This window comes from Tetrao urogallus (genome assembly GCF_951394365.1).
Source record: "Tetrao urogallus genome assembly, chromosome: 15".
NCBI classification, from domain to species: domain Eukaryota; kingdom Metazoa; phylum Chordata; class Aves; order Galliformes; family Phasianidae; genus Tetrao; species Tetrao urogallus.
In genome coordinates, this window is record NC_136828.1 from 2,829,364 (window position 1) to 2,969,915 (window position 140,552).

Sequence of the window (140,552 nt, forward strand, 5' to 3'; positions counted from 1 at the left end):
CCCCTGCCAGCCCACGGGGCCTCTGCATCCCTCGCTTGTTGCCATCCCACAGCAACCAATTCCAGGTGCCGCTGCACACTGGGGATGCACGCAGCTGGAGGTGCACGCAGGGCTGCAGGGATCCCTCCTGCACTCCCGTGTCATCCCTTGCTCAACACCATGAAAACCACACCGCTTTCCCCACGGGATCCTTTATTTCTGCATGTGTTGTGATTGCCCCGTGGGGCAGGCTGTGCGCCAGCTCCCTCTGGGGTAGGAAGGATCTGGGGGCAGCGAGTGGGGTCTGCAGGGGATGTATGGCTTCTCTCCTTCAGTGCTACTGCGGGCAGGGTGCCGTGGCAGGGCCTAGCTCTCCTCCTCGGGCACAGCTGCAGGACTCCTGCTCTTGTCTTCACCCTTGGCCTCGGTGTCACCAGCAGGCAGGAGCAGAGCAGGGCTGGGGCTGGAGTGCCGCTGCTTGCGCATGAAAGGGAACACCCTGCAGGCAGAGCTGGGCTGAGCACCGCGGGGACCCTCAGCACCACGGCACCCCAGCACTGCCCTCACCGCTTCTTGGTTTCCGGAGGGATGACGGCTTCTGCCAGCAGGTTCCTGTAGAGCTCCGACTTAAGGAAGCGTGGGTAGGAGTCCTGGAGGAGCAGAGCATCAGGCCAAGGCTGAACCCAGCACTGCCCGCCCGGTACCCACCTTCTTCATCAGCATGTAGATGTGCATCTGTGCGTCGTCCATCACGTAGCGGTGGGGCGTCTTGATGCCCTCCAGCGTCCGCTCCATGGTTTTGCTATCGATGTTCACCCAGCGCGTGGCTCCCGGAGCCAGGAACTGCCTGGGGATCGATAGCAGGTGACCAGCACCCAGTCTGGCCCGGCCCCACGCTGGGATGGAGGGCTGGGATGGCCTCATCCCGAGGACCCGGCCCTGCTGCCGCATGGCACTCACTGGTAGATGGAGTCCACGATCTCATTGATGCGGGATTGCTCCCCATAGCGCAGCTCCTCGCACGCCTCCCAGAAGCTCAGATTCTCAGCTGGGGAAGAGGATGCGGTGTTGAGGAGGAGGATGTGATGTCAGGATGGGGACGTGGCATCGAGGAGGAGGACGTGGTGTCAGAGAGGATAGATGGTGTTGGGGAGAGGATGCGGTGTTCAGATGTGGGGGTGGCAGTGGGGAAGGGATGTGATGTTGGAAGAACATGGTGTAGGGATGAGAGGTGATGCTGGGGAAGGGACGTGGTGTTGGAACGGGGACGTGGCGTTTGGGAGGCCATGGTGCTGGACACCACCCATGGGCAAACCCTCCTCAGGTCCCAGCAGGGCCCAACAGCAAGGCAAAGCTGCGTGGAGGCAGTTGGTGTGAGGTGCAGCGGCAGGCTGGGTGGCAGACAGGGCTCACTCACCACTGAACTCCTTCTTGAGGAACTCGAGGAGCTGTGCGCGGCCCAGCGGGTCCAGCAGGAGCTCACTGAAGTTGAAGCCCCAGCGCTCCACCCGCAGCTTCGTGGGGGTCGTCACCCTGCGGGCAGCGTGCAGGAAGGGCTGGGGGCTGCAGGCATGGCCACCAGACAGCAGGGCCGCTTCTGTCCTCTCTCTGCAGCCGTCCCAGGGCTGGTGGCCCCCTGGGGGTTACTTACGTGGGGGCATTCATGGCCCAGTAGGTGGTGTCGTCGGTGATCCAGGGGTTGCTGGGTAGGCAGCCCGACATGATGGGGTCGTGGGGCACGTACTGCTCGTTGAACTTGAGGTACCTGCGGGGAGGGGTGGCTGGGAGGCTGGGCCACATCTCACCGCCCACCGTGGCCTTGACTCTCAGGGGATGCATGGGGGCAGCACAGGGAGGGGTGAGTCTTGGGATCTGCAATGGCCTCGGCTCTGCCCATCGCCATTGGGCATGTGCTGAGGGGGGCTGCCAGCCCGCTGCAGGACAGAGCTCACCCTTCAAGGCAGATGGACGATTTCACCCTGGTCCTGGCCATGGCCTTCCTGCAGTACTCGATCTGGGCCAGCCATGGGCACACGTCAGGGCCCTGCACCATGCAGCACCCCTACGGCTACCCCATGCTCCACTCACCTCTCGCTTGTAGTAGTCCATGTTCTTGGCCTGGAAGAGATGTGAAGGGCTGGGTGAGGGCTTGGGAGTTCTCTATGTATCCCTTGTGCCAGGGGGATGCCTCCCCCTGCCTCCACCCCACTGACACATCCCAGCAGGAACCCGACCTCCTGCCCCCTGCAGCATGGCAGCGGCCCTGGGCTGGAGACACTTACGTGGACAGATGACATGGCACACGGAGGAGAGAAGAGAAAACGCAGCAGTTAGAAAGGAGGGCTGGTGGCTGCGGGGCACAGGGTACCACAGTGCACACACCAGGGCAGCTGCAGGGATTGGAGCACCGGCACAGATGGCAGCAGGTGCACGGGAAACACAGCCCTCCCTGCTTAGCCATGGCAGCGGGGGCAACGGGACACAAGGACGTCAGCAGGGCTAAGGAGGTCACCGTGCAGGGTGAGACGTGGGGCAGCCCCGTGGGTCCAGCTCTGCTCACCAGCTGCACGCGGGTGGTGTGGCAGTTCCTGCGCTCAGGGCCCTGCTCCAGTACGTTGGGAGCTCCTGGCTGCAAGGAGAGCCATGTGCTGGGGTCCCCCAAGCACACCCAGCCAGCTGTGCCCAGACTGCACACTGCCACCAACCGTGTCCCTCCCAGCCTGTCCTCACCGGGGGCCTGTTGACGAGCCAGTAGGCCTGCTCCTGGCAGTCGATGACAATGCGGTCACCCTTCCGCCGCTGCTTGGCCGCCCTGTTTGTGCAGAAGTGGGGGGTTGGCAGCTGGGGGCCGCCCCATCCCTGCTGCCCATTGCCATCTCCATCACGTCCTCACGCTCACCGCAGCTGCTCCCGTGCTTGCATGACTACGAAGTCCCACGTGTGGTTGATTCTCTTGTGCAGGAGGTTGTAGTTGTCCTGGGGAGCAGCAGCCAGGTGGGCACGGCGTGGGACCTGCACCCTTGCCCAGCCCTGGGTCCTATTGCTGCTCCAGCACGGGGACTACACCTTATTGCAGCCCCACGCCGGGTGAGCTGAGGCCCCACAGCTCATCACACGCACCGCTCACCTTCTCATGTTCGATCAGGTCGCCCTGCTTGCGGATGTTCTTCTTGGCCAGGTAAATGGCTGCAGAGGAACGGAGCCGCTCAGCGGGGCTGGGACCCATTGTGGTCCATGGGTTCTCAGCTGGTGGGCACCTACCATAATCCAGCTCGGTGGCCGGCCACTTGGTGCTGGTCCAGAAGTAGGGGGTCTGGGGGGAGAGGGGCCGGGCTGAGCAGCACTGGGGTGCTGTGGGTTGGTGCTGCGACCCCGACTGCAGAGGGCACCCACCTGGAAGCGGTACGGCGACTCATCAGCACGCAGCACCAGGCTGCGGGGGTCCCGGAGCGGGTAGATGTAGCCGTGCCTCACGATCAGGTTGCCGAGGTGCAGCGACTCTGCGTGGGGGCAGCGGGGGCTGCCGGGCGGCTCTGCGAGCTGCCGGGACCCCCCGCCCCGCACCGGGCACTCACCCTCCTCCGAGATGCCGTACTTCTGGATGAGCCACTCCACGATGTCGTTCCCTGAGGATCGTGGCAGCGCTATGGTGCGGTGCGGTGCCCCGGTCCCAGGGGGCACGCGGGGTTACGGGGCACAGCCGCCCGCCCCAGGGAGGGCTCAGCCAACGCGGCAACGCTCCCAGCTGCAGTTCTGAGCACGTTTCTGAGTGCCGAGAGCCGCCCGCTGTGCTGTGCCACCCGAGGGCCGTTCCCGTGCACCGCTCCCCTCCTCACCACCGCACCGCCCTGGGCGCGATAGCCCACCTGTCACGGCATGGGGGATGACGGTGATGAGCAGCCTCTGGTTCCTCATCTTGATGCCCATGTCCGGGTCCTGCATGCTGACGATCATCCGCTCCATCTGTGGGGCACCGGCCGCGCTCAGCCCCACGGCGGAGAGAGCGGGGGCACGAGGAACAGGGACGACTCGGACGCAGGGCATCCCGCAGCCGGCAGAGCTGCCTCTGGGCCGGGGCAGCCAAACTTACTCCCCTCGGATCCCGACGCCCGGTGCGGTGCCCCCCGCCCGCTGTCTGCCCCGTGCCCGCCCGGTGCCGGCTCACCTTGCCCAGGCACGGCATTTGCAGGCGGGACTGCCCGCCGCCGCGGGGACCGCCGATGGTCATAGCGGGTGCGCGTCCCGCACCGCACCGCACCGCTCCTCTCCGCCCGGGGCTGCGGCTTCCCCGGTCCCAACCCCGCCCCGCCCCGCCCCGCCCGTCCGCCCCGCGCTCCCCCTCGCGGCTGCAGCGCTCTGCTGCCCGCCCGGTGCCCCCCGGGGCCGTGCGGGGCCGGGAGAGGCCGGCCGTCGGGTCCAGGAGCCCAACGAGGGGCGGCGGGCGGGGTGAGGGCGGGGAGCGAGGAGATGTGCGGGGTGTGTGTGAGTGTGCAGGAGGTGTATGGGTGTGCGGGGTGTGTGTGTGAATGCAGGGGTATTCGGGATATGCGGGGTGTGTGTGAGCGGGAGGTGCTCGGGATGTGCACGGTGCGCACATGCGGGAGGTACGCGGGATGTGCGCGGGGTGCGTGCGGGGTGCACGCGAGGGGCGGACGGCGCATTCAGGGCCCATTCAGGAGACGGGCCGAGCGCTCGCAGCGTGCGGGCAGGGGGTGCGGGGTGCGGACAGAGCTCCGGGTGCGCTGAGGACACGGAGCCGAGCGCCGCCGGCTCAGGAGACGCCCCGATCCCGCGGCTGCCGCTCGGTTCGCGGTGTGCGGGCGGGGGGGGGACGGGGCTGCGGGCAGAGCACGCGGCGCGGGCAGTGCGGACAGGCGCGGTGCGGGCGGGCGGCGGATGAGCTCACTGCAGTCACACCGCCCATGAGCGGGGCTGGAGCCGCCCGGCGCCGAGGGGCGGGGGCGGGCGGGGGCGGGCAGCGGAGCCGCCGCGTCTGCGGGAACCGCCGCCGCCGCCGCCGCCCCGCCGGGCCGCGCCGGGCAGCGCCGAGCGCAGCGGGGAGAGAGCAGCGGGAGCCGGGAGCGGAGCAGCGGGACCCCCCTCCCCCTGCAGAGCCCCCCCCGGGGGCCCGGCGCGGCCCGGCCATGCTCGGCCTGGACGTGTGCGAGGCGGGCGGGCAGCTGCTGGAGCTGCTGTGGCTGACGCTGTGCTACCGAGGTGAGCGGGCGGGGGGCAGCGCCGGGTGCTCGGGAGGGTGGGGGGGGGGCTACAGCGCGGGCCGAGCATCGCCCCCCGCAGCCGACGACAACAGGTGGGGCAGAGCCCGGGGAGCCCCGCGGTGCCCATCCCGGTCGGCCCCCGGCGCTGCATCCCGGTGCGGTGCCGCGAGGTGCGGGGCCGCTGCCTTTTCCCGGGGCTTGGAGACGAGCCCGGGGCTGAGCGCGGGGCCCTGCGGACTCCTAGAGTCGGGCGCGATGCGGCGGATGGGCCCTCGTCCCCCCCGCCCGACATGCGCCCACCGTCGGCCCCGGCCCCTTGGGTTTGTGGCTGTGCCTGCAGCCGGCGGGGCTGTGGGGCATGCAGAGCCCGGAGGGCTGCATGGCGGTGGGGATACCAACCTCGTGCACGGAAGGGCGCCGCGGGCTGCAAACGCACCCCGAGCCGCACACACGCAGCACCACGGCTCATCTCGCTGCACCGCTGTGCGGAAACGCAGCCGGCGGCACCGCCTCTGGGCTCTGCTGTGCCACCGGGCCCTGGGGACACGCAGCCCTGGGGATACGCAGCCTGGTGGCATCGCCGTGGCCCCGAGCAGGGAGACGGCACGGCTGCCGCATGGCAGCTTGGGGGCCATCAACCGCATCCATCTGAGCTCATCTCCCCCAGCCCGGCAGTGCCGGTGTGCCCTGGGGCATGGGGGTCCCCAGGGTGTCCTCGGATTGCCACTGCCTGTGCCCCGCAGACATCATGGCTGACAAGGAGGGGGTGATGCTGTCGCTGGAGGAGGAGGAGGAGGATGCCGACGTGGCCCTGGCGTATAAGACGCCGGAGAGGAAGAGCCTGCGGGAGATCCAGGAGCTGGACCCGGGGGATGAGAGCCTGCAGAAGTACAAGCAGGCGCTGCTGGGCAACATCCCTGTGGCCGTGGGTAAGGCTGGGGCTGGGAACCCCATCACCCCAACGCCCCGAGCATCCCATCACCCTGAGCATCCCATCACCCCGACACGTCACACCGGGTGATGCAGCCTCAGCGGGCGCAGGGAGCTGCGGCGCCCCCATCTCTGGAGGCATCCCCATGGGGAGGGCACGTCCCAAACGCGTCACCCGCGGGCGCTGCCTGTGCCCACCCCACTGCAGGGAGACCCCGGCATCCCCTGCTGTGGGTAACGCTGCCCGGGGACCCCGGTTGCCTTGGTTACAGGATCACCGCTGCAGTTGCCATAGGAACGGTTACGAGGGACCGGGGAATTCATCGGGATGGCGGAGATGGAGCGAGCGGCCGCGGGGGGGCTGTCAGCCAGGGGCTGCCCTTGTGCCTACGTGGGCTGGGCTGTGCCACGGAGCTTTTAACATGGGCTCATCCACAAAGGGATTGGGCTGAGGTGCCCTGCTGCCTGCAGCCCATTGTCCTCTGGCTGCTGCACGCAGCCCCTTGGGGCACATGGGCATCCTCCCCAGGAGTCCCCATCCCTCCTGCTCCGCGGCCCGAAGTGGCAACTCTCTGGGTGGGGGCCACACTGCGTCACTTGTTCCCAGATGCCAGCGTGCCCAACGTGCAGGTGACGAAGCTGACCCTGATGTGTGAGCAGGCGCCGGGGCCCATCACCATGGACCTGACGGGTGAGTGCTGCCGGTCCTCCATGGCAGAAGGGAGGAGGAGGAGGAGGACGGGTGCCATGCTGACAGACCATCTGCCCCCCACAGGAGACCTGGAAGTGCTGCAGAGCCGTCCCTTCGTGCTGAAGGAGGGGGTGGACTACAGGGTGAAGGTGTCCTTCAAGGTAAGGTTCCGTGGGCACCTGACATCACCTGTGGGCTCTGTGCCTCTCTGGGGGTGGCTGCCCACCCTGGGGACCCACACAGCCCCCAGCATCACTCAGTGCCCATCCCAAGGAGCCGCATCGCAGGGCGGTGTTGGTGGCTGTAGGGTGGGTGCCCCACCGAGCCCAGCACGTGGAGCCTCTCAGTGCCCCTTTGTGCCCGCAGGTGAACAGGGAGATCGTCTGTGGGCTGAAGTGCCTGCACCTGACGTACCGCCGCGGCCGGCCGGGTGAGTGGGGTCAGGGATGGGATGGGGCAGCACCGCCTGGCCCTGCTCACCCAAACCCCTCTCGCCCTCTCGCCCAGTGGACCGCGACGTCTTCATGGTGGGCAGCTACGCACCGCGGGCCGAGGAGTACGAGGTGGTGACGCCAGCCGAGGAGGTGCCGCGGGGCCGGCTGGTGCGTGGCTCCTACCGCGTCCGCTCGCTGGTCACCGACGATGACAAGACGGAGCACCTCGCCTGGGAGTGGGGCCTGTGCATAAGGAAGGGCTGGGAGGACTGAGACCCCCCCCGGTCCCACCGTTGCGGGGATCCCCCCGCCGCCCGGGGACCCCCTGCCGCCCGCGCCGCCCCACCGACGGGAAGGTGGAGGGGTCCCTTAGCAAAGCGGGCGCCCGCGGTCGTGGTCTTGGCAACCAAAGTTATTTTTAATCGCTGTTTTTTTTTGATACCGACGCCCGACTCGTCCTCGCGGCACCTCCATCGCCGTGCACTGCTGTGCGCTGAGCTGCGCCCGGCCGCAGGCTGTGCTCCTCCATCGCCATTAAACCCTACAGACGTGTCTCTTACTGCCGTGTCCGTGTTCCCGGGCCTGCCGTAGGGACGCGTGCCTGGAAATCCGCCACCTGCTCGCTGCCTTATCTCCGTGCTGGCAGCCAGTAGCGGAGGGCCACGAGCTCCCACGGCCCAGCACCTCCCGCCCCGCCGCCCTTATCTGCCCCTCTCCCCGTGTGAAGGCTTTGGCAGTGGGACGGCGCCATGCGGGGCGGCGCGGTGCTGTGTGTGCTGCTGCTATCGCTGGCCTGGCTGAGCCTGGCATGGGGGGCTGAGGGTGGGGAGGAGGATGGGGAAGTGGTGGGGGGGGAGGAGGAGGAGGAGGATGAAGAGGATGAGGTGCTCTCGGATGAGCTGAAGGAGGAGGACGGCGTCCTGGTGCTCCATGAGCACAACTTCGCTCGTGCCCTGCGCGAGCACCGGCTGCTGCTGGTGGAGTTCTGTGAGTGCCTGCGGGGCAGGGGGGGAGGAGGCAAGGCTGTGGGGTGTGAGATGTGAGGGCCTGAAGGATAGGGGTTGGCAGAGGGGCACTGGGCATGAGAGGTGGAGCGGGGACAGAGGGCAGGGTCATGGGGTGGAGGGGACAGCAGAGGCATGGACCTTGTGGCAGAGGACGCGAGGTGGGAATACAAGACATGGGCACGGCGGCTCACATGTGCCATTAGGTGCCCTCAGCCTCACCCCTGGGCTGGGGACACCCCTGGGTTGGGGACACCCCTGGGCTGGGGAGACCCCTGGGTTGGGGACACCCCCTGCGGGCCGTGCTGCGGTGACACCGAGCCCTGCGCAGATGCTCCATGGTGCGGGCACTGCCGCCGTTTGGCCCCTGAGTTCGCCCGTGCGGCCGCATTGCTGAGGAACGGATCAGAGGTGGGACGGCTGGGCAAGGTGGACGCCGTGGCGCAGACAGCCCTGAGCACCGAGTTCCACATCGATGCTTTCCCCACGCTCAAACTCTTCCGCGATGGCAATCGCACCCACCCCGTGGCATACAGCGGTAGGGCTGTGCGGGGCGCTGTGAGGGCGGGGGGCGGGTGGGGAGGTGATGGTGAAGGGGTGACGGCATCCCGACAGCGGCTCCGTGGCGACGGTGGGGTGGTGGCGCGGTGGCTGTGATGGCCGGTGCAGCCCCGCTCCGTGTTCAGGCCGCATGGATGCTGAAGGCATGGTGCTCTGGATGCAGCGCCGGGCCGGGCCCAGCGCCACGCTGCTGCACGACGCCGCCACCGCCGCCGCCTTCATCAGCGCGCAGGACGTCGCCGTGGTGGGCTTCTTCAAGGTGGGCTGGGGCCGGGGCGGGCAGGGCTGGGCTGCGGGCACGGCGGCGCTGATGGTGGAGACGTGCAGGACCTGCGTGGCGAGGCAGCGCGGGCGTTCCACGAGGTGGCTGCAGAGATGGAGGATCTGGTGTTCGGTGTGGCCGAGGAGGATGAGCTGTTCGAGGCGTACGGGCTGTCGGCAGACACCGTTTGCCTCTTCAAGAAGGTGAGTGGGCTGGGGGCAGTGGGGCTGCTTTGGGGTCCGGTGCTCACTGTCCCATGCCTGCAGTTTGATGAGGGGCGGACGGATTTCCCCGTGGATCCGGAGCAGGGCCTGGACGTGGCCAAGCTGACGCGGCAGCTCGTTGTGCACAGCCTGAAGTTGGTGATGGACTTCTCCAATGAGGTATGGCTGCTGCCCACCCCAGCCCCGGCGTGGCTGCAAGGTGCCTGGCCTCACCCTCCTCCTGCCCCACAGACTTCCAGCCAGATCTTTGGGGCCAAGATCCCCCACCACATGCTGCTCTTCCTCAACACCTCTGTAGCAGAGCAGCAGGCGCTGCGGGATGAGTTCCGTGTGGCCGCCAGCACCTTCCGGGGCGAGGTGAGGTGGTCCCGTGGCAAGAAAGGATGGGACCTGGGGGACCACAGCTTCAGTGCTGCCCGTCCCCCCCTCCAGGTGCTCTTCGTGGTGGTGGATGTGAACGGGTACGGTGCCGCCGTTCTGTCCTTCTTCGGCCTGACGCCCAGCGATGCACCCACACTGCGCTGCGTCAAGATGGAGAACAACCGCAAATACCGCATGGAGGTGGACGCCTTCTCAGCCACGGCCGTGCGTGACTTTGTGCAGGAGGTACTGGATGGCAAGGTGAAGGTGAGGAGATGGGTGCCTGGATCTGAACCTGGCCACGTGTCCCACCACTGCTCAGTGTGGGCTCCATCAGCAGAGGGGTGGCCAGCAGGGACAGGGAGGTGACCGTCCCTTTCTGCTCTGCTCTTGTGAGGCCCCATCTGCAGCACTGCGTCCAGGGCTGGAGCCCCCAGGACAAGAAAGACAGGGAGCTGTTGGAGAGGGTGCAGGGGAGCCACAGAGATGATCAGGGGCTGCAGCACCTCCACTACAAAGACAGGCTGAGGGAGCTGGGCTTGTTCAGCCTGGAGAAAAGAAGGCTGGGGGTGACCTCATTGCAGCCTGCAGTACCTAAAGGGAGCCTACAAACAGGAGGGGAGTCAACTCTTGGAAAGGGTGGATAACTGCAGGACAAGGGGAAATGGTTTGAAGTTGAAAGAGGCAGGATTGAGGTTGGATGTCAGGGGGAAGTTCTTTACAGAGGGAGTGTTGAGGTGCTGGAACAGCTGCCCAGAGAGGCTGTGGATGCCCCGTCCATGCCTGGAGGTGTTCAGGGCCAGGTTGGATGGGGCCCTGGGCAGCCTGGGCTGGTATTAAATGTGGAGGTTGGTGGCCCTGCATGTGGCAGGGGGTTGGAGATTCATGATCCTCGAGGTCCCTTCCAATCCTGGCCATTCTGTGATTCTGTGATCCTGCTGTTCCCACAGCCCCAGCTGCTGAGTGCAGAGCCCCCCGAGGACTGGAACACGCGGCCCGTTAAAGTGCTCGTGGGGAAGACCTTTGAGCAGGTAGCATTTGATGAGACCAAGAACGTCTTTGTGAAGTTCTGTAAGTGCTGAAGTGCTGTCCCTGAGCTCCATCACGAGCATCCATCCTCTCCATGACCACTCCTGCACCCCCATCCCTTGCCTATCCCCGGTGCCCCCAGCCCAGCCGTGACCTCCATCGCCGTGCCCGTCACACAGATGCACCATGGTGCGCCCACTGCCAGGAGATGGCGGCTGCCTGGGAGGAGCTGGGCGAGCGCTACAAGGACCACGAGGACATTATCATTGCCGAGATGGATGCCACGGCCAACGAGCTGGAGAACATCAGCATCAGCGGATACCCAACACTGCACTACTTCCCTGCTGGGCCGGGCAGGAAGGTGGGTAGGGACGGGTATGGGGCATCCCTGGCTCTGCCAGCACCTGAGGAAGGTTGGGCTCAGACGTCACCCCGTGTCCTCTTCCTGTCCCCTGTGTCCAGATGGTCGAATATAGGAGCACCAGAGACGTGGAGACCTTCTCCAAGTTCCTGGAAAATGGAGGGAAGCTGCCGGAGGAGCCACCCACAGTGAGTGAGGTGCCCCCATCCCTGGGCGGGGGCTGCCAGCTGGGGCACAGACCCTGCAGGACACATGGGATGGAGACAGGCCATGTCCATCCCTGTCTCACCACCACCTTCTGCAGGTGTCCAAGGCCCCGGAGAACAGCACAGAGACACCGAGCCCATCTGGCACAGCCGAAGCCCGGGAGGAGCTGTGAGCCCTGTCCTGCTGCAGCGGGCATTATAAATGACCCTGGAAATGATGTGGGCTCTGTCTGTGTCTGCAGGGTGCAGTTCAGCCCCTGCTGGGGGGGCACGCAGCACAGAATGGTGCCTGCTGGGCCTCTTGGGGACACAGTGCAGCTGGTGGGTGTCACGATGAGGGTTGAGCCCAGTGGGGTGTGCAGGGCAGAGTCTGTCCCATGGGCAGCTCGGCCTCAGGCACCCATGGCACTGAGCATTCCCATGGAGGGGGTGCTGCCTTTGCCTCCCTGTGATGCTGGACCCAACACAGCCTGGGCACGCTGCGATGCTTGTCCTCCTGACCCAGCAGTGTGAGAGCGCTGCAGGCAGCCCTTGTACTGCCCCAGGCATGGGGCTGAGCTGTCAGGGTGCTGGGGACAAAGGAACCACAGAGGGCTTTTGGCTTCATGGCCTCAAGGCCTCCTGCCCCATGCCTGGGCTGCAAGAATGCAGAGCTGCCCCAGGGCTCCAGTCCCCGAAGCGGGCTGTCACACCCTGGGAAGGCAGGAGAAGCCCCAGATGGGCTCCAAGCCTTCCTCTAGAGCCTTTCCAATGCCTGGCTCACAGCCTCAGGACCCCCTGGCACTCCCTCAGTCCCCAGCACCGTCCCCTCCCCCTGAGCTGCTGCTCTCCAGCCATAAGCAATGGCTCTGGGATCCCCGTGCCCCCCATCCTGTGAGCAGCCCCACCGTGTGCCCGTGGCCCCGGGCCAAAGCAGGGCCCTTCTGTCTGCTCCCATTCACCAGTTGTCTCAGCCCGCTCCCACATCTGCTCTGCAGGGAAGGAAAAAAACAGAAGGCACCGGGATGTGGGGTTTTTATTTCATTTTATCCAAGTACCTTTGAAAAGATCATTGTACAAGTCAGAACATGAGGATGCACAGGAGACATCACCAGGGCTGCACGGCCGCTGGAGGATGCTGCGCTCGGCAAATGTACATATTTACAGGGAACCCCCTGAGAAAAAAAGGGGGAGACGGAAATCCCAGGCATGGTAACAACCTCACCAGACACAACACCATCAGAACTTAAAAAAGAGGGAGGAAAGACGTTCGTAACACTGTTCCCTGGCTGAAAACGATTTTGCTGGACTTCACATAGTGATAGGCAAGTCACAGAACCATGTTTAAAGGCACTCGGTGACGTGTACAAGAGGCTGAGTTGTCCCCACACAGTGCCACTCGGCCCCAGCCCTGCAGGCAGCCGAGTTGGGCCCCAAAATGTGCTGCAGCAGCAGTGGGCAATGGGCACGCGGGTGGGCAGGGTGAGTGCTGACGTGGGACCCCCTAGGAGCTGGCAGTGGGGGCACAGAGGCTGGGTTTGCCCAAGGGCGAGAGCAAAGCTGTGGCTGCTGGGGCACAGAGCATGGGCTGGTGGGGAGGGCAGGGCTGAGGGCAGGCGGAGCTGAGCTCAGTCCCATCTGCACACCCAAGCAGCGGCCCCTTACAGTGACTGCAGCACTCAGGAGAGCTGGCCGTTCACATCCCCACAACTCCTTTGCTGCTGGCTTCGGACCACAGTGCCCTCACACTGCCTCCCCAGAGGCACAGAACCTGACAGAAGACACAGGACACATAACGTGATGGTTTTTGTCCTCAGACTGGAAGCATCCAATTGGTTTCCTCCCCACACTACCTCTCTCCTAAGGCAACTCCCCTGACCAAAGTCCAGCCTTGGCACTGGGGGCCTGCGCACGGCTGCCTGCCCTCCGTGGGGCTGCAGCACCCTCCAGGAGGCAACGTCTGCCCCAGGAGCAGGCACACGTGGGGGACAAGCACAGGGCATGGGATGCCAGGGCCCAGCCGTGCTGAGCAGCAGCTGATCCTCACTGGTGGCCCACAGCCCTGCCCTGGTGGAAGGCGCCACGGGAAGCCTGCAGCACCAAGAACTGGCACCCGCCTCCCCTTCCCTTAGGGATTCACTCGGTCACAAGAAAGCTCAGGAGAAAAACCACCCTACCAGGTCCAGTAGCTGCAACTACCAGGGAGGCGAGAGCCCAGCTCGTTCAGAATGGCTCAGTTGTCTTCAGATTGTGCAGAAGTGCAGCGGTGCCCCTCTGGAGTGCAGCAGTGACTTCCACAGCAGCAGGGACAGCAGCTTGTCGGCTGGGTGCATCCCACCCAGCATTGCTCAGAGCCATACACACCGAGGGGACAGGGAAGGGTGCTGTGAAAGCGAGGACCACACGGAGTTTGACGGATGGCTGTACACTTTGGGTGAGTTCTGCAGTACCTGTATGTTTTACATTTACATAAGAGCACTGTGACATTGGAAATATTTTCCTTTTATTACAATATATCAAAAATATGCAGCTTTAGTAAACAAGTTCATTTTACACTTTCTAATGCACTGTACAATGCTACATTACACTTATATTCGGTATGGAGAGGGAGCCCAGGCTCCCACTGGCAGGTTTGTGGGGTGAAACGACTTCCCATGGCACAGCAGAGCTTGCCCAGGTCCTGGCACAGAGGGGGCTGCGCCCCGGGCTCGCCCAGCACCTCCTGGAGAAGCACCGCCAGCGTCTGCCCCAGACCTTCTCCTCCAGTCCCAGAGTCTTTCACAGTCCTTTCCTCAAAGCCTCTGCAGCCTTGGAGCCTAGTCGATCTTCTCCACCTTCCCGATGATCTTCTCTTCGAAGATGGGCAGGATGGTGTCGTCCTCCCGCACCTCCTCGAAGACCACACCGCAGTCGAACTCGTCGCTCACTTTCTTGAAGTAATACCTGAGAGAGCAGAAACATGGGGACACAGAGGGGTCAACCTGTGTGGGACACCGCAGTGCCACCCAAACACAGGGAGCAGCACTTCCACGGCTGTGAACTCATGAGGAATGGGAGCAGCCACGGCAGACATTGAGGCTGGCATCTGCCCCTGCCCTCTCAGTGACAGCAGTCAGAATGCATGCGGGCACGTTGAGGAGCTCAGGCTCTGAATCCCAGCCCGTTCTCAGCTCTCACAAAAGCTGGCTGGAGGTCCTGATGCTGGCAGGGCCCTGGGGCGTTCCTAAGCAGGCTTCCTTCCCCAGGCAGCTCCTACTTGGAGGCGGTGCTTTGCAGAGCTTCCTATCCCACACCTGGTGCTACAGAATGACGGGCATTTTGGGACTCAGCAGGGCCCAGCCTCCCTGCTCACACTGAAGGAAATTCTGGGAGCCTGAAATGGCTCTGGCAGTTGGGATGTTCCCCACAGCATCGGCAAGCACTGGTTGATGCTGCTCCTCACCAGCCCAGGACACTGTGCAGCCCTGTAGGGCAAGCGACTTCTGTTTGGGGCACAAACTGTGATGCAGAATATTTCTGGTACAAAACCCAATCTCCCATGTCCTCATAACCTGCCTCTTCAACAGCCAGACCCTCCCACTCAAACCCAAACATAAGCCTGCTTCCATGAGGCAGGATTACAGATGCAAGTATGGGTTCTACCCTTATTTAAAAAGTACATTCCTGGCTCACTTTGGGACTTACTTTTCTAAGAGTGTCCACTGGCAACCAGACATTTCTGCTGTGCTGCCATAACCCTGCAAGGCTGCTGAGAACCCCAGGAGCTCCCCTGACCTACCTCCTTTGCCTTGACAGGAGCAACAACGCTGCATCCCGCTGGTGGCGGCTGCCAGGGGTTGCTGAGGTTGCTGACAGTATGCTGGCACCACACTGCACGTGGTGAGCAGCCCTTACCTGTAGTTCCCTTTCTTGGTCAGCAGCTCCTTGAACTGTCCCAGTGTCACCACGCGCCCTTTGACGAGGGTGCGGTACGGGATGGGCTCTCCACAGAAGTAGTAAGCAACCACGATGTTCTCACACGGCTGGGATGCACCACTGCCCGGCCTCTTCTGGGGCTTCAACCTGTTGTACGAAATCACAAGCAACATCCTGAGTATCAGCCTTTGGTGCTCGCAACAGGCCCAGCATCATCACCAGCACTGGGTGCTGGTCTGGGTGAGGGGCTGCCCGTGCAGGGGGTGCAGGTCAAGACCTTCCTATACCTGCAGAGAACTGGGGCCTTTCTGTATGGAGGTGCCAAACTAACAGTCAGGAAACACGTTTTACTCTGACCACCTTTCTTGGCACACACCTGCACACTCAGGCTGGTGGAACAGCTCTTGGGAAGGCTGGATGGAGGCCAGGCTGCAGCTGGGAGGAAGCAGGCACGGGTTCCAGCTCAGCCTCTTCATGCTGCAGAAAAACCCATCCCCAAGGACAGGCTTGGAGGGGTGCCTTTCCTGCAGCACTGGACTCTGAGAGCAGTTGGTAGGGCATGGCAAGGCAGAGCATCACAGGCCCATTGCAGCCAATCAATGTCACCCCTGGTGTGCACCACTGTGACTGGGCTTCAGGCTTCTGGCTTGCCACCTCGGTACAAGCAGTGCTTCAGTGATGGCTTGCAGGATTTGGTTGGCAGGAGAAGCCTTCACATCCATGAGACAGAAGGAGAAGAAAGTGCCATCCTGTCAGCTAGCAACTGCTGCTGTGAAGCATCTGAAGATCCCGTGTGCAGCTGCGGGGCAGTGGGACGTGCCACACACTGGGCCCTTTGCTGCTCATCCCATCCTGTCCTGTCCCATCCATGCAGGGTGGCAAGGCCTGGCTGGGCTGCAGGCTGACACGTGCCCTGACTGCGCTGCAGGCTGGATTTTGGAAGGCAGACGCCATCCTCAAACCCCCAGTGAGCAGACTTGGAACCTCTCGCTCCTTCCTGCCTCTCGGGATGTCGGTCTGCTCCTCGCCTCCAAGCCCACACACTGGCATTTGCTATGGGGTGCCATCACCAGACTGGAAGTGTCAGCCCAGTCCTCGCCTCGTTTTCAGAGTCAGACAGAAGTAGCAACAATAAAAATAAGGGTACTTTGCACTTCTGTGGAGCCTTTCATCTCGGGCACTGTAAATGCTGCACAAACATTTGAGCAGCCTACACAAATGCGTTGCTTGGCATGTGTGGTCTCAGCCAGAGGCTGCCTTCTCTTTCAAAATCACATAAAACAAATTTGGCAGCTTTAAAATTATTTAAAAGGCACACAGGGTAAAAAAAAAAAAAAAAAAAGATGATTTTGTATTTATACGACTGGAAAGTTGCTGTAAAAACTGCATATGCCAAGCACATGAGCTAATGGCAGTTTTGGAAACGGTTGTGACTCTAACCTTTAAATACTGGCGTGAAGTCACAGCACCTTTTTAATGGCATGCCCACATAAACATTGGCATTGCAAACCAAGACCACTGAAAATTCTGTCACCTCTTTCTAAAGCCATGAGAGGTCTAAAGTTCAGCTGAACAATGCTCCTGGTGCCTGCTCTGACCTGGAGGCCTTTGGACAAACTGCAGCATCCCGAGAGGCGATGGTGCTCCTGGTGCCAGCATGGCTCTTAGCACCCATCCCTGTATCAAAGCACAGGATGCCCTTCAGCTAGAAAAAACATTAAGAAATTGAATCATCCTCGGAAAAAAAAATAATCATGCATTTAAAGGAAAAACGGGTCATAAATTCAGGCAAATTCTGTGCATCCTGTGAGCCAGAAGTTAATTGAAGGGGTTTGGAAAACCTCAAAGTCCCTCAGCTTCTCTTAATGCTGCTGGAAACGAGTCATGACTACGAGAGAGCTGCTGGTGCCCAGGGGAGCTGGCACGGAGGCTGGCGGGGACACGACGACGTGCTGTGCAGCAGCATGGTGCTCAGGCTGCTGGGGGGCAGCTCCTTGGTCACTGGGGGGCTGGGCAGGACTGTTAGAACCAACACCTTGAGCTCCCCAGCTCTGTTAAAGCCAGAGCAGATCGTGCCAATGGCTGGGAGGCTCCTCCTCCTCCCGCTGTGTAATTTGTGCCTGAAAAGCTGCTTTGGGGTGACCTCAGACCGGCTGCTGTGCTCCTCTGCCCCAGGCTCAGAAAGGGGCTGTGGGGACCCTGTGGCTTCCTGAAAGCATGCAAGGGAGAAAAAGCCTCCTGGCTCTTTCTGACAGGACCCCCAGAGGCCACCAGTGATGGGACAAGAACCAAAGGGTCTGTGTCTCCTTGTGGGAAGGAACATCACCTTTCAGAGCATCACAGAACACACACGCATCCCCAGATCTCTAGCAAACTGAAGCAGGGATGATAAATAAGAAATCATTGACAACACAATTTTCCAGGCATACCTCTCCTGAGAACATGACCACACAACCATCTCTGCTGTCATCGTCGCCCAGAAACCTCCTGAGACCACTTCTTACCCAGATGGGGCCCTGCCGAGCGCCGCTCCACCGCAGCACGCCTGAGCCCTGCCTCATTGGAGCCTCCATCTGCACCCATCCCCCGGGTCTGCAGTGTGCCCTCTGCACGAACACACACAAGTAAGCTCTGTTCCTTCTTCTGGCCTCAGCTCCTTTCGCAACGTTTGTCACAAGCAGGAAATGTTACCCAGCAAAGTAAGTGCAGCGCTGACTGCCTTCCTGCACCTCACCCCTGGAGGTGCCCACAGAGCCCTGAGCTGGGGGCAGGCAGCCCATAGCAGGGGTGGGGGGAGCTGTAAGGTCTCTTCCAACCCAAACACGCTGTGATTCTATGGTTCTATGATCAGCACTAACTCAGCCCGTGTCAGAGCACAGACACAGCCTGGCTGCGATGCTGCCATGCCCGGCACAGGAGAGGTTTGCTCCATCCCAGCCCTGGGGCCAAAGAGCTGTGCAAAGCCTGAAACACAGCCAGCAGATGTTACCTCAGGAGGAGCCCCAGCATCTGGCTCTGGTCCTCTTCCAGGCCTGGCCCAATCAAACTAATTCCAAACCAAGCTCACGCTAACATTTTTGCTGGAGAGTCTAGAAAATTCTTTTGCTGCATGTGAAAATCTTTTCTCTGCAGAGCTGCTACTAATTACTTCTTCCAGCTGCGAACATAAGCACTGCGACAGTGAGCTGCAGAAAATGGCTCAAAAACCGGCTGCACAGGCAAGCAACCACTGGGATACGGCTCTCCCCCAATGCAATAGGCACAAGAGGTCTGCGTGTCATCCAGCACTGGACACTTCAGCTTGCATAGGCTCCCACCAAAAGTCATGCAGCCATCCCAAAGATCAGTGCCCCAGCCCCAAACACTGTGTAACACGGAGAGAACGGCTTGTTCTCCTGCTAACCACGACAGGAGCTCTCTGAAAAGATGTGAGCTCAGCCATGCCCCAGCTGGAGCACACAGTCCTGCCACAATCCAGAGAGATTTCAGCATCAAGAAATCCTTCACTTCCCAGGGGCTGCACCCATTCTTGTGTGCTCCTGAACACGGACACGTCTGCTTTTCATTAGCAGCTCCCCACCAGCAGGCACCACTTCCTGGCTTTCCACACGTCAGGCATGTCAGTGGGACCCCTGTATCCTCAGGAAAACTGGCAGGCCTTGTAAGGAGGCAGCACAAGTGGGAAAGCAGAACAGCCCAGCATGGCTCAGCCTGCTCTCCTGCTGGTCTGGAGGGCACACACTGCAACGCCATGGGCTTTCTACGAAAGCTCCAAGTTGTTATTAGGGTATTCAAGACTCACGTATAAAGCCCAGGCTGGTGTTTCCCAAGTGTGCATCTGCACCTAGACATTTCTTGGGAAGCTGAATGAATTTAATATGACTGTAAATGACTCCACAAATAAATCCCATCCAATCACACCAACTGAAAGTTAGATCAAATAGGCCTGGCCCAACCTGACGTGGGAGAGCCCTCTAATTATTAGCTTCCAATCAGTGCTCTGACATAGATATGCAGAAGTCTGCTACATGACCATTGCAAGCAAAAATAATTGGAGTTCAGCAATTAGAGGAGCTTGTTCTTTAAATTACACTCGTGTTTCTGAGTGTCAGACTCCGAAGTTTAGTTTTCAGAACACAGCTATAGGGCAATGAAGCAAACAATTCCCACTGTGAAAGAATTTTAATGGTCAAAGTGCTTTTAGTTCTTAACAGTAATTATCAAGCACTTTCAAAATGCTTTTCATCTGAGAGCTCTGTGTGTCTTGCAACTGATCTTCCCTGAAAGATAATACGGGAGCAGAAGAATCAGCTCTGCAACAGGCATTGAGCTGAGTCACAGGAAGCTGCAGTGACTTGGCTACAGGCATGCAGAGCACAATACTGCTGCAGCAGTGTGCAGTGCTCCCCCTGAGCTGCCATGAGCCATGAGTGGCCTTTGCTAGAAGACTGAATGAGATGCAGATAAAGAGCAAATATTCTTCTGCACTTAATTTTGCTGTGTTCTGCTGAATTCTGCTACTGCACCAACCAAGAACCCTGCAACCGCTGTGTGTGAATGAACTATGAGTGTGCCAGTGAAGATGAGGTGAGTACAGCAAGCCGGAGGCTGACTAGATCCGCAAAGAGAGCTCTTTCCTCATATGCTATTTCTAAACAGGCTCCGCCTGCCCAGGCTCATTCAGAACACTTCTAGACACAAAACACAAGCCCAGGCCTTAAGGCAGCTTGTGGCATTTGCACCACCGTCAGAAGCCTTGTCAGAGAGACTGGGGAGACTTTCCTAACTTCTCTGCAGGTGCCTCCACTCAGTTAGTACTGGAAACTGGAGCACAGCACCTCCCATGGCTCCCCAGCCACAGAGCAGCCTCCCCCTTCTCTCCCATGCACGCTCAGACCCTACCTACAGGCCATACCTTTGTTTCAGTGGGAGTTTTCCAGCTCTCTTTTCTTCCTCCTCCAACCTCCTGCGAGCTTCCTCCAGCTGGGTGAGTGGGTTGGGTGCTGGGTTGGGTGGCATGGTAGGATCTTGGATGAAAGGGTGTGAAGGCTGGACAACGTTCCGGAGTTGGGCACTGACCCACGGATGCACTGCAACAGGCCGCTCAATGGAGAGGGGTCGGACCATGTCATGGGACAGCTGCTTCTTAGCACCTGAAGAGCTACAACACAGATACAAAGGTTTCACACAGACTGCCCAGTCACTCTGCATACGTGCACATCCAGATGGATGACTGCTTCCTCAGCTGGACACAAGCACTGGGAGGCTCCTTGCAGCACGGCTGTGCTGTGGTTTGTGAGGGAGAGGGGAGCACCACCCAACCCGCTGCACCCCCAGAGAAGGCTTTGGGGCAGTGCAGCACTGCCTTCTCCAGTGTTTTGCTGAGACATCGGGTGAGCAACCCAAGCTTAACACAGAGATCACCAACGTGTTTTAGTGCTGCCATGAAATGCACAACAGAAACAAACCCAGCAAAAGGCAGCTCAATGACAGACCAAATTCAGTCAGCAGGATCCGCCACAGGACGCCCTGATGTGCGCTGCCAGGCTGTGAGCCCCTGATGGGCAGTGGATGTTGCAGCAGTGTGTGCTCATCCTTGCCAGCCCCTGTGGCACTGCCCATGGCTCTGGCACGGCCCCAGCTGCCCGCAGAGCAACCTGTCTCAGCCTCTACTGTGAAACAAGACGAAAAACAACTGTGGTTTCACCAGTAGTCACTAACGCAGTTGCGGCAATGCGGATGAGACCCCAGATCCCTCTTGTCGCTTGCACCATGAAAACATGTCTTTTTCCCTGAGATTGGTTAGGCTGTGATCTGTGCCTGTAGATCTGCTTGATTACAGAGAGATTCTGGACACACCTTTGGCTCTAGAGAGACAAGGCGAGCCCAGAGGATGCTCTCAACAAGCCCAAACGCTGGGCAACCCAGTTCTCCTTGCCTGAACCCTCTCAAGCTGCTAACTCAGGACCAATGGCTCCAGTGCAGCAGGTCCTATGTTTCCATCAACACCTTGCATGACTAACAACTGTTTATGTACAGCAAGTGCCTAAAGCAAAAATACTGCCTACTGTGTGCCACATTATCCATTTTGTACCCACAGCAGCAATTTGTGAGATTCCTCTGAGGCCTCCCCCCACAACCACAGTTCATTATTTAGGAAAGAAAATGAACTTTATGGTTAAAGCCCCCAAGCAATCCTCAATCTCCAAAGGACCTAAACCCTCGTGCCTGGTGGATGTTTGTCTTCCCAAGACCTCCAGGAACAAGGCAGACCACCGTACAGTCTACACCAGCCTTATGCAGGGGATGCAATAGGACAGCATGAAGACTCCTCACTCTACCAGCCCTTACCCATGGTTTGTTTTCTTATGCCTGCTGATCTCCTTCTCTCCTTCTATGATCCACTGAAGGATCTTCTGGTTTCTCTCCACGTCTTCAGGAGATCCTGGCATCTCATAGTTGGCACCATCACTTTTCCCTGAATCGGTCTTCTTAATATTTCTTTTTGAGAGCAGACTTGCTTTTCCACTGCAAGAACAAAGCTTGAGACATTAGCGCTTTGCCTAAGCCAAACCTCCACACACAGTGGCAGAGGATGGACACGTCCATCTCAGACAGATTCAGCCCTGCCAGGGTCTGCTTGGCTCCACTACAGTTCAATTGACCGTGCCATGGCTGAGGCTCAGGGCATATCAGGCTCTCTGTGCAGCCACCTGAGAAACAGGGAGTGCATCTGGCAGATGAGCCGTGGCAATGCAGCAAAAAGCCCAGCAGATCTCCTGCCACATGAAGGATTGTGTTCAACCCTCAGCTCTCTGCTCCAACATGGTCAGTAGGCTCAGAGCACAAAGCTCTGCAATCCACTGGCTGCCTCTCCATGTCAGACCACTGCTCTTACCCTGAGCTCTTCCTGTTCCATCCCCACACCTGCTTACTGGTTCACTAGCACCCCAAACCCTACCCTTCCATTCTGCCATGCCGACAACTTGCTTCTCACCACCACTTGAGCTGAGGTTTCATATCGTGGTAAAACTTTTTTTTAATGCAGGCAGCCTTCTGCAGGCTGTCACCTACCTGGGCAATGCAGCCACGTCAGACTGCAGCTAGACTGAAAGCAGGCAGTTACAGACAGGCCCTGGCTATGTTTATGGCTACAGCACATCATTACAGTTATCCTATCCCTCCTTGGCAATGTGCTGCCCATTTGCCCAGTGGTGCAGCCAGGCAGCTACATGCTCGTGGGGCTGCACAGAGCTGGCCTGTCATTGCCACAGCCAGCAGCTTTACTGGACACCCCCGCATCCTGATCACCCACCTGCTTTACCCTACTTCTGTGTGCTCATTAGCATTGACAGAAAAAAAGAACAAGACTGTTCACATGCAAACTCTTCTCTTACGAAGCTCCTACCCTGGGGACAGTCAGGAACTGGGAGTTTGTGCTAGAGAAAGGACAGCTCTGACATGCTCTCTGACATTTCCTTTAAGCATATGTTGCAGACAATGCTAGAGAGAAGTTCTGTACTTAGATGGGGCTTTGGTAGATCCAGCATGGCCACATGCATGCTTTGTGGAAGCAACCAAGCCATATCTTAGCTCTGTTACTATGGAAGAAAGGGTAGACGTGGGGGCCCCTCTTCCCCATCTGCCTGGAAAGCAGCTTTCTTCAGCTGCCCCTATGCTTTGCCTCCCTCCTCCCACCCCAGTAAGTTGTTCCTACACACTGATCTAGCTGCCTGCTTTCACTAAACATCCTACCCCCGGTACACTGAAAAGACTTGCCCCCAAATAACACCTCAAGGAGCTAGCGAGCTCTCCACTCCAGTTACTCCACACTTACAATCAGCATTCATTATTCAAGGTAGCCCTAAGCCTCACCTTTGCAATAATTCAAACACAGGACTAGCAAAACCTGCTGCTGTAGAGAATGAGTTTCACCTTCTCCTCTCAGCACACAGACAGAAGATGGAGGAACTGGGTGGTGGATGAAAAACTGAACACAAGCAGTGCACTCTGCAGCCCAGAAAGCCAGCTGAATCCTGGGCTGCATCTAAAGAAGCCCTGTCAGGGAGAATGCCCGCTTGGGAGAGCAGGCCACAGCAGCACCAGAGCATCCACTGCTTAGTCAGGAAGAAAAAGGAAAGCTTCTGGTGAATAGAACAAGTCTTGCAAAAAGTTGGACCTTTTTGTTCTCTCATAAACAACTTAAGAACCTGGTTTCTGTTATCCAGACCCTAAGACACAGTCCTACCCTTACCATCTCCCAAAGCACAGGGAAGCCCCAGCACGTCTGCTGCTTTAAGGAGCAGAAGTGCTACCTTATAACCAAGGCCATTAAAAATCCTGGTCAGACAATTTCATCACCAGGCCACAGAGATTTATAAGTGCTATTAGAAGCATATTCATTACTGAAAGGAAGCACAGTGGGAGGCCCTTAAGCCATGTTCTACAAGAAAATATGGCCCAGTCAGCCTGTGCCACTGCTGTGCAAGAGCCCATTTATGAAACACATCCTACAGAAGCTCCAGCTCTGGGACTCCCCCAGGTGCTGATCTGACTCACCTGTAGCCTAAAGAGTCCATGGGGACAGGGGCCATGCCCAAGTTTTCAGAGTAGTTTCTTGACTTTGTTGCATAGTTATGTGAATCTACATTCCAAGCAAAGCTGTTCTGCACTCTCTGCGTGGCCTCGGCCTCAATTTGCTCTTTTGGTTTCATCATGCTGTGGTGATGGATGTGGTGGTAGACATGTTTATGGTGGTATAAGTTAGCTGGATCCAGTTTCATTCCTGATTTCGTGGTGTGTTTGCCGTGCCCTGGAGGAATTGTTCCAAGTGTCCCTGACAGCTTTCCTAAGTGGCCGCTTTCTGGAGATCGTGGCTTGGGAGAGTGGCGGCCGGGGCCTGGAGACTGACAGCCTGGTGTCTTCATCACACGCTGCACGTGTTCGTCCAGGATGCTTTCTGGGTTTTCTTCATGTGCATCTCTCATCTGCATCCCAGCACAGCCCATCTCAGAGTAGCGAGGGGCAAAGTGATGAAAGGGTTGGGCGGAAGGCATCTTGTGGCTAATGATTGAAGGACCAGAAGAGATATCTGCATCCTCGCCTTCTTCTTCCTGCGAGAAACAAGAGGACAATTACAAAGGTGGCAGAAGAGGTCTCTGGGGTCTTCCTGCTCACAGCACGACTGTTACCAACACTCGGATGGGTCACCCTTGGCTTTGGCCAGCCAAGTCGTGAAAATCTTCAACGTAGAGATGCTCCCCTCTTTGGAGCCCTGCCCCAGGCTGTGCCACCTTCCTACAGAAAGCTCCCTAACACACACCTGAGCTGCCCTGTCTCCGAGCTGCCACACCAGCTCCATCCCTGCCTGCTGGGACACCATCAGCGGGGTTCACAGCATCCAGGGTGAGCCAGGCGACCGCTCACACAGCCCACACATCACAGCCACGCACAGCTGCAGCTACGTGCAACAACTTGATCGGATTTATGAGCAGGCAGAATCTTACCAAACAGCTCCGCAGGTTCCTCGAAGACGGCTCTGTAACAACCAGCAGCAGATCACACCTCACCACACTGTGGCTTCAAAGCTCACCAGATGAAGCACAAAGTTGCACCACATGCAGCAAGTCAGGAGGTATCACGGGCTTTTCTTGCCCGAGTGACTTTCACAAAGCAAGGCAATCAGTGGGCTTGTAACAGGAATGTGCAACTGGAAGTCGACAGCAGCGTGAACGGTTTTGAAAGTCAAACCCTGCTTTCTCGCAGGCATGCTGACACTGCAGCAAAACCCTCCACGCAGATAAAGAAATGGCTGGAACTGCCTGCTTGCTCTCGTGGCCCACAGCAGCCTCGGACATGCTGTTGTTAGTGGCTCTTACAGCTGTGCCAGGAAGAATAAAACTCCTCCGTGCTGACAGCCACAATTTTGATGCTGACAAACTATTTTATGCTCCAACACAAACTCAAATATTTATGAAGTTTCTTTATTGGAAAACAGGATTCTTATTTTTTAAAATTACATAAGTAGGATTCCAGCAAGTGCTTTAATCTTGCTCTCTTTTCTTCCTTTGGTGCAGAAAAGAAATCGTTTGCAGCATGTGGTATCTCTGCCCTGCCAGACAAGTGCATCTGCTGGAAAACACTGCCTCCCACCAGCTCTGCCTGTCGGATGTCCCCATCCATCACTTGCTATTCAGCTTCAAAGTCTCAGCTGCCAACCACAGTGCGAGAAAGCAAATAACAGACTTCCTCCCCACGTCACACCTGGGGGTTCAGAACTCAACCAAGGACAATGGCAGCCTTTGAAAGCACCAAAGACGTGGGTGCCTGCTGTGCCCTCTGCCAGCAGCTCCTCCAGGGGGCCACGCCACTGCAGAGCAGCACGGTGAGCACAGAGCGAGTAGGAGCAGACTGAGGAAGGCTGCCCAGAGCAAAACCATGCCACAAATGGAGTCCCAGCGGATGAATCAGGTGTGGAGCATGGCGGAGAACTGCAAATGTTTTCTCTTTACATTCCCCTTTCTCGCTGCAATATGAACCTACTTCAAAAGTTGTTCAGAACCGTCTCAGCACGTAGCGGGGATCAGAACAGGCTGTTGGGCAAACACCTCAGAACAAGGCTGATCCCACAGCACAGCAGTCCTGTTACAGTGACTCAGATGACAGCAGGTCACTCTGCAGATCTGGAGCTCAGGCTGACATGATTCCCACTTCCACAGGAGATACACTACTTTCTCACTAACTGCACTTAAAATCTTTACGAGCACCTTTCATCTCCAGTGACAACACTGCAGTCTGCAAAACCCCATCTCTGCACAGCTGGCTCAGGTACAAGACAAAATAGAATATGCACAGCCTAAACCCATAACGCTGGGTTAAATGACTATGAGCAGTTATGATAACCCAGTGACACGCTCATCACTTTGGAGGCTTTTAGGGCTGGTACCTACGTTGTTCTGCTTAAGGACTGAGGCCAGGGTGGGCTAAGGGAAGGGGAAGGATGCACTGTCTCATTCTCTTTGGCCTGTCTCAGCTCATCTGTGTTACCAAGCTCTGGGGGAAGTTGGCTTCCTCACCCCAGCATTGGGTTCGGCCTTACATGGAGCAGGGAACCCACAGTTATGAGAAGGGCAGGTAAGCAGGGATGGAGGCTGCCTGGCTCAAGCTGTCCTCTCTAATAGAGCAGAGCAGAGGCTGAAGGCACAAGTCGAGGCTGCAGATACCACTGTGCTGAGTTTACAGTGAAAGCAATGACACAGTGCACAAAGCTGGAGACAATTCAAGCTGGAGATGTAACACAGGATCTTGGCTAGTGCCGTGCAACATGCACAAAGGCTGGTGCATGGAGAAGACAACAGCACTTCCACGCTGCCCTGCGTGACAGATCCCTACCTGCCCAGCAAATCCAGAAATCAAGAGCTTGCAAATTGCCTCATACAACATACACAAGTCAGCCCCTCACCTGGCACTTCTGGGCCTGCTGCACACAAACCTGAGGAACCAGGAGGATCAGCCTCCGAGCCCGCCCAGGGCTGTGCCTACAGGTCTCCGCAGCCGCCTGCAGCCCACGCCGCGGGTGGCACAGCCGCTAGGTGGTGCTTGGGGGACGCGGTACCGGCAGGCACATCCTCCGCCAGCTCGCACAGCCAGCGACAGTTAGATGGATGCTTCGACTTCACTGACTGCCTGCTGAGCTATTTTTACTCTGCAGCCCAGCCTGCGCCCTTCCCTTTGAACCGAGAGGCTGAACAGGCACTGCTGCGCTACGGATAAACGCTATCTTGCTTTAACCCCACACCTCCTCCCAGTCCCACTCCAGCTCACCTAGCACAGGAGTGCATTTACATCTTCAAGCAAACCGTTTTCCTCTCTACTCAGACAACGTTTTACACTCAAATACTGAGCATCTCAACAACAGTTTTGCTCCTCCTGCACCTGGCTCATTTGAAACTCACTGGGTTTGGAGGCAGTCCTGCAGCTACCATTCAGCTGAGAAATTAACAAGGCAGCATGCACATCCTCCCATCACCTCCTATACTGCTCAACGTAATTAATGAATTCAGAGCTTTTAGGTTTGTTTTTTTTTTATTCAGCAGAAGTCATCTGCTTCTCTACCAGGTATCTCTTTCAGATGTTACTGTGCTTTGAAAGGGAACCTGCGGGCAGCCCAGTATGGGGGGAAAAATCCCTTTTTTGAAGATTTTGCAAAATATTTCCAGCTTCTCTGCTAAGCTGATAACTGCCCAGTGTGAGTAATGTTGTATGGTTTTCCCTGTGCTACTGTGCAATGAGCCATGCAGAACCAGTAAGAGGTCACCCTGTAGTCTTGGTGTTCAGGACACACAAAAAACAACCCTGTGATCTATGAGGACCCAAGCTCTCCTCTTGCTGATTCCAGCAGCTCTTGCACCTCAAGTACTGACCTAAAAAAGCTACAGTTGCTTACTCTGAGCTTTTCCTGAATAGCTAATGCTAAATGCCAGCCAGTCAATGAAATATACTCTGTAGACAGCAAAGAGGTTTAATACATAGCAATAGCGGGAGGCTGGGGCTTCAAAATAGATTAAGTTACACAAAACTATGTTTAGACAGACTTATATTTATTCTCTGGCACAGTTATTTGCTGATTTTATGGTATTGCTACTGGCAGCTTCTTCAGGGTGGTAGGGCTAATGGAGCTGGGCACTGCTGGGGGCGGCTGTATAGCCATGGGAGCAGGAGGACTATGAATGGAAATGCTGCTGGTTGCATTGGCTTTGTCAGAAAGCAGTAGGTATGGAGAAGAAAACAGACTCATTCCTGAAGAGCAGGAATCTAATGACAAAACAGCACCTTGCTAGCCTTTTTCTGGCTGGATGCTGAACACAGCAGTGCTGTGAGTTTGATGGACAATGCTTGGCACCGAAATGTTGCTCAGAGGTTACTCTGCATCCTCACTTCATACAACAGAAATACATATGTGATTTAAATCAAGACTACAGCCCTATAGTGCCTTTTCTGTTTAGAGAGATACTACATTAACTTCAAAAATATTGATGAATATTTAAAAATAATGAGCTTGAAGGGTCCACCCTGGAGCCACAGACACTCAGCTTCTCTAAAAGCAGAGCTAGCTGAGATAGACAGGAACACCTCTGCTTTGAGGGAGAGCTGCAGGTTGCACAGCACACAGCCTTCGCCTCAGGGCTACAGCAGCTATTAACTGTGGAGACCCGTAGCTTCTTCCCATAAGGCTGTAGTCAGATGACATTTGTAATGCTCAGAAACACTACGATGTCCTCTGAAAAGCCTCCTGTGTCTCCGGCACAAGATAAGCACTTACCTGTGAGATGCAGTACATCAGACAAAAGATAAGGTGTCAATACTGCTGAACAGGGTGTCTCACAATTGGACCACCAATAACTCCTTGTGGAGTTTGTTGAGGAACTAAAAGCTTTTGGTTCATCTGCCAAATACTCAGGCTTTGAAGGGCCTATCAGTGCCAGGGCTTCCAGCACACAGTGCCACGGCTGGGCTTCCCCAGCCACCCTCGTGGAGTCCCTGCATTTCTCTGCCCAAGAGAGGATCTTTGGATGCCACACCTGATGTAGGGATGTACTTACTACGTACTGATGGACAGAAGGCTTTCACAGCTGGTAGAAGCAGACTAAAGGCACACATAAACAACTGCAAGTGTAACAAGATCTGCCACTTGTTTGCCCAAAGAAGGGAAAATAACACAAAACCCCAAAGCTCTAGGTGAATCCTTGTTATGTAGTGTCATCCTCACATGAAAGGGATGGTTTACAAAGTCTGTGATGGACAGGACAGTGAAGGTGTCAAAGACAGTGGAGAGCACCACAGTCCCTAACGTGACAGAAGTGGGCACTGCTGTGCCACACCTGGTGTCTGACGGCAGGGAGCATCTCAGAGCCCTGCACATGGCACACAGCTCCATGAAGCTCCTGCGGTGACGGGGAGCCTGCAGGACCCCACGCAGTGACAAATGTGATCACCCAGGTTGCTTTCATGGCAGCTGAAAAATTCCTGTGCTGTGCAGTAAGCAAATGTCCCCGGGTTTGCACAAGAGGCAAGGAGATTACTGACCGCTCGCACACGCTTAAGGCGCTCCTCCAATTTCTCCTCTGCTTCACGTTCCTTCTGTACTTCTTCCAAACGATTGATCAGTTCTGCAGCAAACTTTTCTGGTTCAACATGGATATCCTTTGGCATTCGATATGTACGCTGGAGGGAAGACACACCAGGGTTAGCAAAAGGTGCAAGAAAATCACACATTTATAGTGGAGGCACAAATAACTGGAAATGTCAATTGTCCCACTGGGCCCACGGAAGACAAGCTGGCAGAAACAGGGGTGAGGCTTGGGACAGACCAGATGGAAGCCCATGAGCCCCCTGTCTGGTACCAGCTCCATATACCCCCTCACATAGGAAAAGGTATCCTAGAGCCAAAAGCAGCAAGCTCTTATGGCATCAGACTCCATTTAGGGACATATGCACATGATAATCCTCAACATTAAAAAAGGTCAACATGAATATCTTGATCTCAAATGATAGGAAAAGGACAAACAGACAAACCTGTAAAAAAATCATTACTGTAGTGATGTTTTCATTTGGACAGAAAGGAGAACTCCAGCGTGTACATTTAGCTTACTGCAGGTGGACCAGCATAAGACTTAAAGACTTAAATCCAGCTGCTTTCAAGAAATTCTACTTTTCTTCACCTTCCAGGCACAGCTTCTGCTAAAACCTACCAGCCACGGAAGGCCACTGTTCTGTAAAGCATCCTCTCTTACCAGAGCCCAGAACGCATGATTGCATCTCATCTCTTCAGAGCTGGGCAATGACTGCTTGCTTTATGAACAACCTCACAAGCACAGAGATACCACTTTTCTGTCTGCCCTGTGTGAACTAATGAATAAACTTCAAGGGCACTCTCAGTTCCTTATGTTGAGTTACCCTGTGCCTAAATTCCTGAGCTCTGGGATAAGGAGCCTGTGTAGCAAAGTATCAAGCTGACAGCCATTGCATTTTTCTCCATCATTTTCATCTCTTATGCATTATTTTGCTACTCTGCTAGTAGAGGAAATGACAGCAGAGAAAAAACAATAATGTGGAGGAAAAATAGATGAAAAATTCAACATTATAAAAACTTGCAATTGAATACTTCAGTGCAGGATCAGAGATAAAACGAAATATGGATATACAAGAAAACTCACACCTAAAAATGCATCACCAGAAACAGATATCAAACTTGGAGTCCTCAAAAGAGGATTAGAGACCACCCAAATTTACCCTGAGCCAGCATGAGGACCAGGGCAGGAGGCTAAAATACCGCTTTGCCTCAGAACTAACAAAGCATGCAAATCCTTGTTTTCCTCTCTGCCAACTGCTGAATGGAAAGCAAGGGGAAGAAAAGTAAGGGCAACGAGGATCCCGCTTACTGCACTGTGAAGCTGGGGGTGTCTTCTGTGACACTCAGGTTCCAAGTTGCAATTTAAAGCACTAATTTTTTTGTTCACCGTGATCAAAACTCAGTCAACCCCGCCACCAAATCTGTTTCCACGCTTACTGCTATCAACAAGTGCAAGGGCAATGCACGGCTTCCCTCTGGAGGGACAGAAAGCTCAAGTTCTAGCATCTGGACCTTGTGTAGTACAGAAATGTGCCTGAATCACACATAATCACAGTGCTAGGACCTGACAGGGAGAGTCCCTTCCCTGTTATTCAGTGGGGAGCTGTCAGGACCCAAGTGATGCTTCCCCATTCCTCAATACCTGAGGAAGCACTGCCTAAGGGAGCCTGCTTCCATCAGACGGTGAGCCCCAAACCATGCAGCCCACCAATCTCAGATGCTATCACCAGCAGCTCCCCGTGAGGGAAACCTTTCTCTCACCTGCCAAGTCACAATGACTGTTCATTCCCTCCTGCCACCTCAGACACAGCAGCTCTCACTGTGGCTGTCTGTAGGATGGCAGCAGCAAGCCCTGCTCCGTTAGAAGCACGTCAGAAGCAGCAGCTTCCACAGAAAAGCAGAACCAGGAAAGAATCTCCCTTGATTTTCATAGCCTTTGATGCAATGCAATACCCCAAAATAAAATCTCTCCTGAGCACAGACTGCTGCAGCACTGGGTGCATAGGTTGAATTCTGCTAACCTGTGTGTTTGAGTCTTGGTGAAATAAGGTCCAGGCCCAGCAATGCTTAAGGAGCACAGCTCCAACTCATTATAATGAGTATCTGAAGACATTCAAGGTCACTAGTTTATCCAGGGAGCTTGAGAAAGGACCACTTTGGTATTTTATGTCATGCTTCAGCACATTTATCCACATTCTCTCAAAGCCTGGAAGGGACTGAACGAAAATAATTGTGTCTAAGAACCTTTACAGTGAACTTTTTTTCCTTTCTCTTTGATAAACTGCTGTATCTGCAAAACACACTACCTTGTCCTGCAGGCTTTCACTCAGCACAACAGCTCATGGAGGTCCCACATCAGCTTAGGTGATGTGAAGGATGCAGTCCCACCAGGGAGCTGTCCTTGCCCCTCTCCACCCAAGTTTAATTTACCTGAAATAAGCCTCACTTCACTATGAAGTGCACGCCATGTGCCAATGTTGTTCTAGCAGGCACCCATCATGGTGACCTGCAGAAAGCCAGCAAGCAGTGTGATGCTCTGAACATTCCCATGGCTCTGCTTTTATTCCTAACTCATACAATGAGCTAATCAGACGTCCCCCAAAACTAACAGTATTGGGAAAAAATAAATGCAAATTCCCTGTGCTGAAACAATACGGATCACAGCTGAGGACTCTGTCTCCTTGGACAGCAGGCATACACTGCATTGATCTGCTTCAAAAGCCTTACCACAACAAAGGATCTGAAACTTTTATCAAGCAACAGGCCTGACTTGGGAAAGGAGACACGCTCCTCTCCATGAAAACCCAGCCAGGCTGAGCCTGTGCCTGCAGGAGGACCCACTGGAGCCTCAGGACTTTGAACCTGCCTCTGACTCCCCGTAAGCACACAGAGCCCTGCCCAGGGAGCCATAAATAAGCTCTTTATTGTTCTAAAATCAGAAGGACTCCAAATGCCTTTGTTCCAAGTAAAGGGTGCAGCATTCTCCAAGAGCTGGCTGCTCCAACACCCGCTGTTTTTGGAGGATACAGCCCTCCAGTCTGGACCAGAATAAGATCTCTGGCCATTTTGGGTCAACAATCCAGAAAGGAAGCAGTTCTTTTTAAATAACTTTGTTTTATCTAATGCTTTATTTAATTGTCTATCTATTTTTATTTAATGCCACTAGTTCAGATGAGGTCTGTCCCGAACCAAACCACGCCGAGCTGGGGAGGTTACAGAGAACAATGGCTGGGAGGCTGAATGCCAGATGGGCTGGCAAGAAAGAAATAGCTTGAATTGTTCTGGATGAAGGAATCTTTCCTAGTGACAGCTGTCAGGGAGGATTTCTTGGGGCACCTATCATCAGAACACTGTCCTTTATCCTTGACACACCAACTGTCTGCAGCTCCGGTATCTTTGGGAAGAATCAGCAGAACACAGGAGGTACAGAAGCTCTCCAGTAGCCCCAGTTAGCACCTGCTGTCACATTGCCTCCATCTTTTCTTGGAGCTGATGGAGTAGGAGTTACACAGATTCTGCTCCGTGAGGTTGAGGCAGGTCTTGGCTTCTGATGGATTTCCCATTCTCAAACTGTGGTTTGAGGACCACGTTGTGCATCTGAACACAAAGGCATCTGAAATGTACACCCACACCCGTTCTGTCTAGTTATACCTCATACAGTGAAGTTGAACAGAATCTCAGGCAAGGAACCACACATTCATCTACAAAGTTAGAAGCCAGGACCTCTAATGTTGTGTGCTCTTTGTCATTACTCTGCCCTCCCTCACTCTTTCCTCCCTGCTGAGTTTTTGCCACCTCTTCAGCCTCATCACAGGGGCACTGGCTTTACTGTAATCTACATATGAAAAAGCTGAAAGGGAAGAATCTCACTGGGGCTTGCAGGTTTCTCCTTGGGAAGAATAAAATTCAATTGCACTGAGATGAAATAATTTTTCCAGTGTCATCACTGGGGAGAGGTCTTTAATCAGGGGAGAGATCTGACTAGGCCACAGAATTCAGTGATGGTAAATCTTGAATTTTGTTATACAGGCTTGATGCCACTGTGATGCTCAAGTCGCCAGTGTTTGATCAAAAGTCAGCTTTGGAGATGAAACAGAGATGGCTGGCCAGAGAACTCAAGAAGGCAGGAGCTTCTGAATCCCCATGTTTCCCAGCTCAATGTACTGCACTGTGATGTGTTCTTAAAGGACAAAAGGTCCCTACCAGAAACATTTGTGGCAGAGCTTATGAATAGCTGGATTTCAGCATCTACTCCAGCATCACCTCTGGGCGTGAAGCACCCTTCTGGGTGCTCTTCCCTTTTCCTCTCTTTGCAGGGCAATACTGCAATGTGCTGCAGCTTCCCTGATTGTGGGGCAGGACAGGAAGGCTCCCACCAGATGAACAATCTAGAGCAAGAACATCGCAAACTGGTTTACCTGTGCAGGAAAACAAACAAAAAAAGGAATCCCAAGTCTTCATGCTTGAGGTTGGATTCTCCTGACTTTGCCCAGGAGAAAAGGCTATCTACCACCCTGACCAGGGAACTGATGAATGCCAGAGCCAGGGTAAATACAGTACAGCAGCACAGGAAAGACTCCATGTTCTCTGGGCTTTTACCCCTCTTCCTTTGGCACCTTGCCTGCCTTTTTCTTCCTTGCTGCTCCAAGACTTTGCTCAAATCCAAGAGCAAGGAAGAAAAACCACAAGAAAAGCAACATGCGCCCACTGTGCAATAGGTTCCTGGGAGAGGCACAAAGCAAAGGTCTTGCTAGAAACCCTCACCCACTGCATTCCTGGGCAGAGAGTCATTTCAGAAAACACAGCTTTTCCAAACTTTGAGAGTTTTTAAGTACGGAATATGAAGAACACAGCCATCCACTCACTAAGATCTCCAGCTGCGCAGGGAGGAATCCTACATGACTAACACATGTCTTCTCTGTTCGGAGGCCGCATGGCTGCAGGCAATCTCCTATGAACAACAGTTTATAGCTTCTAGACCTAAGCAGTATGCTGCTATTAAAAGCAATATTAAGTCCGTTCAGAATTTTGCATAATAGCCCCATAACTCATTTGAAAAGGAACACTAAGGTCTCTGACTGACTTCTAAAATGACTTTCTGAAGGTTCTCTACCATCAGCAGGAAAACATGACATGCATTCTGCAAGCAGATTCTGCAGTATGGATTCTCGCTATACTGGTTAGATGGAGTCCATACAGACCTTCACCCAAAGACTACAATTTAGTCACTGCTTCATGCCTGAAGTCTTGCTAACCCCCAGGTCCAGGCAGCCCACAGAGTCTGCTCAGCCACGGGCTGCACAATATCCGAACCGCTGGGTTTAGAAAGCAACATTTGAAGAAACATTTGCATGGCTCTTTGCTAATTGGCCACGTTTAATTCAATAAACTTGCTGTTAGAGGTATTTTAAAACACCAACTTCATAACATTTCACTGGTGTTGTCAAAACATATTGTCTAATTACCATCTCCTTTCTTGGCTGATTGATAAGCGAGGGCAGAGCAGTGCCTCTCTGAAGTCGATGCCAATTCCATGTCAGTAATTGGCTGGCGGGAGGTGCCAGAGTGTCTGAACTAAACTTTTATTCCCTGCAGAAAGACTAGAACTGACTTGACTTCTCAGTCCTCCGCTCCCATATAAATATGCACCAAGATGCTTTTTTCCCTGGGACTTAAAATTACAGCACAGAATCTAACGTGAACACCGAATGTTTCACAGAGAAATCCTTGTGAAGCGTATGTATGTACTTTAGAAGGAATATGTAATTCTAGAAGAGCGTGCAGATAAGTAGGATAATATATAAATTTATAAGCAGCAGGTGGCCAATTTAAACCTTGTTTTCCCCCTCCTCCCCTTTTAACTGGTTCCCAAAAAGGTCGATAAAATTTAATGCTAAGTAAAACTAATTAGCCTGCAAGGAACTGCTGCTGGAATGACACTTATTCATTTTAACAAAAGAAATGTTTGGCAGATGGAAGTTCATTAAAGCACAGCTCACTATACATATTTAATGCTCCATACTCCGAGCTTATAACCTGCAGTTCATTGAGGCACTGCCAGTGCACACATCAACAGAAAGCCACTATTATTTTTATCCAAAAGGTAAAGCTGCTGACAAGCTTTGAAGTCAGGGAATATTCACTCAGTAGTTCCCACTGTTCAGTAACAGCAACAACAACAACAACAAAAATAAAGGCCGAGCTTTCAAACTTCCACTCTAACAAAGCAATGCTTACAGTAAAAATGGCATCAAGTGAAAGAAAGAGGCACCCAGCCAGCCTTTTCAAGAGCGGCCACACTGCGAGAGCAGCTGAGTGAAAGGAGAGGTGGCTGAGCAAGGATGGCTGGTGAGCGCCCACAGCCAGGGCTCCTATTGTCAGCCCGCTGATCAAAGCACAGGAGACCCTCTTAAATATAAGGAAAATAATCTAATTTTAAAGAGAAAGAAAAAAACAACAAAGAGTGGTGTTCTCTTTTTTTTTTTCCCCCCTTTTTCTAATCACATTAAAACAAGGGTGTCTTTCTGCTTGCGCGGGCTTTGAGCAAGCAGGATGAGAACAGCTGTGTTAAGTTTGAAGGCACTTCTGGAGAAAGCAGATGGAGGGCTTTCTTTTTTTCCTCTCCAATTTGTTTTGTGCTGGAGTCCAGCTGTCCAAAGGGGAAAGAAGCACCTTTATTCCCTGCTAAATATTAAATGTCACCTGTAACTTCTCACAGAAAGAAAATAATAAGCAGAGCTGCAGATGGTGCTGCAGAGCCCTAACAGTTATTCTCATCCTCCTAAAGCTGTTGCTTACCTGAAATAACTGGGGATCTTATTTACAGCTGAACCTTCCTTGCTTCCCCACCTTGCACTGCCAGGCAGGCTTTGCAGAGACCTCAAGAGCGTATCAGGGCTCCCTTTTGCTGCCCATTGCAAAATTATTGCTTGGAATTCCTTCATTTTTCCCCAGCTGACCTTGGCTGAGAGCTGCATCAGCCTTTGTGCCCTGCAGCATCCTCTACCTCCCAGTCATTCCCAGCTCTCCCAGAGTCATGTCAACTCCCTGCAAGCAGCCACCCCAGCCTGCCTGTGGTTCCATTCTTCTCCTGGAGAAACAACTGACTGCAGACAGAGCTCTATGAAAAATGTTGTGTTTTGGGCACCCCTGGATGGCTGAGTTTGGCAGAAGGCTACCAAACCTTCCTTCCCCTCCCACACTCTTTTCATCACCACGATTTCCATTCCCAAATGAGTGCAGTGCGACAGAAGGTTAAACTGACACTTGAGCAAGCAGAGCAATGCAAGCTAGAGATCTCACATATTTTGCATATTTACCTCTGCAGAAGGAGACAGAGCTACTTACAGGAATGTGAGGTAGTGGCACACGTCCATTTGCTTTGGCACTTTCCTGCATCTCTCTGCGATGCTGTTTCCGGAGTCTGTACGGTGGGATCCCATCTCTGCCAGAACAAAGCAACAACATGCCCTGCTTTAGTGCCTTTCATGAGCTGGTCTTCATCATGCAATATTTACTAAAGCCCTGCTGCCACAGAATGGCAGGTAGGAAACTTCTTATGCTTGAGGAAGGGCAGGTGAAGGAGGGCATGAGGGATAGTGCTGGGGACTCGGGTAGCACTTGCCAGGAGCAGAGCAAGGCAGGACTCCCGGATGAGTGCAGGGCTCCTGCAAGCACTGCCATGGGCAGCAGGCAGGAGGAGGACCTGGACTGCATCCTGGCACCTTTATAGTTGGCTCCTTTCTATGAGAGAGGTGGTGGCCTCCAGCTGTGCTGGTGAAGCTCAGGTTAGGTATTAGGAATCATTCCTTCTCAGAAAGAGAGGTGATGCAGTGGCACTGCTGCCCAGGGAGGTGGGGAAGTCACCGTGCATGGAGGTGTTCCAGAACTGTGGGGATGTGGCACTGAGCACGTGATCAATGGGCACGGTGGGGTTGGACCTGGGGACCTTTCACCTGGACCTTTCCACCTTAACGATTCTATGTGTCATGGTCATAAAGGAGGTTGGAGGAAGGGAGGAGGGCCCTGGACAGCAGCACGCAGGCCCTGCTCAGCTCCATGCCCTTGCTGGAGGAGCGGCTGTGGGCTCCGTGGGGAAACTGACCTTTGTAGCAGCGAGCCCTGCTCCATGAAGGCCAGCAGCTGGGCTGGCTTCCAGCAGTGTGTGCTGAGAGGGCTCCCAGCTGCCGGTGTTGGGTGAAGCAGTACTGGTGGCAAAGCAGCACTGACCAAGCACGGCTTCAGGGGAAAAAAAAAGAAGCGCATTTTTTGTTTTCACCATTGAAACCTTCATGGGATGAGAGGAATGCATCTGAAGTGGAGCTCAGTTATGAGATAAGGAAATGGCTCACAACCTAATGAAGCGGGGTTATGCTGGGAAAAATCAGCTAGTGCAAGACCAAATGCTACCCTAGAGCTTGGCAATTTGGAATGCTCCTCTTTTAATTTGCAGCTTTTGCTTATTCAACGACTGCAATGCCACAGAGCATTCAAAATTAAACACGTTAAAACAAAATAAAACCTATGATTAACGACAAGTGCTTTTGCGCAGGAAGACAAATGACCAAAGAGAAAATGAGCTGGGCTAATTGCAGCCCTGGCTGCTGGTCTCAGGTAATGCAGGAGGAGGAAGAGCACATCTCGGAGCATCACCTCCGCTGCGCCCCGTCAATGACACGGCACGGAGAAGAGCAATTTTCTGGAGCGTTGCTATAACAACGGGCGATGGTGATAGCTTTCATTAGAAAGCTTCATTTTCTTTAATGATGAACCTCCATTTGAGGAATAACTGAGAGTGGCGATGGTTAAGCAGCTCCACTGCACCGAGGCACAGTTTTTTCCAGAACGGATGGGAACAAAAGGAGTGTGGAGTTACACCAGCTGAGCCTTTGCTGTGCCATGACACGAGCCACTGCTGGTCAGAATCAATAAACAACATTTCAGCCACACAACCCAGGGCACGGACACAGCTCACCCAGCGCAGCCGCACGGACCCTCAGGGAAGGGCAGCATTGTATCAGAAGGTGCAATTTTTCTTTCTTTCCTTTTCTTTTTTTGCCTTTTTCTCCCTCTCTTTCTTTTTTTTAATTCTCCCCAGCAGCAGTCCCAGCGGAAAGAGCGACTTTTGTTCAGAGCACAGTAGCGAAAGGCTGATAATGGCCTCTAATCTATCCGGCTTCAAACACATGTTCAGCCCTGCTGTGCTGCCTTTGATGTCATTTTAACTAGATTCCCCAATGCCACCTCTGAACTTGGAACATTCCTTCGTTCAATGTACTGTGCCAACTCAACCAGAGGAAGCAAATTCAAAGATAAGCACTTTAATTTTATCCCAACAAAACCTTATTCAATAGATGGGGGGAAAGCAAGGAAAAGCAATACCGTACTTTTGTTTTCCTTTTGTCAGGTAGCTTACTTTGAGATATTTTCAATAGATAGAGAAATAATATATATATACTTATATATATAAAAATCACAACTTTTTTAGAGCACGTCTACTTTTAAAAGAAAACTTTCCCAAGCTGTTTTCACTTGTTTCATCATGTGATTTTCGGTAGCAGCAGAAAGCTCTGTGCTAACATGCAGTGGGAGGAATAAGAGTGTTTCTATAACTCAAGCAGTGACCATCAATTTGTTTGCTATCCTAGAAATGCAGTGGCTGCCTCTCCTCTCTGAACCAACACGCAGGAGCAGGATGGACAGAGGATTTGCTGGTGCTGTGCGGTGGGACATCATTCACCAGCGCTTTCTTTACTGCTCTCCAAGTCCAACCACTGCCTTATCAAGTTGGAAATCCTCGTTTTGGATGTCTTACATTAAAAAGCTGTTAATATAGCAGAACTCAAGGTCATCCTGGATCACTGACTGCAGGAAAGACAGAATGCAAACCTGCAGAGAAGCTGATGTTTGCTACCAATTACTGTTATTAAAGTACCACTGTCACCGAGGGACCTTTCTCACATCAAAAAGCACAACGGGAAAACCACCAGGCACTCTAGCCAAAGAGCAGTCATTGAAGGAATAGCACTTCATCTGCAAGGTTCTGAAAGAGTAACCACCATCCCATAATGTTCCAGGACACTGCCATGCTTATCTGGGGCAGAGTGGGCAGAAGCCAGGAGCAAGGGCTGCTGCGGTACCTGGCAGGTGAAGCCTGGATCCCAGCAAGGTGACACCCAAAGAAGGGCGTGCTGTTAGTTAGCTGGACTTCAACACTGGCCTGAAGTAAGAGACCTTACCTCTTACTTACTGCCCTAAGCTCTTGCAGAAATAAAGAGCTGTACTGACCTGAGGCTCTTCTGTGTCTGAACTGGAACACCATGTGGCAATTTAATGCACTTCAGCTTCTGCCAGTTGAGTTCACACCTGGAGGTGCCTTAATGTCCCTTGAGTACCTGCTGTGACAGCCCCTCTCATCCAGAAGATGCATTTGGAAAGGGTCCTGTCCTTGCCTCTGCCCCAGCTCAGAAGTCCAGAGAGCATCACTCAGGTTTTTGCTAGCAGTTTTCTACAGCAGCCCATGCAGCATATGGGGAACTCACACTTCCAAAACCCATTTTGCCGTGATCAGTAGGATATCAAAGCTTGGAAGGGAGCTGCTGGCAACCACAACACACCAAAGCAAAGGAACGCACAGTGCTTGGCATGCATCAGCCTTCTCCTCTGCCCTGACCCGGCTAGCAGTGGAAGATCACACCCAGGCTGCAGGCCATGCCCTCTGTGCTGCCCCAATCTACTGTTAGCACACCAGGCTGCCCCTCAATGATCCCAGGTCTGCATCGTCATTGACCAGACATGTTCTCTTCTGATGTCGGGTCACAGAGGCTCTCACTTGGGATCACACACCATCCACACACCGCCTCTGAGCACAAGCTAGATTTCTTCATTATTGAGCTTGACTGCTATATGTAAACAGCATACATAGAGAAGAAGCTTGCTCATCATCAAATGAAGCTTTTATTGCCGTTTTCCTTAGAGGAGACCTAAATTCAAAGCACCACGACATGCAAGTCTTGTCAAGCAGCAGGAGTCCCCTCTCTAACTTGAATCTGGTTGTTCTTCATTTCTGCTGCCTTGAGCAATTCTGCAAAAATTCCTTTGAAACTCAGAAGGCAGACAGGTTCAGCAATATTATGTGAAACTGTTACAAAATTTGGTAATGAAGGGAAAGTATTCAATGCAGACAGTCTTTGTAAATCAAAAATCAAGGCCATATGTCCAGAACCCTAATTTGAGGATAAATCTGCATGCGTTCAGTTTGAAATGCACAAAAGGATCATAGATACACCCTTATGATTTTTGAGACTTACTTAAAAGGAACCACTGTGTGATTGGGCTAGTTATTAGCAGAAGGCAGGATATGTATTTGTGATAATTAAAGTCCTAGAAGCAGCCTATGGTGGGCGCAGAAGGGATAAAATGCCTTAAGGAAGAAGGAACAAAGAATAAAGAGGCACGGGATGGTTAAGCAGAAATTATTCTGCCTGTGAGAGAAAGAAATTATGGCTACTGAAAGAAAAATTAGGAGGGTGAAAAGCTTGGGCATAAATGATCACAACCTATAGCAGGTATAACTATTAGTGCAACCCCATGATCCCAGTGGGCCAGTGGAAAAGGAAGTGCTAAAAGCTAATTAGTTTTGAAGAGCTCTCACATCTGTCTCTTCTGATAACAAAGTTCCACGACCCCTGCTAGCTTCAGAGTAGTCCTCCAAATAAATTAATGACTAAGAAGAATCACAGAGGTATGTGACGAGACAGCTGCACTGACTCTTCAAATTAGTGGTCCTCTACAGTTTTCTGTCCCAGTGGTGCTCTTTGCCTCCTGTGCTACTTCAGCCAAGGTCTGCATCCTCCATTTTGCAACACGACATGGATAAGGTGTGAGGTGCTGGTGCCACTGAGGAGAAAATACCCAAAAATTGCTCCTAACAACTCCCTGTCTCCAGAGAGCTAGCAGCAAGCACACTTCTGGCTTGCTTAGAGCCACTGCAGCAGATAGAGAAGTCACCTTATCCACCCGGTCTTTCAGGCTTTCAGAGAATAGGTTCTCTTGTTTGGCATGCTAGCACTGACACGTTGCAGCTGTGGCGCACTCTGATTTGGTTTAGAGCTACAGGGGATGTAAGGAACCTCTGAGGCTGAGACACGGAACAGAGGATAGGAATGCCAGTCCAAACATCCCCACGATGGGAATCCCACCCATCCGAGGTGCTCCCTGCACCGTCTCTCCCTGGGCCTGGCTTCTCTGTATGCCACCATTGCCAACCTCACACCTGCTGGATCCTGCAGGCGGGTGTCTCAGGGCAGACCCACAGATCTCAGGTCTGCAGCATGAGCACCGCGAGGAAGGAGGTCCCTGAGGGCCCCTGCCTGGAAGCACAGCTGGCAGCGCTGCCCAAAGCTGGGTGGGCAGCTCACTGTGCCAGCAATCCTCGAGTCAGCAGCCATGCTGCAGATTTACTGGCTCACTGCATTAACCAAGGGCAGCTGGGAGTTGCTGCATCTTGATGGGTAGCACCCATTAAATGGCACTCATGACACAGGCTGGAAAGCTTCTTGAACGAGGTCTGACAGCTCCTGACATTCAGAGACACTAAACTTGCCTCTTGGAGGACTTTGTGTTTACAGCACTGCCATTAATAAAAGTCTCCTAATTCTGTAAACCTGTCATCTTTAGCTATAAGAATCAAAGTGTTTCTGCTCTACAGAAAGACACATCACATTTGAACTATTAAAAAACAGACCAAACATTGAATGCTTTCCCAAAAATCCTTTTTTTCCCATCACAGAGATGCAGCAAGAGCAAGCTCATTACATTTTTCCTTCCTTTGCAGAACATCTTTAAGGAAGATATCTCAAAGGTGAGATGCACTGCTTTGTCACAAGGGTAGTAACCTGTAAAAGCAAAAAAGATTTGGAGGGAGCTCCCCAGTATGAGCTGTGTAAAAGCAGAACGGTCACCAGATCTAGTTTAGGACTGAAGGAAAAAATCAAGAGCAAAAGTAGAAAGCTCTGTCAATTCTGAATGGCAGTTCAGAGGACCCTGGCAAAGTCAGAAGACAATAAATCTCAGATCACTTACTACAAAAGCCATCCAACAACTCCTGTTCTCCAGGTCTGTGGACATGTTCCCCAGTGCAGCTGAGTTTGGGTACAGGACCACAGAGCTCTGTTTGGCTTGGCTGCACAAGGTGCAGAAGAGTATTTCTACCCCTGGTCTCTGGCCTGGCACGCTATGCCTAGGGCACAGATCGTGGTACAGATTAGTGAGAATTCCCATTCAGCATAAGAATATCCTGAATTTACAGAAACAATTATTTCATCGACAACCATCAAGTCAAGAGCCAGGCTAATACCCAGTCCATGTTCTATACTGTTGTTAGAAGTAATCTACTGAATGGACAGAATAGCAAAACAGCATCTATAGAAAGGTCATCAGCCAAAATCTCCACATCACCCAGAGGACCAGCAGAACAGCACAGTGAGTCCTGCAAGGCTGATGCCCTTTGGGGTCTCAGAAGTCTGTTGCTGGATGGGCAGAGACGAATGCCTTCATTCTCAAAACTCCAGTTTTGTGGTGAGTCTCTCAGGCTAACCTACAGCTGTTGGCTCCCCGGAGAGAGACTATCAGGATTTTCAGGTATTTGTGACACAGATGTGAAAGTTTTGGCAATTTTGTAAAAAAGGAATGGCAGATGCTGCTTTATTCACACAGCATATGGCACACGCACTGTCCTCAGTCTCTGCATCACCAGACTTTTGCAGGTGGATAATGTCATACAGATGGCCCGGATTCCTACGTACTTTTATGAAGTTTTGTGCTGTACGTCTGGCAGTTAGATGACAACACCTTGTAGCTCCCCAGATGGTTTAGTTTTAAATCTGTGGCAGAGGAAGCAGGCTCCTACAGGCATGTAAGGCCTAACCATGATGTGGAGATTCGTCAGTTTCAGTTTTTAAACACTCCTGAACCATCAAAGCCACACAGTGATCGTTTCAATTGTGAAGTACCCCACTGAGGATGAGCTGCTGGTACTAAAGGCACCAGCCTTTACTATCTTGCCATGTTATGCACAGGTGGACAGCCTCCAAATCTGTGATAACAAACCAACAGGTAACAAAGCACATCCTGGATTGGAATTATAATGTAAAAGATCCCACCTGACCTCCAAGACCCATTTTGTCACCTCAACACATGCCGCAAATCCAGCATGTCCAGCACAATCCTGCTGGCACATGCTTGCAGAGAGGACAGAAAGTCAGCAGGATCCTCTGCCAGCTCTGGATGAACAGCTTCCCAGATGCCAGAGTTCTCTTCTTTCAGAGTACACTTTTACTGACATCCTATAGCCCAGTACAGAGTCTTAGTCAACGTCTCCTGTCTTCAAAAGCTCCTCAATCTACTTAATCTTTCTATTACATAGACTTAAAGAAGTAATTTGATACTTCCTTGCTTAACTTTCACAATGTGCTTTGGAGAAAAAGCTGCTTCTAGGCATGAGCAAGGCACACAACAGTGAAGGCAGCACTGTAATTTTGCAGTGAGGAACCTGGATGTGAGCCCAAAGTCCCTTCAGATACTGTCCTAAACCCAGGTTTGTGCTGTGATTCATTATATAAAATGAGGGTAACTGGACACAGAGGTACAACTAAAATGAAATTCTGCCTTAGCTTTGGATAAGAGGGATGAGGAGTTTCCCGAGTTTTGCATTCCAGCAAAACACACTGGAATTCTTAATGCATCCCTTTTTTTTTACCCCTCAGTAATCAGCCACCCAAATGCTGTGGTTTTCAGGAGCAAGTGGGAACTTTGAAAAGATAAAAGACATGAAAAGGAGCAGTCTTGATGGGGTTGCCATCTGATTCATCCTAACAAGGAGGAACCTGAAGGGAACTCAAAGAGAGCTCACATCTATTTGCACTTGGCAAGAAACACTGTCAGAACTTCTACCTCATTTGTTTCAGCTCACTTAATTCATTTGATGTTGCAGATGTTCCCAGGAACAGCAAGGCTGCGTAGCCAGCATGGTGACAAAACTACTCCACTTGAAAGAAAGCTGGAATGATCGTGACCTTGGTCTAGTCAGATATTCTGCCCAACACCACCTGTTGCAATGTCAGACTAACACAGAAACAGCACCAGCACTAAAAACCCCACCGTTCTCCCATTTATTGTCACATCGGATCAAAGCTACTTACATGCTGCTGTCTGTCAGCGACATCGTATCTGCATCACTGGACATGCTCTGCTGCTCGCTGTCGTTGGCGCTGGTGGCTGGTGCCATGGCATATCCCGTGTTGACATAGTAAGGGTTAACAGGTTCTCTCCATGACCCATGCCTGGAAGAAAAACGCAAGTGTCAAATTAAAAGGACAGAACCTTGACCCTGCTCTGCTGGGTTCTGTGCACCGCAGCGCGGAAGGGCTCTGTCCTACAGCCCCAGCGTTGGTGACACACCACAGAATGTAGCTGTGTTGTCATATTAAGTTGCATTGATAAAACCATGAACAATATGACTCATAGCTGGAAGCCAAAGGGAATTCATGAACTAAGGAAGATGATACTTTTAGAGCTGAAGAGAGAGACGGAACAAGACTACATGGCAGAAGTCCAATTCACATCAGGATTTATTGCATCCATTGGATAACTGCTTAGCATTGACATTTTATGAGCATGGCAGGACATCTAAAAGCAATATCTAGATTATGAGACATTATCTTTCTTAGTAAAAGTGGGATTCTTTCTACTCTTCCAAGGTAAGCATGACTCACTGATTTAATGTTTGCTCTCAGGTCCTTCCTTACCTCACTCTAACATGTTTGCCAAGGCAGGGAATTAAAGTCAGGAATGGCAGTTGCTTGCAAAGCGGAACCTGCAGCCAACCTCAAATGTCACACCAGGGTACATCAAACACTTGCAAATTCCACTAGCAAGGACCATCTAATAGCACTGGCTTTTCCAATGGACAATCTAGCCATGAATCTACAGAGGCTACTTTGTACACAGCACCAGGCCTTGTCCTGCAGGCAGGTTATTCAAGTACATCTGCAAACAAGCCAACTTCCTTAAACAAAATGGCTGGGTGAGAGAGCATCTGCATGAGCTACCTTGAGGAGCCAGTTCCTTCCTTGGAAGGAGATCTGCACTCCTGGTGAAGAAACCCGTGAAACAAAGCAAACAGATCCCTTGCACTGACTGCCACTGGCAAAGGAAAGCTACAGCTACCAACATGCCTCCAGCTCCAGCACACATCACACCAGCCATGTCACACAGGCATCATATTGTCACTGCAAGTCATTTTGCAATTTGCCAGAAAGAGGAACAAGCTGAAACATTCCTACAGGCACAGCAGCAGCATTTAATTCCCCACTCGCCCTGCCTGCACCGCTGCATGAAGAACACACATCCTGAAGTCTATGAACGCTGCAGCTTTCCAAGCTGTTACCAGCACTGAAAATCAGAGTAACATTTCATTCCAGATCACCACATTCAGCATGATCTGTCATTTAGAAACTCAGCAACATGCCCCCAGTTGATGCAGCTCATTATGGACCTTGAGCAAAGGCTTCCAGGGAGGACACACCGCGCAGCTTGTGCTTCCCAATTCTGCTGTGAAAAGCTTTTCCAGCTGTACTGCAGAGGTCAAAGTCCTACAGACAAAAGCAAAGTCACTGCCCTGATGAATTTACCTTTAGATAAGACCAAAAAAAGCCCCAAACCAAACCATGAGAAACGCACAGATGGAAGCACTGCAGGCGAGGAAGACAAAGGCAAAGAGACAAGTTGGCAGTTTTGGCATATCTTTATGAGTATGAACATATGATAACCATCACCTGGATATTGATCATCACCTGATCTCACTACACTGGCCAATAAATGAGCAGAGACTTGCATACAGCTCATTTGAGGTAGAGGTTTTCAGAATGATTTATGAGTACTATGGGATTTGGAGTACGTGGATGGAAGCACTACCAAAGCAATTTAGAACTGAGTCAGACAGGGCTATAGCTTTCACACTGCTAGGCTGAATAGTTTCTATTCATATTCACCCTGCCCCTTTGCTCCCAGAATCAGAACCAAACAATTTTCCTTGTAATATAAGGGGTCAGGACACCAGCATGTTCACAGGTCACAAACATTTTTTTACTGTTTTAGGCCCATCATCATGTCTGATAGAAGCTATTTCACCCCTGTTCTCACAAAGAGAAAACCAGCATTTTGCTTACCACAAAACAACAAAAACTCCAAGCTACTTCTCCTTAGATGATAGAGCTCAGCATAGAAGCAGAGTAAAGAGCATCCAAAACTGAGTCACTTGAGGGTTATCACTACTGTTTGAGGCAAAGGGATTTTTGTGAGCTTCTGTCACTCTGCTGTAGCACAGAGTTGGCAGTGTTGGAATGCTTACCTGTGCCCATGGATGGTGAGTCACCACAGACTTTTTCAAGCACACCAACTTTCTGACTGTCACTTCAAATGTGCACTGATGCAAACTTATTTCTATATCCATCAGATTTCCAAGCAGATTTCTAGGGCAAATATTTAAGGCTGGAAGTAATTTGATCAAGTTTGCCCTAAAAAGCAAAATATAGTAAGTGAAAACCTTCCAGCACCCATTCACCAGCTCTCCCCTTGCATAATGGTCAGTTCTGAATATTAAAGGAATGCTGTGCCGTGTAACCTTCCTGTCAAATCTGATATGACAGTTGCATGATGGAGGCAGATAAAACCTCTTAAATTGAGGTGAGAATGATGGATAGGTGAGGCCTTCCCTGCGGGCAAAGAGAAGGATGCTTTTTGGATAACCCAATTAAAATAGAACACCAACTTCTAGTGGACCTTTTGTCAGGCATCTCTGGAAGCAGCATGGATTATTCTAGCAGTATATTAAGAAAGCAATGTGATACGCAGAATAAAATGCACAGATCAATCAATTTCTCCTTTGTATTCGTTGATCACTTACAAGGGAAGGAACACACCTCCTAACACCCCAGATCAGCCCCGCTGATAAGGCAGTGCTTCTACACGCTGGGATGTACAAGGTAAACAAAACCCTGTGGGGTTTTGAATAACCTTAACCTATCCCTCCACTTTTGGGAAATGGCAGAATTTGAATCTGCAGCTTTTAGTGCACTTTGCATGGGAAAAAAGTTCAGCTTCTCCTTTCTGAAGCTCTTCTGGTGTGTCTGCAGGGTGGAAGTCGCAGGTCATGATCACAGCCCTGCTATGGCTGCTAAGCTCTGTGCCATCTGTCCTGGCCAGCTGCACCAGCAAGGTGCTGGGGCTGCACAATCCATCTAAGAGCCCAGCTCTGCTGCTGCAGGCAGCTCAGAGCTCCCATCTTCTGCCCAGGAAGGGCAGCTCAAGTCTCTATGAGGCTCTTGAGCACCCTCCCCAAGGACAGCCAAAGGCATGGGGATGCTGCCACCTCTCCTTTTGGAGGGGGCACCCCAAGAGCCACGTCCCCATCACAAACCTGTCCCAGGCATTCAGGGGACAAACACTCAACTCCTACTGCTAATAACACACATTGAGGGAACTGAGTAGTGTAGCCTGGAAAAGGAGGTGCAGGGGAGGCCTCATTTCTCCCTACAACTACCTCATAAAGGAAGCTCTACTGAGGTGGACGTCGGTCTCTCACACAGTAAGCAATGGGACAAAAGGAAACGGCCTCAAGTTGCTTCACGGGATGGTTAAGAAGGATATTAGGAAAAAATTATTCACTGAGAAGGTTGTGAAGCCTTGGAACTGGCTGCCCAGGGAAGCAGTTGAGTCACCATTCCCGGAGGTGTTTAAAAGACACGTAGATGTGCTGCTCAGGGACACGGTTTAGTGGCAGACTTGGCAGTGCTAGGCTAGCAGTTGGACGTGGTGATGCTAGCAGACCTCGGTTCAACCTGATTCTGTGATTCTATCGATACGCAGCTCCTTTCTCGCAGCCTCACAGCTTCCTGCAGGCCAGAGCCCCGGGGTGCAGCAGAGCAGACCGGCACACGCACAGCAGCAGGCCCAGGGCTTTGAGCCTCCTCCCTCCTCTTCTCACCAGGAAGCAACCAGTGGCGCAGATGAGAGCCTGGTTCTGTCGTGGGGCTGAAGGCTGCCTTCCCTCCCCTCCAGCAGCACAAAGCGTTTTAAGAGTTATTGGGTATGAGTCTGAGAGGGCTGGAGGAATTCAGGAGGTAACAGCGAGCAGATGGGCGCCTCATGGCACTCTGCTGTTCGGCAGCCGGGACACAGAGGCTCTCCTGGAGCGCTGCACAGGGCTGTGGTTCTTCCACCGAGAATGCAGGGAAGAGTTTGGTCACGACTGTTGTATTTAGCTAAAATTACACACTTAAGCATGTATACAACAGGGATTACTTCCATTTTAGCTCTGCCTCTAATACATCAATGCAAATGTAAACTTTCAGTAAGCGTAAGTACATGGAAAGGGTATAAGATTTCAAAGCAATCATAACAGGTTACATTACTTTTAAGGAATCCATCTGTATTCAATCCTTCTCTTAATGTTCCCTCTCCCTGACAACTCTCTTCAGCTGGCTCATATCACTATTTGAATGTTTTGTGCTGTGCCTCTGAAGAACGCTTTCAACATCTATTAGCAGGAAAACATTAAAGGAACATGGAGTCTAACAAAAAACTGGTCACTTCTGATCTGGGAGGGGAGGCTGCTTTAAAAGGGATTCAGACACACTTGGAGCGTTTTGAAATGTCAGCTAAAAACTTCACATACCAAGCTCTATGTGCTGATAAGGGCAATGAAAGGAAAGGTGAGCATTTAAAGTTAGACTTCACAAAAATTCCTGCAGACTTCTGCATTCATTTTAGACCAGAAGTGCAATGAACTTTTTTGAAATTAACATGTAACATTTCACACGTTGCAGAAATAAAGCCTTTCTCCTCGGCAGCTCTCAGTTGTTCAGCCTTCAAAGCAATCGCACGAGGAACAGTTCTAACAAAGATCAGAGTGACCCAAGCAAGTCAGCCCGACCGCTGCCTTTTCTTTTCATACAGCTCTCCACTGATCACTGTCAATTCCACTGCTACTGACAGGGGCCAAAACTTTTAGAAAACGAGTAAGCATTTCCCTAAGGTTTCCTTATGTCTGTTCAGAGTCGATTTTGCATAGCCCTTTATTTTGCAGAATCATAGAATGGTTTGGGTGGGAAGAGACCTTTCAAGACCATCTAATGCACACCTCTGCCATGGGCAGGGACACCTCTTGCGAGATCAGGCTGCCCAAAGCCTTGACTCTGAACGCTTCCAATCCTGCTCCTCATGCCAAGACCAGCACACAGCATGAACGTGAGCACCACCATGTTTCAGAGCTTCCACTGAAGTGAGAGGAGAGTTTGGGGTGACAAGACCAAAGACACAGACTACCTGGAGCTCCCACTGCACCATGAATCTCTTAGAACCATTCTTTCCCTTACAGCTTTGGATTCTTACACATAACTTCAAGCTCCCATGTATTTCAATTCAATTCAAAGATGCGAAAGTGCTCAATTTCTGCCAAACATGCTGCTCTTTGTGCAAAAAAGGCAGAACTGGCATGCTCTGGGGAAGAACTGTATCACCATCCGCATCCACGGTGGGAGAAAGACTCAAACATCCCGTCTGCAAAGCCAAATCCACACAAAACAGTTATCAACTGGGACATTCCTAACCCCATGCCATATTCTGAACCTTCAGTCATCAGAGGTTGGGTGATCTCTTTTTTTTTCAATAGGGAGAAGTCCCATTTTCCAGACAGCTTGAGCAGTGAGGCGGTTGATGATCACCCAAACTTCATGAGCTGCCTTGAGAAGCTCTGTGCTGCAGGAGAGGGGATACATCCCTGAGAAGCACATCCTAGAAAACAGGCTCTGCTCAGGATCTCTCTTCTGCTTCTGCTTCTGCATTGCAGCGTATTGGGTATAAAACTCTCTTCTCTCTTCTGCTCTCCAGAAGCTCAGGATCTCTCATGACAGCAATGGGCAGCTTACCACAGTTATGCAGCTCTAATACTCCCCCCTTGCACAACCACCTTGTGGCAAGACACAGCTCCAAGTTTTCTCTTCTGGGTTGATGCCACTAAAACAGGGCCCAGAGACCACAGGCCCATGCTGCAATTCGGTGAGACCCAGTCACCAAATGTCTGTTCCCACCCTGCTCCCTTCCTACGTTTACCTCTACCAACCAGTGGGTAGCTGTCACATCCTTCATGCCATGGAGCCACTCAAAGCCAATCAATCAAATTAAAAGGTGAGCATGTTAGCTTATGATGTATGAGCTGAAGCAAACAACTTCAGCAAACTGAAATAGCACATGCTATTAAACAGTGCAATAATCCAGAGTGGCAGGGTCACCTTTAAACCAGAGATCAGAAAAGTATCTACAGAGAATTCTGACTGGCAACAGTTACACACTGGTCCACCTCAAGTTTCAGTTTCCAACCCATCAGCGGCCACCAAACATTGCACTGTATCGGGTATAAAACTATCAGAGATGCCCCAAAGCATTCACACTGCGTGTTGTGAACCTAAGAACAAAACGCCTGTGAAGATGTAATGCTAAAACCTTTACTCCTGACAGGATTTAACCTGCTCCAAAGACACAAAGCCTAGTCAGGAGGTTAATATTGGGGATTTAGCTGATAATTTGATTGCAAATCCTCAGGGTTCCTCTACTTAAAACTCTTCCCAATTACCATGGGCACTCAGATACTGCTGTGCTTCTGAACTTCTCCACTGCCAATGTCAAGCTAATCACACGTGTTCTAAGCAAGGGCAGCTTCTTCAAAGATCACATCAATTCTGGACAAGTTAATCTGTTCTTTGAGGTCTCCAGATGGCTCTCACCAAGAAGACTTCTAGCTCTGCAGCCTGAGAGCGCGGCAGCCCAAGCGCTCTGTAGAGCATTACAAAGAAACCAGATCAAAGTTCTGTCTTAAGAGAAAAAAAAAATGAAATCCGAAGTTTGAAAAGCAACAGCAGCCTGTCACTTGTAGGCTTAAAGATGACTCCTGCATGCTCCAGCTATCAGGGAATTTATGATTACAGTCTGGCTTTTAAAAGCCGATGAAAAAAAATGACGCTCTTTAGCACTCCTTGCCTTTGCAAATCTGTATCTCCTTCCGCGCTTATTCATCCTCCCACGCTGGAGGAAGAAGGGAAATAAATAAAAACTTCACTAAAAGTACAGATAAGAGCTCTTCTCTTTCTTTCTAAGGCATTCAATTCCATTTCAGGAATACACTGAGATTATTTTATGGGGACCTTCAGTAATTATTGCTTGGTATCAAAGCACGACTACAAAACCAAGATCTAACAAACCGAGTTTCCAACTTGAATCCCTTTGCATCTACCAAGGACAAACTGCTTCCAAGGACTATGGTACAGAAGGTGCATTCCCTGCAATTAAGTGATTTGGATCCCAACAGAGGCAAGCCTATGCAACCACTCTGATGGAGCTCTACATATTGCTCATTAATGATAGACGTAAACTCAAAACTGTAACAGTCTTTTTTCCCCCACACGATAAAGTCAAATTGATCCTAAAAACAATGCGTATCTTCCCCGGGATATGACCAAAAAGCTCATTTACCTAACAGCTCAACGCACAAGGAATGAATTGGAAAAAATAATATGGGCAACACAGTGTCTGCACATCAATTAACAAGCTGCTTGGATCTCCCTGGAATAAGCAAAGGCAGCGGACTTCTTGTTTTCAGGTTTTGTTCTGCTATCTAACAGGAACAGGTATCATTTCAACCTATCAGTCTGCATTCACACCACAGCACAGCTTTTTTAAGAAAATGACATTACCAGTATGAACCTTCATCCAATATGAGAGACTGTCATTAAACAGGGGGAATTTTTTATCAAGTGCGCCAGGTATCCGCCTGCAATAACTGCAATCTGAGCCTTGCTGCTGTGGATTAGCACGGCAGACTGAGCCCTGAGACCGCCACTGTGCCCACAGATGTGCTCCCAAAGAAAGCCCTCTGCTCAGCTATGGGGTCTGCTGGGACCCTGTGCCTCTGTGCCCGATTCCTCCTCCCTGGGCACGTAGGCTGGGAGTTGTACATGGATCACACAGGGAATGCCTCTTCCCAGCAGAGGCTCTGCTGAGGGAAGAAGAAGCCGAGTGAGCTACCCTTGCTCCCACCCCATAGCACCCCACATCTGCTCCATGGGCTCGAGTGGGGCCTGGGTGCAGCAAATGGCTTCCAAACGCCTGGCTCTGAGAGGACGGGGAAGCGCAGGGCTGTACCTGGGTCTGCTCGTAACCTGAAGGCGGCAGCGGCTCCTCTTAGAAACACCACCGCCTGCAAGCTATCAAATTAATCCCGGGATTTCAACAGCTTTTCTGCATTATTTTTCATCTCGACCAAACCACAAATTTACTTAATGACTAAACCAGGCAAGCAAGCACTTTGTTTTCCAGGCAGCGGGGACCTTTCTGAGCGGCTCCAGGTTTTCAGCACACACATCTGCCCAGCGTCACGCCAGGGACGGGCTGCTCTGGGGCACCAGTGGCACTCCTTGGGCTCCCACACCCAGCGTCGGGACTGCAGCGCAAGCAGACGAGCCAGGCCGCCAGTCAGGGCTGCCCTGGCCGAGCCAGGGCCAGGCAGGAGGAATACAATAAGAACACTGTGTTCCAGGAATTATTGAATAAAGAAGAGAGCATGCTTTTGGCCGGCAGGATCCAGCGCTATAATTCTGTCTGCCGCTTTTCTTCCCCGTCTGAAGCAACATTGTTTGTCCACGCTTTTCTGAAATGGAAAGTATTTCCTCTTCTTGACTCGTTCCAAAGAAAGATCTGAGGAGGCCTGGTAGAACCAGGCGTAACTGGGGATTCTCCAGCGCCTCAGCTGCTCCTTGCCAACACTTCTGCTCAACAAGAAAGGCCTTACAAGATAAATTACGAGCAGATTTCTCTGCAAGCCCAGAAACTTAAGACCAGAGCCTGCAGGATGAGTAAGTTTTTGGATGGGAACAAAACATCCAGCTCTGGCTAAAGACTTCAGTGCGTTTCCTCTCCTTCCTCTGCACCTACGGAGCCTCTTGTGCACTCCAGAACAGGGCACGGTGCAGCTCTGTGCCCACAGCTCTGTGGGCCACGCTGGGGAACCGGAGCCCATGGAGCCAAAGGGCACTCTGGGCATCCTGGCTCTGTGCCTCCTTACACTACTGAGCTTTCAGGGAGGGAATAAAAACCAGAAATGCAATCTGCAGTCCAGATTGCTTCCAGGGATGAATTTCCTGATACTCAAATCAAAGCAGTGGTGTTGCTGATGGCTGAAATGAAAGGGGAAGATACGCAACTCAAGTGGGTTCCATTTGATAAAAATAAGTTGCAGTGTTGAGGTTAAACTTCTTCCCTGCATCATTGGGCCACTTAGGCTGAGCTGGACAACCACAGACTTACCACCCCCAATTAAATCCTCACTGAAATATCAGAAGAAAGTATAATCATTACCGATTTATTGCCAACAAGCTTGGTATTTTAGTGAAATTACAAATTTTGGTGGCAGAAGAAACAGTGATGCCATATTTGAACAGCTGTGAGGCCTGTCTCAGCCCTTCAAAACAATCTAGGTTTGTTTACAAAGAACTCTGACGAAGACCTGCTAATGATGAGGTGCACAGGACTACTGAGGGACTCCTAGTATTAACAGTGCACACAAAAACCCCTTTCTTTCACTGAATAAGGTCTGCCATGCCAACACACACGAAGCAAGATGTCTGCCTCCAAGCACAGCCACTCACTGGTGTCTTAACTCCCCCAGAAAGAACGAAGCATTCCCCCATGAACCTTCGGGGGACCAACATCCAAACCCAGATGAAAACAAAACCAGAAGCCTGGAGGGCTGCAAGGCCTGGCAGAGATAAAGCTGAGAGTTGGAATTTTGTGGTTCTCCCAGCTGATCAGAAACATCCTAATCTTCGCTCTCCACGTACATTAAAGGTCAAGAAGTAGGATCAGATATTGGCAGCACATGACAAAAACCACTCAAAAGGACCTTCCCAAAGACATCTCATACTCTCACATTCAAAGCTCCTAAAGGGCTTCTTTAACTTCACTTCAATATAGGGAGCGCATTTAAGTTTAAAGCCAGGAGACCAATAGATCAGGGCAGGATGGCTCCCCCACACCAGACTTCTGTCCCCATCTCCCACTTTAGAAGGAGCAGCACTCCATAGGCACCAGCTGACTGACCGTGACAGAACAGTGGGTCTGGGCAGCGCAGCACATGGAACAGCTTCTCCAGCAGCTCTCTGGAGTCTCACAAGCTCCACAAAGGTGGCTGTTAAAGGATCCTTGCTGGATCACATCAACAAACGGCAAGCTGCACCAACAGCAAAATGCTGGCAAGCTGCAAATTTTCAACCTTCTCCATCATTTACTGCTCGACTCTGAAGAGACCTCAGCATCATAACTCAGCCTTCTGGTCTCCACTGGGAGCTGGCAATCAGGTGTTCCTTTCTCCCTCACACCGACCTGACATGCACGACGTGGTGGCTGAAGCAAGGTCAGGGTGGACTGAAGGGTAGCAGCCTTGACAGGGGCCATCAGGGAGTGACAGCAGAGATGGGCCCTTGGTGAACTGTGCAGTAACAACCAGAAGGAACGAAACACATAAAAACTGGGTCTGAGGAAGACAGAGAGCATTAAAGAGGATCTTGCCCTTTCTACACATGCGTTTTAATTTTTGCTTTTAAAGAGTTTAGCAGACTGACAGCAAATAATTTACTACTGTTCCCTGGGAAACAGGCACACAGCTGTTACTGAGTCTTCCTTTTAAGTAAAGACTAAAGTAATTCTTTTTTAGATGGAGCAGAATTCAGTCCCGGCCGCAGCTTTGGGACAGTCCCCTAACTGGGACCTGGAAGCCAAACGATACATGGCTGCATTGAAATCACAGGAGGTCACATTTTTAAATGATTGATGAAATCGGAGGATTCCGTTTCTAAATTCTGGTAGCTGCACATTTACAAACAGATCTAAATTCAGCAGTAAGAACACCTGAGATGTGCAGTACCTGAAGGCAGACAGCACAGGTCTGCTGGCAATACTTATTTAAGGCATAGAACTCAAAGGTAAAGAGAAGGGCTTTGTTAGGCACCTCTGCTCCAGAACATGGCAAAGACCTTCAGCTTCAGTGAGAGCAGCAGGGAAGCCTGGTTGATACGCACTCCATTCCATTACAGTGCTAAACCACCACACAGGGCAGTCATGTTTGTTATTTCTGTATGCACTTTACAGCAAGTAAAACCTCACTTTAGGAACTATGCTGAGGTTTGTTGTTATTTTTGCCTTGTAGAATTCTTCTGTTTTACTTCTCTTCCATTAGAACAGGCAGATATATGAGCTTTTACCTTTATTACACAAATTCCACAATATCTTTTCATCTGGTATGCATTATTGTGGGAATATATATGAAGTACTACGTCCATTTAAAGCGCTGTAAAAGAGCTGTTTGAACTCTCATTCCATTCCTACATATCTTTATGCAATTAAAACCAGTTGACAGTTCTATTTAGGAAAAATAAGCAACAATGCAAGCAATCTGCCTTTTTGTTCTAAATATCTTAGCCACTGTCCAGACAAAAGCCAGCTGTGTGGATTTTAACCTCAATTTCTTAAAGACACAAGCCTAGATGACCAAACTCTAAGCACTTCTGATATGCTTTTGCCCCCTCCAGAATCCTGGGGTACAGATTGCCTGCTGACACTCAGCCAAACAGCAGAGGGGAAGGAGGCTCCAAATACACTGTGATAATTAGCAAAAACCGGAAGGTTTGTGGAGATTGAATGCTGTGAATAACGTCAGGGCTGGGCCAGATCTCAGCCTTGACAGGCCAGCAGAAAATCAGCATGGAGGAGAGATGTTACAATGGCATCAAGTGCTCAAGGAGGCTTTACAACAACGTGTTAGGGCTTAAATACTTTCTCCTTAACACAGCAGGGCAAAGCAACCTATTGTTTAGAAATAAATGAAGTCTTCTGCTCACCTCCCTGGTACCTGGTACACGCTATTACTGATCCTGCACTACCTCTGCAGAACTTAACGTGCCCAGGGCTCACGAGAAATGGATTGACATCCTTCTTTTCCCTCCTCTTTGTACTTTATCTAGCTTACATCACTCAAATGTTATACTGAACACAACATAATTCACTCTGCTGGAGATTCTCTGCGGCACTTCTCACAAGTGAATCCTGTGTTTATTTGCGATGTTATTCTAGAGGAGGGAAAAGCTCTTATCCTCTTACATACAAAAAGCTAACGTCAGTGCTGAAACAGTCAACATTTTCTCAAAATCTGCTTTATTTGAAATGCTCTGGGCCTAACACTCAGCATTTTATGTCTGCCTTACATGCTCTTGCTCAGTTCAGTAAATCTGAACTGGGGCCTTCAGTTGAGCACAGCAAATCTGCAGCATGCACAACAAGGATGGTCCCAGGTACAAGAGCTGCCTTGCAGGATGTCTCTGGCAGAAACCAGCCACAAACTTCTCTGCTTGCACCTTCTGCCTCTTTTACTGCGTGGCCTTTCAGAAAAGCAGGAGGTAATGCAGGTGCCTGGTACACTTTGCTTTCAACCCCTCCTCTGTTAGCTCCCATAGCACCTGCCAGCCCATGCACTGAACTAAGCAAGCAGCCTGAAGAAAAAGTCTGCGATCACACACATCAACAAGCAGCTGCAAGAGGAGAAGAAAAAAATTCCATGAGATAGCACCTTGCATGAGACCTGGTGTCCCACGTCTACGTGGGACAAACATTCGCAGCACCTCTCTCCCAGTTAGTTTTATGGCTTTAACAACAGAGTTACGATCAGTTCACAGCCTTCCTCTCTCTGAGGTGAACAGGGTTTCTCCTCTCCATCCTGCAAATCATTTGCATACAAGGGAATTCTACCCTGTTATCAGAATCTGCTGAGATTAGTGGGTTATATTTCTTTATGAGAGGAAAGTGACAGGCATGCAGATACAGCACACCAGGGAAGCTTTTCCTCCTGCATAAAGGGGTAGAACAGAGGTTGAAGAGGCACCCTCCAGCTACAGCACCTGAAAACTCCTGGCAGCATTGGAAAGCCCCTTTCCAGGTTCCAACACTCTCTCTGGCCTCCCTCTTGGTAGCTGCTGGAGGATCCTGCTCTCCTTACCTCTTCCCCAGTCTTTCCCCCCAAAGCTGGTTTTTGTTGCTGTTGTTTCTTATTATTTTTTTCTGAGTTCCTTTTCCAGAGGATTGGAGAAAGGAGGTGGCTCAGCCAGCAAGGAGCGTCTGAGCCTCCAGAAACAGGAGCTGCAGCAACAGGAATTGCAGTTTTCAGCCTCTGAAGTCTCAGCCACGACCATCTCACATATGCTTCTCAGAGAATCTTGCTGCCAGAATCCACAACAGAGCTTGTACGATTTTCAAAAGCTTACAGTTTAGCCAAATTTGGGTGGTTTCTCACACGGCCAGCAAAAGGTATATTCAAGCTGCCATGCCAATCCCACCCCCCAGCAACCCACTTGCCAAATGGTACATGCCTGCTTCAAAGAGGAAAGTTGGAAGGTTATCAATGGAAAGTAAATTGTAAGAGTCTGACATGAGCAAAACAATGTAATTTCCTCCTCCTCTATTTTTGCTAAAATTTGCCAAAGTAATTCAGCCTTAGGCAGAACCTCAGTGTGGAAGAAAACCAAACATAAGTCTGATAAAGATATGAGCAACTAGAACGAAGTTTTATATAATGGGAAGTGTTAGGCAACCACGACGGCTGCCAGCTCCGCCTATATAGTAAATGAGTGATATTTTAATATCACTATTAACTCCCCCTTCAAAACTACAAGTGAGACTGCAACGTGAGTCATAATATCCTTGGCATCAATGTTGATCGCAAAGTTGATGAAAGCAACCGTCCCCAAACCTGTGTGTGAAAATGTAGCTGAATTAATCAAAACATGCAGGAGCTTGTGACATCAATGTCTGAGCCTGTGAATCTGCATTTACAGCTGTGAGACTCTTGCATGACATGATGTGACAGCAGAGATGCTCGGCCTGTGCTTCTGCTGGCAGCACCTTGTCCCATCCAGGGAAAAGAGATTCGCCAGCAGTTCATATTAAAGGAGGGATCTTTCGGATCTCTGTACATATCCATGATGTACAATTCACGTCTGAGTAAGTGAGCCAATACCCGCCAGGGTTTATTCTCTGGGAGAAGTGAAGGGTTCCTCAGAACAAAGAAATACCTGCACATTTCCCTGAATGCAGCCATCCCCAGAAGATGAAGGGGCCGTGCACGTCCATGAGCAGCTGCCTCAGGATCAGGGAAAAGAATCTTCATTTACTGTCAGAAAAGCGATTGCATGCAAAGGCCTTTTAGGGATTTTGTTCTTTACTGCAGAGGAAATACGGGGCCATGACTTGAGCCCCACTGCTGGAAAGAACACCAGCGCCAAAGAAGACTTTTGCAAAGTGATAAAACACTGACACTGAACTTCATTGGAAATGTGGTGAGAATCCAGACAGGGATTTCACTCCTGCATGCTGTCTACTCAGCTGTAGGCCTGAGAGGGGAGATGTTTCCATTGGATGCGAGGACCAAGGGGAGTGAACTGAGCAGTAGGAGAGAAGTGAAGTGGCTTCATGAGGGAAAAGCTGATACTAGCTGGGAAATACAAAAAAACCTTTGCTTCTCACCATCCTGACTATTGCAGAGCGAATGAACTGCAGAAGGACGTGCTGGTGATGTGCTGGTGACCATCAGGTCCTACAAAACCTCATCTAATCCCAACCAATGCCACTTTTTCAAGTGATGAGCACTACCAGCCGAGGCCATCCACCTGGCTGCCATTCAGCCAAGGAGAGCAGGTTGAACTGTGGTAGGGAAGAGGTCTGCTCAAACGTCCAAAGCATTTGGAAATTTTAGTTCAAGAGCAAGAAAAGATTTTGACCCAGTTTCAGATTTGAAGTCCATCTCCTAAACAAAAGCAGCTTTAGTTTAAAAGAGCCAATTCTGCAGATCGTTATGCTGCTATTACACAACTCCTAATCCCTGAAGTGGGGAAGATGTGTCAACGCCAAGCCAAGCACATCTCTGTCATTTCGGCTGGACTTCCAGCCTTCCCACTGAAGATTTCATTCTGTTAAACCTTTCTTGAAGAATGCCAAACACTAAAATCTCCCAAATATTTATTGTAATTTCTTTGGCTACACTATCACAAGTGCCTAAATTCCCCTTCTCAGTTGGAGAGCTATCTAGACCAGAGGTCTCCAACTCTTTCAGCCTAATAAACATCACAAAGGCTCCTGAGCCTCTCTGAGTAGTAAAGGAGAGATTGTTTGCCGCCACAAAAGGAACAAAAATGACCAGCCATCCCCTGCTGGCTATTCTCCTCCCCTAAGAACTTGGTCTAATCCCCTCCACCATACAGCCCATCAAAGACAATGTGCCAAGGAAGGAGAGAACTGCTGTGCATGCTGATTCCCAGCTCGGCAGCGGTTCCCGAGGACCACAGCCAGCCAGCTGCTGCGAGCAGCTCCCTCTGTGCCGCCGTGCCAAGCCAGAAGGTCGCTTTTCATCCATCTCTTCCTCTCACCGAGTGCCCAAAGAAACCATCAGGCTGCTCGCAGCTCTCCCGGGCTCCAGGAGCAGCAGAGCTCTTCCTACAGACTCTCTGGCCCCCAGGAGCCCAGCAGACAGATGGGTTGTGGAGCGGCTGTGGCTCTCACGGCCACACTCAGCCTGTCACCAAGCCAGCCACAATGCACCTCGGGTTCAGCCAAGCATTCCAGATGGAACGCAAAGGATGCAGATCACAGAACATGCTGCTATCTCTCTTCCAACATCGAATTTGCAGCATCCTCTAGGTGACAAGGAGCGTGCGCCGCTCCTGTTGACAAGCCATGCAGGGAGCACGAGCACGCAGTACGAAAAGGGAGGGAGGCGAGCCAGAAGCACAGGGCTATGGCAGCTCTCAAATGCTGTGCCAAGGTCAGCCCTGGAAGCACCGCTGTCTCTAAAAGAAGCCATAATTGAGAAGGTAACATTATAAAGCTATAAAATGAAGTTTTACTGCTGCTGACTAGCTGGGACATGCAGAACATGTGTTGCAGGGAACATAGCATAATTTTATTAGTGAAGACAAAGCCATCCATGCAGAGTGGCCCAAATGGGGTGGGCTGAATTAAGAGAACAATAGCATTCATCAGATGGCCCTTCCTTTCACATATGTCTTCAACTTACTATGCTAGCAAATACTACGAGCAGCTTGGAAATACATTTTCATCTGAAGAGCCTCACGTTATTAACACATTAGATTAAAATCAAAATAATTGAGAATGTAACGTATTCCTGATGCTGCTCATTAAATGGCTAAATCAAAAACATCAGCACCCAGCCGGCCTCCTCCTCTCTTGGAAACTCACTCGTGATCAATGACTGTTTGCACGATTTAGCCCAAGCCAGCACTTTGCAACACTCCTAAAACCACCCCGGACAGCCCTGCAGCACCAAACACTGCTCACAGCCCCAGCATGTGAGTCACAGGATTGCTGCGGACCCCTTAAGCTGATCAGGGGAAGATGTGCTGAGCCTGAGACCAATCTGAAAGGAAAAAAACACGTTGCGTCAGAGCTTAATGCTAACCATGTTTCAGATTTGCTCATGGATTCCAGTTCCCCAAATAACAAAACAATAGACACCAAAGAGGAAAAGTGGAAACTGCTGCTTGGGGAAGCTTGCCACAACATGTTGGCTGCAAGTGTGCTGGGACATAAATCCTGCTCCGGCAGGGCTGGGGCTCAGCGCTCCGAGGGCTCTGCACGCATTAAAGGCAAGGCTGCCTCCCCCTCCGAGGCTGCCTGCTGCCTGTCCGCCTCCTCCCTTGTTTCATTTCCAGCCATGTCCGGCTGATGCACAGTATTTATGCTGCTTGGCTACCCCAGAGTGGGGGAGATGAGAACAGACGAGCAGAAGAGATGGAACGGCGTGGATTTGGCAGCAGGGACTGCAGGGCTTGGGAAGGACAAGCTCTGAACGCTGTGCAGTGGGCTCTGGCCATGAGTGTCCTTGCAGCGTCTTTAGGATCTAGAGTTGCCCTCCTCTTGTTTTATGCTATTTTTTAAGACCTGTTTTGCAAAACAGCTGAGTAGCTGAGCAGAGATGGCACAGCTTTAAAGCAGTGTGAGGAACAGTTTGCACGCTGGTGATGGCTGAAATTACACATTTGCCACAGGACACCAGAAACACGATAAAGCAGTGGAACCCCGGCTTAACCCTTGTCAAAGAATTCCTAATCTTCTCCAAGATTAGACTTTTGTTCTTGCTAACAGCCAGCCCTACAAACACCGCCCAGACTGCAGGGGGCCAGGCTCACAAACACAAATTAATTACATCAGCTGTAATTCACACCTCTGGCTGCTTTTGAAGCAACTTGTTAAGCGCTTTTGAATAAGAGTCAGGGAAAAAGAAATAGTAGCCTATCAAACTGAAATACAGATTTCTGTTCTGGAAAGAGAACTACACAGATTAACTATGATATCCCAATGGGTGAGTTCAAGCAGATGCAGTTGTTCCAGTGCTGCTCCTTGTCCCTCATCTCACTGAGCCCAACCGGAACCCTCTGGGATCTGCCATGCCAGCAATAAAACAGCCACAAAGCGAACTCAGCTCACTGCTGCACCAAGACACAATGCAGATGAGAATCCGGACTCCTTCTGCCCCACAAGATCAGAGATGCATCCTGGCAGCTGCAGATGCACAGGGCAAACCACGCCAAAATGAAGCTGAACCTTCACCAAGACATTGCTCCTCCAGGGCTGGAAAAACCCGCACCCTAATGGAAATTATAATATTCCTTCCCTACAGCTTGGAGAGAGGGGACCTCCAACACTACCACAGTACAAACAATAACTGAGAAGCACTTAAGCTCAAGCAACCCTTGCAATATGTCCTTGAGGCAAGCAATGCGATGCTGCCTACGAATCTCCAGAGAGAGACCTCTGCATCACTGCCTCGACCAGCGGCAGCAGGCTCCTGGATAGGGCACCAGAGAACTGTGCTGCTGTTCCCATTGCTTAGCGCTCCATTGGGAAACTGGTAAAGGCTTAGTCAGACCCATGCTGGGCCTGCACAGCTTTCAAGGGAGAAACACAAACCCATTTTCCTGTAATTCACTGCAAAGAAGTTGAAGAATGGTTCAGTTTATTCTGATAGGAGAATTCTCCATCCTACACGTGGAGACTGCTGCAGCAAGGAGCAAATTGCAGAACCTCACGCTGATCTGGATCCTGCAGTGAATTGCAGCAGCAGCAGCATCTGAAGCGATGCTCCAGTCCTCTCCCCAGCTCCCCTGCCACAACCTGGGCAGCTAAAGACAAGAGAGAGCCACCGGCAGCTTAATGATGGAGGGGTGAAACCTTGCAGTATATCAGATTATCACTACCCAGAGGCTGACGAGAGAGATAGCAGCCCTAAGCTCATCCCACTGGAGTGGTATGTCAGCAATGCCCCTGGCTTTCTGCTTTCCGGTGAGCTGGGTGGCAGGGGACAGGATGGGGACAGCATGGGGACAGCATGGGGCAGTGTGGTGGCACACAGCTCAGCTTTCCCAACAGCACTGCTGAACCCAGAACTGAGAAACATTTTCCCTACTTGTGCCAGTTCAGTATTCTTGACAGTGACCATATGCTGCACGAGAACAACTTCCAAACCAACCAGAGACTGGGAAAAGAAAAACCCTAAGGAGAAATCGCTTCAGATAAAGCTGCCACTTATCTCCCCAGTGATTATACCTGACCCTATGGTGCATGGCAGCTCTGCTCCGAATGAAAACATGAGCTATTTACCCAGGGTGGGATATTCATGAGGGCCTGTAGGTGTGTCAAGACAAGGTCAGAAAGGAGAGGTGTTGTTTTTCTTTCTTTTTTTTTCTTTTCCAAGCCAACAGATACAGCTTGGAAAAACAAGCAAGCTGCAAGCATTTGGCCCCTCAGATTACTCTCCTGGTCTGCAAATGAAGAAACAAACTAAAAGTCAAAGAAAAGACAGGCTGAGAACAAATGTTCCAAGTTAAATATATTAATCAATTAGATAATTAGAGGGAAAAAGCTGATGGGTGTCCCCACAGAGGATGGGAGAGGTTAGCAGGAAGAGAGGTGGTCGAGCTGCCAAAGACAGCTGTCCTCTGCAGAACACCGAGGCTGCATGGCAGTGTAGTATTAGAATATGCCAGAAAACAAACATCCTTCCTTGAATTCAGGATTTTTAGGATCAGACAGACACGGTTCCCAGGCCCATCTTTGGAGGCCTCCACCGGGAATGAGAGCTGCGAGGTCAGAGACCCATCTGCCATTGTGCAAAACCCACCCTGCAGAACCTGCATCCAAACCCTGAGACCATCGCGGTTACAACAACACTGCCACTACTACTGAAGGCCAAAAGCTTTCTTTGCATGGCCTGGAAAGAATGCCAGCAATTCCAATGGCAGGAATCTCCCTGCCTGCCCTGCAGCCTCCTGCAGATTTTCGAAGCGGTTCCTCCACGCTGCCCAATTCCACCTCTCTGTTCCATACAAGAGTTATTTCAAACATTTTCAGCCTGCGTTGTTGTGTGTCAACGTAGAGCTGGGTGTGAAGAAAGCGTTCATTTAGTTAACTCTGTTTTACTCAGCAAGTGGAACAAATTTCATCACCCCCTACAAGTCCATTATGTATTCTATTTATACCACAAACATTTGGTGCACAATTCAGGAACAGCAGGAACAGGTGATGTAATGCACTGTACAAACAACATTCTATTCATACAGTGGGAAAATAAAGTACATTCTCTTGGTTTCTTTGATCACGCTTAAAACAATCAGATTAGAAGTCACAGATAACCCAATACATACTGGAGATGAAAGGGCTCTGGAGAAATAAATCACCCAAAGTTAGATATTAAGCAAGATTTCTCTCTCAACAATCAACTTATCTGTGGATAGAGGAGGAATGACCATGTGGTTTCAAAATCCTGCCAGGCATTTTATTTATTTTTATAATACCATAAAGCTACTCCACCCACTTTTTCAGAATGAACGTTGCATTACACAACACATCAAAGGGACTTTATGGCCTAAATTAAGCAATAAAATAGTTGAGATTGTGCGTTATGCTGAAAATTGGCCGGCTTCTCGTGCCTGGTGAGCTGGGAGGTGAACACATGTTTCCCAAGCACCTGAAGAACGCCTGGGGCGGAATGGCCCGAGGTATCGAAGTGTGTGGCACTTGCATTTAATAGACCAACATAAAGTTCGAGGCCTTCGGTGCCCACTGCAACCCTTAGGGAAGGGACAAGCCCTGAGAGCAGTCACAGGGTGTGGGACGCCGGCGCTGCCCTTCATGCTCGCAGCCTTTAAGGCTTGATTCACGGACAAAGCTCAGTGTTGGAAGCTGTGCGCTTTGTGGATGTGGTTCTCCCACCTCTGGCAGCCAGCCACGCTGGGGAAAGTAGCCAGAAATCTGGGGGAAAGCCGCTGGTCAGGCAGCAGGGCTGCACTGCCGGCACCTCGCGGCTCCTGCCTGCCCCAGCAGCAGCTCTCCTGCTCCTCCCTCTGCCCAGGCACAGTGGGAACAGTGGGCAGGGGCAGGCTGGCATCTCTGTCCCCTTGCAGCAAAGCAAAGGGCTGAGTTCCCACCAGGGCAGCTCAAGAGGCACAAGAAAATTCAGCTTGCACCAACAAGGGCTGGCGTGTGCCTGTGTGCCCCAACCGCCAACTAAAAACAGGGTTTGAAAAAGCAAACAAACAAACAAAAACAAAACAATCAGTTTAATTAATTTGGGCCCTTTGCCTTTCTGCGGCCTGACTCACCACGTTTGATCTCCAGGGCTGGTGAGAGGTGCCCGAGCCTGCCCAGCCCAGCCCAGCCCCAACAATGTGCGGCAGCCCCGCGCCGCTCCTTGCCGTCAATGGGCGCTCTGTTGGCTGAGTGACTCACTGCCTTCCATCAAAAGAGCAAAAATAAAACCAAACGGCTCCGTGTCTGTGGAGAGTTAGCTGAGCAAAAAGGGGGGGGTTATTTTAAGATTTTGTTTTTAGGTGGTTCCTCAAAGGAAACTGGCAGCGCTATTTTCGGAATCGGCCACACGTTTCTGAGGGAGATTCTCGAGATTCTCCTGCTTTTAATTCATGCTCTGAAGTCACAATGAGGTGGATATTGAAACCTACAGACTGCATTTAAGAAAAACACACACATCAGAACGTGTCCTGGAAGCCCTCAGGTGTGGAAGCAGCGCCCTGGCACAGGGGTCCAGCCAGGAACGAGTGCTGCTAATGCTCCCTTCCATTCCTCCACCCTTACACAGAGGGTACAACCCCAGATGGGGCCACGTCAATCCTCATTACATCCTACTCATAGGTCCCTGCGTCCCTGCCAGCTCCCAGCAGTGAGCAGGACGTGACAACCAGCCCCCTGCTCTGGGCTAAGATGGACCTTCAGATCTCCACAGCCACGTCTGGCGCAGCCCGCTCAAGCTGGCTGTCTGCACCCAGATACATCAACGAGAACAGCAATCCGGGGACTGGAGGTTCCTGGGTTCTCTGAAGGCCTCCAGAACTGAGCAGGAGACTGGGTTCCTTACAGACAGGCCACCTGATGCAATTGCAGGCTATGGTGGAGTCCCAAACTTATCTCTATCAGACACTCTTGATTTCCTGTTTGCGGCATTAATAAAAAGCCCTACATCGTGGGTAATTATACTTCACGGAGGACAACAATTAAGAAATAGCCAATTACATTTTATAAACCCAGGATAATCAAAACCTTCCTCAAATATCTACAGTTGCAATAAGCACTCAGAAATGGTAACTCCCAACAAATTGCAGGTAATTTCGACTCATTCACAAAGATGACATATTTCCGTATCTGCACCTAAAACTTTCAGGCTGCGTTCTGAAAAATACTGCACGAGTTCCTGGAATGTAGCACTGCTGATATCCAAAACCAGCACCCAGCCCACTCCCCCCTGCACTGTGCTGGGTGAGATGCACAGCCTCCCAACGCCATCCTGCAGAGAATGCCACCGCCAGCAGAACAGACTTCACATCTGATATTTCAGGAGATACGGGAGGATCCTCACGTTTATACTAAATCTAAGCAACGACCAAAAAAAAATCAGCTCCTATCACTCTGTGTTAATCAAGCCTTGCAGTTTTTAAAAGGAACGGTCACCCGCTCTGTTTGTAACCCAATACTGCAGCTCCCACGCAGTCAGTGCATGAAAGTGAAGATCAAACAGCAAATTAAAAACCACTGAACGATAGAGGAAAGGAAACATGCCTTTCTCATTTTTACAGCTTAACCTTTTAGACGGGAGATTTCAGAAGACCCCCTAGAGGAGCAGAGGCTGACAAGGCAATGATCCAGCAAAGGTGATTGTTACAGCATGGCAGTTTCATTCCTTGCTTTCAGAGCAGATTTTTCTGTGGAAAAAAGCCCTCCTTGCTCACGTGGTTGCTGGAACGGCGCTACCACCACACAGCAGAGCTCTCCTATTACCCCACGATTCCTTCCAGCAGTGGCTCCCTGTCTCCTGGCCACCACTGACACAGCTGTTAGTGCCATTACTTCGGCTGTAAGAGTACATGGTTCTGCAGGGCTAATTGCTGCATAAAAGCTGATGAAGTCCTTGGGACATGCATGTGACAGACGAGGATGTGCCTGGCGGTTATTTAAGAAGCAGAATCAGAGAAGTGTCAGAGGGGACCTCCAAGGAGCAGAGCAGCACAGCCTTCTGCTTGGCAGGATGGCTGTCAGCACCACGCGGGGTGGCCGTGGCCCATGTCCTTATCGAGAGTGGTGAGGGAAGGGAAGTTACCATCAGCTGGGAGGTACTGAACTGCCTTTTCTGATCTTGCCTCACAGGGACCAATGGGAAAGAAAGGAGGGGGGGATTAATGCAAGGAAAGCCAACAATGTGCTTGAAAGAGAAGGGGACAAGCTTTCACGTGTTTCTCTCTAAGAAATGATGTGTGAATGCCTAGTGCCTATGGGAAGCTGGAGCTGGGATGGATAGTAAAATGCTAGTAAGGCACTTCCCTGGGCTCAGAGGGCACTCTGACCTGTGCCAGTGCCTCATCGCCCTCTGAGAAAAACTCCCTGCTAACACTGACTTAAATCTCCCCTCTTTTAGTTTAAAACCATTCCGCCTTGTCCTGTCACTATCAGACTGTGTAAAACATCAGCGTCCCTCCTGTTTATAAGATCCCTTTAGGTACTGGAAGGCCACAGTGAGGTCTCCGCAGAGCCTTCTCCTCTCCAGGCTGCACAGCCCCAGCTCCCTCAGCTTGTCCTCACAGGAGAGGGGCTCCATCCCTAACCAACAAAGCAGACTAATTAATCCATTCGATATTTACTTAGATTCTGTAAATACAAAACAACATTCAAGCAGGTGTTTTGGTCCCTTACTGCCAATGTCATTACGCTGAAGTGGCTGGAAGGCCGCACGGCACCCAGTAGCTCCACGTCCCAGCACTGCAGTACCTCAGGCCCAGTGTTTGCAATGCCCCCTCTGGACTCTGGGGCTGACTGTAAAGCCGATTTCTTCTGCCCTGATGTAATAAATCCTGTTCACACTCAGCTACCATTCAGGACTGAATGTGATTCCATTGGACAAACCTGCTGGTTTTATTAACTTGCTAACTATACAGGTTTATACAATTGCAGATGCTTGCTTCTGCAATCTTGATTTTGCCTATTCGGCATATCAATGTATATTTATTTAATTTAAAAAGGAAAATTATTTACAAAATTCAGCTTTTAAAAGAAGCACAACTTTTTTCCCTGCTAATTACTGTCTGTGGCTTGGCAACAGCTCTGTGGACAATAGGTGTTCCTGCCACTACTGTCCCATCTGAAACAGGAGGTTTGGCTCCAGTCACTTCCTATTTCTTCAGCTCAGGCTTCAGGATGATTTCCAAAGCGGGGAAATGGGAGGATTATCCTGCTCCATAGCACCTGAGGCAACACACTACACCCAAGTCCACAGCCCAAGATGGGCTACTTGGGAGGGTTTCTGGCATCACTGGTGCCAAGCCACAGACAGTAATTAACAAGGAAAAAGGGTTGCTTGTAGCCTGACTGCTGGCAAAGCGGTTGACAGCTCCAAACAGAAGAACCTACATGAGGTGAGAAAGACAGCAATCCTCACAGAGCTGACTCAGGGCATCGCCGTCAGGGACCAAAACCCAGATGATGTCTCTGAGTCCAAGCAACTGCTGACTCTCAGACCTATCTTACTTTGGAGGAGGAGGATGGAGCTGTGGGATGCATCCACCCTTCTGAGCATGGGGAACACTTGTGGGAAGGCACTGCAAGATTACAAGGCCAGCATCATCCCTGTAAGACTGGAGGAGTATCAGCTCTCTCATTACAGCTCCAACCAGCCACATCACCCAGCCCAAAATACCAAACACAAGGCAGTGATATTTGCAAGGGATAATCGGCTCCCCATGAGGGAAGCTCACGCACTGCATCAAGAAAGGAAAATAGATCAAGATGGGGCCAGCTGGCTGTTCTGCCAAGGGCTGCTGCAGGATCAGAAAAGCCTGCCTGAGCTCTTGCCTAAAACTGCAGATGCACGCAGCCGGGCTGAGGCTGCAGCAGGCCCATCACCCTTCTCTGCAGAGAAAGGCAGTGCGGCCGCAGCGGGCCTCCGGCAGGAGGAAAACATGCCCCAGGTGTGATGAAACCCACACGCTGCTCTGCAGTGACGCCCACTGCGGCAAGGGTTAAGCGCCGAGCGCTGCCCTCCTGGCCCCTGCAGCCCTGCCCTGTGGACGCTTATCGGGGCGGCGAGCCGCGAGCACAAAAACAACAACCGCCACAAACGGATTTCAGCCAGTTCAGCACAGCGTGTTTCCAACTGCTTGGCAATCGCAGACCAAGAGAAGCATTTGAAAAAGGCCTCTCGGTGCAGGCAGCTTCCCTGGAAAATAGAGGGCTGAAAACAAAATACCAACTTCTGCAGGTAGCACCAGCAGCCGCAATGCCGTGCCACGAGGAATACGCTCCAACACTCCTAAAATCCATGTGAAAGGTGCAGGCAGTCTCTGCATCCCAGACAGACCGTACAAAGAAACCTACAGAGAGCAAACGCATGTGAAGCAGCTCCAGAGCTCAGCCCCCTGCCTGCCCGCAGCTCAGCCCCCTGCTGCCCGCAGCAGCCACCGCTACAACTGGTTGGACCTCACCAGCTTGCACATAAAGGCAGCAGGCCCGGCAGAGACAAAGGTGTGCTGCGTTTACCTCTGAAGGGATTTAGATCTGGAGCACTCGACACCAACAAACTGCTGACACAGGCACTTACTCAAGCATATAAACATCGCAGGCGGCAAATGCCAGGTTTGCAAGAACTCTTCTCCGCAGCTTAAGAATAAATTCAACTTGTTTTTGAATAATTATGGATGAATCATTCTAAAAAACTCTCTACAGTTTATCTTCCATTGCTAACCACGCAGCTGATTTTTTAATTTTTTTTTTTGCAATTACACATTTCCATCTACTGTCCTCCCAAACCACAGGCCGACGTTTCCTCTTGGTGTTTGGAAGTGACAGAACAGCTAACAGAAAACCAAATGTACTTGAGGTGGGAGGGGGGAAAGAAAGGCCACAAGTTAATTTCTCTCAGAAGCCAATGGTCCCCACCCAGAAACCTGCGCACAAAAGAATACAGCCTTGTAAACTGGTAGGTTAGGTCTGAGACCAGCCGTAAGGTTTGTCAACCGTGACAAGCTGCAGCTTGTTTAATAGTCGACTGGAGGGTTGAAAAGTCTCATAAAACCCAAGGGCCTTCCATAACAAAGCTTCTGCCACTTCTGGAGAGCATTCACACCCATTCCGCAGGCTTCTCCAAATATGCAAAGGTATTGTGAGCAAAGCCATACCAGAAGCCAGCAGCTGGAAATGGAAGCCGTGAAAAATTCTAGCTGCAAAAACCTGAAGGGAGCGTGAAGGAACAAACTGCTAACAGTGAGAGTAAGTAACCACAGGCATGGGTAACAAAAATGCTGCATGACCTCCCATCACTTGGATGCCTTTCTAAAATAGACACTTCAGCCTGACCACAAGTTATTGTGCAAGAATCACTGGGTGAAGCTGCGTGACCTGTTATCTCAAGGATTACAAAAGGAAAGTTTTTCTCAGGCCCATTTGGAAAGCTCCCTCTCTCCAGAAGGAGGTGAGTTTGCGGATCAGATGGAGCAGGCCCCTCCAGCCCACCCTGAGAAGAACCAAAGCCAGCAGGCAGGGACAAGGACAGAGGAAGCAGGATGCTCTGCCTTCTCCAGCAGCAGCGCTCATAGCACCCCAGGCCACAGACTTCCCTGCACACACCTCGAGGGAAAAACCACAGCGCTATTTTATGGTGTGACAAATCCCCCACTACGGTGACACATCCGTGCATCCTTTGCCGCCCGTTTCCATTTGTTCCAAGCTCGTGTATTCATTCCAGCGCTGGCCCGTCTTGAAGAGTGAGCCTTCTCAAAGCAGCTCTTCCCAAGAGAGGAAAACAGTTTCCCTGAGTGAGCAGACCTTCAAAGACACTTTCAATGCAAACACATGCACAGAAGAGTTGTCCTTTGCTGTTTCTTTCGATGGCAGACCAAGGAGCCAAGCAGTGAGGGGTGATGGCTGCAGCCCCACGCCTGCAGACCAGCAGATGCACACTGCATGGATCTGAGCCTGCCAGCTTCATTTTGTGGCTTTCCTCATGAAGGAACATTTTTCATTTCCTAAGGAAATAAATGTTATGACAGTCACATGGACTGAGTTAGAAGTACAAAGACAAGCCTTCTTAGCAAAAGATCTGAACTTTTTATTAAAAAATAAAAATTAAAATTAAACTTGGAAAAAAAAACCCAAAACATTCTCCGTGGAAATACAAACCGGGTCTGGCCATAAGGAGAGCAAGAAGGCTCTGAGGTCACGTTTTACAATCTTTCGAAGCAGGAATGAAGCTGATGCCTGCAAAGAGCTTCTTTTTCTTCAAGACACTGCAATGTTACAGCGCAAGAACTTGATGTCTTTGCTTGGGCACTCTTCGTTATTCACAATAAAGCCCTTGTGAAGGAGATCAAGGCTGCATTTCATTGCTTTGACATGATGGTTAACCTGTGAACTCTACCCCTGCTAATAGAATAATTTCTATTTGTTGATTCCTCTTTTGGGATCCTCGAGGGCAACAATCACTTTGTCCCAGCATCCATTCGCATGTCTGGTGCCAAACTGTTGTACAGCTTTTATCTCCATGAGGCGCATCCAGAGCAACGCTACCCAAACCCAGGAGCTGCAGCAGGACACAGCCACAGCACATCTCCTCCTGCACCCTAACGGGCAATTCCCAGGAGCTCTGTTGCACTTGGCTGAGTTGCATTTCCCTTATGAAAGCTCTGCGAGGTCCTCAGCCACCAGAAAACCAATCCCACAGGAATACACGTGCTGACGGAGCTCTCAAAGGCAGCACACGCACGGGGCTGGCAGTAACTGCAGAACAAGGAAGCCACTCTTCCAGATAAGTCTCTCCCAGTCTGTGAAGCTGATTGCCAGCCAAGAAAAAGACCAAAATTTATGATTCAAAAGGGTAAATCTGTTGAATGCTGAAGGCATGGCTTTCCAGTAGAGCTAAATCGCTCTAAGTGTGGATTGCTGGGGAAAAAAAAAAAAAAGGCAATTCCACCTTCCCACAGTACTGCTCTCCTTCTTCCAGCACGGGCAGTGATGTAATACACCGTGAAGACAAAATGACACAGAACTAAGCGTACAGAAAAAAAGAGAAGCCAAAAAGGAAAGTGCAAACAGGGAGCGGACAGACGATGGCACAGGGAAGATAGAAGATACAGGGACAGAAGGAAAAATAAACCCACTAGGTTCTGGTCATCAGCTTTGGAGTTAAGTGCAGGGACTAACGAGGTCCTGACGCTGACCACTTCAGTGGAACATCTTACAGAGTTATTTTTCCCCACCTCTGAATGTTTTTGATCAAAACAAGCAAAACACATTCTAAAAGCTGCTACTGTGAAGGCAGCTGTATCTTAGGGGCCACAAGACCAAAGAACTCCAGATCTTACCAGAAAATTGCACTCTGGAGTCTTCAAAGGTAAAATCCAATTTCCACGTAGGATTTATAGAATTTGGATAATCTGACTTAAAACTACAGCAGTTCTACTTGAATTCATCACTGCCTTACAACAGAGAGGACCTCGCACATGGCCTGTGAGTAATGACGGCTTTGCTTTCATGCACAAACATGACCTGCTATGATTCCGTTTCTGAGCGTGACTCCGGGAAAAACACTTGAAATCCACGGCCAAAGGAAACCTCTGGGTGCTGCAAAGCTTCCTGCAGCCTGTGGGTCTACAGATGGGACAGAAATGTCTCCCAGGGCACTGCAAGCCAGAGCCACGCGCAAGCTACAACAACAGAACCCCACGTGCCTTCTGACAATCAAACCAGTCCAGGAGCCCAGCACGGCCCAACAAGGCCCACTGTGACCCAGCAAGGCCCCCCAAGGCCCAGTGCGGCCATGCAAACCCTTCGCCCGCAGCCGCAGCTCTCACCCAGCACTGCATCTTCTCAGAGATGCTCAGAATCACACTCGCGAGCAATTTGACTTTTTAATCATTTCAATTACTGTGACTAAAACCCTTCAATCGGAACAAAACAAGGAAAAATCACCCCTCTCTTTCTGAAGCAGTCTGCCTAGCTTAACAGACCATACCGAATTGTGAAGGTTTTCGCTTTTGTGGTCTTCACATATTTCATTTAATGCAGATAATTAACCTCAGTTTCTAATTTCCAGTCCTCCACAAGGAAGTGAAGTGATTGAATGCATTCACTGACAGACGGAAAATTAAAATATTACTACAGCTTCTCCACGCGGCTCAAAAGGCAGGGCCTTGCTAAAGATCTTTCTTCTTTTATTTGACTGATTAACTGTAATTTGCTTAATGGATTTGAGGATGAGCCTAATAATCCAATGATATTTCCAGGAACTGATTTAGGATACGAGTACCTCTGTTCTGAGACGTTATACTGCAATTTTCTGCTCAATACACGCCGTCATGCCTGAAACCAGGTTTCTCCACAGCACTTATTTTTGGGGGCACTTTCTGCAGCCCCAGAGCTTCAGTGGGAAGGGTGAGAGGACCACCACGACACGAGGCCAGCATGTGCTCCCCCAGCACTCCTGCATCTTCCTCAGCCCTTTGCCCACCAAGAAAGCTCGGTGTAACAGGATTTCACACTCTGTCCCAATTGTTAATAAATCCAGGATTATTAAAGGACTATAAATCTAGGACTACTAAAGAGAACAAATCCAAGAGGCAGCCATTTTTAAACATCCAATAGTAACTAATTATTCAAGGGATTAGTCCATTATAGCGACAACAAAGAAACTCTTAAAACATAAAGCCAAGCTGAAGCAGAACCGCAGATCAAACCCAGGTGTACCACGAGGCTCACCTGCTGGGCACGCTCCTCAGCTTCCCTGGACCCATTCACTTCTCATTCTGCTCTTCTGTACCCAGTTCCTCCCACACAGAGCACAACTCAAACCAGCCCAACCTGGAACCTCATTCCCAAAATGTAGGATTTCATGATTTGTGTCGTCATCGCCAGTGCGCATGAAAATAGGAACAAAACAGCTTTAGCAAATGTAATCAAACTGTTTATAAAATTAAGATAGAGCAAAACCTTTACGCTTTCTTTTCCTTAAATCAGACCAAACACGTACAAGTCAAAGCCCTGTTTGCCAGGAAGCCTGCTGTTTACATCCCTCCTGGTTTCAGAGCTCCAGAGCTGTAGGGTAAAGAGGCCATGGAGACACCATCTCAGAGGACCAATACCAACACTGATCCATAACCAAATAACAAATACAATGCTTCTTCATCTTGATTTGTGCAGAAGTAAAGCTACGGGCACAAAAAGCATTCTTCTTCAATTAAAACCCACTTTAAGGCTTGGCAAATGCCAGTATAAATACTTTGCACTGTTAATGTAAGCATTTCCATGCAGAAGTTTCATCAGCTTAACAACGTATTTCACAAAAGCTGGTGTAACTTCTGTGCACAAACACAATCCATCCTCGTCTTGTAAACCTTACAGCTCTGGAGTCACAACACGACCACTCACTGCTATCAGCACCAGACCCTGCCTCCCCATCACAGCCATGACTTCCCTCAAGAACAATGCAGAACCCAAACTATTCTGCCACAGCTTACACCGATTTGGAAACAGCCACTGCTCTGCACATTGTTGTGGACTGTAACAATTACAAGGGGTGCTACAGGCCCAGAAGTTTTAATTCAAGCCAAGCCATTAGCTAGCACTTCAAGTTACACACAATTATTGCCAGAAATGCAGGGTCGCCATTGGAAAAAAAGTTTAGGGCCTGTTTGAGTTAAAATTACTTGAAATGGGACCCAAGTAGTGCTGCTGGCATCCCACAGACCCACACAACCCAAGGAGCCCCAGCACTCTGAGGCAGTAGCCACGTGCCCGCTGTTCCACCCCAGCCCTTCTGCTCATGGTACAGGAGAATTGCTGCTGCCTGACGATGCTGCTCTTGCAGACAGGGAAAAGAGGCATTTTCTCTGATAGTCTCGTCCTAAGCCACTGAAAATGTAAATATGTTAAGAAATAGACACTGCTGGATGCATTTCCAGGCCAACTGCAGCATCACTTATCAAGGAGATACCACTGGGACACTAGTAGTGTTTCCTGAACAGAATGAATATGACACACAGCACAAAAAGAGATTAAAGAGGAAAAAAGGAAAAGAGGACTGAGCAAGCAAGCAGAGATGCCATTTGACTCAGGCAGAGGGGTGGGCAGCACTTTTGGTTACTTCCCCTACTAAACACGTCCAGTTGTCCGTCTAGAGCCCCATCTTCCACCCCATGGATGCTGACAGTGCTTGAATGAGACACCTCTGGGTCAGATGCACCCACCCTTGCTGTGCCCTGGCAGCCAACCCAAGCTCCATGCTACCAGACTGAGACCAACGCTTTCCTTCCTGCTGTTACATACAGGCACAACATTAATGAGCAGCTTCTTCCAAGCAAATGCTCTCCCCTGAAGCTCCAGTGGCTCAGTTCACAGACGCATGTGCTGATTCTTCAGCTCAAGGCAGTGTTGTTAGACAGCAATGCAAACCTGGAACAGTCTGAACGCAGACTGCTCTGCACCAACCGCTGCAACTGCACATCTCCAGTCTGCCGCTCATTCAGCACAATTAACTCCAACTCCTTCACCGCATCGCTTTGAGTTAGAAGCATGCAATTTAATATTTAATTGGTAATGAAGCAGCAAGCCTCAAAATTAAGTCTGCCAGCTAAATTTCAGCTCCTTCCTGATGCAGGCTAAACCTGTGACTGTCAGCCTGCTGATGTAACATAGGCAGCAGAGATCCCACACCTGCCCTGAACCAGGCTCCGCTGCTCCTCTCTCTTGCAATGCAGCATTACTCACTGAGGTTTGGGACGAGTCTCTGACTAGAGCTGTTGCATCCCGCTACACCCTTCCTCAGCTGCTGCTCCTCTTGCTCAGCACCCTGTTACAAAGAACAGGCTGTGTCCTGGGGATAGCTGCTCCCATGTGCGCCCAGCATGGCTGCGGGGACTTCTCGATGGCATGTGGCCTTTTCACTTGAATCACCAACACCTGGGAGAGCTGTGAGCTTGGTCAGCTCAGCACTGTGGAAGCAAACACTAAGACCTTTCAGCCAGCTTCCCTTAAAAAAAATAATAATGAAGGAAGTGTAAATCAAAGCTTCCACATGCAGATTTCTGTGTCAGTGCCTATGATGCTCCCTTTCCTCAGCCCATCAACATCTGTTAATGGGAGACTTCACCTGCCACCACCCGTCCTCTCCTCCCCCTCCTCCAGGTTTCATTTTTAGCACACAGGTCAAACAAACAAAGCAATGGGCAGAACCAACCCCAACTTCCAGAGGAAAGCAGAGCTGCTTGCCCATAACACTGCCCGGTCTGCTCCATTTTCAACCTGGAAAGCAAAGCCAACACTTGTGAGTGCTGCTCCCCAGAGCCCCGGGAGCACAGGTTTTTGGGAGTGGACAGGGAAACCCTTCTGATGCAAAGCTGAAGAGATGACAGAAGGGACCTATGCAGACAGCAGACACAGCAGTGATGTGACGGTTTGGCAACACGCGCCAAGTTTCCCAATTTTCAAAATACATCTGTTTTATGGGAGTGCTTGAAAACCAGGCTGCAGGGCAGTTCTAAGGCACGGGTTTAATTTCTGCTCCTCATATCTGAAAAACCCAGTCCCGGTGTGTCAGAAGAAGGTTAATGAAAGATTTAGCTGCGCTCACAACCACGTTAGTGTCGGTTTCGGAAGCTGCGAGTTAATGCCTGAGATCTTCGGGGGTTGCCCTCTTTGAAGTTCACTGATCCATAACCAATGTCCAATTAATTTGCAGCAGCCTAACTATAATGACTATTGGCCTTTTCCTACGCGTACAAAAACGCAGTGGGTAACAGCAGTGCTTTTTGCTTTGGGATATTCTCACATACACGCACACAACGCCTTGTCTTCTGCACTTGGAGCAGTTCTGTGCTCATGGGCACAGAAATACGGCGGTAAGATTGAAGAACCTTCTGCTGCAAAAAGATCTGGAGCCAATTCACGACGCTCCCTTGCTAACAGGGACACACTCCTATTGCATTTGGTCAGATTCCTCTTTCTTTAGAGTTTCCATAGAAGCCAAGGAATAGACGTTAAATCTTGTGAAGATTAAACAGGCCTTCAGATATAATGCAAAACAGCTTATTGCAACATTCCCTCAAGAACAGAGACGACAGATTCTTCTACAAAAAAATAAGTCTGTAGAAACGTTTCAAACCAAATCAGGACAGGCTCAGCCTCCCAACCACTGCACACAGCACTCCCAACCTGCTGCACGCAGCTCCACCAGCTTCCAAGGCTCTTCCTAACAGGAGAAAGCAGGAATGTTTGCACGACAAGATGCCACTGTTTGAAAAACAGTCTGTTTGAGGCAGCTATTTCTATGCAGCGTTCAGGAAGCAAGCTATTTCAACCACAAGGACTCGCACAGAGATGGATCTCAGCAGAGTGTTAGAACCAAACGCACAGATCGCACTACTGAGCAGTGCCCATCTTCCACGGAGATGCTCCGGACACTGCTGCACTTGACAGACCAGCACTTAAAATAAATAATCACTCATTTTCAGTTACTTACTCCAGGCTCCAAAATGACTCCTGCTCTGGTGAGAACAGTAAACACGTCCCTGCCTCCCGACCCAGCAGGTCAATGGAGCATCTGCAGCCACAATGACAGGCTGTCAGACACAACAAATTAACAGCAGCAAGTTTCTCCTGACCTCCATCCCCTAGGTAAAGATTTATTTTGCGCTGTTCCAATCTTGTTAGAAAATGCATGAGGTTGAGGAATGCCACCCCAAAATATTTCTATTCCATCATGTACTTCTGAACCGTTTTAAAGGTTGGCATGGATGCATTCAGGTACAGCATAAACTGTGCATTTTATCTGAAGCAGGACCTGAAGAATGCAGTATTTGTGCAGGTTTTCACTACCTGCTCTAGAACAGAAACTAAACTCAACTTGAGCAAGTTATTGCCAGTCTTAAGCCATTCCTGCTAAAATAAAAAGATACTTGAATTGTGGACTTTTCTAATCCTATCCAGTCAGTATCCAGCACTCGGTGCAAACTCATAGCAAGAAACACCCAAGGTTTTTATTAAATCCATGAGAAAGTCCCAGGATCCTGGGATTCTGTTCTTCAGACTCCTGATTAAAACATCACGAGCTAACACCAATTCCCATTTTTTTTCCTGAGCTTCACATGCAACACCCCCTCCTCAAAATCTGTTTGAAAACAGAAATAAAAACATTTCACCATCTGAAAGGCACTGAGATCTTGTGCAGGGCAGGATGCACGTCCAGCTGCCAGCATAAAGGAACAGCGTGGGGAGAGGAAGCACAGAAATGCTGCTTTGAAGAGGACAGTTTGGCTACTTCGTTTCGTAACCATCGCAAAGATCTCAGCCTAAGCTGGTCTTAAAACAAGGAGATTCTATTTTAAAGAAGTAGGAATGTGCGTCTAGCTGCGTTCTGTTGATTCAGCAAGGGTTACACACACACACACACGCTTATTGATCCCAGAGAACTCCCTGCTAAGTTAATTGTCTGGAATTTTAACTGAGCTCTCAGCAAGTTTCCAAACGCGTGTTGGCTGGGAATGGGTGGGGGACCCAAAGAAAAGCAGGGCTGAACAACTGGGCAACTCCTCTAGAGAAAAAAAACAGATATTGTGATGAGGGGAAAAGCTGCAACATGGAACAAATTTAACTGGGCTTGGGGATTCCTACTTGCTGGAATCCACTATCAGAAAACCTGACTGCAAAGCAATACCACTTACAGGGAGCATCACGAACCCCATTTGACCCATACACACACGACAGACATCAGGGTATTTCCCGCAAGCTTCCTGCAGCCTCTAGTTGTGGCTCATCACCATTTCCTTGTATATTTACAAGGGGTTTTACCACGAGCTGCACTCATCTGCACTCCTGTAACTGAACACTGACCTTCCGTCACTGCAGGCTACAAGCCAGCCTGACACTGCAGCTCTGCTCGCTCTGTGCATACTGGCGCTGCCCACAGCTCGGCACTGCCTGCTGCCTCCTACCTACAGCCCGACCACGTCCAGCAGCATTTCCTCACAGCAAAGAACATCCTGCAGATGTGATTCAGGGGAACCGGCCAAAGACACCCTACAAATAGCTCGCAGTACATTTAGATAAAGCTGCGTTTCAACCTGACGCCCATGTGACACTGTCCCACGCTGATGCTCAACCAGCCCCAACCGCTCCCAGCTGCAAAACCACCTCTACTTCCCAGCAACTCCAACCTCACAGCAGCCCCCAGGGGCATCTGGAGGCCCCAAGGAAGGGCCCAGCTGGCGCACTCACGTACCTGAACTCCCTGCCCTCGCTGTACCGCCGGGTGGAGGTTGCACGCTGGGTTGCAGTCTCCAAAAGCAGCTTCTGGGTGAGCCTGCTTGAGGGCGCGGAGTCCCTGCTGGCCTCAGGCTCAGTGTCTTGGTCACATTTCCACTCCTCGTCCTCATTCAGAGTAGGCAGATAACCAGGTAGCCCTTTTCCTGTCCCAGACCCTGAGCTCGGATCGCTATAAATTTTCGGACTTTCCCCACCTGTCCTTGTGTATTCCAAATAAATATCCGACTTAAGGAACAAAGGGTAGGTATTGTCTTCTATCATGCATTGAATCTCAGTTTGGGCCTGGTCAAACATGTCAGGGTCAATCTGCAGTTTCATGACACAGTCTTTTATGAAGCTTTTTGTGGCCGGTTTGATCTGCCGGGACACAATGCCGTTGTTGTCCAGAATGTACTTTTTGTAAATGGCTTTTGCCAGTTTGAGTCTTTTTTCCTCATTGGACACACATGGCTCCAGCTTCCTGAAGCCACTGCAGGCAAACCAGAAGTCCAGCAGATCCGCACAGTCCTCCTGTTTCAGGAACGTCCTGAAGAGATTGATACCATCCTGATCATCGAGCAAGGAGTGCAGCGACTCGGCCCACTTCAGGTAGGGTGGAGTTGGCGAAGCACTCCCCTCAGGTTCATAGCCCAAATCCAGATCGGAGCGCCTCGGCGTTGCGGTGGAGGTCTCATTTCTAACCACATCGCTTTTACTGGAGTAGAAACCGTGGCTGACTGGCCTTGGATCTGTGGACACGAGCTCACCCTCCTCACCAGGCACCGGTGGCCTTGGAGCATCTTCAGTGAAGCTTCCTCCGAGGTCCAGAGGGAAGCCCTTCCCCTGGATATTCATCTTCCTGGCGCTTCCTTGAACAGCGGGGGAAGAGCCGAAATCTCAGATCACCAACACCCGTATCTCCAAGGAGAACACGTTGGTTCTGCTGAAACAGATAAGAAAGAAATCCATTAAGTATCACTGTAAATAAACGTTCTAAGACTACAAGCTACTAATGTTGTCCTCCCTGATTACTGTATTAAATCCTCTTTTTCTGAAAACGACAGAGAAGATCTCAAAACTTCATATCCAGCATTCAGCACAACCAATACCACCGGCACCAATCTCACAGCCCCCAAGCCCACACTACGGGAGCTCTCAGGACTGTGGGATGTGGTATTCCCCATACCCAAGGGATGTACACTCAGGTGCTGAGTGCTGAACAGCCCACAGGACACACCTTCACTTCTACAGTCTGACATTAAGCTCTCTGCTGAGCCCACCTGGCCAGCACACACGCCAAGTCATATCACGGCAGTACGTTTCCATCTGGCTACCAACCTAGGAAACTCTCACAATCAACAAGGAATTCACGTTAAGGTTTGTGAAAAATATTCTAAGAGAACATTCTGTTGGTAGCAAAACTGAGGTTACACCTTAACCAAGCACAGGTGTCTTCTGTACACTCAGTGACATACCGGCGTGACATTCCCCTCTGCTTTCAGAAATACACTGCATCAGCTCATCTAGCTCCAGGCGACTCCAAATGCATCACTGACCCCAATACTTTGGGCACGTGAACAACATTCTTGCCTCAAACGGGCATGTCAGGTCAGGGCTTTGGCTCTGGCACCATTTCTCATAGAGGCCATTGAGAAAAAAGGTTCATTGGAGCTAACAACACAGCATGCCGAATGCCCGAGAAATCCTACCCAGGTCAATAAAGGAAGATGAGAAGATCGTCTCTAGAAGGAGATGTGATCAAACACAATGTTTTAAAAGAAGGTAGCGAGCCAACATGGAGGATAGGAGGTGTGGGGAGGGAGGGGGAAGCACCAGACAATTCCAGGGCTGCCACTTGCTCTGCTAACGCAGTAACCATCATTTCAAAGCAGCAGAAGTTGTGTTTTACTGAATGCTGCCGGCCCCAAGGCCCCGAGTACCATGAAGCAGCAGCTGCCTGACACTCGGGTTAAATCAACTGCACGTGAGGACACAGAGGGGACACGCGTTTCAGCTTTGCTCACCGCACCCAAATGAACGCATCCTTTGGACGTTCTGCCTTTTTTCCCCTTTTCCTCTCCTCAGCTGAGGCGAAAGCCGTCCTTACAGCCCACCTGTACGCCTCCGAGCAGCAGCAGCGAGATGGGAGCCGCTCGGCCCTACGTGCTGCACTCGCTCAGCCCTAAGAGCGAGCCCACTGTCACCCACAGCCGGCCCGAGCCGCTCGGAACACGCGGGCACCGCGCTGAGATTTGCCACGGTTCCACCGAACGCGCCCGTATCCCCCAGCGCGATGCTCGCCGCCGCGGGCTCCCGCCTTCCCGACCCGGACCCCGAGCTGGCGCTGCCCGCAGCAAGGGGCCGGAGCCGCCCCGTGGGAGCGGGTACACGAGGCTCGCCGCTCATTGTGGCGGCGAGGTCCGACCCCCGGCGCCGGCACGGGGCACCTCAGCGGCCCGGGCTGCCGGCCCGCCCCGCTCGAAGTTCCCCGCAGGACGCGGCCCGCGGCGCTCGCGGGGATCCGTCGGCCCGGAGCTCCGCGGGAAGCGGCGCTGCCCCGACGAGCGCGGGCTCCATCCGCCCCGCCGCCCCCGAGCAACTTCGGGGAGCCGCCCCCGCTCCCCCCCCCGCCCGGCCGCGGCCCGGCCCGCTCCCGCCCTCCCCCCGCTCCCGGGGCGGCCTAGTACCGGCGCGGCGGCGCCCGGCGCGGCCCCGCTCCGCCCGCACGGCGGCGGCCTCCGGCGCGGCCTCGGCGCGGGGCCTGGGCTCGGGGCCGCCTCCCCGCCCGCTCACTCACCCGCTCGGAGCAGCGGCGGCGGCGGCGCGGAGCCCGGCCCATGCGGCTCAGCAGCGGCGGCCCGGGGCGGCGGGCGGGGCGGCACAAAGCGGGCGGCCCGGGATGCCCATGGCCGCGGCCGCTGGCTCTGGCGGCGACACGGAGAGCAGCGAGCCCCGCACCGCTCCGCCTGCGCCGCTGCCTCGCAGCGCCGGGGAGAGCGGCTCAGCCGCGCCCCCCGCGCCCCCGCCCGGTACTGCGGGCCCCGCCGCGCCGCCAGCCCGCGCCGAGCGGCCTCGGGGGCGGAGCGGTACCGGGCCCGGCCCGTGGGAGGCGCCGCGAGGGGCTCGTCCGGCGCCCGCTCTCGAGAGCCGTCGGCCGGGGGAGCCCGGGCCCGGCCGCTCGCGCGCCCGGACGCGTGCCGGCTGCCCGGAACCCCTCCGCTCGCACGGGGCGGCCCCGGGCCCGGCCCCACCTCCTCGGGACCCGGCGCCGTACCCCCGGCCCCGCCGGCCCTCCGTCTCCGCAGGGCGGGCCTGGCGGCGCACGAGTACGTCGCGCACAACGCGGGCTGCGGCCCCGCGCAGCTCAGGGCGCGGCATCGGGCGGCCCGCGGCACCGGCGGGGACGAAGCGCGGCGCTCACGGAGCCCGGCCGGGCCTCTGGCGCTGCGCAGCTCGTGCCCCGTCAGGCGCGGTGCCGGGGGCTTCGCGGGGAGCGAGGCAGGAACGGAGACCTCAGGAGAGCCCCGCTGAGCGCTGCTTTGTTCAGAGCGATTCCGGAGGTCGGAGAAGAGCGGAGAGCTGCCTCTTTTTTTTTTTTTTCCCCCTGCTCTATCTGGGCCAAATAAGCCCTAAGAGCTCCGCGGACATCCTGGGCAGGATGCAGCCCGGGAGATGCTCGCGCAGTGGAGAATTCCAGCGGTGTGGCACAAGGGGTGGCACGCAGCTCTGCTGAGAAAGGGCAGTGACCTCCGTGCTGGCTCCGTGGTGCTGCAGGCCCCGCTGCTCGGCCGTGGCAGTTATCTGAGCGCTGCCCCACAAATGTGTGGCAAGGGATGGAGGAGCTCGGATATAGCTCCTCCAACAGCGGCTCCGGCCTTGGCGAACAGCCGGTTTCAAAGAGCGGCTGTCTCCTGCTTCTCTGAGCTGAGCGGTTCTGCAGCAGAGAGAAATAAGGGAGCTCGCCAAGAGGTGGCACTGCACGGGCTGAAATAGGGAAACAACATGGAGACCTGAGAGAGGGTCGGAGGCAGCGCGTCCTGCCCAGAGGCATCCGGATGGCTGCAGGAAGCTTCTGGCCAGGAGTGACGACCCGGCAACAGAGAGCGCGGTGCTGCCTGCGAGAGCTGGGTGACTGCAAAGAGATGAAGGGGATTAATGCACAAAGAGGCCAAGCAAGAGTAGTCCTACAAAGAAACACACAGCCAGCTTCTCCCATGGAAAGCGTGCACGGTGAGAGCCCTGGACCAAGCATGCAGAGCCCTAGGTAGGATCCCAGAAGCTAAGCAGCAAACGAGTCATAAGGCAGTCCTCTAGAAATCAGAAGTGACTCAGAAAAAATCGCTGGTAGGGATTGGTTTCTGGTTTTTGACAGAACTAGCCTTCTCCTATTGCATGTACCTGCGTGCTCAACATTTTCTGACATTTGTGCTTTGTTTTTGTGTGTTTCAGGGATCACTCTCAGAAAAGTACAGCATTTTTTAGCCTTCTGGAATGCACAGAAGTTCATCCCAGGCAGCGACGCTCCCTTTCTGGCTCCAGCACAGAGCCGGCAGGATGGTGCGGGTCCTCGGGCTCTTTCATGCTAGTGATGCTGGAAGCTGATTTACATGTAACAGTGCAACACTGATCTCGGGCATAATAATAGAAAAGCTGATGTGGGATTCAGCTGGTAAAGAATTAAAGGATGGGAATATAATTAATGCAATCAGCTTGGCTTCTGGAAAATAGCTCTTGTCAAACTCTGATGTCATCCTTTGAGGAGATTACAAGTTTGGCTGATAAAGGTTATGGCATAGAAATAACAGACCTGGACTCTGTTCAGGCATGTGACTTAATCCATACAGTGTTCTGATTAAAAATTAGCACAATACAACATCAAGAGGGACACCTTAAAGGGACTGGGAGCTGGCAAACCGACAGGCATCAATGGGGAATCCTTGCAGAATGGGAGCACGCTCAGTGGGTGTCCACAGGGTTTGATGTGAAGCCCAGTGCTATTCAGCATTTTCATCAATGGTCTAGAAATAGATTAAAAAGCCCTGCTGAGAAAAATGCAAGGGCTGTGGAAATGAGGGGGGCAGGAGACTCGGACGAGGTCAAGACAGCTGCAGAAAACTTTATAAGCTGAATCCAGGCAAATAAAATGCGGTTGGATGTGAGCAGCTGCAAAGTGACACCTCCAAGGAGCAGAGAATACATACAGAGTGCTGCATCTCACAGCAACCTGCATCCTGCAAAGGATTGACTGGAAAGGAGCTTAGCTTGGGAGGAAGGAAAACAGAACAGGAGCAGCAGGGCCCTGGAAATGCCATCTGGGAGCTGCAGCGAAGGGGTCGGGCCCTTGGCTGTGGGAACGGGGCAGTGGAAGTAGCTGAGTGTTGTAGGCATGTAGCATGGCAAGCAAGGGCAGACACGTGCAGGATACCTGAGTGCAGCATCCACATTTGGAAAAGGATGGTGAAAACTTACAAGAGTCAGAGCTGACGCCAGCTCTAGAGAAATTGCTTTGCCTGAGAAATGCAGCCTCCTCAGCTAGTTCAAAGGAGCCTGAGGGATGCCCTGATTATAGTGCTTAAGCAGCTTCATGGGTGAGAGACTATCAGGTATTAGAGAGCTTTTCATCTCTCATAGAAAGGCCCAGAAAGAATTTGTGGCCCAAACGGAGTTAACATGAGAAACTGAAGCCACATCCCTCTGTGACATTGTTAGAAGAGATTCCCAGAGGCAAGGAGTGGGGAAAAGGGCTGGGATAACAGTTTGGGGTACAGTGGGATGCGCAGAGCTGAAGTGCATGGGCTCATGCGTGTGCCAGGCCAGCACCCTCCTACCTGCAGCTCCTGCAGCAATGCCAGCCCTGCTAAGGACAGCCCAGCCACGGATGGCTCTGGCTCCTGAGGCTGCCCGAGGCACCGGCAGAAGCCACAGGAGCTTTCAATTGCAGTTTGGAGAAGAGGGGCCAGCCGGGGCCTTGGGGACTGTGGCTGTGTGGCAGTTTGTCCAGCTTATTGCTGGGGCGGAGTGGCTCTCCCACTTGCTACCAAATGTTTAGCCATGGGCTCCTTTTCAGAAGTTCTACCCTGCTTCAGCACAAGCACGCAGTCTCCAATACAGACAGCAAACATTCTCCTCCCCCATGTTTTCCTCAAATGCTCTCTTCCACTGCACCTAGATTCTTGCTACAGCCTTTGCAGCCGCTGTGCCTTTGGGAGAAAGTCTGCATGCTGCTGTCTGCGTGCACTACAGCATGATGATGAAGCTTGATGGCACTCCAGCAGCCCAACAGGCAGAGAATTCCTCTCACTACAGGAACCCTGCTCCCTGTTACCAAGGGCAGACAGCAGGCAGTGCCTCTCACTGCTGGTCACAGTGCTGTGGTCATGCTATGGTGCAATCACAGCAAAGTCCTAATCTGGTTTCTTTCCTTATATCCTCCTCCCCAGGTCTCCTGGCTCGGCGGAGCTGTCTGGCTGTGCTGGCATTGTGCAGAGGGCTCATTGCAGGGAGACTCTGCTGAGGGAAGGGCTCTGCAGCCAGTCAAGGTGTTGCTTTTCTGAGAAATTCAGGAAGGAAATCTCTGCCCCCAGCTATTCACTGCTTCTCATCCACAGCAGGATCAGATCCTCAGTCTGCCTACAAGGCAGGTAAGACGTAGCCAGGCAGCCACCTCTCTTGCAAGCTGTAGAGGTGAATACCCCCCGGGCTCATGCCAAGCTCTCCCTCTTTCATTTCCTGTTTCTCAGAATAGTGAGAGCCATGGGCTCCCTCTGGAGTCACCTTGCTGCTTTTCACACATTGCTTCGCCCACACGAAGGAGCCCAGTCCCTAAGTTTTGCCTAAGGCCAACATTACCAACTTCAGATTCGCTTGTGGATATCAAATGAGCGAAAATCCAAACCGAGCGTCCCTGGCTACACAAGGGAGGAATCAGACTGCAGGATCTTCCAGAGCTTCCTTTGCTTCCCCTGTGTCTGAAAGGTAAAGGCCAACGAACCCAGGCAGATCATTTTCCCCTTCAGTCAGTTTTATAGCATTGCTCCTGCCTTATATTTCTAAAAAGTTACACCAGCTGAGGGGCTGCCCGTGTTCTGGTGTGTTGCTCAGCCTGAACAGACCTGGTTTAAGCCTGTAGGCAGCCCATGTCAAACGAGAGTGATGTCATGTGTTCCTCAGCTGCTGCTGTATATGTTAATTTCTACCTCAGAGAGCCACCAAATGCTAGACAGTGTTGAAAGCTTTGCTGAAATCCCAGTAGATGACATCTACTGGCTCCCCTTGCTCAGTGAGGCAGGTAAACTTGTCGTAAATGGACCTGAAGTTAAGTAAGCAGGACTTTTGCCTTGTGAACCCATGTTGGCTATGGCCAACAACTTCACTGTCTTTCACTCGGGGCTCTGGGAGTTCCAGGGTCTGTCATCAGAGTTAAAGACAGAAGAAAAGAAGGCACTAACTCTGTTTTATCAACATCCCTATTTGTGAGGTTGCTCATCAAGTAACAGACCAACATTTTCTCTGACCTCTTTCTGTTAACATACTTAAAACAGCTCCTTTTTTTGTCCCTCACTCTGCTATCCAGCTCCAACTGTAATTCAGCTTTACCTGCACAAATTTTCTCCTCACAGTGGTAAACAGCACCTCTGTAGCCCTCCCACATCTGACCTTGCTTCCAGTGGCCTTGCACTTCCCTTTTCCATCTAAGCTCTACAAGAAGATCCCTGCTCAGCCACGCCATCTGCCCCACATACTTGGCCTCCAAAATCCCTTCGTGCCTGTGCCAGGACGTGAGCTTCAGGGGGCTTGGGGAATCTCCTGGATGTTTGTATCAGCTGTGTGGTATTCCCAGTTAATGTCTGGGACCAGCTCCTGTGCCAATAAACCTGTGCTTGTGGAGCTTGGTTTTAATCTCACCTGCTGCCTGGCTTGCCCGAAGCATGGTGGGTCAGTAATGCTGATGTTTGATGATTGATGGCATGATAACATCCCATGCACACTTCTAATAGCAGAGCCCTGCCATGGGTGGTGCAAGTGTGAGGGATGGTGTTCCTCCAGCGCTGGCATTTTTTGGGACAGAGTGCACTAGATGGTGCTGTTCAACCTTTGGCTGTAATTTAAAACGACCCTTGCAGGTCATAGCTGGTCCCAAATTTAGGTTTTATAGAAAAGCTTTTTTGGAGCTGGAAACAAACAGAAATACCCTGAAGCCGCTTGACAGACATCTAAGCCTAACAGCTCTCTTCAAACAGCCTTCCTCCCCACCTGGGTCTGCCTCCCACCAACGTGCTAGCTGTGGAAATCTCAGGGAGCAGCTGCCCAGAGATGTGCTCAATATGGGAAACAGAATCAGCCACCACCGCTGTGCAAAGGGCTAACAGCCTCCTGGGGTTTCTCAGCCCTGTTTGGCTGTGTTGCAGTGGATGCCTGTGAGATGTAGTCAGGGCTGCCTGATGGAAAGGGTTGGGGGAGCCCTGGGCTCCCGGTAGAGATCCTTAAGGTTAGGGCTGAAAGCCCTGAGGGCCTTTTGGGTGACTGGAAAGCTTGAGAGACTGGGACACAGAGATCTTAAACAATCCTTACTGAAGGTGAGGAGCAGCTCTCCTGTGCTTACCTCACCCTCTACACACCTGAAGTCCATTCATTTAAGAGGCAGGAAACAGTTTGGCTACATAAACAGCAATGGAAAAGAGGGCTGCTGAGAAACAGGGTAAAAGGATGCAAGAAACGGACGGGAGAGGACACATTTAGCTCCTGGACCACTGGCAAAGTGATACCTGCAGAGCAGGAGGGGGAAAACATGCTGGCAGTCAAGAAAGAAGTATCAGCGTCATGGCACACGGCATTGGAAGCGCTTGGCTGCTGGGCACTGCAGGCAGCTGGGTCACCTCAGAATGGGGGCCAGGCACAATGAAGACCCCAGCTGACAGAGAGGCATCTGTAGCCCAGTGGCACTGCTGTGGTGTGGAAGACACCCAGAGCCACAGACACAGCTGGTGTGAGAGCAAAGGGTGAGGAGTGGGCCTGAGTACAACTGGGATGAGGTCTGGGAGGCAGCTCCTGCCCACTGGCACAGCGGGGATACCCAAGGCAGCTGTGCCAGGGTGGATGTGGGCTGTGAGCCCATCCCTAACAATGTCAGCTCCCCAAAGGCATCTGCAGTGCAGCAGGAACTGCTCTCTGTTTCTCACACCATGGCTTGCAGTGCAGGTTCTGCGGGGTGCCAGCGCATCCCACCTCGTTTCAATTCACTGCCCTGGGAGAGATGAACACACCCAAATTCCTCAGCTTGAATTTGCCTCCAGTGCTGGGCAAAAGGGGTGAAGCAGAGAAACACTTGTTCCAGCCCAGTCTGGCTCCCAGTTACAGAACTGGAGGCAAACCACTGACCGAATGAAATTCAAGACCGTATGCAGCAGCCACCTTTTCACAAACAGGGCTGGCACTCCCCCAGACACAGCTTGTGTTGAGCTCTGCCTCCTTGTGATGCACTGGGTGAACGTTAGGGCCGCCTCCATGCTGCCCTGGGATTGTCCCCTCTCTACCACCAGTCTGTCCTTCTGGACACTGCCTCCAAACGGCTTATGCCTTTTGGCTCCGATACTGCTTTATTATTATTATTGTTTCATAAAGACCACACGTGAATCCACAGTCCCTAGCATTGGCTAAATAAGCTGCACAGAGGATCGGGAATCCAGAACTTCTCCTATCTGACCAGGGAGAGCACAGCAGCTCACTGGCAGCTGTCTCCTGCTTGCTCCTGCACCTCTGTAGTGAGAGCAATAACTAGTAACAGTAATGGCTAATAGCAGCTTTCCGCCCATTTGGCATGGCCTGCCTGCCTATGGTTCCTTTGCCCTTGGCTGCACCAACACCCATTGGTTTGGATGTTTTTCTCCATGCCTCCCTGGACTAACTGCCTCAAGTAACTCTTGGGCTTTCCTTCTCATCTGTCTGCCCCAAAATCTCCCAGTTTCTGATCAGGTCTGACCACCTAGTCCATGTAAAGCAGGACATGGTATGTATTAGAAGTTGTTGTCTACAACAGTGACCATTACATCCCCTCAGCCTGCACTGGAAGGGTGTTGAGGGCAGCCATCAATAGGCTGACAGCTATTTCCGTCTCGCAGTGACAGTGCCCTGGGATAAGTGCACTTTCTTTTAGCAAAGTCATCTGTGGCTGATGAACTGTCCAACGGTGCCTTAGGCAAGCATAAAACCTGCAGCAGAAGCTATGGAATTGAAGCTACAAGTTAGAGTCAAAATTCAAGTCCTTGAATTGCAAACCTGAAAATTCAGCTAGAGACTCCCCCATTCTGATCTACACTGCCTCCTCACCTCTGGACAACGCAGCCACCCTTGGAGTCATTCTGCCATCTGGGTGCTGAGCCCTGCATGCCCAGAGTCCCCTGTGATGCCCATGCAGGCAGGCAAGTGGAACCCAGCACCTCCAGATCTCACAGAGACGTTGCCTTGCTGTGGGTTGGGGTGGGCACTAGGCTCCCAGGGTGCTGGACATTTGGGTACCAGTAACCTCCTGTCTGTTGGGTTCTTTCAGGCTGGCTGGCAGCACTGCACTCACACTCTGAGTCCTGAGCACACCAACAGGCATGGTCTGTGCAACACAGCTGGGACAAAGAAGAAAGTAACCGCCAGGATCTTGCAGCAGCAGTAGGACTGCTCCTAGGGGACTGAGGCTTATGGGGTGTGGGTGAGCCTCCCTTCAGGCATGTGCCATGCCACCAGCAAGGCCACACTCGGTAGTGCTTTTCATCACTGGTCAGTAAAGGGGGGCACCCCCAGGCGACATCCCAGTCTGACACAGCTTCCCACACCCACCTGTGGGATCCATCTTGGGTCTGTGTCCCCAGGCCTGCTGCTCCATGCTCTGTGCTGCTGGGCTCTCTGCTCCTCTCGGGTGGCCGTGGATGGGATGCAGTCTCCATGTGTCCCAGCAGTGCTGCTCTGCAGAGAGAAAAGATGTCAGCTCGTCCCCTGCAGGTGCTGGGGCTACACAGGGTGATGGTCAGCAGGGAAGGATATTGAAATGGCAGCCTGGTGACCTGGGAGCACTGCTGTGCTGTGAGGGACACAAAAAAGCTGTGGCGCAGAGCCTGCTCGCAGGCAGCCTCAAGGCCAAGGATGCCAGGAGTGCCCCAGGGCTGGCCAGGAGGTTGGGATCCAGGAATGGTGTGGGATCTGTGCGCCTGGACTCCCCATCTGCCGTGAGCCGTGCTGTGATGGTCCTGTCTGTGCACATGGACTCTGGTCGTGGTACAGTGGTACTACTGGTCACACAGAGCCAGAGAAGGGAGTGGTGGCTGTGGGGCACTCCTGTCCTTGATCCCCACACCCTGCTGTGCACCTGGGGCTCACCCACCTGCTGCAAGGCATTGCCTGCTGTCCCTTTGTGGCTGCTGCCTGCCTCCACAATGCGACGGGATGAGCTGTGCACTCACCATCCTCAGACAGGAGCACAGAGCTCAGCTGACAGCTCCGTGATGCTGCACTGGGACAGGTGAGCCCTGCTGCCTACCCATGCCAATTCAAGGTGTTTGAACCTGACACTCCTGTATCAGGTGCATCTTTTATCCATCCATCAATAACCCAATCAGCTGGTCGGCGGTAAGGAAAAGCTGATGTCAAGAGCACTGCTGGAAATATTGGTTGCTCCACTCTTGTGGATGTGTTTCGCAATATTGTGAAAGATCTTAGGCTTAGATGTGGTCACTAGCCCAGCTGGCAAAAGCAAGCTCAGCACTCGGCGACGCCTTGATGTCTGTCCTACAGCCTGTACAGACGTTCAGCCGCAATGCTTTCATACGATCCCGATCAGCAGCTCAGCCTGCAGTGTGAGTGCTTGAGCTCCTGGCTCACCCGTCATGGAGGGTCAGCTCTCCTGCTCTTCTGAGCGAGCCAGCAAAAAGCTTTCAATGAGCAATGCTTACTGACCGTGTTCCAGCCCACATCTGGCCTGCGGTCGGTGATGCAAGTAGGATGCATACAATGGTTTTTTTTAGTTTTTGCCTCCAGGATGGGGCCATCCAATGCATCTGCTTTGAGGAGGTTCTTCCCAGAGATAGAGAAGATGGTCAGTGAGCTCCTGATCATGAGTCCTGTAGCGGCCCACGGGTTTCTGTTCAGCTTTGAGAGGCACAATGAGCTTTGTGAGGAAATCTCAGAATCACTCGTGCGCTCAGGACAGCTCTGGGAATCATTTCACCTGCAGACGCTCTGTGTGTTCATGGTACGGTCCAGATCTCAGTTTGGCATTGTCCTCTTCCAGGAAAGCTTCCAACCCATGAAGTTCCATTGGCAGTTGATGCTGGGGCTGGTTTACTCAGGTCCAAAGCAGCCAAACCTGGGCTGAGACAAGGAATCACATGGGGTGCTGCTGATGGAAACTCCTTGGCATTTTCTCCAGAGATAAGTGTGTCAGTCAAAGCTGACCCAAGCCCAGTGGGGCAGGAAGGCTCAGCCCATTCTGTGGATGCTCTCTGTTATCCTCTTCTCAAGTGTTTATTAATGTTAATGCCGCAGCCCAGGAGCTCCTGCTCACGTGTTCAGGTAAGGGCATCTTTCCAGGAACACCACAGCAGCCAGCTGGAAATCTTGGGGTGCACCGGGTTGCCTCACCTCTCACAACATGCTTTTTAGTGGAGAGGAATCCAAAAAGCAGCGAACTGAGACCCCAGAGTGGAGAAACCATGCATGGAGGAAGCCAGCTTCTGCTGTAGGGGGTCTGCCAAAATCCACAGCACGTTTCCTTGCTGGCTGGCACAGGGTTGCTGGTTTTTGAGCAGCAAACTCATTCTGCTCTCAGAAGAAGCAAGGAAAACTTGATCCTCACATCCACACCTCCCTCATTCAGGAGAGGATCATTCAGAATTTTATCACACTTTCTTAAGAAAATATATAGGCTTCTTCAGCCCCAGAGCAGCACTTGAGGTGGGATCTCCAGCACAGCAGCTTGGCAGAGGTAAAGCATGGCAGTCCTCACACTGCTGCCGAGGTGAGCATCCATGGAGAGGCCCCAGCACCCTGTTCATCATCTCCCAACCCTGGAACAAGTGCTTATTCCCTCTGAAACAGATCCTGTATGCTGAGACCCCACAACCATGTCCATGCTGCCCCTTAATGCAAGAAGCACTGAGTTTTCAGCTGAGCTACCAGGTTTCTGATCTAATGAGCTCTGCTCCTAGGCTTCCCTTCCCCTAGGGCCAGGAGGGGAAACCTCCTAGTCTCCTATCCTGCAGCCTGGAAAGCCTGGGTCAAAGGGCTACAGTGCTCAACAGCAGCGTGAAGCTGCAAAGACGAGTGGCTGCTCCTTGTTTCTCCCTCAGAGTGGTTTTGCTCACTGCTTCACACCTTTCAGACAGGGCAGAGTGAGTTCTGATTTGTATGGGATATATTATGGGGGTCAGGAGTTGATGGAGAAGGTGTTGGTTGCTCTGGCTCCTGTGACGGATGTTGGCAGGGCTGTGCTGCAGAGGGTGGCATAGGGAACCTTGGGACCTTCATCAGATGCCACAGATGCTTCTTTGGCAGCAGGAAATCACAGCTTACATCAGAAGCTGGGAGTAGTGATAGAGCACTTCCTCCCTCCTCCTACATCCATGCTGGCCAATTTTAGAACTTCACATCAGCATGGGGCCTCTGAACCTCAAAAACCACGTTGGATGGGCTGTGGAGACCCCCAGGGACCCCAGCACTGAGCTGGGACAGTTCTGAGTGCCACCATCCTCATGCTGCTGGGAGGTCCCCAAGACTGGCACCAGGAGAGGCTTTGTGCTGGCGGGCACCAGCTGAGGCCACTCCTCATGGATGGGATTCCATGCAGCAGGGGGAAGGTCGAGGTGCAGTGTGTGTCCAGGTGTCTCCGAGTGAACAAATGTGGAATGTCTCGGAGTCGTCGTGATACAGAGGTGGAAAAAATGCTCAGAAAGTAGTTCACTGGGAGAGGAAACACAGAGAGGTGGGGGGTTTCTGTCTCTGGAGTTCAGGATTTGCTCTGAGGCCTGAGCTGAGCTGCTCCAGCACTGGATGTTGGTATGGGCTGCCCAGGCCCCTTCTGTCAGCATTTCTGTGTCAATCAGAGGTATTTAGTATCTTCTATCCTGTGCAAAACCCCATCCTGTTTTATTGCTACAGTTCCGTCCCCATGCCTCAGCAGGCAGGTGAACTGTCTGACTGCTGCTGGGAAACAGGTTTGTGATGCCTCTGCCACCCCACAAACCGTGCCCACCCCATGACAAAGGAGGACCAGAGCAGAGCAATCGAGGGCTGGGAGCAGTGGAGGAAGCAGAGCCTGAGCCCAGGGCGTCTGGGGGCAGGGAGGGCTGTGCAGCAGCGGCTGTGAACACACTGCAGCCTGCTCTGTCCCCTGCTGTGCACAGATGGAAGCATCAGGGCAAGTGCCCCATGGCTGTCAGTGACCTTTCTGCAGCACTGGGACTCGGGCTGACCTCATGACGCGGTGCTGCCTCCCAGCCCTGGGGCTCCTGTCCCCATCGGGACACTGCGGAAGCTGCTGTCCCTCCTGCTCTGCAGGGCTGGAGCCACCTTCCAGGTTCTGCCCCTCTGCAGCCATCTCACACCATCTGTGCTCGTGCCAACCATGCCCTCGACCTCACACAGCCCTTCTGCTATGGTGGGAGCAGGCAGCAGCCTGACGGCCCACAGCCTTTGTGAGGTGCACTCCCCATCTTCTGGCAGAGGACACGTTCCCTGCTCTTGCTGTCCTGGGGCTGCTCTTACCAATATATCTCCTCTGCCATGGGTCCTGCAATGGAGACAAGCATTGTCTGGCGTGGAGACAGCCTCACACGCTGCAGGAGACAGGAGAGCCCAGGGCAGGCAAACGTGAGTGAATCAGGCCTCAGATTATGTTTCATCCTGACTCTTACAGTTACAATTGGCTGAAGCATGATGAAACGTGGTGGTGGGTACACAACACCAAACTTTGCAGACCTTGGGCTATGCATCTTTGTGTGGCAGCAGCTTCCCCAGTGTGTGAGGACATAGTCTGTCTCTGTGCTTCACTCCACGTCCCTTCCTGGCAGCCCTGCACACCTTCCAGCCTTCCCGTGCTCAGTGCTTGCCATCAGCAGTGCTATGGTATTACTGATATCCCCAGTCCTGCAGGAAGGTGAGCTCTCTGCTCCCAAATTGATGACACCTTCCAAGCAAAGCCCACATAGATCCCAGGGGACCAGGATTGCTGTTCTGGGGACAGTTGGCAGTGCCCAGCCAACACCTCCTGATGGCTCCCTCTGCTCCCACAGCCTGTCCCCATGGGGACAGCACTCCACAGTCTGTCCTGGGGCACCGCTCCAGCTCTCTCTGTCCCCAGCACGTGGCAGAGGGGCTGGGTGGGATATATGGGATATACAGACCTGCCTGCGTCACTGAAGTCCTGCATCCTCCCAGAAGGCACGGTGCTCCCTGTCCCATCCGCCTCCATCCCGGCACTCCAGGCACCTCAGGGCCCCATGCTCCCTGCCTGGTGCCTGGATGCATTTCCTCAGGCCTGGCCATTCCGTGCCCCTGTGCTGCCCAGGACACAGAGGGAGATGAAGGGTGCGGATCCCAGCAGGTCCGGGCTGTGGGGCTGCCTGGAGCCAGGAATGTCCCTGCCCTCTTTGTGCCTCGCCTGGTAAGCAATGCAGTGAAAATATCGGTCGGGTTCTTTGAAATGAAAATAAAACTGATAAAAGTCGGGCAAATCCTCTGCTCCGGCCCCTGCTGTGGGCCCGAGGAGTGTCTCTTTCTGGGAGCTGCCCAGCCAGCTCCCGGAGTTATAAATACATTATGTATGCCGGTGTTCGTCGGCCAGAGCCTTTTGTTGATGCTGAATATGTCCTAGCCAACAAAAGTGGACTGGATTAGCCACAGTGGATTAAAAGATTTTCTTCTTAGAGTTTACCTAATAATATAACAATTGACATAGAAGGTCTCTTTGAAACATACACGACTCTGTTATTTTACCATCTGTGAGTTTGCTTTCCATGAATATGATGGGGCGCCTGCCTGCTGGTGGTGCTGGTGCTGGGAATGCTGCCCGGAGCTGAATGTGTCACCGACAACAGAAATCAGCCCTTATCTGAGGGGAGGCAGCGGGAAGAGAAAGTCGTGCAACTTCTGTCCACCTCCCTTTGTCCTCGGCCCTTCTGCCCACGGCCAACAAGGCAGCGAGATGCCGCAACTCTGGGAGAAAAAGAGACCCAACGGAGAAGACCCGAGGCCAGGACGGCCCCACGGAGCCAGCGCCCTGAGCCGCGAGCTGATCTGCAATTCGAGGTGTCCCGGGAGGTCCCGACTGGAATAAGCTCATTTATTACTATGAAATTTTGGAAGGGGGCTGCTTGAGTTTGGGGACTCTCTCTCCATCCCCGGCGCTGCGGGTGGTGGAGTTCGCCCATCTCCATTCCAGTCGCTGGGAGCCGGGGCGGCGTTCGGCTCTGCCCGACATCACGCTTGCAGTATCCATTGCAAGATGGGTCACGCAGCGGCAGCAGCGACACTGGAAACATGGAGGGCAGCAGCAGCAGGGGAGGAAGGCTCCCCCAGCATCCTGCGGCTCCGCTCGCCCCTCCGCCACCGCCACAACAGCCACCGCACGCCCTGCGCCCAGCCCTTGGGCTTTGATCTCATAAAGGGGCTCCATTTACAAGTCTTTAATAGCAGCCTTTGGAAATATCCGTCCTCAGAAGTCTCGAGTAATGAGATTTGGAGACTATGATCAATTTAGGCACCGCTCTTTCTCGCTCTCGCTTTTTCTCTTTTTTTCCCCCCTTTTCTTGCAAACACTCTTCTCGAGCCGCGCTGACTTTGTGTGCGATTGTCGCACCATCCAAGACCTGGGGGGGCCGTGTGGGAGGCAGGAATATGGGGCTTGCGTCTCCCAGCTGGGGGCCTTTGATGAAGCTGCTTTGCGAAATTTGATTTGAAAGGCCTACGATCACAATTTGGGGAGAATGGTGGAGCGTTTTTCCGCACGGATCTCTTTGTCTCTCGCCCGAAGGGGGTTTCATTGTGGGTTTTGGGGCTGGGGCGAGGGGGTCGGTGGTGGCCGCGGGTGGGGTGGGGCGGCGGGGGCCGTGGCGAAGGAGAACAATGACCGGGGAGATGGGGAGCGTTGGGATTTCTCACCTGCCTGCCCCGCTGCGTCGCGCGCCGCCTGGGTTTTCGCAGTCCGCCATGACAGGAGCAGCCGCCCTGCTTGCTGTCCGGAGCACTTTCCAACACTCTTGAACCTATTTCCCTTTCTTGGCAACTGTGTGGCTGGAAGATGGGAATCTTTACTTTATATTGCAGCTTTGGCTTCTCAGCCTGATTGGCTGCGGCCAGGACCAAATGATGGTCCTTCCAATCCTATTGTAACTATGGCAACCAGCCCCTTTAGGCACCACCGATTTACTTATAATTGCTGGGTAAATAGTCAAGACAGGCCGCTTTCATCCTGCATGGAAAGATTTATCTTCTTTCTCTCTCCCCTCTTTTTTTTCCTTTTTCTTTTTTTTTTTTTTTTTCTTTTTTTCAGGAGGAAGCCCTGAAGAGCAGCAACACTTAAGCAAAACTCTTTGAACGCTGTTGCAGACAGCGCTGCCTCCCCCGGGCCAGCCGCTCCCCACCAGCTGCACAATGACTCCACGCGGGGCCGCCCGGCACCACGCTGCAGCCCTCATCATCATCATCATCGTTGCCCTCCTCAGTGCTGGGTTCTCCCAGGCACAGCCAACCTTCAGACGGCTCTGTCCAGGTGGGGAAGCAATGGGGAGCGCTGGGAATGGGAACGTGGCTGGGAACAGGGCTGCACTGAGCTGAGGTGCTGCCAACCTTGTGCTGGGCTGCTTGAAGTTCTGCCCTTGGCCCGGCCGTGCTATCAGTGCCAGGCGCTGAGGCCAAGTATGGAATCATTCAGGTCGGAAAAGACCACTAAGGTCACCAAATCCAACCCCAACCCACCCCCCCATGCCCGCTGCCCTCATCTTTCCGTGCCACATCCCCACAGTTCTGGAACACCTCCATGGACGGTGACTCCACCACTCCTGTGCAGCAGTGCCACTGCAGCACCGCTCTTTATGAGCAGGAACATTTCCTAACACCCAACCTGAACTGCCCAGGCACAGCTTGAAGCCAACACCTCTCGTCCTATCACTGTTACCCAGAAGCAGAGGCTGACTCTCACCTCGCCACAGCCTCTTTTCAGGTGTGGAGGGCAATGAGGTCTCCCCTGAGCCTCCTCTTCTCCAGACTGAAGAGCCCCAGCTCACCCATCTGCTCCCCATTAGACTTGTGTTTCAGACCCCTCACAGCTCCAGGGCCCCTGTCTGGACACACTCTCAGAGTCTTTCTTGCAGTGAGGGAACCTGAACCACACTCAACACTTGAGGTGTGGCCTCACCAGCACCAAGTACACAGGGACCATCACCTTGCTGTCCTGCTGGCTGCACTGTTTCTAGCACAGAGACCCTTTTTGCTCCTGGAGGGTGTTTGATGGTGATAGGCAGAGCAATACACAATGCAATCAGCTGCAGAGGTGCCTTGCTGCCAGCCCCACGCATGTGGCCCACCAGGCCCATGGGAGCAGGATTGGTGCTCGTGGCCGTTGGGTCCCGCAGGCAGTGTCCAATGGGCCACCAGCACCAATCCTGCTCCCAGGAACTGGAACACAGCCACAGGCCTGTCCCTGCCACCCAGGGATACGTGCTTCAGCCAAAGGACAGCAAGCCAGCACCTGGCATAGCACCAGGATGCCTGCACAGACCTCACAGTGTCATCCTGCCTGCAGTGCTCAGCGCTGGCAGCTGCACAGAGCTCCATGAAAACAGAAGAAAAAGGGGTGTAGGGAGAATGTGACAGCTGGGTGGACTGCGGGAACAAAGGGAGCTGCAGGGAGAGAAACCACACCTCATGGCACCCTCTGTGGAGAGGAGCAGTGCAGTGGGATTGCAGCTGTGGGGCCATGCCGATCTGCAGGGATGGTCTGGCACTGCAGAACTGTATGAAACACCGCTCCCTTCCTCTTCCATGTGTCCTCCAGGCCCTGTAGGCACATGGGATGACGCCTGCATATGGGATGCAGGGAAGAAGAGAGAATCGGCTCACTGAGAATCAAAAAGGAAAGCTACACGGTCAGATGGGGAGTGTGTTTGTAGCGGTGGGTCATCCCCCTCGTCCTGCTCAGCCCCACTGCAGGGCCAGGAAGGTGGCCCTGAGCTGCCCCATGGTGCGGCCCTGCTCCCTTCCCAACTCTGTGCTGCTGCAAGGACACACAGTGTGACATCGACACACAGTGACAAACGAGGGTGAAAGGACGTGGGGCAAAGAGTGAGAGCTCAAAGCTCCCCCAGCCCTGTGCACCCGCTGCCCAGAACCACCTGGTGGACACAGCATCCCTTTTCCCTTTTATCTTCTGCAGGGAGGTCCCGGAAACAGCAGGGCACTGTGTCAGACACCTGTCCCTGCAGGTGAGAAGAAATGCTACTGGGAACAGAATTTGTGGACACCTGTGTAAATATTATCAAAGCATTATCTTCATGGGGAAGGTCAGATGATGTGTAAAGGGAAGTCTGCCTCCTGGAGCAGCCAGCCTGGAAGGTGTCAGCAGCGAGGGAGGAAAGCGTGGTGCATGAGGTACAGCTGTGCTGGCTGGAGACAGCGTTGTCACCAAAAGCTTTGAGGGGCATGGAATGGGGTTTTGGTTGTACCGCTGTGTAGCTTGGAGGCAGCACACAGGGAGCACACAGGACACTTCATAGGACCATCCCAAAGAATTAGGAGACTGTGGGCTCGTTTTTGGAACGTGAATGCACAGACTCATCAGCAGACTCAGGACAGACACTGCTGTGCCCTCGTCTCCAGCTGTCCTGAGTACCACCAGGGCTCAGGCAGAGGCTGTGGCTGCCACATGGTGCCAGGGGGACTCCCCAGGTTCCAGATCTGTCCCTGTGCCATATCACACCTCTCAGCATTGCTGCATGGGCTCAGGATGACACCAGCAGAGCGCACACCACTCTGGTGCCTGGGCATTACAGGGTGCTTGGCAGAAGGGCACAGAGCCCTCAGAGATGTGGGACTGAGCAGCAGCACAGACCTGGAGATGGGCTCTCCCTGCCTCCCCCCAGCCCAACCGAGAGCTGTCCCAGATCTGCTACAAGCACACGGAGTGAGCAAGAGGTGCTTTCGAGGAGCACAACCCAAAGGATGGACAACACTGATGACCAACACGGTCTATTTCTAAACTGCCCCCAAGCCATGGGCAGCCTCACCGAGAACAGATCCCTGGAGAAGAACCCTAAAGGGAAGACCAGCAGCCAAGCAGCCCTGCAGCGCTGGCCACAGACCGGCAAGGAGAGCACCCGTGCCATCACTACTTCTGGCCCCGTCTGCAGCTGCAGCGTGGAGCAGGCACTGCTGCACAGCTCAGCTGGTGCCGGTGAGTCGGGCACACCGTCCTGCTGCTCGCGGGGAGCCCAGCCGTGCGGGGGAGATGAAAGGCAGGCATTGACGTCAGGGCTCTCACCACCCACACGCGGACAAACAGGCGGCTGTTGGTACAGCCGGGCAGGCTCTGCTTACACAAACACGCCGGCCAGCTGCACGCAGGATGCTGCTGGCCCCAGTTCAGCGTGCAGCTCAGCTCCAGCAGGGCCAAGGGGAGCCGATCAGAGCAACGAGCAGCACGCAGATCCCACTGCTGCAGCCCCAGCTCAGTGCCTGCTCGCTGCATGGCCACAGGTGGCTTAGAGCAAAGCGTGGGCACCAACTGAAGGCTTGATGCCATGCATGGCCGCAGGTACCAATACCATGCACCTCTGCTCTGCACACGATGAGCATCCTCTGTCGGTTCCCATGGTAACTCCTGGCTCAGAGCCGCCAGAGCTCTGCCTGCACGCAGCCACCACCAGCCCCGCTGCGCCTCCTCATGCTGCTGTGCTCCCCAGCAGGGTCTTACCACACTCTGCCCTCCCCCTCCCCCCATCCCCAGCTGCTAGCACTGCTGCCATGGGAGGCACCTCCCAGCCCCCTGGACATCCCTATGGGGACCCACCGCTTCTCCTCATCACGTAGAGCTGCTTCAGGAAACAAAGCACAGAAGCAGCCCGGCACAAGCTGGAGGTAGCGAGGGCAGGGCCAGGAGCACAGCCGTGCTCAGCCCCAGTGCCTGGTGCACGCTGCTGCGCTGGATGGTTTCCTCTGCTGCTCTGAACACTAGGCAGCCTTTGGAAAATGGCTTATGCCTCAAAATGTGATATATTAAAGACAGGAGGCAGATGCTCTACCTGCCTGTCTGTGCATTTGTACGCTCTCAGGGGTTGTATCCAACAGCTCAGGTTGGGGTTCAGAAGCTCCAACAAAAAGAGCCAGGAGAGCAATGGAGGTACTGTTGTCTTTCAAGAGCTGAAGCGTGCGCTGATGAACAGTGCAGGGCAAGGAAGAGAGCGCTGGTGAGGAGGAGCTGCCACAGGAGCCAGCAGGATGGGCAGGAGTTCATCAAAGCAGAGTAATGCATATGAGGAAAAATCCACACAGCAGAGCTGCTCTCTCAGGAGGGACAGAGCACTGCTTTGCAGCCCAGCACAGCCATAGCCACGTAGCGGAGCAGCACCAGCTCTACTATGGGGCGAGGATGCACTGTCACAAAATGGCTGCCAGCCCCTCACACTGACCACAGGCCTCTCACTGACACACCGGCCTCTGCCAGCCCCGGCCATGTCAGCAGCACTGCAGGAAGAACCCAGGGTGCAGGAGCTGCATCTTCCCGGTGCTTTCCATCCCTCTGCTGCCTCTGCCTGGGACCACCAGCCCCAGGGCAATGGGTCCCACAGGGCCCACAGTGAGGGGACACCTCAAGGCACCCTGCAGGCCAAGCACGAGCTCCCTAAAGCCATCTTCTGTGCTTTAACTGGACTGAAACAGCACCACCTTAAGTGTTGCCATGGCAATGGCTGCCTAGAGAAAACATGTGATGGAGTTGCACATAGAATGGCAGAGCACGCTGAAGCGAAAGGACTCACGGCCAGGTCCCAGGGCTGCCCCACAGCCCTCCTGTCCCACCTCATGCCCTCCACACAACAGCCACAAGTGGAGGCAGCCATCCCTCACCTCGAGTCCTGGGCCGGGGCAGCCGGGAGCCAGCAGGAAGCTGCTCTGTGATGGAGAGCTGCAGGGTCCAGTACTGGGCACAGCCTGGCCCCACAGCCTGCAGCTGCAGCACTGGAGCTCTGCTCACACTGGCCCAGCTGTCACCACTGCCCCTGGTGACCTAAAACACGGTTGGCAGTTCCATTGTGCCAACCTGCAGCTGATCCCCGCGAGGCGGCGGTTTTGCACGTTGAGCTACTGCTGTGCACATATGGGAGGAAGAGGGAGCACAGAAGGAGCTTTGAGCAGGGTGGTGGTTTTCCATGCCCCAGAGGAGCAGAGCTATCAGACTTCTTCTCCCCTGCCCTAAGTGGGCTTTCCCCCTCCATCCAGCACAGCAGCTGGCCTTTGTGCTTCATTTCTGACTCCTCCTCAAGCTCGTGGCTGCTTTACAGGGAGCTTCACAAAGTGGATTAACTCCTAGGAGTGGAATCACAGACAAAATGAGGCTGGAGGGACCTCTGGAGGTCTCCAGCCCATCCTCCTGCTCCAAGCAGAGCTGGCTGCAGCACTAGAAGAGGTTTCTCAGGGCCTGGCACTGTTGTTCTGAACATCTCAGACTCGGAGATGCTGCTGTCTCTCCATCTCTGTCCCTCCAACACAAAACTGCTGCTTTTGTTAGAGCTCCCAAAGCATTACTTACCGTTTGAGCACAGATGGGTCTGTTGAGAATTTACAAGTAAAATACTCACTAATTCATTAATTTAAATGGCTCAGCTGGTGGAGGAATGCAGCCTTAACCTCAAGCAAGTTCTCAGATCAGTGGCTATGATTTGCTAGGAACCACAAGTGAGACAGACAAAAATTCAAACGTGGTTTCAAAGCACCAGCCCTTGCTTGGGAAGGCAAAAGTGCAAAGCCTGGGCTCCTTGCTAGCTGAAGAATGCAGAATCCATTCAGCCATCACAACTGAGGCAGGATGATGCATGCCTCCAATCTCTTACCCACAGAACAGCTCCTAATGCACTTGTGCAGAGCCGGCGTTAGCCCTGCCCCAGTGGGACAGGAGCTCTCTCCTACATCAGGGTGAAAGCTCCCATTACGCCTGCTTCCTTCCTCCTTCCTAAGATGGCAAATCCTGCAGAACATGCATGCCTGATGAGAAGTGCTGAGGAACAGTCACCTCCAAGGACAGTGCTGGCAGCACTGCAGCTGGGGACACCATGCGGCCAAAGCTCTCCTTTGAGGAATATGGGCACCACAGGACTGCAAGATCACTTTTTGTACCTAAAACCCAGGCTCAGGTAAGAAAGAGCTGATATCTGCCCCGCCAGCCATCCCAAACACCCCCCCACCAACACAGAGCAGGGCTGAGATGCCAGGATGCAGCAGAGCCAACTACACGGCCACAGAACCAGCATGTTCCAGGGACAGAGCCACTGGCAGCAGCTTTGCTCAGAGCTGCATTAAAATGCATGAGCTGTGCTAGCCCTAATGATGAGCAGAGCTGTCAACCAAGAACTTGTCCCAGCTAATTATCTTTAATGAGGGCAGAGTGTCAGGGTCCCTGGAGGAGCTGGGCAGCAGCTTCCCGCTCAGCTCAGTTGCAGGAGAGGGAGAAGTTAAGCAAATGTCATTGTGTTGGCCTAGCTAAGAAATCATTAATTAGGCAAATGTGACCTTCTGTGCAAGTTTGTTCTTGGGAACCTGGACTTGCCAGAGTTGGGACGTGCAAGCAGGCTGGAAACACCCCAGCTTCTGCCACCCAAGCTGTCCCCTGCAGTGCTGAGCCTCCTGCTCAAAGGCAGTGCAGCCAGGGCCTGCATAGCCATGCCACACTCATCTGTTGGTTCGGATACAGGCTGAGATGGATCCAACACAATTCCAGGTCGTCCTTTCAGGGCACAATCTTCTCTCCTCTGCAGAACAGAACTGGGGACCGATCTAAGATGCACCACAGCTACATCCTGCAGTCCCTGCCACACACTAATGACCAGTGAATATCAGAGAAAGTTTACTGATATTCTCAAAACGCATAATATTTCATTTTATACCAGGATCAAACTAAACAGCAATCAACTACTTGCACAGGCAGAACCACCACATCAAGTCAGTCTTACAAAAATGCTTTTAGAGACCAGAGGACAGAAAACCTTTCCTCAGCCAACAAGGACAACTCCTCAGTGGAATTCAGGCTGCTGTAATCAGATGTTGATAACTGCACCATGCTCCCTGGCACGCTCATCGCATTGCCTCTTCCACACGTGTGGCTCACACAGAAGGCTCTCAGAACCCTGCAGCTTCATCTGTAGCAGGGAGTTCTGCTCTATGCATTTCTTTCCTTCTCCTTCTCAAGTGCCTGTTCTTTCAGTTGGTTGACGAGCTCCTCAGCATATACCTTGAAGAGTGGGACGGGGTCCTGCAACAAAGAGGAGATTAAGCTACTTTGAAAGCCTGAGCAGCAGCTGGTCTAAGATGAATGCCAGGAAGGTGCCCAACTGCACCAACCCTACTTTCACACATGTGCATCCCTTATCCAGTCTGCAGCCTGACAAGGGCAACAGAAAGCAGCCTGGGAAGTACCAGTTATAGGAGCAGGAAGAAAGAACACCCACAGTACTTCATCTGCGATCTCTGATGTTGGTGAGATTCATGAATGCCTCATTCAAGACAAGGCCTTTTCCCCTGCATGCAGCTGGGTCCAGAGAGCCAGTGCTGTAGGAGTGCTGATGGTTACAACCAGTGCAAGATGGGCTGGGTTTGTTCAGTACATGAACAAAGCAACTCGCTATGCTACTCCTCTACCTACAACAGCTGTTCAGCTCTGTAAAGTGGCCTCAAAGATCACAGGCACCTGTGTGGGACATTCCTCAGCTTTTCTAGTTTTTGCCCATCCATGCGAATCAGCAGCAGCTCCCAGGGGCCCCTTTCCTTCTCAAAACACCTGCCTCCCTTCTCCTGTTACCCCAGGTCAGGGCTGCTCTGAAGCATGTCAAAAGAACACGCTCTTTGAAGAAGCTGCAGCCCTACAGAGTGCAGGGCCCAGCACCCTCAACAGGAGGAAACAGGTCTTGGGGAAATGTCACCAAGAGACCCCAGCCCAGCCCAGGGAGGCCCGCGGCCTCAGCAGCAATCTGGTGTGCTCTCCTTGACATGTTGCTTCTAACAGAGCTGCTGTCACCACAGGTCACAAAACCGAGTCAGCCCTGAACGTGCATCCAAGTTGTATTACAGAACAGAGCCAAAAGCAAAGATGTTTGCGTTGACAGGAAGAGAATCATCCCCACTAAACATCCATCCCCTGACTGGAGGATAAGACCTTGCAAAGGATTTGAACACCATCTTTCGAGCTCCCAGATTTAACTGGGCTCAAACAGCTGCTCAGGAATTTTGGAGTGCTACTTCCTTTGACAAGAAGCTCTCAGGATGCTCAGATCAACTGCACGTGCAGCCCAATGCAGCTAAGATACCTCTGTGCTTGCAGGACAGCACTGCCTCAGAAACTCACCTTTTTTTCTAGCAGCCTCTGCTTTTCTATTGCTTCTTCCAAACTCAAGCCAACCCATTCAGCTTCCTCTTCTGGAATCACAAATTCCTGCAATAAAAACAGATGGTAGAGTGTCTTCCAGGTGAGTAACATGCAAATCCCCTCCAGGCCCACTCACACAAATGACCCAGTAGGAACATTACCACAGATAAGCCTGAAACAGTGTTCCCCTGCTCATTCCACTTCCTGCAGCCAAAGCCCTCTTCCCTTTTCTTCTTTTCCCTTTGCAAGCAAATACATCATCATGTAAACTGCTCTGCCTCTCTTCTGAACAGTTATTTAACTGCTTCTCAGCACAGTCCTACAGACTGTGGAAACCAGTGCTGTTTCTATGCCAGTGCCCATCATCACACAAAGTAAAGCAACGGCACCCAGGCAGACAGGGATCCCTGCCAAATTCCTGCCTGCTGTAGGCAGTGTGTGCTCCTACCAGTGCTTAGTGCTGGTTCACACCAAAAAGAGATGTTTGTCTTGCTAACTGGTCAGTAAGAAAACTACAACAACCCACAGCAAGACAAGAAACAGCTGGCAAAGATGTTTAGATCTTCTGCAGCCATGCTTATCACTCCGAACAGAGAAGAATGAGCTCGTTTGCACTGCAACACAGTGAACAACACAGCACCAGTGGGAATAAGCAGGAGACATCACTGCAGCACCAGAACAGGGACTGCAAGCAGCAGAGCCAGGACACGGGCCCAATACACACCCGGTACTTGTTATAAATCGCCTCCCTCTTGGCCGGGTCATCAGGATGCAGCTTGGGATCCCTCCGTGCCAGTCGCAGCAGCATCGTTCGCTTCAAATCCATCCCCAACTTCGAGCACATATCTGCTTTTGGGGTCTGGGAGAGAAAATAAATTACACTGACAGGCACAGCACAGGAGCTACAGAACACACAAGCGTGTCAGAGCGGGCAGAGCCGGCTGTGTGCCTGCAGGTCCCCAGGACAGACACACGGGAGAGGAGTCCCTCAGCCACCCCCAGAGCCCAGCAGGTGCAGCTCTCGGTCCAGGGGCACAGAGGGCAGTCAGGGCGACACGGGGCCTTGCCTTCAGGATGTAGAAGTCGAAGCCGTAGGCCTGGTCGATGAGGTCCAGCGTGCGCATGGTGACGGTGATGGTGAGCTTGGCGTCCAGGATCTCGCTGTAAAACTGCCGCTCGAACAGCTGCGGCTTCCAGATCTTCGGCACCCGCGCGGAGAGCTGCGGACAGGCGGGCAAGCGGTCAGAGCCGAACCGAGAGCCGAACCGAGCCCAGCGGGCAGCCCGAGGGCGGGGAGGAAGGGCGGCCTCACCTTATCATTGTTCGCGTAGCGGAAGCCGCGGATCCAGCCCTCGCCGCCCCACAGCCCCTCGTCAGCAGCGCGCGGCAGGAACACGGGCACCGGCACGTCCTGCACGCGCTCCCGCTCCCCGGTGCGCGGGTTCCTCCGGTACCGCACGCCCAGCGGCCGCCAGTGCACGGGCGTGGGCTGTGTATCGTCGTTCAGCTGCGCCAGGAAGTGCGCGGGCAGCCGCGCGCAGATCCCTTCCTGCAGCCGCAGCTTCGGCCACAGCCGCGGCGGGACCTTGTGCAGCGGCATCGCCGCTACCTTCCGCTTCCGGTCCCAGCGGCACTCGCGATCGGAAGTGGAGGGTGGGGCGGCTTTCCATTGGCTGGCGGGACGGCGCTGAGAGGGACGGGCCGACGGTGGCCGGCGAGGGTCGATCCGCGACCGCGTTCGTACGCCGTTCCTCCCACCCCGTCCAGTACTCAGACGCCCCGCACACAGTAAGAGCGCGATTCGAGCTTGCCCTCAAATACCATTACGTTTATTAAATTATAAAACCAGAAGCTTTAAAATTTACCGTATAAAATAATCACAGGTATGAACAGCGAAGGAAGAAAAAAAAAACCCAAAAAACAAAAACCACAAAACCAACAACCCAAAAAAACCGACATCGGATTTCCTCCAACTTGACCCGAAATAAAGAAAGTAAAAGCCCTCCCGGCCAACGCGGCTCCAGCTCCGCACGCAGCGCGGTGCCGCACCACGGGCTGGAGGAGGATTATTGCTTCAGTCGGGCGGCGCAGCACGGCCGGGCGCGAGGCTGCGGGCACCCGGTGCGCACGGGGCGTGGACGGAACGCGCAGGGAAGGGGACCGGAGCCTTGTGTGTGTTAGTGAAACACAGTGGGATGGGGGGTGGCCCTGAGCACCTGCAGGCAGGCGCTGCGGAAGGCTGCATCGCCGCAGTCGCCGCACGGCTGAGGTTGGAGGCACCGCGGGGTCGCTCTGGCACAGCGCTGCCCCAAGCAGAGCCGCCCAGAGCAGGGCGCAGCTCCAACGAGGAGACCCCGCAGCCTCTGAGCAGCCTGCGCCAGGGCTCCGGCACCGCACGGCACGGCAGCGCTGCCCGCTGGGCGGGGGGAACTGCTGTGCTCCGGGTTGCGCCCAGAGCCGTCGCTGAGAGGAGCCCGGCTGCGTCCTCTTTGTGCCCCCTCTTCGGGTAGTTATGGGCAGGGATGAGATCCCCTGAGCCTGCCCCAGCTGCACAGCCCAGCTCTCATCCTCTCCTCCTAGGAGAGGTGCTGCAGTCCTTTCGGCCTCTTGGTGGCTTGTCACTGGACAATCTCCAGTACACCCAGAGCTCTGTTGCACTGGGAGACCCAGAACTGGATGCCACACTCCAGGCACAACCTCATCAATGCTGAGCAGAGGGCAATGATCGTTTCTCTGCACCTGCTGGTGCTACTCGCCTGATGAAGCCAAGAACTGTCAGCTTTCTTAGTGGCATGGACACACTGCTGACTGCTGTTCAACCCCCTGTCCACCAGGACCCCCAGGGGCCTTTCCAGCTGGGCACCCCCAGCATGTGCTGGTGCCTGGGGCTGTTCCTTCCCTGCTGCAAAGGCAGAGGCTGGATTAACAGGCAGATTAATTAGGCGAAGACTGGATTAATTGCAAGAAGTTAAAGTGCAGAGCTGAGCAGAATGCTGGCTGCTATTGAAAGCAAAGAAATAAATGTTTCCTATGAACTTGGAAGTGTTGTCCTTTGTTACTAGCTCTTTCCTTCCCAAAGGATAGCTGGCTTTGCAGATCAGTTCTGAGCAGTACGCGCACCAGACAGGAGCAACACAGTGTGAACCTTCACCTTCCCCAATTAGAAAGATTAAATACCACACACGTGGTGTTTGATCCCAGAGTGGGAGGATATGCACCAATTACTGGGGCCACAGGTGTCTGGAAATTAGTCAGCTTGCAGAGAGCCAGACCACAGGCTGCAACAAAAACACACAGCATCTTCACTATCTTAACTCTAGCATAAAAAGGAGTCCTAATGTGCAGTCCTAAGCTGTTCTCCCTCAGCCATCCTCCATGGCTGGAATAAACAGGCAGGGAACCATGTATTTGAGCCCTTATCTATATAATAAGGATGGGCAAAGACTACTTTCCTAATTGCCAATTCTGTTTCTGGTCTTGCTTTCTTACATCTGAGTGCCCTCCAGTAAGGCTAAGGTGAGACAGATGAACCCAAAGTGACTAAAGCTACCTTGGGAGTTCATGGAGGTGGCCCTTGGAGGGACTGAGACACTGCCAATGGCCTGAGAGCAGCTGTGACTGCAGCACTCTCAGCCTCTCAGCCCAACTGGCCAAGCTCAGGGGTGGCACAGCTCCAACGTGATGCTGTGTGCGAGCACAGGAAAGGTGCTGAGTGCAGCACACATTCAAAGCACACGTTAACAAACCTGCCATAAGACCATACTGTGCTCAGATGACTGCAGCACTGAAGCATGCCTTCACGCTGGAGCTGCTCTAGACCCTAAGTTCCAGCTCAGCACAGGTTGACCCCAACACAGATACAGAGTGAACTCTTGCTGTCCAAAGGTGCAGGAACTGGGAGTAGTGTAACTATTTTAACTTGCAAGTGAAGTGCCACAGCCCACCATCAACCATACTGAGTCCTGAGAGACACTGCCACCTATGTTAGCTGGGCAGAGCTGCTGCACCCACAAAAGAAAGGAAGACAATGCCTGAACATGGAGAGAGGAAGGGGAACTGTACAGTAGCCTAGCTCCTTCCAGATGTACTAAAAGGGACAAGAAAACCTCAGACTAAACTCGCACTGCTATGTGTTTCACAGTTCTGAGGCAGACGCTTCTGATGCTCTTGCATATGCCCACAATTTTTTCACATTTTTGGCAAGTCTGATCCTGAAGTTAGGGCCCAAGTTCAGGTCTTGTTCATCCCCTCCAGAATCAGGACTAGGTAAGAGCAGCATCACCTGAGGGGCACCATCTAGAGAGGGGCTCTAGACTCACATAGCATACAGCAACCAAGGACCCAGGGCATGCTGAGATCAGCTCCCTCCCTTTTAGCACCAAGAGCACTCAAAAGCATCTACCTCTAGGTCAGGGGCAGAAGAAGTCTGTTCTTCTCTTGACAAAGCAAATTTTGATTGCAGGATAGCAGGGGAAATCTCTGTCCCACAGACCTCTGCTAAGAGAGTGAATGCAGGGAAGAGTCCTGCAGCCTCTGGCTCCAGGGCAGCACGGGCTGAACCCAAGCCTTATTGATACAGTAGAGAGGGAAGATGGGTTGGCAATTTCCCCCAGGGCCATGGGGGAGGTGGTGGGCAGACTACTCCTTGATTTGGAACCACGAAGAGCCTGCCCCATCCCAGCAGAAAAGCGGAGGGGGCCTCAAACCTGCCTTCACAAGACAAGCCCACCGTCTTCATCTTTAAATCCAGTCTAGATATCTGTGCTGCCCCAGACAGTGAACGAGCACGTAAGATAGGCCAGTGTGCTACAGAGGGGCAGCCCAGGCTGGCCTGGCAAAGAGCAACCTTACCAGCCCTTCACCTCTGGGACATGGAGCCAAGCAGTTCAGGTGACAGCGTAGAGCTCCTCACGGTCATTCTGGCAGATCTGGTAGCGACATGTGAGCTTCTGTGACCAGGCCCAGGGCTTCTTATGCTTGTCCCGAGGTGGAAGCAGGAAAGCAACACTGCCAGCCACCAGCACGTGCCAGATGCTGTGAGTGTAGTAATAGTTCTCATTGGTTTCCATGAACGCATATACTGAGATGGCGATGAAAGCCAAGGTGATCCCTGGGAGGAGGTAGAAAACCCATCGCTTCCACGAGGAGGGGTAGCAGTGCCTGCGCTTCACTCCGTGGTAAACCTGGAGGTGTGAAAGCACAGAAGAGTTTCATAGCAAGAGATATAGCTCTGGAAAAATTCAGTCTCCCTCCATCTTGGGCTCATGTGCAAGACCCCGCATCCAGATGTGGCACCAAAACCCAGCAGGCAGAGGGCAATGCTGATACCACAGTTCCTATCCAGGGCATAGGCAATAACCAACCATTCTGACATGACACTCTGGCCACCAGTGTGATCCGAAGTGGAGCTGCAGCTGCAGGGACCCATAAGCAGGGGATATTGGAAGGATGGGAGGTAAATTCCTTGCCCTGCACTCTGTCCACTAGGGTGTTTCAAGAAAATCAGGTCTGTGTTTGATGGGTTGGCATTTTCTCTGCCACCATTTTCTCTGGAGGGGATCAAAGGGCAGCAGGTTATCTGGCTGTCATTACTTACCCATGCTGAGATCATGATGATGAGGGCAAACAGGCAGGGACCCATCATGTTCCACACCCCTCTGCGATCCAGCTGCAGGGACATGGCGATTAGCAGTGACCCCAGGACAAAAAGAACCTATGAATGAGAGAACACCACTAACATCAGCAGCTTATCCTCTGCCACTGCACGGCTGGCCATGCCAAAGGCCTAAGACAGGGAGAATTTTACTGCCTGGTTGGCCCAGTCCTGTGTGAGTGCACAATTCAGGAGCACCGCCTTTAGAAGGAGAAACTAGAGGATCCACAAATCTTTCACCTCAGCCCCTTCAGGGCCCAGTACCTACAAACAAGCATTCAGGTTCACAATGCAAGGTCCTAGGATAAAACAACACTGGGTTAAAAATTAGAGTGGCATTGGATCACAGTCTTGTTACCTAGACGGGCTACCTAGGGAACCTAGCAAGCAGCAGAGGAGCTGCAGGAGCTGCTGCAGTGCTGTGTTACCGAAGTGCTGCCACAAGAGGGCACAGCATGGCCACCTTGCTGGCCCTGCAGCGCAAGAGTACCCACAGTGAAATCCTGCACTCACGTATCTCAGAATTTTCTTCACCCGGGACATGCACAGAATCGTCACCCAGATGGACACCACAGAGCCCAAGAAGTCACAGTACTGCAGTGTGTCGTAGTCCATAATGCACATCACTGCGATGCCTGGCTGGTCACATGCATGGTAGAACTGGAAGAAAAGCAAAGGCTAACATGAATCCAGCACCACCACACGGCTTTATGTAAAGAAGCAGAAGAATGGTAGCCAGGATCCCACCTGGCAGCATCCCCAGGAAGCTCCACTAAACCAGCACAGCATTGCAGAAGGCAGCTGGAAAGCAGCCATCAATCCGTACCCTCCCAGCGTTGTGCTGCGTTCCCACTTCAGTTCCCTGGAGTCTACTCCTAAATGGGAGCACCTGCAGCGTGGGTGGAACAACCCAGTGCCAATAACTCTTCATCCAAGCTCTGAAGGGGCGGGACACGACCATGGAGGTGCATGTCCAATGATCCTAGAAGGATCTTGTGGAGCTCCAGGATGGACTGCTCCACCAAAGCCTTCAGTCTGATGCAGCAAGCATTGGACTCAATGCTCCCCAAATTCCTGATGCTAAGGGGGAACTGGCAGAGGGCCTGAGACAAGTTAATCCCTACCGTGGAGAAGAACATGGTGTAGGTGTAGACAGAGGCCTCCACCAGGTAGTACCGATAAACAGCAACCGCTATGGCTGGCAGGAACATGAGGTTACTCAGCGTGAGCAGGAGGGTGGCCAGGTTCTGTGCACCAACAGACTGGGCCTTGGTATCGTCTGTGCAGCTCCACCCGCTCCAACCTGCAGAGCAGAGAGGCCTGTGTGGATCTCATGCCCCACCCCGTACTCCTGCAGAATGCAGCAGGAGCCTGGAAGACCTCAGAAGAAGGTGTTCTCACCCCAGAAATACCCCGAGCCTTGTCTCCACTACCCTAGAAGGCGGCACGTCAGGAGGAGGAAGGACAAACAGCTGTGCCCCTCTGGGAGCCCATCAGACACCCAGCATCTGGGGCAGCTCGCAGACAGACTGCTGTTTCACTGAGGACCCCAACAGTGTTTACACTAAGCAGCTGACTTGTCTGCATGTTTGCAATTGCTGTCTAACGTGCTCTGCTGCAGCAGCCCTGCTTGCTAATGTGCTCTGTTAGCCACTTTAATTTTTTTAATTTTCTTTTTATTCAAGATTAGGATGCCCATGCCCTCCTTTTGGAGAAAGGTCAGTCACAGGGCAACCTGGGCACATGCAGGCACTCCGCAGTCATCAAGAAGACTTAAGAGTAGAATCCATCCCATTACAGTGCCACGAGAAACAAACCCAGCAGCTCTGTCCCCTTCCCCCTGCTGTCCCTGCAGAGCCCACAGGAGGCTGCTCTCTTTCAGTTTATTTCTGGGTCATGAAAATTCAGCTGGGGCATTTTGCTCCAAGTGATTCAGCAGAAAGCTGTCCTCAGCCCGATTCCTCATTTCCCCTGGGGTGCTGTATGCTTCCCAGAACATGGCACGCTTTGAGGAAATTAGGATGTCATTCTCTGTCACAATCCAAGCCCAGCAGCAGAACTGCAGAAGACAGCAAGGGCATCCTGGATCAGGTCCAAAGCAACAGTGAACCACGTTTCACCTTGCCCTTCTGCTAAGAACAGATACAAGGATCCATCCAGGCACAGAACAGCTATCATCTTCCCTTAGCTAGTGACTCCTGCCCAGTTCTCTCATCTCATTATAATTAGCAGCTGACACAAATGTGCCTCCTCCAGGGGCACCTCTGAGCATAAGGGTTGGCTTGCATCGTGGCTCTTGGCATGAGACAGAGCACTGCAGCAAATCACAGAGATTGCCAGCCTGTCTCATCACATCCTGTACCAGGACACTACGTAATAAACTGCCCTGAGAGACGTAGGCTCTGATGCTGACACTTTCAGGCAGCCCTGCCAGCATCCTGATCTCTTTGGGGATGCTCAGAAGCACCTCTCAAGGCCATTGGGGACTCAAAGCTGGAAGTAAAACTATCATTCAGCTGAAAGTTGTCTTCAGCCTGATTTACTGTTCCCCATGTGGTGCTTCCCAGAATCTGACACTCCTCAGGGAAATCAGGACACTGCCTATAGAGGGCATCACTGGTACAGAGGGCACTTTGGGCAGGCACTGTGATTCCAGGTTGTTTGTGACAGCTGTGACAGTCCTGGCTCTGCTATTTAAACAACAACACGGAAGAATGTGGCCTTCCCTTGGGGGAAGATAGCAAGGCCTCATAGGAAAGTGCACTCACCAGCTTTACAGCTGCAGCCAGCATAGAGGTAGCCGTGTCTTCTCAGGAGGCTGCACTGTCCATATGGCCCACAGTCATTGAAGCAGGGGGTGAGGTATGCTATCACAGTCACTTTGGCTTCTGCGGTGTTACATTCACTGCAAAGAAAACAGGCTGTTGGTACCCTGGCCATTCTGGGCACCCTTGTGCCACAGGAATACTCTGCTTGAGGGGTTCTGAAAGTTCCTGGCCTCACTGTGCCCTGCCATCAGGCTGCTCCCACTCACATGAGCTCTCTCTTATTTCAGCAGAGGGACCCTCACACCACAGCCAGCTGTGGATCTGCTTCATCGCTCCCAAGAGGAGAGGCTCCTTCTCTACTCAGACTGCCAACCCATGTACAGGCAGGCCTCAACTCTTCCACAGACTGCTATAACAGTCTCAGACTCTCATGACCGGTCCTCAGACCCATCAATTTCCAGCACCATTCTACAGAGCATGCTTGGCTCCTTACACAGATGAATCACAGGAACACAAAATGCTTGACTATGAGAGCAACCGCGTGCATTTCAAAGACCCCTTGAGGAAGTAACAGCATTCTGATTTACAACACTGCTCTCTCCAATTTATCACCTCAACACGCATCTGGGAAAGCTCATCCAAGCAGACTCTGCCACCCACATGCAGTCAGCGTGAGACACAGCAGGTCACACCAGACAAGCTGCTTGAGGGCTTATCAGAGAGCAGCACTGCCACTCACCTCTCTCCTTCCTCTCTGTAGCCACTGCCTTACTGCTACCACATGTATTGAGCCTGCAGCAGAAGGCAGGACAGTGGAAGGCATTTCGTTTTGTTTATGTGAGACAAGGGCAGCAAGACCAGGAGGTACAGTGCTTTGCCTCAGCCTCGAGGCTGGATAATACACCAGACTCACCTCTGGCCCTTCGGGCAGATGAGCTGTAAGGAAAGGAACCAGTCATCTGTCTGTGGGTACAGGACAATCAGCATTGCTTCCGCAGAGGACGTGCTCAGACTCAGAGGGTAGCCCTGGAAGAAAGCTTGAAGAGAAGAGAGTGCTGTGATATGCCAGAACTTGGGGAGAAGGGCCAGCAGCAATCCTCGGCTGAGAACAGCTGCACAGAAATCTGATATTCCTACTGCTCCTTACTCCCATCCTCCCAGGACACTGGGGTGTTGAAAGAACCTGCCTGGACAGCACAAGGCACATGGAACAGCCTGTTTGCTTTCCTCTGGGGAGGCCTCATTGTGGCCTTCCAATATTTGAAAGGAGCATATAAACAGGAGGGAGAATGGCTGCTTACATGGGTGGACAGTGATAGGACAAGGGGAAATGGTTTTAAACCGAGACAGGAGAGGTTTAGTGTAGATATTAGGAGGAAGTTTTCCACATGGAGGGTGGTGACACACTGGAACAGGTTGCCCAAGGAAGTTGTGGATGCCCCATCCCTGGAGGCATTCAAGGCCAGGCTGGATGTGGCTCTGGGCAGCCTGGTCTGCTGGTTGGCGACCTGCACACAGCAGGGGGTTGGAGCTGGAAGAGCATTGTGGTTCTTTTCAACACAGGGCATTTTATGATATGATTCTATGATTCTAGTTCTCCAACGCAGAGTTCAGCTTCTCTGCATACCAGCAAGCTCCTGACTAGCCCCAAACCTGATAACAAGGCTGCAAGAGACTCAGTTGCTAACCACAGTTATGGTTTAATTGGTGGAGCCTGGCTCCTGGTTCCAGACTAGCATCTGCACCCTTATACTTCAGGGCATTTGCCAGAACTGAGTGATGACAGCCTTAGGAGGGCTTGGACCAAAATAATCTGCCTCAAAACATCACACAAAGGATTTGAGTCAGTTAGCATCTCCTAAAAGCAAAGGTCTAAAAGCTTAGTCCTGAGATTCTGTAGCTGAGCTGGTGGTGATTGTCAGTGGCTCTCATACCTGTGCTGCAGTTCTGCGTGGTATTGAGAGACAGCACCGGCGAAGCAGCACTCACACATGCAACCACAGTGGCATTGGCCTGGCTCAGCGACGTCTGTGCAAACAGAAAAATACCCCAATCAGAGCACCTCAGTGCCACCCCCACAACCTGTTGATCTCTCATGCTGCTCACAATCTATGGGAGCAGCAGATGATAGTAAAACCTGCTGATCAAAGTCATCTGTCAATTCCACAGCTCTTTCTGGGCCAACCTGCATTCACCTCTCCCTGCCCTGTCACTGCATTGTATTTTTTTGCTGAAAGGTACAGAGAAAATGTTTCCCAGGGAGACTGCATGGCTGGAAATGCCTCCCAGATGGAATATTTACACCAGCACATCACTTCAGCACAAATTCACGGTGGTAGAAATAGGAGACAGATGGACATCAGGGCTGAGCTGTGCTCCAGCTCTCAGGAGGGCATTAACTAGCCTTTGCAACAAGCTTCCTGCACACGCTTTCAGAGAACTGATTTCTAAGTGCCAACAAAGGAGTCTGGGAATCAGTGACTCAGATAGGAAATCCCTGGGTTTCCCTATCAGTCTGCTCTCCTGGCAGCAATGCTCAAGGCTTCCACGGAGGAGATGAAAAGCAGCTGCATCTCCATTTCCTCCACCATCACGTTCCAGTGAGGTGGGGTATTTGAATTGGAACTGGCAAGCAGTAAACGATGTAAATATCAAAAACAGGACAAGAGTGCTTTGCAACATCAAGAAAGAAAGGAAAATAGTCTCACTGGTACCTACAACCTCTCAAATTTACCCAGGAGCTGGAAGAGGGACAAGGACTGCAAAGAGAAGACAATCACAAGAAGAAGCCTACTGCACCTTGTTAAGCAGGAGATTCACCACAAGGGAACCCCCGCTATCCATGCCACTGTTCAAGTTGAGAAGGAGGAGGGTTGGGGAGATGGAGTACACGGCTACGCTGGGACCATTCAACAGCCTGTACCGCACAGACACCACGTCCAGGTCCTCACGAACAACAGGCTGACTTTGGAGGCAGAAGCCCCTCTGCTCAGAAGCGTTGCGCAAAGCCATTCCTGTAGATGCAGTGGGACTCCCAGCCTGGCTCTGGTTTAGGCTGCTGAAGTTAAGGAATGAACTGGTACTTCCCGGTCTACAATCTGTTAAGCAGAAAAAGGAAGAGGAATCAGCACAGTCAGGACTAGCACCTCAATAGGGCCCCAGTAACTTCAGACCTTCATGTTATAGCACACACTGTGGGGTATTTCAGCTGGTTCAAGCACTTCAGAATTTGCTACAGACCCTGAAAGGCACCATCTTTGTCAGGGAGACCCTAGAATCAGCATCCAAATGTGGGACACTGACAAAAGCCAGACAAACGGTACAGCGGGTGACAATATTCTGGAGCTGCTGAGAAACAGCTGGGAAGCAGAGGAACTAGAGAAGGGATAATAGATGCTATCATAACACATCAGTGTACCCAGCAGACAGGGAATATTCACTAGGCATTGACTGAGCACAGCATTTCACTGTCCCAAAACCAGAGGCTGCAAAAAAGGCTCTAGCTGTTTCTCAGCCCTGGGCATGCAAGGCTAGGCGAAAGAGATAAGCTAACTCAACACCAGCTACAGGCACAAAACACCAAGTTACAGTGACTGGAGCCAAACATGACAGTTAGATCTCACTGCTGGAGCCTACCCGTAGTTCCCAGAGACTCTAATGCCCCTCTCACACCTCAGCTGCCAGTGCCAGGCCCTAGTCAAAGAATTCTTTAAAAAATGCATCTAGTTGCTGAACTCCAAGGTTCCAACCCCCAAACTGGGATCACTGTCATGTTACAGGACAACACAAAGGTGCCTATGACAGCCACAGGACCTTGTGACCTCCTGAGGCATGTGGAATTGTGACATGCCATTACAACCCAAATTACCCAAAGTAAACCTCCATGAGATGGATTTCTGTCTGAAGCCTGTTTGTGGCCAATAAACAGTCAACACACCAACGGAGGCTAGTGTAATTTCGAGTAGATGCACTCCCTGCCAGATTTTAAACTAGGCACTGCTTTCTCAAGCATAACAGACACAAAATTCTCTCTAGTCTCTCCCCCACGTAGCTAGAGAAAATGGAAGCTCACCTGTGAAAGAAGCCAGCATCTCCAGTGACACACTGGCATTGGCAGTACCAAGACTCTCCACCATGATCTGCAACCACTTCTCCCAAGGGAGTGAATCCAGGCTTACACTGCAGTTCACATTCCCTGTGCAAGTGATGATCCTCTGGAAGGACTGTGGCAGTGTGATGGAGCCCAGCACTACCCGCACAGCGCATGCTTTCCGCTCACTTGTCACGCAGCTTCGAAGCTCAAACCACATTCTGGCAGTGTACTTGGGAACAAAAACCCTGCAGGAAGAGGAACCAGCAACTTGCACAATTTGTACTCTGAACAAAGGGCAGCCACAGCCCACCACAGAGTCCCAGTGGCTTTGTGACAAGAACTAGAATGCCCTGATTTGCACTGAATATCATTCCGAGGACAGGGGTCTCTAGGAGCTAACAAATTCCCATAGCCAAATCTTTAAGTCCACCTGCAAAGAGTCAGAGAAGGGCCCCCACGTGCGGTGCCCATACAGACCTCATCACCCTGCCACACGGAGCTGGTTAAAGGGCCTCGAGTTCCAATCCAGAATGGAAACAACAGTGGCTTACCCTAAGCAGCACCAGTGAGAAATCTGATCCTCCCACCTACAGCCCCAAGTGTTTCCAGCCGCTGCTCTCACTCACTTGACATGCAGTGGCTTAGCAGGTGAGACGATGGTTTGTGGCATGGCAACACCAGGCTCCAGAACAGGCATATCAGTGAGTCTAAGCACAAACATATCTGCCTGAAACATATAGGTGCATGGAGTGGAGAAACCCTGCAGGAGGGGAGAGCAGACCGGTCAGATGTGGCAAGACACACTGGACAGAGTATGCTGGCTGTATGAGATGTTCATCAGAGCCCTTACCTTCACTTCAATTCTGCCAGCGGCCTCAGGGAGATGTGCAGCAATGAACCAGTCTCCTGCAGCAGGGGTAGTGATGTTCACAAAGGTGGTGTTTTGCACAGTGCTGCTCAGAGTGATGCTGATGTTATAGGAGGGACGGACGGTTGCGTTTGCAGGAAAATGAGTGCCCAGTGGATTAATGACAGGAGGGGCTCCATAGCGAAAGTGCCTTCAAGAGAAACCAGAATCCAAATAAATGAAGGGATGTAAATACACACGCAAAATACACTGGAATACGAACTCATGAATAGACACCCAGGTTGGCCTGAGATCAGAGAGGGTGCAGGCTAGAAATAACCCACATTTTAAGTGGAGCACAGAGCCATCATCTTCATTCAGTGAGGACTGGCTGGCATTACCTTATCTTGGACTTATTCAGAGATTGATTTAACTTGGCTGCTTATTAAGATAAGGATTTACATCATTCCATCAAGCCTGAAAGCACATTTCCGTAACGCTTACTTAGGTTAAGCCCCCATACAAAACTGCTTTTTCTTTTTTTTTTTTTTAAATAACCATCAGCAAATTCCCTGTATAGCCAGCTAGGCTAAACCGTCAATTAAGAGCTTTCTTTTTATAGCTAAGATCTGCATCTTCCCTATTTCCTCCCCTAAGGAGGGCAGACAGATTAAAACACACTCACCAAGGAAGATCTTTGTGACTGACTTCAGAACACAAGTGCTTTTGCTTTCAAGATAAGTATCTCAAAATTGGAAATACCAGAAAAGTAGGCAGCTATGTAATACAGGAGGCTTTTATTTAACCTTTCTGGGATGCAGAAAGCACAACTGCTTTGGATCCTCTCAAGCCCTTTGCAGTTCTGCCACATCCTCTGGTAACATGCACAGGATCCAACAGGTACAGAAAGGTCCAGGAACAGCTTTGTTTCTGAAGAGCAACAGCAGCCTCACTGTGAAGCTCTCTCCAGTGTTTCTAAGGCCTCTCTAAGACACTGTATTTGATAGCTCCTTGATCCACTGGTAACATGAAATGCTCCAACAGGTTAAAAACCACAGATGCAGTGCTAGTATAACATTAAGAAATGATGCTTGCTCCAACTGGTGAACGAATTCACAGCCTCCTGCGAACAAACAACTCTAATCGTGAGTGACAAGGACAAAGGAAAGATAAGAAAGACTGCATGTGCACACACTGGTGAGGGGACATACATACACTGTGACCTCCATGCTGGTGCACTCAGGTTCTTTCCCCCTGGATGCCTGCAGGAGCCAGCGAAGCAGCACGGTATCTTCTGGCACGTGGAAGTGGAAGACCTTGGCGTTCCCATACCAGCTGTAGAAGGACAGCCTCTGTGCACTCTGTGAGAAATACTCAGAGACGAACAGGGAGCCTGAAAGGGAGAGAGCACAGCAGCTGCTGGGGTGGCTGGGAGCAGGCTGCACTGCTACAGACACCCATGGGAGCACACAAGAATTCTAAGGCCACTGGAGAGCAGCCCTTGTGTCCTTGATTTCTCAGCTCAGTTCCAATAGACATTTACTTGGTGATCTACTGAGGTCCCAAGGAATGAGATGTGACCGAGTAGCAACAACTGCACAGATCCACTGCAAAACTGTCACAGCCAGAGAGCACTAGAAGAGCCTTAGCCAGCTCCACAAAACATGGTGTAAAGATGACAGCAAGAGCTGTGTCTGGATCTGTTTCTGCTGAGCACTTGCGCTCACTGGCTAAGACATGTTCTGTACAACACACTGCCTCCCTGTACCATGCACTAAATGAAAATCCACTCGCTGCAAACACAACTTTGCTCTCAAAGATAAACCTTACAGACATTCCTACCTGGAAGCAAGGCTGCCGGAATAGCGACAGCAGCCCCAGCGTAAGGACTGTGCAAAAGGACAACAGTGAAAAGCACCGTAGGACTAACTAGAGCCTTCATCCATCCCTCTGCCCAGGTATGCCTACAGATCGCTCCCAGGCTGCAGATCATTCCACACACAGAACTACACCGCTGTCACTGTCAGCAAGAAATCAACCAGACCACAATCAGGGATAGAGAAGAAACGTAATATCAGGATTGGGTACAGGGCAAAACCGTACTAGGAATGGAGCCAAGGTCATTTTGTCCACCAGCAAATGAGGTTCTTCCCAGTCAGCAAGGTGAAGAATTTGCCTTCATATCTCTACCCAGCCCTCCCTGATGCTCCTTTTCTACTCTGGAATTCTGTGAAATGGAGAGAAACTGTGGTAGCTCTCAGACTCAGAAGAACCATTTGATCAGAAAATAAAGCAGCAAGTGTTGTGTAGCTTGTCTTCAGCTCATGCTGCTCAGGGTCATGTGGAAACACGCAGGACACAGCTGAGTTTCAGTGAAGTGCCAGAAAAAGTGGAAAAAAGCACTCCTCAGGCAAGAGCAGAACCTTGGGTTGCACTTCGTGCCAAGAGGAAACTAATCCGAGCAGGAAATACGATTCATGCCCCAGAGCAGGATGCATGCTGACCTGAACACACGGCACTGCAAAGAGACAGGAATAGTCATAATGGGTTTAATTTCTTGGCAAATTACCAAGCTAAAGCCTCCAGGCACATTGCAAACCCAACTGAGAAAGGAGGAAACAGGAAAGCAAGAAATACCAGCCACACAGCTTTCACTGCTGTCAAAGAATAAGTCAACAGGAGGATTTACTCTCCAAGGAAAAGGGTGCTAGCAGAACACCACAGCCACTGGCTGCCCCAGCTGATGTCCTGCATCAGAGCCCACCCAGGGCCACACGAGGGTACCTGAGTGAGCTGCACCCCAGCACAGGGCAGCACAAACTCCTCACAGAGCAAAGCACAGCACACGGGCAGTCCTTGCAGGGTTAGGTCACTCTCTGGGCCAGTAAAGAGCAGATATCACTGAAGGGACCCTTCAAGCAAATGCAGATGTGATGCCAGTGCAGTGTATGGGCTCCTACAGACAAGAGTGGAGGCAGGAAATCAGCTGTGCTCTCCTACAAACCCCATCTTATTTCATGCATAGGAACTACAGAAGAGAGAAGCCTTTAATCAGCAGCTTTTTTGCACCCAGTGGCAGTCTGCATACACACAGCGTATTCATTTCTGGACGTCCATGGTGACATTTGGGTGCCAGCACAAGCCAAGGGTAGACAAAGAGAGCAGTAAAGCCTGGACAGCCGTGGTCCTGCCCAAAGGTCACACTGGACAGCCTGATCGGGGATGAACTGTTCTGCCAGCACCCAACAAAACCTGCTTCAGCTCTCCAGCCACGCTCTGCATGGCCAACAGCACCCATCAGCAGCTCCTCACCTTCAAAGGGCCACAGAAGCAGAAGAATAACTTATGAGGCTTTTTAGAGAGGAGTAGAGGGCTGGCAGGCTGCAAAATGAAGAAGTCAAACGTGGGTCATATTAAGGATGGGTCAGTTATACTCACTGAGGTGAGCAGCAGTTACAGCCTAAGGGAATGGCACAGACCCAGGCACAGCATGTGACAGCTGACAAGGTGAACACCTGAGCCTGCAGCGTGGACAAAGTTCAAAGGCACAGTTCTGCTTGGAGAGAACCTACCAGGGCTCCACTCACAGGCTTTGCTATGCTGGGCATCCAGGAAACAAGATGAATTGATTCCCGCTTCACCCTCAGCCTGGGTTGAGAAGGAAATGCTACACGCAGATAAAACAGATTATTAGTAGAGAAAAGCCAGAAAGACAGGTCATGTGCAAGTGAGGCATGTGCTCCTGCTCCCTGTTTGCATTGAGCGTGCATTCAAATATTGCTGTGCTCTGTATGTGCCTGTTTCTGCCCTGTTCTGCACACTCTTCAGAAGCACAGCAACACCTGGGGAGTCAGACCTGACCGTCCAGAAATGCTCACAGCTCTTTGAACTGAACAAGGCAGTTGTGAAACCCCTGTGGGAAAGGATGGAAACAACATAATCTGACACTGAACAACAGCTTCCTTCTAAAAGTTTCAAACAGATGATGCAAAAAGCAGAAAAGATTTTAAGAAAACAAACAAAACATGAGGAGAATCACAGATGCACAGAGGAGACACATTCTTTGAATTTCTGAATAAAGAACCACCTGCGACAGCTTGGATTTGTTCATCCAAAGATTATCTCACTCTACTTCCAGACATGTTAACTGCTGGTTTCAGAGCTCCCCATGAAAAGGACAAGGTCCCAGTTTCAGAGCAGATGCAAGCATCTCTGGGGCTTCAGAAGAGCCAGCACTTCACAAGCCAGCAGGCTCAACCCTGTGCAGAGCTTAGGTCAAGCAGCAGTTCTAAAGGGACATAGAGTGCAAGAAAACCCTCAGTACAGCGACACAAACTGTACTCAGCTACATCAATGTGACTCAAGACAAGAGATGGCTGTGGCAGGTTTTTTCATGCTGTATATAATGTAACCCATGTCAAAACCCCATCTTTATCTATCTCAGGACTCTTTACTTCTCTCAGGAGGACCAGATCCTTAACAGCTCTCAGACCCAATGTGGCATTCCCCTGATCTGGCAGGATGACGCGGAGAAGAACCCAATATCACACCTTGAAGACAGGGGAGGTTCCTGAGGGCAGGGAACCCACCGAGCAGGATGCCAGAGCAGGGCTGGCCTGGGGCAAAGCAACATCTCACCCTGGCGCCAGCAGCTCCCCGAGCAGGCTATTTGAAGCACAGCATGATAACCACTCTCAGCAGCTGATAACCACAGTTACATACACCTACCTCCACATCAGGGTGAAGAGAGCAAACAACCACACTTCTCCAGCACCACAATCAGCTGCTGGCTCTCCACTGGACAAGGCACAGCCCTTGAGAAGCACAGGTCCCCAGCAGAGCCCCTGCCACGCACACAGCGGGAGCCCCGGGCTCACTGCCCCGAAGAGCAGCCCTTGCACCTCCAAAACCACTGCACTTGCTTCCAGCCCACTCAGAGCCCGCTTCTGCCCATCCACACTAACACATCACCTGTGAAACAGAATAACCACCACACACAGAGGGGAAAATCTTAAGAGTCATAGGATGGCTTGGGTTGGAGAGGACCTTGAAGGATCATCCAGTTCCAACCCCCGTGCTGTGGGCTGACTGCCCCTCACCAGATCAGGCTGTGCAGGGACCAGTGCCTGGTCCTCCGTGCATCCCAGGATGGTGCACCCACAGCTCTCTGGACAGCAGTGCCAGGGCCTCAGCACCTCTGAGTAAAGAATTTCTTCCTAAAATCTCACCTAAATCTCCGCCCTTTCAGTTTAAAGCCATTCTCCTATCACTATCAAGCCATGTAAAGTCAGTCCTTCTCTTGCTTACAAGCTCTCCTCAAGCACTGGGAGGCCACACTGAGGTCTCCCTGCAGCCTTCTCACCTCCGGGCAGAACAAACCCAGCTCTCAGCCTGCCTCCATAGGAGAGGTGCTGCAGCCCTTCGATCCACCCAGGCTTGATCCCCAGTGTCTCCAGGAGGAACCAGCCTGGCCCAGAAGGCGCACAGCATTGCTCTGCTGAGCACAGACGAGTTTATACAGCATAAAGCTCAGCAGCTCCCAGCAGCTCCCGGCTCCGAGCTCAGGGATCTCAGCAGCCCTCACACTGTACTCCACACAGCTTTCTGCCCACTGTGAAGTAAGGCTCGGCCCTGCCGGACCTTCAGCGTGCCCCGAGGCCCATCCATCACACGCATCCCAGCCCCGTCCCGCTGCCTGCACAGCCCGGGCTTCATCCTGCCCCAAGTGCCACACGCAGACCGCGTCCGCACCAGCGGGGCTCCCGGACCTCCTTGCCGCGGTGCCCCAATTAAACTTCGCCCTCTCCTCGTGCCACGATGCGGCCGCAGAGGGATGCGAGGCTCCATGGCCGGCGGCCTCGGGCTGGAGGCAGCGCGGCGGGGACCCAAACCGACCTTCGTGGCCGCGATCCGGGACAGGCATCGCCGACCCCGCGTCTCCCGGACGGACGGCTCCGGCCGGCCCCCCCAGCCCGCACTTACCGGCGCCGGTGCGGTTGCCGCGCCCCGCGGGCAGCGCCAGGAGCTGCAGCAGCGGCAGCAGCAGGCGCAGCGCCGGGCCGGCTCCCCGCGCCATGGCCGCCCGCGCTATCCCGGCATCGCCGCCCGCCGCCCGCCCCACAGCGCCATCGCCACCGCCGCCGCCGCCGCCGCCGCCGCCGTCGCCTCCCGCTTCCGCCGCCGCCGCCCCGCCCCGCTCCGCCCCCGGGACGGCCGGAGCTCAGCCGGTGCGCGGTGTTTCGCCGGCGGCTGGGAGGTCCCGGCCGTCAGGGAGCGCCGGGATGAATCTGGGAGCGGCCCTCGTGGTGGGACGGCGCTCGGGATGAGCTTTGGGGAGTCCTGGAGCCCTGACTGCGCCCCGGGGCCCGTGGGTAACCCGGGGAACCCACGGACGCAGAGCTCACGCGGTCCTGGCGCGTCCTCCCGGCACCCTGGCGGCTCCGGAGACCCCAGGAGGGTGACGTGGGACGGGCTCACAGCCTCGGCATTGCTCCGAGCCTCTCCCGGAGTCCTCGAATGCTGCCCGCTCCCTGGTGCGGCCCCGATGCTGGCTCATCTCCGGCCGCCCTCCCTGCGCTGCCCGGGGCTCGCAGCGGCGGCTCGCTGACCCTGCCCTGCTCCTCTGCACCGGGAACGGCAAAGCTGGGCAAACAAAGGGCTCGCAGCTCGCCAACATCTTCGGGTGCTGGGACGTGGCAAACCGCCCCCCCACCCTGTGACAGCTCTGCCTCTGTACCTCAGAGCCCCTGCAGTGACACCGGGAAGTACACATCACTCACAGTAATTGTTGCCCCAGCCGCTGTGTGCGCAGGGAGCGGGTTGCTGACCTCTTGCCAGTAACCTGTGTGTACCAAGGCTGAAAAAATCCCCTTTCCCCACAGGCTCACCCTGGCTCAATCGCACCTCAGCGCCTGTGCGCTCCTGAGGTCAGCGGCATCTTTTGCAGCCCATCCTGCACAGAGGAATTGTCCTATTGTCACAAGTAGGGTTGGCCTTCAAAGCAAGGACACGATCTCACTTTTGTTCTGCCTCAAAGAGAACGTCAAGAATTCCCGAGAATGTTTTTTTTGTTTAATGAACCAACAGAAATTCTTTATCTTCCTTGTTTACCATTAAAACCCCTGCAAATCTCATGCATGGGCTACATCTGCAGTTTGCTAATTGGTGTGGGTAAGAGTCTACTGGGGGTTTCACTGGAGTTCGTGATGATTTTTGCCGTGTTTTTCCCAGGCAGATAACCCAGCAGCAGTGATATCTGTGCTGCAAACATCCCCATCTGAAGGTATGATCTGGAAAAATAAGTAATGGTGACCTGTCCAAATTCAGTCCATGGAGCTTTAACAATGCTGACCCATGAATTTTGGTAAATACACTTCTACTATTAAAAAAAAGACACTCAGCTGTTGAAGGAGGCATAAAATCTTCCTGACTAAGCAGCTGCACATTTTGTTGTAGTGCTTTCCATAAATCCATTGCTGGGCTCCTCCTGGCCATAAGCAGAGAGCACAGAGCTGGCACAGCCTGCTCCTGTAGCCCTGTTTGTCTGGTTCTGGTACAAACAGTCAAAAAAGCAGAGCTGGGTGGGAAACCCTATTCTCCATCCCCCTCCAGCTACAGCCTGGCTGTGTTATGTCTGCCTTGCAGCTCGTTGCCTAAGTGAAATCACAGTGATACAGGATCTAGAAAGGAAGATTATAATGAAGAGCTGCATCTCAGGCACATGGATCAAAAACCTGAGAGCTGTATACTTCAACTCAAGATGGAAATATCAGACTTTGTTCCTTCATTACAGGAGAGTGGTGAAAGGCTTTCCATTGTAGTGTATGGTTAATGTGATCCAGCAGTGTCTCAGATCTTTTTTCATTCATCAAATTCATTGCAGGTTTGCCTTTCTTGTTCTGCCCTGGGAGCCCCACCTGTGGCTGGCCAGGCACTGGTTGGCTCCTAGCATGGCTGTGCAGTTCTGGCCTATGGACACAGTGCATGCAGGGAGAGTCCTAAGTTCAATTGAGAGTCTGAGAGCAAGTGAGATGGACATGGGGCGGCTGCAGTATGATGATGGTCTGGGAAGACCGAGGTTTGTCAGGAGAGGGCACAGAAAGGGCCTACTTTACTCAGTCATAAGGGTAATGTGGATCTGGTGCTCACTGGATTCTGCAGTACGGGAATTAGAGGCCATCGATGAGTTCAGTAGATTGGTTTGAAACAGATAAAAGGGACTTCATGTGAGACAGGGAGGGAGAATGAAGTTCTGGAACCTGCTGCCACAGGAGGCTGTAGAAACAAATGGGGTCAGCAGGTTTATAAAGGGATGAGCAAATTCATGAACAACAGGTCAACAAACAGATGCTGAAGGCAACGTGCAGGAACTTAGTCTCTGAAATCATTTACTGCTGCTGCAGGTGTTGGAGGAGCACAACCTAAAACGGCGAGGCTTCTGTGCTCTCCCCAATGCCATCTCCTATTGCTGAGCACAGCACTGAGTGAGATGATCCAACCATCAGATCCAGCAGAGCTTATGTTCTTTATATCAACATCCCTAAGCACATTCAGATCATCTCAGGTGGCTGGTGTGTGGTAGGAAGATAGGCGACTGGCAGGAAGAAGTGTCTGCATTTCCATTCCGTATTGAGAATCGGATCAATCCTTAGTGGACAACGTCCAGCAGGCCTGACACAAAAGGTTTCTTCATTGAAAAGGGTTACCGGTGGTACAGTCACAGTGGAAACCTGGCTGGATCTGATGACCAAAACACACATGGTCAGCCACACAAACAAAGTGGGGAAAAACTGTGAGGGAGCTGTGTAAACTTCTGCTGTTCGGTTGATGAATGGCTCCCATGCAGCAGTGACAGCCTGGAGAAGGAATCTGTGGCCAATGTCAAACTACTGCAGGTCTGCTCCACCTCCTGTCAGCTGTAAAACGCAAGGCCTGGGTTCTGCCATGGGTATCTCCAGCAGCAAGGGGTTCAGCATGCTTCATGCCACGGAATGGGATTTGGACAGGTCAGCTTGGAGGTGTGATGAGCAAAAAGTTTTCCTAAGATATTGTTTATGCCATTAAACTTTTTGTGATGGCAACAAAGCACAGCCAGTGTTTAAGTTCTGATAAGGCTTATTTTTATCATCCCTGTTCTCTCTACAGACTCATGCAGCTGATGCTTGATGTGGCTGCTCCACTGGGAGCAGCCTCTGCTTTCAGGAAAGGAAGGAGAGAAAATACTTTAAGTCCTCCATCAAAACTGACATTATGGTGAAGGAATACTGAGCACACAGGGACATGACAAAAGACCAAGACGAAAAATCACAAGGGTCTTAAAGCCTAAAAAGAAAATATCCCCTGAGGAAGGTGTTGACGCAGCAGGGACAGGAAAAGTACTCACAGAAGAGAGAAAATAGAGTCAGCCTTCACTAAAATGTCATTTTTGATAAGGGACTTAACACTTAAGGAAGGTAGATAGGTCCTGAAAAGAGTGGATTAAAGTATAGTGCAATCATTTCAGTGTTTCCAGACTGCCTGAAAAAAATTCCCCTTTACCTCAGCGACTGATTGAAGCCATTTCACTCCATCAGAATCTTAGAGAAATGGTGGAGGGTGACGGCGTTGCAGAATAAGACAATAAGGTCTATTCTTATTAGCAGGGCAAAAAGTGGAAACCAGGGAACTGTAAGGCAGTCAACTTCAATTCACAACTAACAGTGGGACATTTAATCGAAGTAAGAGATGAGTAATAAGCGTTGCTACTGCCAAGAATGAATCATTTCAGATGAGTCTGTTTTCCTTCTGTGACAGATTCCAGTTCTTGGTTCAACATCATTATTCACTGTTCCTTCATCAATAACTTATGTGTTGTAATAGAGAATACACTTATTAAAATCTCAGATGGGTCTGAGCTGGAAGGGCTGTGAGCAACCCAAAGCATTGGGTTAAAAATGGTTTGGATGTATCAGAGAGAGCAGTTGAATATGGAAAGGCTGACATTTAGGAAGGAAAAACTGTCCAAACCTAAGGCAAACAAGCTGCTTAGACAGGATTTTTTCAGCAAAAGACCTATAGGTTGCTATTTTTTTTTGCTATCGGCCTACTGAATGCCAATGTCAGATGAAAACATAGAAGAACCTTTCGTAAACATGTGATGTTCTCCCTCATCTCTCTAGCAAGAAGATCTCTCAACTGGTATATTGCAGTTGGCTTTCAGGAAGAAAATTCTGTGTTTTCCCAATGCTTCTTTGCTAACTGAGGAAGTACATCTTGAATGGGAAATTCTTGCTAAACTCCTCTAAGATGCTTGCCTTCTTCCACAAGTACATATCACTGTGTCCCTTTCCAGGAAGCACTCTCTCCATTGCCAGCTGTATCCTGGGCTGCATCAGGTGGGTGGGGGTGGCAGCAGGACGGGGAGGGGACTGTCCCCTTCTCCTCTGCCCTCTGAGCCCCCACTGCAGTGCTGCATCCTTGGGCCCAGCGCAGGAAGGATATGGAGATGTTGGAGCGTGGCCAGAGGAGACCATGAGGATGGGGCTGGAGCACCTCTGCTGTGAAGAAGGGTTGACAGAGCTGACTTGTTCACCCTGGAGAAGGGTCCAGCGAGATCTCATTGCTGCCTTCCAGTACATAAAGGGAGCAGATGAACAGAAGAGAGATCGACTTTTTACACAGGTAGATAGTGATAGGACAAGAGGGAATGGTTTTAAACTAAACGAGGAGAGATTTAGGTGAGATGTGAGGAGGAAATCTTTCACTTAGAGGGCGGTGAGGCTCTGGCACTTTTGCCTGGAGCTGTGAGTGCCCCATCCCTGGATGTGCCCAAGGCCATGGAGGGTCCCTGGGCAGCCTGAGCTAGTGGGGGCAGCCAGCCCACAGCAGGGTGGAGCTGGGGGCTCTAAGGTCCCTTCCAACCCCACCATTCTGTGATTCTATGATTCTGTGATTTCTGATTGTAGGAAGAGGGTGAGGAGCCTGTTCCTACACCATGCCCAGACTGCACACCTGCCAGCTGGCAGTGCAGACCCTCCTGCCCCTTGGTCAACATGGGGTTCCGTGCACCCCTCCAAGCCAGCACCAGCACCCCAAGGAGCTTGGGACCTGATGAAAGCCCATCCTGGCCAAGGCTGGGGGCTCCAATTCAAAGCTGAGCTGTCTGGCTGGCTCTGATAAAGGCAACACGGCTTGAGGCCTCCATCTTGTGGCAGCAGAGTAGCTGGGACAAAACACACAGCTGTTTGCAGCGCAGTGTTTTTTAGCCAGACAGCCAAGACGCTGCTCGCTGCCTCCTCCAAAATACTGCCCCTGCTGAGTCCTACCTGAGGTCACAACAAGGTGTGAGAGCAACTGGAGTCAGAGGTCTGGCAGAGGCAGCAGGGACAACAGCCAAACCTGGCACACATCATCCCCCTGCATTGCTCCTGACACTTTTCTATTAATGCACACACACATGGATATGCTCCATGTGTGCTTCCTACTGCTTGCTCCAGCTCCAGGCTGGAGAACATGCATTCCTTTACATGCAGCTTTGCCCCACTTGTGCAAGCACTGCCTTTGCCATGCTCCAGACTGCAAGGATCCCCTGCAGCAGGGTTTGAAGCAGCCAGATCAATGCAGGATTTGGCACTGGCTCTTACCAGTGCTTGACAAACCAGTTCCCAGTGCCATGTATGCCCTGCCTGCACTGTGCCCCTGCTCCCTGTTCTCCCTATTCTCCCCAGGAGCAGAGGCTCTCTGCTGTGGAGAGCAATGCCCATAGATGTGTCTGGATGGTGTGAGGTAGAAGGGAAAATTGGAGCATGGCCTTGTGGAGTTGTGGCACCTGAGGCTGTTGCTTTGTAGGAGGAATCTTTGAGGGCTGGAGGCTCTCTGAAGTCACCTGTGGTCCCTGATGGTCACTGGAGACTGTAGAACTGGGGCAAGTGTCCATCCTTCCATCTAGACCCATTTGTGTGGTACGTGTGACAAGGAATGAAGGGACCTGTGGTAACCCCAGTCTGGCTTCATGCTGTGTTTTGCTGTGCTTGCCACCCTGGGGCTTTCTCAAACCTCCATCTCTGCACTGAGATCCCTGGCAGGGACAAGCTGCAGTTACTCAGCACCTGGCAGGTTTTACCCCCCCGAGGCTATCTTCTGTCCATGTCCCTCACCACACCCGTGGGCTGGAGGAGAGCCCATGCAGCTCTTTATCAGCCACCTGCAGACCCCACTGGCTATGGCCGTCCCCAGCCCTGCTGCTGGCTGTGATAAGAGCCAGGGCCCGCACACAGCACCCAGCACCGCTTCACCACCTGCCCTGATGAGGCTCACAGCCCAAAGAGCAGGAACTGAGCCCCAGGTACTGATGGTTCTTGTTGGAGTCTTCCCCAGCCTGTCTGCCTACTCGGTGTGCCCTGGGACCCCCACAAGTGGCATGTAGCAAGGTGTTAGGAGATGGAAGTCCTATGAGGGCCACAGTCCGTAGGCACGCACAGAAAGCTGCCCCAGCGCAGAAGGTCCTCAGCATGTCCTTGCTGTGTCACCACACAAACAGTGACAGATGCAGGGAACTGTTCCCCACCACCTCCTGCAAGCCCTTGGAGAATGAGATCTGTTTCCCTACGGTTTGGGCTTTGTGGGGTAAGGAGTGCGTGGGATCCCAGCGTGGGTATGTGGCTCAGCTGGGGAGCTCAGGATGGGCTGGAGACCTCAAGAATCACTCTCCGTAAAGCTTCCCCATCCACTTGCACCTGTAAGAGCTCTACTCATGCCTACAGACAGCAGAAACACATCTGTCTTCTGGGCACACCACTCAAACACCACCAAACACCACCACCTGAGCCCATATTCTCTGCACATCCACCTGGCCCGGGGGCTCCCAGTTCAGCTGCATGGAGTCCCAGAGCAGATCCCTCCCGCTCCCTCCCCACAGGCAGCAACAAGAGCAGGACACCAGGGCTGGAGCACAAATGCAACAGATTTTATTTCATCTCATTTGGCTGCTCGCTGTTGGAAGGCTGGCGATGGGTTGGCCCCAGCTCTAGCTGCCACGCTGTCTTAACGGTACTTGGCAGTCAGCACGCTGCCCACAGCGCACAAGAACTTGTCCAGGGAAGCATGGACCTCTGGGGTCAGGGCAGCAGGGTGGTGGATGGCCACCACCACCAGGAAGCATTGTCCCAGGAGCTGCAAGGCAAAAGGAGAGGGTGAGTGAGAGGGTGAGGCGAAGGGTGGCTGCATGGCCCAAGAGAGGGCTGGGGTGGGGGCAGGATGGGTCAGCCCTTCCCAGACACTCACTTTGAAGTTGACAGGGTCCACGCGCAGCTTCTGGGCATGGAGGTCGCTGAGCTTGGAGAGGGTGCCTGCGATGTCATCAATATGGTTGGCAGCCTCGATCAGGGCACCCACTACCTTCTTGCCGTGCCCCTTGATCTGAGCAGAGCCGTGTGACAGATCAAAGTGGGGGAAGTAGGTCTTGGTCGGGGGGTAGGTGGTGAACATCCTGTGGAGCACAGTGAGTCAGGGCCAGCAGGGCAGAAGGGGAGGGGGGACAGGTTAGACAGGGAGGGATAGGACACGGACAACTGAGGACAGGAAGAGGATCAGCGACAGATGGGAGAGAGGCAGCCAGAGGACAGAGAAGTACACCTACCTCTCCAGGGTCTCGGCGCCATACTCATCAGCATGGCCGGCGATTTTGGTGAAGATGCCCTTGACGTTGTTCTTGTCAGCAGCGGACAGCACCATGGTTGCACCTCCGCGTTGGCAGCCCCCAGCACGGGTGCTCCTCCAGTTTGCTGTCAGCCTTATATGCTGTGCTGGTCACTGCCCGCCCCCCAGCCCGCCCCATAGATTCTGGACCCCAGCCAGGCAGGGCTGCTGCCCTGCCCCACCCACGATACTGCACAGGCTGGGGGGGTTGGATCCTGGCACGAGCTTGGGCTCGGTGTTAGGGTTGGGGCGATGTGATGTTGGCATGATCTGGATTTAGGTTTAGGATTAGGGTTAGCGTCTGCATCAGCATGGGTTGAGGTTAGGGTCTGCCTTGGAGCGTGTGGAGCAGTCGGTCCCCAGTCCTCTGGCATGGAGTTAGGGCTGAGGTGCCAACGAGGGGTCCCTGAGGAGGCCAGAAAGGATGCGTTCTGCTCAGGAGGAGCAGGCAGAGTGAAGGGGACAGAAATATGGGGGCTGCAGGCTCAGGAGCACTGTGGAAGTCTGTGCCTCAAGGAGCTGCCCCTGTGATGCAGACTGACCTCTCCAGCACAGCCCTTGCACACATGCAAACTGCCCCAGTACATGCACTGTCCCTACACACACCACTCTGCAATGTAGCCCCTACACACACACCACCACTCTTTCTCACTGCACCTTCTGCTCATTTCTTCTGCACTCCTCACACCAGTGCACCCCAATGCATCCTCATGTCTTTCTCCTTGACCGCAGTTTGCATCCCTTTGCAAACAGACCCCAGAGCTCCCTTTGTCCCAGCCCTTGCTGCTATGGGGGCTCGGGGTGACCCTGACTGCTGGAAATGGGGCACTCAGAAGAGCTACAGGGTCAGATCCTGATGCAGGCACTGTCCTGCAGCCACAGGAGCTCGCAACAGGGGAAGAGGGGAATGTATGGCCGTAACGACCCCCGGTGAGCTCTGCATGTCGCAAATGATGAAGATGAGGAGGAAGGTGAGGAGGGCTGGGAAGGTGAAAAAGGTTGCAGTGGTTCCAATAGGTTTGAGAGCTGGCATGGGGGGGACAGTTTACACCCGTGTTTCCTCCATTTCCAGCGGTTCTTATCATTTGTGTTTGGGGGAGATTAGCTTGACCTGGCACCATATCAGAGCACAGGAGGAGGGGAAGAGTGGAGGAGGGGGACTGCTCTTCTGGGAAGCAGAAGGAGGGGAGGCTGTGTGTTTGCTGCCCATGCACACGTCAGTGGGGCAAACTGCAAAGGCAGAAGAGCTCCTCAAACTGAGGGCACAGGAATAACTGGGTGGAAGTGAACACAGATGTGCTGAGATGTAGGTAGTGCTTTGGAGTATGGAGGAAAAGCACTGCATTTGGAAGTGTGCTCACAGGAACGGGGTATAGCTTTGGTACTCCCTATCAAAGCAGGTGCTGATTTCCTGGTGCAGCTTCCCTTAATCCTCACAAACCCCGATTTTCTCCACTGGTCACAATGCAGAGCAAACCCAGGGCTAGTTTACTATCTTATGACCCACCATCTCCTTCAGGTCTAAAGCCAGTGACGCAAAAGCAGCAGCCTTGTATTGGACTACAGCTCTGCCTGTGACATTTCCAGCCTCTCCAGATGGCATGGGAAAAGCAGGCACCCAGGGCACAAGTGGAGGGGCTCTTCCCAGGCAATTGCTAGAGAGTTGTGGCTTAGGGGCTATGAATTGTATTTGTACTTCATAGTTCACAGTAGATTTTTTTCACTCAGTGAACTCGTCTAGTTGCCCACAAAATTCATGCAGGCATTAAGCTCCCACAGCATTCCCAGTGAAGTCCTGAACAGCCATGGTGATAGAGCCAGGAGAGGTCAATCCTTCCCCTATGGAAAATTGTTCAAGGTGTTCAAAGAAACACATTTGGCTTCACCCACCCCTAGCAGGTTTGCAGGCATGGGAAGGTGCAGGCTGAGCTCCGTCCACAGAGTCCTGCTACCAGCTTCAGGATCACGTTTAACCAAGCAGGCCCCATGCCAGACCTGGAGGAAGGAGCTTCCTTCCTCCCTCCCTCCCTCCCTCCCTTAGGGTGCAGGGAAGCACTGAGTGTACCCCAGCCCACCCTGGACCCCTATGCCCTTTCCCCAGCCCCAGCACACATGGACACAGTGCTGCAGCAATGGTGTCTTTATTGAAGACTTGAAGTTGCAGACGATGGTTCATCTGTACTTCTCAGCCAGCACAGCAGACACGGCAGACAGGAACTTGTCGAAGGCAGCATGCACCTCGGGGGTGTAGTCTTTGCCCAAGTGTGCAGCCAGCACCACCTGGATGCACTGAGACAACAACTGCAAGGCAAACAGAGGCTCAGTACCCTTGCTCTGGATGGAGGGCTCTCAGCCCCAGTCTGTCTCCCATCCTGGCCCTGCCACCACCCCTGGCCTCCAGCTCCTGGCTCCCAGGATCCCAGCTCCCAGGAAACTCATCACACTCTGACCTCAAGACCCCAAGGCTCCAGGACTCCTGACCCAAGGACTGCCTGATCGCAGGACCCCTTTACCCCAGGACCTCCTGGTCCCAAGACCTCCAAGATCCCAAGACCCCTGACCCCAGGACCCCAGGACCCCCAGACCCAAGCCTCTGCTCACCTTGAAGTTGACGGGGTCAACACGCAGGTTGTAGGCATGCAGGTTGCTAAGCTCAGACATGGCCTGGCTGAGGTTGTCCACGTTCTTCACGGCGTTGCCCAGGGCACCCAACACCTTCTTGCCGTGGCCACGGATCTGGTCAGAGCCGGGCGAAAGGTCGAAGTGAGGGAAGTAGGTCTTGGTCTGGGGATAGGCGGTGAACATCCTGCCGGAACGAGGCTGGTCATTCTGCTGCCCCGCAGCTCCCCCTGGCCCAGCCCACACACCCCAGGATCTGGTCCGCACCCCTTGGCTCCCCCTCCCCCATTCCCACCCCACCAGGTCCTCCTGGGCCTGGCTCGCACCTAATTAGAGCCTCAGCTCCGAATTCCTCCTGGTGAGAAGCGGCCTTCTCCCAGGCCTGCTGGATGAGCTTCTTGTCCTCGGCAGTCAGCATGGTGGCAGCTGGTGGGGTGGGCTGGTGGCTGATGGCAGTGCGTGGTGGAGGAGTCTGAGGGCCGACCTCTTATAGCGCCCTGCACACCCGCCCCGGCCTTATCTTATCCACACGGCGGGGCCGGGGCTGTGCAGCGCTGGGAGCAGGGAGCGGCAGTGCTTCGGGGGGCCCTGACGCCCACAGAGGGGGCCCTGAGGGGGCCCTGCTGCCCTGCCCTGTCCTACCCTGCCCTGCCCTGCTCTGCCAGCTGGGTTGGCCCTCTGCACTTCATGCAGAGGGGATCCCAGGCAGCCCCTCGCCAGGCTGGAGGAAGGCATGCATCAGGGCTGCACCCTGTAGTTGGCAGCTACTGTCCTGTGGATGCTGCAGCCTCGGCCTTGTGCTGCTTGGCGCTCCTGTCAGCATGCACCCTTCTTCCCTTGCCCAGAGCCTGCATGGCTTCTTGTTCCCCATGTGTCCCAGGCCATGCTATCCTCCAGCCTCTGACACATCCAGCCCTCTCCAAAGAGCCCCTGGGCCTGTTCCCCTCCCATGCCACCTTTGTGCTCCCATCATCTGTCTGCAGCAGCCTAGAGAAACCTGGGTGAGGAAGAACCTCCTTTTTTGGCACCTGGTCTTTCCAAAGTCCGTACCTGCTTGCTCATCATCCTTGTCTTGTTCCCATCCCGCTGTGTGCTCCTGCCGCTCTCCCACAGGACATCCCATAGGGCATGCAGCAGTTGGGGACTGTCATATCCTTCACTGAGCCTCTGCATGAAATCACTGATACAAATCTGGGCTTAGGGATGTACCCCATGCTGACCTACAATGTAAATTGTTGATCTAAACATTCAGGTTACCCAGAGACACACAAAGATAGGATGCTTTAAAAATTTACTGCTCACAGAAGGTGCCCTGGTCAACATCAGCAGATTTAGAGCAGCTCAGTGGTTTAAAAGTTCTGCATCTTATCTCTGCTCTCCTTGCTCAAATACAGTGCTTATGTTTTGTGAACAAGATGAGCACTGCAGCTTGTAGTGCCAGTTCATGCTCATTTGCTTAGGGCTTTGCGCACATCTTTTCATGCCAAAAATCTTCTGAGACCTGCATGAGCAGTGAGTGAACTGAGCAGGGAGCTCAGTAAATGAAGCTGGAATCACTCTGCCCTTAGACACAGACCCATCCAGGTGCACTGGGTGATATCACAGTTATTCACCTGCCCACAACACATGGATCACTCAGGTGGAGAACACACCAACAAACAATGGAGGGGCTTCTGAATTTCAAGCTGCTCTAGCACTCCAGGTGTTTTTTGTGTGTGTGAAGAGGTGACGTGTACCACTGTAAAGTCTTGGAAATACTTTGGAAGAGAAAGCAAGGATGAAAGCAAAGAAATTCACATAACTTTTATCAGCTGGGAACTGGGGTATTGGCCGAGAGGCATGGAAGGTCCATGCATTCCCGTCAGGGGAATGCCAAACACTGGGAATTTTGGTCCCTCAGATATCATCATTGATCCAGGGGCCATTAGTCTTCCCAAATTTCAACAGCAAGCAAAGTTCCCGATACAAATATAGGAAATGTCAAGCTGAGGGGAAGGTGTCTTTACCAAACAGGTGGGACTAAGCAGGTGTGATTGCCTAAGGTGTTCACCTTGCCCAGACCCATTGGAGAAGAGCACGCACAGTCAATAAGCAGCACTGCCCTGTGCAAATCATGCCATTTGGCAATGCAGCTGTTGTTCAGAACAGGCTGTGCTGGATTTTGGAGAGTCTAAACAAGAAGCCTGGGTCCATTCATTATTCTAGCAAGGTAAAAGAATATTTCCTGATCAGCTTCACATTTGGTTGACATAGCTTCTGAACTGTGGGCAGTAATAGTCACAGGGCTCTATCCTGTTCTGGGCTTCTGCTCAGCAGTATGTTATTCTCATTATGTACGTGAACTTACACAGCTTAGTATTTTTCCCTCTGTGTTATGTAGTGATTTCCAAACACGGTGCCAAGACGCTAAGGTGGGGGTGGAACATGAAAGATGAAAGCACAGAGACCAAAGATCACAGTTGAATTATTTATTGTGGTCTGCAGATGGCTGAGCCCCTGCATAGGGCAGTTGAGGGGACTGCATAGGAAGAATACCCAGAACTTGGCAGCTGTTGTGTGCCATCGGTGCACGTCCCTAACGCAGTGTGGAAGCCATTTATCTGTACTTCTCAGTCAGAACAGAGGAAACACTGGACAGGAACTTGTCCCATGCAGCATGAACTTCTGGGGTGAAATCACTGGGATAGCGGGCAGCCACGGAGCACAGGATACAGTGGGAAAGCAGCTGAAAGGGGAAAAAAAAAAGGTGAAATCCATTGTAATCAGTAACAGATGCCAACCTAAGAGTCTGCAGCGTGCTCTGGAATGAAACAAATACCCAACCAGGGTAATGTCCCAACCATGTCCCAACCAGGTAACAGATTAAACTGGACCAGATGGTTTGCTAGAAAATCCAGTCTCAGGTTAAAAATCAGCTGGGGAACCTGCAGCAACATAAGGCTGTACCACATAGTCAGGGATCAAGCTCCCATTAGTTTAAATGACCAGTGGCCTCTAGTTCTGTGGCTGGTAATTTTCATCCCTGAAGGTGTGCCTGCTCACCTTGAAGTTCACTGGGTCCACCCTAAGGATGTAAGCATGCAGCTCGCTCAGTTTGGCCAAAGCACCTCTAATGTCATCGATGTTCTTCACAGCTTCCCCAATGGCATTCAGGACCTTGGAGCCATGACCACGAAGCTGAACTGAGCCTTGGCTGAGATCAAAGTGAGGGAAGTAGGTTTTTGTCTGAGGGTAGCTGGCAAAAAGCCTGGAGGAGAACGAGACAACAAAGTTCAGCAGTGGAAAAGGCATGTCTGATCTGGCAAAGCCTCAGGACAAGTGCACTGCAAAGCTGCAGAAATACACTCCTTCAAACTGCAGTAAGCTGAATGAATGGTTGGTGTGAGTGGTGCTGGAGTCCCAGCAGGAATCTCACAATATTTCAGGCTGATTGTAAATAGCATTTAAATAACTTTGAACAGCAACATCTAATAAATGTGGACAGCTGTTCTCTTAATGTCCATTACATGGCAATTTAGGTGATAAATCAGTTTAAGTTCATTTCCTAGTAGTGATAACCCTATTTCAGGACACTGAGTATGAATGACTTTGAATTCTTCTTTAGGGCTCCTAGCTATAAATTCTCAATTACTATAATAGGAAGCAAGCCCATAGATGGTAAAATAATTTTTTTTTTTGCTGTAAAATTTTGAAGCCATCAGAATTTAGTAGCACAGGTGTGATTCCAGAAAAAAAAATCATGTTAAATAACATACAGCTCATCAAGCAATTCTCATCAATCCTAACACGACTGCATGAATCTCACTCATGCAGCACTGAAGCAAGATGCATCCTAACAGCAAAGTCAGAGGAAGCACCCTGTGCTGCGGGTGACTTACCTCTCCAGTGATTCTGCCCCAATGGCCTCAATCTGGGCAGCCACCTTTGCCCAGATGGTGGTCACGGCAGCCTTCTCAGCTTGGGTCAGCGTCATTTTGCAGGAGAGTGCTGGCTCAGGCTCCCTTCAGTGAACACCCAGAGCAGGTTGTACTAAGTGCCCTCGCAGCCCTGGTTATAAAGAGGAAGGGGAGAGCGGGCCTTGGCGTCTGTCCGCACTCATTGGTCACTCCAAAGGCCCACCCATGGAGGTGGGAGACCCTTATCTCCCCCTGAAACAAAGCCCGTTTCGGTAAGGGTCAGTGCACTGGCCTCCTGGTTTGCTGGTGTTATCAGCTTCTTGCTTCTTAGCACGTACTGGCCGCGTGGCGTGAAAAAGTTGACTGGGTGCATATGAACAGAGAGATAGAGCTGGAACATTCTAGTGATGGAGGATCAGGACATGTCTTTAAGTGGATTTTGAGCAAACTAAAAAGCTTGGATAGTAATTTGTATTTGTCACCTTGCTTCAAACAGATGTGCACACAAGACTGGGTCTTTCTGGGCCATACCTCCAATACACACAGCCACTACATGGCCCAGTATTGCACATTCAGTACTTCTAGCACTAGGTAGTGCTGAGGACAGCTGGCATGTGTGCAGTATGGCTCGGGGGGGAGTGAGACCCTGATTCTAAGGCAAACAGTGGAGATTTTGGCACATGTTCCAGCACTGTCAGGCATTTACGGGCCTCTTGCGAAGAGTTAGGGACTGACTGCCCTACTGATATTGCTGATTACAGCACCAGTAGTCATGATTCACATGGATACAGGGAGAGACAGCTTATGAAATCAAGTATAGTACTAAAAAGCACGTTTATGGGAGAAAGCCCAGTCAGATGTGCACAGTTCCTCACTGTCCACAGATCTCAAGTTGCTGAGTGCTTCCTGAGACAGTAACATTGATATTTCCCAGCAGTTTGTTTCCTTAATCTGTAATTCCCTCTGATACAGATCTGAGCTGCATCAGTAAACACCCCATACTGCATCTCTTTGATTTGCAGCTGTGTGATTCTTACAGCCAGTTATCCCTTGTGCCTTGAAATAGCCCTCAGCACATCAGACAGTGCTGGTGTGCACTGTGCTGCATGCTGGGCATGCACACAAAGCCCAGTCCTGTGCTAGAAGGTTTGTGTCTTCAGTGCATGGACACATGTGAAGGGTGAAGGGACAAATGAGTAAAGGAAAGGCCAGCATGGCTCTGTAATCACAGCTAAGTGGGCAAAGTATCCAGGAAATACCCAGCTGGAGATGGTTGCTACCAGTGCTTGGGGAATATTGTGTCAGCACACGAAGCAGAGGTGAGTCCACCCCACTGAACCTCAGAAGCAGTGCACGGCAAGCTGGTGGCATGGGCAGGTGTCAGATCGTGTTCTTTGCCCAAACAGCTCTGCATCTGGTGCTGAGCAGGTTGACATGTACAAGCTAAATTCCTTCTCCAGATGTGTTTGTGTTTCACAGCACTACCAGCGGCTGCACACAATGTGCTCCAGATGTGGCTGCCCTGCTGACAGGACAGGCACTAAGCTCTTTATACAGGAAAATGCTGTATTCAGTTTACATAGCTTAAATGGATGGAGGTGTTGAGAGAAGCTGTATTCATCATCTCTAATTACATGCATTTAAAAAACATGCGCAGTGTTCCAATAGGAAAATACTTTGAAAATAATGCTGTTGTTGTCTTCTTCTGAAAGCGCTACCTCCGACATCGCCCACTGCATGGCTATGCTCCAAGCTCTGCTGACAGTGCTTGAGGGAAGTCTCCGTGACTCAGATACAGCCAGGCAGATGCCAGCAATACTACTTGCTATTTTGCTGCCAGCTGTTTAACCTGAACAGCAATCCTCCATGACTGGAGGATTGATGTCAAAGTAGGCATGAAGATCAGAGTGATGCCTGTACCGGAGGCTTGTTGGTTGTACATGAACTACAAGTGCTGAAATCTTTATTGAATTTGGATTCTTTTTCCAAGAGTTGCTCCTCACTGTCACAAAAGTCAGAGCAGCCCAAAGGTGACAGTGGTTTGCTAGGAGGGGCTCACTGCTTGCCTAGGGTCAGAGTCGTGCTGGGGACAGCTTCA

The 140,552-nt window shown here is 52.2% G+C and overlaps 9 protein-coding genes across 10 annotated transcripts; 2 read left to right on the forward strand and 7 right to left on the reverse strand.

Moving 5' to 3' along the window:
- Positions 1 to 345: 345 nt before the first annotated feature.
- RGS11 (regulator of G protein signaling 11) lies at positions 346 to 4,207 on the reverse strand (the record flags this gene model as incomplete). The annotated part of the gene is made up of 17 exons (XM_079542748.1): positions 346 to 478; positions 547 to 629; positions 688 to 826; positions 940 to 1,027; positions 1,397 to 1,512; positions 1,631 to 1,744; positions 1,932 to 1,993; positions 2,068 to 2,097; positions 2,540 to 2,608; positions 2,710 to 2,791; positions 2,879 to 2,955; positions 3,107 to 3,165; positions 3,241 to 3,292; positions 3,373 to 3,479; positions 3,555 to 3,605; positions 3,846 to 3,942; positions 4,145 to 4,207. 17 exons carry the CDS (start codon positions 4,205 to 4,207, stop codon positions 346 to 348), a joined length of 1,422 nt encoding a protein of 473 aa, XP_079398874.1.
- Positions 4,208 to 5,123: 916 nt separating this feature from the next.
- On the forward strand, positions 5,124 to 7,526 carry ARHGDIG (Rho GDP dissociation inhibitor gamma; the record flags this gene model as incomplete). Its single annotated transcript, XM_079542990.1, has 6 exons — positions 5,124 to 5,196; positions 5,942 to 6,127; positions 6,736 to 6,819; positions 6,904 to 6,980; positions 7,186 to 7,249; positions 7,327 to 7,526. The coding sequence occupies 6 exons, from the start codon at positions 5,124 to 5,126 to the stop codon at positions 7,524 to 7,526; spliced, it is 684 nt and encodes a 227-aa protein (XP_079399116.1).
- A 476-nt stretch (positions 7,527 to 8,002) lies between these two features.
- PDIA2 (protein disulfide isomerase family A member 2) lies at positions 8,003 to 11,433 on the forward strand (the record flags this gene model as incomplete). Its single annotated transcript, XM_079542907.1, has 11 exons — positions 8,003 to 8,240; positions 8,589 to 8,795; positions 8,944 to 9,077; positions 9,146 to 9,283; positions 9,347 to 9,463; positions 9,536 to 9,661; positions 9,737 to 9,931; positions 10,615 to 10,735; positions 10,873 to 11,054; positions 11,156 to 11,242; positions 11,359 to 11,433. The coding sequence occupies 11 exons, from the start codon at positions 8,003 to 8,005 to the stop codon at positions 11,431 to 11,433; spliced, it is 1,620 nt and encodes a 539-aa protein (XP_079399033.1).
- A 2,622-nt stretch (positions 11,434 to 14,055) lies between these two features.
- Positions 14,056 to 80,153, reverse strand: AXIN1 (axin 1; the record flags this gene model as incomplete). Its single annotated transcript, XM_079542693.1, has 9 exons — positions 14,056 to 14,182; positions 15,134 to 15,301; positions 20,070 to 20,315; positions 21,506 to 21,682; positions 23,714 to 24,267; positions 29,240 to 29,377; positions 36,633 to 36,729; positions 44,486 to 44,626; positions 79,276 to 80,153. 9 exons carry the CDS (start codon positions 80,151 to 80,153, stop codon positions 14,056 to 14,058), a joined length of 2,526 nt encoding a protein of 841 aa, XP_079398819.1.
- A 23,548-nt stretch (positions 80,154 to 103,701) lies between these two features.
- Positions 103,702 to 106,504, reverse strand: MRPL28 (mitochondrial ribosomal protein L28; the record flags this gene model as incomplete). Its single annotated transcript, XM_079543079.1, has 5 exons — positions 103,702 to 103,794; positions 104,884 to 104,970; positions 105,629 to 105,763; positions 105,972 to 106,124; positions 106,217 to 106,504. The coding sequence occupies 5 exons, from the start codon at positions 106,502 to 106,504 to the stop codon at positions 103,702 to 103,704; spliced, it is 756 nt and encodes a 251-aa protein (XP_079399205.1).
- Positions 106,505 to 109,790: 3,286 nt separating this feature from the next.
- On the reverse strand, positions 109,791 to 124,341 carry PGAP6 (post-GPI attachment to proteins 6; the record flags this gene model as incomplete). Its single annotated transcript, XM_079542856.1, has 13 exons — positions 109,791 to 110,087; positions 110,501 to 110,617; positions 111,071 to 111,217; positions 111,682 to 111,860; positions 113,326 to 113,462; positions 114,239 to 114,362; positions 115,260 to 115,353; positions 116,125 to 116,423; positions 117,398 to 117,663; positions 118,045 to 118,178; positions 118,269 to 118,476; positions 119,481 to 119,658; positions 124,248 to 124,341. The coding sequence occupies 13 exons, from the start codon at positions 124,339 to 124,341 to the stop codon at positions 109,791 to 109,793; spliced, it is 2,274 nt and encodes a 757-aa protein (XP_079398982.1).
- A 6,846-nt stretch (positions 124,342 to 131,187) lies between these two features.
- Positions 131,188 to 131,999, reverse strand: LOC306952420 (hemoglobin subunit alpha-A). Of its 2 annotated transcripts, XM_079543130.1 has the most exons (3): positions 131,881 to 131,999; positions 131,526 to 131,730; positions 131,188 to 131,414 (listed from the first exon to the last, which is right to left on the reverse strand). In XM_079543130.1, exons 1-3 carry the CDS (start codon positions 131,973 to 131,975, stop codon positions 131,286 to 131,288), a joined length of 429 nt encoding a protein of 142 aa, XP_079399256.1. In that variant the 5' UTR covers positions 131,976 to 131,999; the 3' UTR covers positions 131,188 to 131,285. The 2 variants fall into 2 exon arrangements, with proteins under 2 accessions (XP_079399256.1, XP_079399255.1); XM_079543129.1 differs by having other exon boundaries at positions 131,188 to 131,730.
- A 2,065-nt stretch (positions 132,000 to 134,064) lies between these two features.
- Positions 134,065 to 135,003, reverse strand: LOC306952300 (hemoglobin subunit alpha-D). The gene is made up of 3 exons (XM_079542987.1): positions 134,885 to 135,003; positions 134,541 to 134,745; positions 134,065 to 134,240 (listed from the first exon to the last, which is right to left on the reverse strand). Exons 1-3 carry the CDS (start codon positions 134,974 to 134,976, stop codon positions 134,112 to 134,114), a joined length of 426 nt encoding a protein of 141 aa, XP_079399113.1. The 5' UTR covers positions 134,977 to 135,003; the 3' UTR covers positions 134,065 to 134,111.
- Positions 135,004 to 137,154: 2,151 nt separating this feature from the next.
- On the reverse strand, positions 137,155 to 138,531 carry LOC306952021 (hemoglobin subunit pi; the record flags this gene model as incomplete). The annotated part of the gene is made up of 3 exons (XM_079542653.1): positions 137,155 to 137,283; positions 137,601 to 137,805; positions 138,437 to 138,531. The coding sequence occupies 3 exons, from the start codon at positions 138,529 to 138,531 to the stop codon at positions 137,155 to 137,157; spliced, it is 429 nt and encodes a 142-aa protein (XP_079398779.1).
- Between the last annotated feature and the right edge of the window lie 2,021 nt (positions 138,532 to 140,552).

Excerpts from the sequence above, each read along its gene's own strand:
- LOC306952420 (XM_079543129.1), bottom strand. The coding sequence starts at position 131,975 with ATGGTGCTGTCCGCTGCTGACAAGAACAACGTCAAGGGCATCTTCACC. Across the intron at positions 131,731-131,880 it reads GGCGCCGAGACCCTGGAGAG|GATGTTCACCACCTACCCCC; the intron begins GTAGGTGTACTT and ends TGTGCTCCACAG.
- LOC306952300 (XM_079542987.1), bottom strand. The coding sequence starts at position 134,976 with ATGCTGACTGCCGAGGACAAGAAGCTCATCCAGCAGGCCTGGGAGAAG. Across the intron at positions 134,746-134,884 it reads GGAGCTGAGGCTCTAATTAG|GATGTTCACCGCCTATCCCC; the intron begins GTGCGAGCCAGG and ends TCGTTCCGGCAG. Across the intron at positions 134,241-134,540 it reads TTGACCCCGTCAACTTCAAG|TTGTTGTCTCAGTGCATCCA; the intron begins GTGAGCAGAGGC and ends TTTGCCTTGCAG.